General features: G+C 39.7%; 1 protein-coding gene and 1 pseudogene across 1 annotated transcript; both read left to right on the forward strand.

Annotated features, from left to right (window-relative positions):
- The first annotated feature begins 32,580 nt into the window (after nucleotides 1-32,580).
- LOC116410463 (P2X purinoceptor 7-like) lies at nucleotides 32,581-33,671 on the forward strand. Its single transcript, XM_031901144.1, has 2 exons — nucleotides 32,581-33,089; nucleotides 33,444-33,671. The coding sequence occupies exons 1-2, from the start codon at nucleotides 32,899-32,901 to the stop codon at nucleotides 33,634-33,636; spliced, it is 384 nt and encodes a 127-aa protein (XP_031757004.1). The 5' UTR covers nucleotides 32,581-32,898; the 3' UTR covers nucleotides 33,637-33,671.
- A 6,856-nt stretch (nucleotides 33,672-40,527) lies between these two features.
- On the forward strand, nucleotides 40,528-107,358 carry LOC116410513 (annotated as a pseudogene).
- Nucleotides 107,359-144,179: the final 36,821 nt, after the last annotated feature.

Genomic DNA, 144,179 nt, shown 5'->3' on the forward strand with positions numbered 1-144,179 from the left:
TGCAACTTGGTGCTAGAACCTAGTATGGCCACTCCTCGGTACATACAAAAGAAAAAGAACTGAGCATATAAAATCTCAAAGGCAAAAGGTATAACCTATGAGCTTCCAAGCACTTCTTCTTTATGTGGTGAGAATGCAGGGAAGAACAATGCTTCAGGCTTAGCAGCCATCCTTTACATAACCTGACCACAGAATAAAGAAGAGGCACTTGGAAGCCAATGAGTACACTCGGAAAAATCACTTAAGACCCACCTTTTCTTTAAGGACTATAACCTAAACCCTCAGCACCTTGACCAACCACCTAACCCCCCTTACTGTTTGCTCACACCCACACTAACTACTGGTACTCAACTTTCCACTATACACTTACCATTGCTATCTTAACTAAATGGCCCACTATAACCATACTGTTCACTCTCATCTTATGTCTTGCTTCCTCTTAGATTGTAAGCTCTCATTTATAGGGCCCCCCTTATTGTCTCCTAACAATGTGTAACTGTTCATCTATTGCCTTTATGTGTAAACTGTTATGTCTTGTACATGTATCCCTTATCCGACTGCAGGAGGTGATGGTTCTTTAGATAAGGAATAATAATATACATTTTAGCTTTGAGATTTTATGTGCTTGTTTTTTCCCACTATACACATTTATTTGTGTTGTTCTAAGGGCTCTGGTACACGGGGAGATTAGTCGCCCGCGGCAAAACTCCCTGCTCGCGGGCGACTAATCTCCCCGTGTACCAGAGCCCTAAGACCTTTTCTTTCTCTTCTTTCTCATGTGAAATTACAGGGCTCCCATGTACAGAAAAAAAGGACAAGGAGGAAGCAAACAGCAATTCTAGAAAGAGACAAGAAGACTGGTTCAGACTTGATTAAAGGTGTAAACAGTCAAAGCTGCTTTATAGACCAGGCCTGTGAACCAGAATATCAAGGCAAAATATCAAGCACACCTAGAAATAAATGCTGCATGAGACCTATACAAGCCAAAAGAGAATTGGCCTTTTAATTAAACAAAATGGCCTGTTGACATCATCACATGTTGCCGTGGTGTAATGACATCATGATATGCCACTGCTTAGTATTTAAGAATTTTCAAAATGCAGAAAGATTGATACACAGATTATGCACTGATAGGATTAATGTAGAATATGTGCATTTTTTGTATAAGTCTACAATACCACTTTAGAGGCACAGGAACCATTGCCTCAAAGTAGAGACCTGAAGCAGATTGGTGTTGTGATCGTGTAGATATAGTATATTATTACAAATATCCTGGAGATTCCAATATTTACCACAACCAGGTCAAAGGAAGCAACCACGGTTCTTTTCCAGAGATGAAGCAAATTTATTTTGATTATCCAGCCCAGAGACAAAGCCCTTCTCCCTAACCTAACTCTAATCTTTGTGTGTGTGTCTATGTGTCTAGCAATCTATGTGTCTATGAATCTATCAAACTATCTGAGTATAAGAGCCTCACAAGTTTTACTCTTAGAACCTCACTGACCAAAGTAGGGATGTGTTCTGATTGGCTGACAAGATAATCAGGTATCATAATGTTATTGTGTTAGTCAGTCAGGTAGTTCCCATAAGGGCTCTGGCACACAGGGAGATTAGTCGCCCGTGACAAAACTCCCTGTTCGCGGGCGACTAATCTCCCCGAGTTGCCTTCCCCTGCCATCCCACCGGCGAAAATGTAAGTCGCCGGTGGGATGGCACACACGGCGACGCAATTTCGTGCAAATCGCCGAAGTTGCCTCGCGAGGCTTTTCACCGGTGGGATGGCAGGGGAAGGCAACTCGGGGAGATTAGTCGCCCGCGAACAGGGAGTTTTGTCGCGGGCGACTAATCTCCCCGTGTGCCAGAGCCCTTAATAAATCCCATGGTAACCACCACAAAGGCACTTCAAAGCATTCCCAACTTAAGCAACTTAATTAACATCTGACTGCCTCACTGTTTAAATCTATACAGATATCTTGTGCACTATGTACATTTATACAATTAAATGATATCACTATCATACACTTGCAGGTATGTATGCATAGTCCCCAAACATATTACTACAATTGGGTACCTTGGCAGTACCTACAGTACAGTCAGTCGTGTAGAAGGTTCACAATTCACCAACTGGGTAGGCGAGGTGGTCCATGGGTACTTTGCCTCGTTATCTGGTTCAGCTGTGGGTCTTCACCTTCCCACCCAACCCTGACGATTAAGGGATTTTTACCTTTATCTGGTTGATCTGCCTCTGGAGTGGTGCCACTTCATGGGTCTAGTTGTAAGTAAACCCATTGCAGGCATGGGTCGGGTAGTGGATTTGGGTGGAGGCCATAGCTGGGTGAAGGATGCAGGTCAGGTGCCCAACCAGACCTGTGCAGGGTCCACAATGCTCCATATGTTGAGAGTCTTTAAAAGGCCCTTTGCCTTTAAAAGAAAATGATGTAAGGTAAGTTGATTAATAGCGATGAGCACATTTTTTTGCCAGGTATGGATTTGCAGCGAAATTCCACATTTCACCATCTGCAAATTTTCACGAAACGCCCGTAAAATTTTGCCTCCAAAAATTCACAGTTGCATTCAAAAAAGTTGTGGTAGCAAATTTTTCTGAAGTTTCGCAAACGGGACAGATTCTCTCATCACTATTTATAAGTCTTGTTCTGGAAAGTGTACAGCAGTGATCCCCAACCAGTGGCTCGTGAGCAACATGTTGCTCCCCAACCCCTTGGATGTTGCTCTCAGTGGCCTCAAAGCAGGGGCTTATTTTTGAATTCTTGGCTTGGGGGCAAGTTTTGGTTGCTTAAAAACCAGGTGTACTGCCAAACAGAGTCTCCTATAGGCTGGCAGTCCACATAGGGGCTGCCAAATAGCCAATCACAGCCCTTATTTGGCACCGCCAGGTACATGTTTCATGCTTGTGTTGCTCCCCAACTCTTTTTACACTTAAATGTGGCTCATGGGTAAAAAAGGTTGGGGATCCCTGGTGTACAGCAATGCTATATAATGGTTACAGCACTGCTGCCTGGGCTCTCCTGGAAGGTATATGCAAAACAGTCACAGTCAAATTCACTTTTTTTTTTTTTTTTTAATCGTGTTGTTTTATCGTTCATTTAAAAATAAATATATTTTGTTTGTGCAAGAGAATTTTTTTTGTCATTGTGGGAATTTACATAACATGCTAATGCTGATTTGCATTGGGACATCTGGATGGCATTTGAATCTCATTTTCATTCACACAAGTTGAATTTACACAGATGGTAGGGAACAATTTAAGGGTATTTCTGTTAGTAGAGAAAACATCCAACAAATTAGCTATATTGTGAGCAGGCATCGGCAGAGTGCCACGGAGTTAAGAGACGGGAGATCGCTGAGAGAGAAATAAATCAGGGGAAAGAAGGGAGGTGATTAACGCGGGATGGCGAGGGGGAAGAAATGATAATCTGACAAGAGAGAAGAGTGTTGTTAAAAAAAAAAAAGAAACAGAAATTTCTTCTCTTTCAACAGGTTCCAGAACTTCTCTATCACGGATAAAAATACAGATTTCTCTTTTTCTGCTCCCCGCTGACACTTCCTGTCACGGCGCACATGGGAAAAAATACGATTGCAATTGATTTGCAGGCAACAGGAATAGAATGGCAAATTAACCACCAGAATAGGAGTAGAAATAGATGACTCCATTTGTTATAATCAGGTTTAAAGCAAAGCCATTTAATATATTCTCGTCCACTACCCCTCTGCCAAAAGAATACAGATTATTGAGTATATTTATTAATACAGGTATCGGACCCCTTATCCGGAAACCCGTTATCCAGAAAGCTCTGAATTACGGAAAGCCCGTCTCCCATAGACTCCATTATAATCAAATAATCTATGTAGAAATAAAACGGTACCTTGGAATTGATCCCAACTAAGATATAATTACCCCTTATTGGGGGCAGAACAGCCCTATTGGGTTTATTTAATGGTTAAATGATTCCCTTTCCTCTGTAATAATAACACAGTACCTGTACTTGATCCCAACTAAGATATAATTACCCCTTATTGGGGGCAGAACAGCCCTATTGGGTTTATTTAATGGTTAAATGATTCCCTTTCCTCTGTAATAATAAAACAGTACCTGTACTTGATCCCAACTAAGATATCATTACCCCTTATTGTGGGCAGAACAGCCCTATTGGGTTTATTTAATGGTTAAATGATTCCCTTTCCTCTGTAATAATAAAACAGTACCTGTACTTGATCCCAACTAAGATATAATTACCCCTTATTGGGGGCAGAACAGCCCTATTGGGTTTATTTAATGGTTAAATGATTCCCTTTTCTCTGTAATAATAAAACAGTACCTGTACTTGATCCCAACTAAGATATAATTACCCCTTATTGGGGGCAGAACAGCCCTATTGGGTTTATTTAATGGTTAAATGATTCCCTTTTCTCTGTAATAATAAAACAGTACCTGTACTTGATCCCAACTAAGATATAATTACCCCTTATTGGGGGCAGAACAGCCCTATTGGGTTTATTTAATGGTTAAATGATTCCCTTTTCTCTGTAATAATAAAACAGTACCTGTACTTGATCCCAACTAAGATATAATTACCCCTTATTGGGGGCAGAACAGCCCTATTGGGTTTATTTAATGGTTAAATGATTTCCCTTTTCTCTGTAATAATAAAACAGTACCTGTACTTGATCCCAACTAAGATATAATTACCCCTTATTGGGGGCAGAACAGCCCTATTGGGTTTATTTAATGGTTAAATGATTTCCCTTTTCTCTGTAATAATAAAACAGTACCTGTACTTGATCCCAACTAAGATATAATTACCCCTTATTGGGGGCAGAACAGCCCTATTGGGTTTATTTAATGGTTAAATGATTCCCTTTTCTCTGTAATAATAAAACAGTACCTGTACTTGATCCCAACTAAGATATAAATAATCCTTATTGGATGCAAAACAATCCTATTGGGTTTAATTAATGTTTTATTGATTTTTTAGTAGACTTAAGGTGTTGAGATCCAAATTACGGAAAGACCCCTTATCCGGAATACCCTTGGTCCCGAGCATTCTGGATAATGGGTCCTATACCTGTATTTTGAAAACGCTAGAAGTCCATGCAATTCACCTTGTCCGAAACATCTAGGAACCCCGTTTATAATGCAGAGAAGTAGGAGAATCGGTGTTTGTACATTTCCACTATTCTTTCCCACGTCATCTATTTATAAAAGTTCTGTTTAGACAGGGAGATTTCATTTCTGACATATTTCTGCTTTGACTCTTTTCCCCTCATTAACCTCTATTTATAGAGTTTTCACATCTCTCTTTATAAAAAAAGATGTAGAAGAAATTCATTGGACCTGGAGAAATGACATTCAGTTCTATGGAAGGATAAAGAACTTCTTTTTGGGAGGATGTATAAGTGCATTTTTTTCCCGTGACATAATTTAGTCATGAAAACGCTATTAAAATGTAGAATTTGAATCGTTCCGTGAAATTTCATCAAGAACTATTTCACATTCTCTCCAACTCTAATAGAAACTTTTTGAAGCTTTACAGAAAATGTCAGGAGAACGAAATGTTCCTACTTAAACAGCTCGGAATGTTCAGAGAATACATTTGTATTCATTTAAATCATTGCACCCCTACTGAATCATTAAAAATGTTAAACATTAATAATTTAGTGGTAAACTTAAACTTTCCCATTGCTGTTTCAAGGGGGTGCCCCATTTAATACTGGGCAGCTTTGAAATTGCCACACATTACATGGCTCATTAAAGGAGATGGGGGTCACTGGGGGGGTGCCAAGTTGTTAGTCACCCCTTGTGATTCTAGTTGCTTACCTCCTAGCCCTACATGGCCGGTAAGTAAGCAGCATGGCTATGTATTGATTAATGCACTTTCCTCTGAGATGCCATGCACCATGAACCTCACTGATGATAAGGGAAGGTGAAATTGCTGGGGGTTTGCAAGTTGTTAGGCATCCCCCAGTTACTCTACTGGCTTACATCTGACCCTTGACAGGTGCTCCTCTTCTAAAATAAATGTAGTGGATAATTTAGTGGTGAGTGCTATGGTTCCATTTTCTTCCATGTGCAAGGCATCCCCTCTATTGCCCTGTGGGAGAACACAAGCCGTACTGAACGTTTGTGCAAATTTGTGCCCTTCATATACACCCAGCAGGGAACAGCATTGGCCAAGGGTTATTTTGTTCTGTTTTCTAGGCATCCCCTGCACCTATTGAAGCATAGCACATACAAAGTGCTATGCTTCAACAAACTGGCAACCCTCAGTAAATCTATCTTTCTTCATCAATCAGAGTGCCAAAATGCTGTTTCGGCAACCCTCCCTGGAAGGTTTAATAACACCTCAAAGCTCCAATAATGCTAATTCAATCACCTTCATGAGATCCCTGACCCCATGCTGGTTATGATGACAGATTATGCTGATTGGAGCAACATTTCAGGGTATTTATTCCAGGAAGATCTTTGTACAAGTCATTCTGAATTGAGAAAGCCAGTTGGATGAATGGCGAAACGTCTTTAAGAAAAAAAAAAACACAGCAATTGTCCAGTTGATTTGACTTATTAATACAGATATACCATGACCTGGATGAATGAGAATCTTCATAAACATATTCTTCATCATCAGTTCTGGTTTATGGCAGCTTGGACAAAAGCGCATTCTGCAATGTGAACCTGTGCTGTTTACTCATTAATACAATAAGGATACAGCCAAAGCTGTCTCTTCCCCTTTCATTTGTTATGACAAAAATCTTGACATAAGGAAATACATGCATTTATGTATGTAATACAAGAAATTTAAAGTCAGTAATGACTAGAGAAAAGCCAAGTGATGGCATTCAATAAATATCTGTGGTTTGTCCCAACAGCAACAAATTTTCACAGATTCACAAATTTATTTCACAGAAACAAATTGACAATTAACTTTGATAAGCCTCATTTTCTGAAGAAAATATAGGAGATTTCTGATTGGTTGCTACTGGTTTCTAAATTGGTGTAAAACTAGTGTATATTAGTAACTGTATGTGTGTAACTGGAATGAAGGAACATTTTTTGCTGTGTATATTGAGAAAACATTCTAATGGCTTCATGAAAACTGGAGAAAATATACGAAGTAAACCAGAACAATTTAATAATGAAACTGAATGAAGCACACAGCAAATATGATATAAAGGTTCAAACAGATAGACAAAGGTCAAAACTGGTAGATTAAATTATGAAAGATGAGGGTAAGCCAAAACAGACTTGGAACTCAGGATACAGAGACTAAACCATGAGAGAACTCACTGATTCGACACTTGTGAAGAAGTAGTGGGCTTAAACAGCCTCTTAAAATGGGGGCTGAATCCAAACGGTAGGTGTCAGCAACAGAAAGTCTGTGAGAAAAGTATATATCAGCTGTAAAGTTGCCTTGTGAAAAGGGTTATGTGTGTTTTATTTAGTTAAAAACAAGAACATTTATTATGTTAAACAAGGGGAAACTCTAAGGAGTAGAATAGATTACGTTATGCAATTACAGCTCTTCTAGTTCTATCACTAGGTGGCACTGTTAAGCAGGAAAAGTCCCCACAAGAAGGTATATAAAGGCAAGAGAGGGTACTGTTTCCTCTTTGGCTGATAAGAAGAACAAGTAAATGATGTCAGAGAGCCTAAGGCCTACCACCTTGGCTACCAAGGAGAACATTTAGGTTAGGTCTGTGGGGTTTAAAGCAGGCAGTGAGAGTTAGTGAGCGTTTAGTAAGTTAAGCAGCTAAGGCTTCAACGAGGAGTGAGGAAGGGACCATTGTCCCAGTGGCACCTTGCCCAGATAGGAAACTAGTGGAAGATTGACTAGGTTAAATAGGGCCAGGTGTTTCTAAGGCAAAGCTGACTCCTGTGATGAAAGTCTGTACAGCTTTTCTGACAGGAAGGAAGTAGCAGGGAAGGTACAGTAGGCAGCAACTGGGGCCCAGTGGCCTGCCATACCTTATTTTGGTTATATTGTTCATTGGGGAAAATGCGTGATAACTTTAAGCTGTATTGGTGACTTTAAATAACAGGTTCCAGAGTTCATCTGCAACATGGTGTGAACCTCCAGTTTATTTGCTTCTACCAGCTCCCCCTGTGTGTGATGGTGGTGCAGACACTATTCCAGGAGATTTCAGTGCATCACATTACTGGTGGCTTAACCAGGAGGGGCAGTAACCAGCACCTACAAGGTCCCAGAAGAACATAGGTTGTTTTATTTCCTCTTAGGATATTGACTGTGGAAGTGAAGGGAAACAACCCATCCACCCATATACCACCCTGTACTCATGGGCGTCCACAGAAGGGGGCAAGAGGGGGCACTTGCCCCCCCCTGGAAAAGTAGCAAAAAAAACAAAACAAAAAAAAAAACCTTACTCCGTTTCTGCACTGTCCCCTCAAGCCCGTTTTGCTGTGCTCCGATTGGATCTTTCTTCTTGTGGATTCTCCAATCAGAGCACAGCTTCCTTGACAGACAGTAAAATTGACCAATCAGAGCACAGATGCACACAGGGATCGGGAGATTTTGCAAACTGGAAACAGAGATGAAGACTGAAAAGAAGAATCTGCAGCTGTAACTTTACCTAAGAACCAACTCTCAACTTTTGCTGCAGTTTTCATCCCACAGGTACTATACACAGGCACTATACCCAGGCACTATACCCAGGCACTATACACAGGTACTATACCCAGGCACTATACCCAGGCACTATACACAGGCACTATACCCAGGCACTATACCCAGGCACTGTACCCAGGCACTATACACAGGCACTATACACAGGCACTATACCCAGGAACTATACCCAGGCACTATACACAGGCACTATACCCAGGCACTATACCCAGGCACTATACCCAGGCACTATACCCAGGCACTATACCCAGGCACTATACCCAGGTACTATACACAGGCACTATACACAGGTACTATACACAGGTACTATACACAGGCACTATACACAGGTACTATACACAGGCACTATACAGTTCTAAAGAATCACTAGCTGACATTATCACTAGCTTCCAGTGTTATAGTGCCAGGGCCGGAATATCTGCCATCCGTACCCACTGTGTTTCACTGTATATAATGTGCTGGTTTTGTAAATACGGACTGCGTCTCACTGTATATAATGGGGAGTCAGTATCCACTGCCTTTCTTGCTATAAAACTCACATAAACACATCTAAAGGGGTGGTTCACTTTTAAGTTAGCCTTTAGTATGTTATAAAATGGCCTATTCCTAGCAACTTTGCAATTGGTCTTCCTAATTAATTTTTTTGAATAATTTGCCTTTCTCTTCTGCCTCTATACAGATTTCAAATGGGGGCCAAAAAATATTGCTCTGTGAGGCTACAATTTTATTATTATTATAATTTTGTATTACTTATTATTCCAAGTATTTCCACTACCTGGTTGCTAGGGTAAATAAGACCCTACCAACCAGATAGCTGCTCAAATACCAAATGGAGAGCTGCTGAACAAAAAGCTAAATAACTGAAAAACCATTAAAAATAAAAGTGAATTCGAATGCGAACTACCCCTTTAAGCTAACTGATCACAAACACAAATGTTTGCAGATCCCCTAACAGAAGTGTGCGTATGAATACTTTTACATACTAAACATTTTAGGATAAAAAAAAAAAGTACCCCCACTCGCACTTTTGTACAGTATCCCTGGGAGTCAGTGGGAACGGCAAGAGGTAGTTGGGAGGTTAACTTTTTACGCCAGCAGCGAATCCACTAAGTGTCACATTAGCTGTAGGTCAGTCTGTGTATGGGCCATCTTTAGCCTCCCCTAGTATCATCCTGCAAAAAAAAAAAAATATATATTTATATATATATATATATATATATATATATTTGTCTGTTGCAGGATGATGCTAGCTTACTTGCCCCCCCTTGGAAAATTTTCTGCGGACGCCCATGCCTGTACTAGTAGCAGATTTCTAGCACTGTGTCCTGTATTGCACAATCTTGTAGATCTTCTCCCCAAGAAGATGAAGAAACTCTAGTATTAAAGGGCTAGGGAATGAGGAAAATGTATATGGATATCTATATGGATAGTAACCGAGGACATCATTGAGAACACATTGAAACTGAGAACTTTGCTAAAAGGCAAAATGCTCCCAAGTCTAGTTTTTAACATTCGTGTATATAAACAAACATGAATATTTTCCTTCATCTTTAGAGAATGTATTGTTTATAAGTAAGTTTATTTTCTTTTTACTGTTATGTTTCTCTTTGGAATAACAGATAGCTGTCCCAATCTTTCTGCTAGCAGGTGTTTGTAACACAGCAAGATACGACTACCCACTTGCTGATAAAAATAACTCATGGATCTGTAACCTATACATTGCTACAAAGGAAATAAACATTAATCAAATGCTTCTATTTCATAATTATCTTCCACTTAAATGAAATAGTTACAGCTCTTGTTGAAAGAACAAGTACATCCTCCATTTTAACATTTATATCTACTTGTGTCTTTGGGTTGCTGAAGATGAGAAGATGCAGTTCTATACCGGGGACACAGTTATACATATGTATAAAGCAATTATATATTTTAAGAGCAAATGTGAAAGACTCAATGAAACATCTGTCAAAATAAAGTACAAGTAAGAAAGTCTTTGGAGTCTTGTTCACCTGTCTGGTTTTAGAGTTAAAGCTACCTGATACAGGTGGCTGTGACAATGAGATCTCATTCAGCTTCTTGTTGAGCTCTCTGGTTGTTTCTTTCACATACTGTAACCAGTTGGCTGTCATCAAAATTCCAGAGCACTGTTAGCATGGTGAGGGGAGCATCATAATTAGCTTTATAAGGGAAGCATGGTCATGGTTTTTTATTATTTTTAAACTTGAAGGGATATTGCGCATCTCATCATGTGTGACTGTCTATAACTATAGATAATTAGACATATAGGAAGAGGCAAAAACCACGGCTGGAAGATGAATTAGACGTAGCATTGACATGCCATGTTTATAGGGCAATTGTAGAATTGTGGCCATCTCTGCATACAGTGCTGGCAGTGCCTGCCATTCAAGTGCCTGCATACAAGAGGGGTGACAAATGGTTGGGATGTGCCTATATTATTCATGACAAGCAATTGAGGAGTCCCAGGGGATACAAGACTATCTACCCTGCTTAGAACATGCATAAAGTACAGGGCACCCTTGCAGTGTCATACCAGGAAAGCTCCAGGTGGGCCCAGGTGTCAGTGGAGCCTCTTGCTTCTAACTATTTGCGGGAGTTGGACTGGTCCTTCGGGATACCAGGAAAACTCCCGGTGGCCTACTCATGGTCATTCCCTATTCCTGTATGAGAACAAAGAGGAACAGAGGAGGAAGAGACTAGGATAATAAAGAATTTAAACTAGCAAAGGAGGAATAATAGTTTAGAGAGTGGGCCCATGGTCCAAGGTTTTCTGTTGGGCCCCGGGCATCTCAGTCCAACACTGCTTCCTTGTGCTGCATTCGGATGTGTATTTTAAGAAAAAAAGCTCAGAGGGAAGCTGTTCTAGACCACAGCTATGTACCTGCAATGTGCTTGGGCCTGATATTAGTTAATGATTATATAGCAAAGAGACCAATTTGTGGTAATGCTGAAAGGCAGTTCCATAGCTGAAACTTTCAGAACAAACAACTCGAAATGAGACTGTGTTGGCACATTCACATAGGATCAACTTCAGCACAATTATAGAAACGCTAATATTATGCTGCCAATGGCATCATTACAGCACATTCAATTGGATGAATTCTTCAGATAAAATAAAATGAGTCCTGTAGAAATGCAGTTGGATAAATATATACAATACGCACTTAAGAGGGCACAAATGCGAGAGAAACGGAAAATTATTCAGCTTCAGCAAATCGTTTAAAAATAAGTAAAGTTAACAAAGTGTATTTATATATGTATTTTATTTGTAGGATTCATTTTTTTATGGAGTTGTTCAGTTATTAGATTTACCACATTTATGGTCTTTAAAGTCCATACCTTGCTTGGGTTACATAATAATGTTATACATTAAACATGAATTTTACAAAATAATCTTCCTCTTGAGAAAATATGCACTTTGACTATACACTTCCCTGGTAAGGCCTCACCGTGAGTATGGGGGGCAGTTTTGGGCTTCAGTCCTTAAGAAGGATATTAATGAGCTGGAGAGAGTGCAGAGACTGCAACTAAACTGGTAAAGGGGATGGAAGGGTTAAACTATGAGGTTAGACTGTCAGGGTTGGGGTTGTTTTCTCTGGAAAAGAGGCGCTTGCGAGGGGACATGATTACTCTGTACAAGTACATTAGAAGCTATTATAGGCAGATAGTGTGGGATTTTATTTCCCATAGATGATATTAAAGAACCTTAGGCCCCCCCTTTTAGACCAGGGGAACAGAATTTTTATCATGTAGATGGGAGTTGTCCTAGGCAAAGTCAAGCTATATATTCAATTCAAAATTTTCGATTTTTTTGTTAACTTGCAAATTCAAGGTTTTAAAGTTTTTTTATTGGAACATGTTTTGCATATTAATACATAAGCAAAAGGTTGAGTTTTATTTTTAAATATTAAATTAAAAAAACTCCAAAATTGATTAATAAGCCCATTAGTTTTAGTGTTTGCAGGCTGAAATATATTTGAATGATAATGTGATATAAAGCTCTTGGGCATATTTTTAGATATTAAAATCCAAGAAGGGCTGCATCCAACAACTTGGTAACTAGTTTAGAGTTTAGAGCTTTTTGACAGTTATATATTTCAACCACTGCAGTTCCAGGGCATGTGAAAAACATGGCTTCCTTATACATACATCTTATGTGAAATATTAAAACCAAAAATACTTTAGAATTTAGTTCTTTGTTCAACTGTCTATATAGAAAAAGGGAATCAATAACATTTTCTCCGGGTTACTTTTTGGCTGTAAAACAGGAGAAAAGAACATATTTAGGTAAATGCGTCCCTAACTACTCAAGATACATTATCTGCGGAGATTCACACAGGGAACTAAAAGATTATACTGTAAATGACATGCAACTATGAGGGAAACCTTAGTTTAGCTGTAATTCTAGATTGTTACAAGAAAAGCAGTATTTGTGTAACATACTAGGAACACAACAAATTGCTTTCTGTGCTTGAGGGTCAATTTTCCAAAAAACATGGGAGTTATTTATAGAAATAAGTATATTATGATCTGTTATATTACTGTGCCTTAAACATGATGCCTATGGTTGGAGCAGGGCTTTGCTATGTCATTTGGAAACAACGAAACTCCATTTGAAAGACAAGCATTATACTAAAATGTGTGTTTATTATCTACTGTGTAGTGCACCCTGGGAACCACAATTCCATATATCTAACAACATTATTCACCAATTAAAGGGGACTGGCAAAGGCTATCCACCCCTTGCCTTCCATATCAACCAATGGGATCAGGGCTTGCCCCAGCCCTCCCCCTCTATAACTAAGGAGCTGACTGGGTTCCGTGTTAGGAAGTAATTGGCAACAAGGGAGCCTTATTTTTGTCTATAAAAAAGAGTTGTAGAATAGTGGAGAGGAACATGTGTAATAAGGTAGGGCAATGTTTATGCTCTTACCGCAAAGTAATTTTCCCTTCCAACCTTAAAACTTATCAGGCACTTGGAAAAAGCAGTTCTCATAATTAAAAAAATAGGGCAAAGTTTATTAACATTTACTAACTGAGATTTTCTTCCCCCTGGAAAGACTTCCTTTTCATTAGCTACAATTAGGCTGACCAATCAGCATTTAATATACTGATTTCTAGCAGGGCAACTTTAATGCAAGAGCAAAAAAGGGGCATTTCCCAGGACCCTCAAAGGAAGGGGATTCAGGAACTTCCCGACAAGGTCAGACTGGGCCAGTGGGGCACCGGGGAAAAAACCTTGTGAGCCCCAGCCCTCAAGGGCCTCGCAGACCCTGCTGACCCATGCCCACTCCCTCCACCAACTGTACATGCATCTTCCCCCCATTACGGCCACCAGGAGTAAGTGGGGTATGCAGTGGGGTGGGGGAGGTCAGGTGGCAGTCCTAGTGAGCCCTGTACACCCCAGTCCGACTCTGCTCCCTGGTCTAAATCTAGGGGACTGATATGTACTGGCTCCTCTGCTCCTCTAAGTTGAGCTACAAGAGGCAGCATGATTTGGGCCTTGTGGATAAGATCAATGACTTTATCCCCTCTGTGTTCCCTGATAACCTGTTATGATTCAGCCCTATTAAGGGACTATTAATAATACCCTGAGCTGGATTATTTTGAAATACCCATTGAATTACTAGGGAGGAGCCAATGTGCTGAGTAAAACATACTCCTTTAAAACTGGTTTATAATAAAAGATTTAAAAATGAAAACAACAAGGACCCAGCAATACTGAGTATTAGGATCCAGCAGGAGGGTATGGGAGAGGTGGGCTTAAATAGCCCCCTAATTAGCAGGCAACACACATGAGGAAAAAGTCATTAAGATAAAATAGCAAGCTAAAAGCACACTGCCTCCTGTGGCTCAGGGTCCAATAACAGAATCTGTCCTTGACCCCCCAGTATCTAAAATTATCCATTAAATTTAAGTAACTTCTCAGTGAAAGTGATTTCAAACCAAAATGAAAGAATAAGCAACATATTGAAGTGAAGGCCCCATGACCTTACCAGTGCATCTCACCCGGATATACTCTTGAATTTGTTTAGATAAGTGAGCAGAAATAGAGCAGAAACCTTTGTACTGTGAGTTGGTTGGAATTCACTTCATTTCATGAAAATAAAAGCTTATTTACCTGGCCAAGCTGGTAAGCCACCAGATAGGGCTGTCACTAGTACAGGTATGGGATCCCTTATCTGGAAACTGTTATCCAGAAAGCTCCAAATTACGTCCCCCATAGCCTCCATTTTAATCAAATAATTCAGAATTTTTCAGAAATTGATCCTAACTAAGATATAATTAATCCTTATTGGAAGCAAAACAATCTATTGTGTTTAATTAATGCTTTATAGATTTTTTAGTAGACTTATGGTATGGAGATCCAAATTACGGAAAGACCCCTTATCTGGAATACCATTGGTCCTGAGCATTTTTGGATAATGGGTCCTATACCTACACACATATTACATATTTACCAGCAATGTAAATTTGTAATGCCCTATAAATCCCTCCCCCCTCCCTACTCTTGATCACCTGTTAAAACCATGGGCCTACCTTTCCTATGCCTATAACTCCGCCCATTTCCTGCTCCCATCCACATTTCTTCACAAGCCTGCCCATTTCCCCAAACATCCCGCATATATTTTCCCTCTCCAGAATGACATGACAACCCCCCCCAAACCAAAGGTCGGTATTATTGACAGAAATAGGTGGCAACCCTGATCATTTTAGGGTTTGTAGATTGCTGGTAAAATCAATTCCATGATAAGGAAATGAGGTGTAGCCTGAGGAATTTCATCATGCCAACTCTATATGATGCAACACTCCCATGTCTATAAAAGAGCTATATAAGGAAATTGCCATTACAGGTTTGGGACCTATTATCCAGAATGCTCGGGACCTGGAGTTTCACGGAATTTGGATCTCCATACCTTACGTCTACTAAAAAACAATTTAAACATTGAATAAACCCAATAGGACATTTTGGCTCCAATAAGGATTAATTATATCTTAGTTGGGATCAAGTACAAGGTACAGGTATGGGACCTTTTATCCAGAATGCTCGTGGGGTTTTCCAGAAAAGGGATCTTTCCGTAATTTGGATCTCCATAACTTAAGTCTGCTAAAAATAATTGAAATATTGAATAAACTCAATAGTTTTGTTTTGCCCCCAATAAGGATTAATTATATCTTAGTTGGGATCAAGTACAGGTACTGTTTTATTATTACAGAGAAAAGGGAATCATTTAACCATTAAATAAACCCAATAGGGCTGTTCTGCCCCCAATAAGGGGTAATTATATCTTAGTTGGGATCAAGTACAGGTACTGTTTTATTATTACAGAGAAAAGGGAATCATTTAACCATTAAATAAACCCAATAGGGCTGTTCTGCCCCCAATAAGGGGTAATTATATCTTAGTTGGGATCAAGTACAGGTACTGTTTTATTATTACAGAGAAAAGGGAATCATTTAACCATTAAATAAACCCAATAGGGCTGTTCTGCCCCCAATAAGGGGTAATTATATCTTAGTTGGGATCAAGTACAGTTACTGTTTTATTATTACAGAGAAAAAGGAAATCATTTTTAAAAATTAGAATTATTTGCTTATAATGGAGTCTATGGGAGATGGCTTTTCCCTAATTCGGAACTTTCTGGATAATGGGTTTCTGGATAATGGATCCCATACCTGTATTACCATCAGTATATAATAAACAAACACACCATTTATTAAGCTAACACAAGAGAAAATGCGACTTATTCTTCTGGCTTTAAAAATATCGAAATGTGACTTCCCAGCTGTCAGTGAATAAAAGACTGATTGCAGGACACGCTGACCAACATTTACATACGTTTCTTTATGCTTTTCTGATTTTAATGAGAAAAATACAACATGCATAATCTATCAAGTGGAGAGAAAATGCCACACTTGAAAAACAATTCCCTATTTAGATCTACTTGTGCTTGACAAGAGCATGGCAGCCAGCCTACTTTTCATTAAGTGAATGAACATCACATGAAAAAAGGCCAGGGAAATGCTACCGAACTGCGACGGCCTATTTACCTTCCTCTGCAGATGGATCTGCACTCTTTTAAATTATGGTTTTTTGTTTTTTTTTCAAGAAAACCTCAACATAAACTGAACAGGGGGTGCTATTTAAATGAAAATATGATATTATTAAAAAGAATATTATACTGTTGAAACATGCAAGGGATAAAGGAAAAAAATGAAAAGTCCCAATTTCACGAGCTTACTGTCTGGAAGAAGTGATATTCCTGCTCATAATACAAAACTTGCACAATGAATAATTCATTAGGATTCAAAGAGAAAGTAATTGCAAACAGATACATAAAGGCTCATTTATTAAGGGAATGCATTTGCTACCTCTTCATTAATGATTCCTGTGTATGAGCTGTGAAATGTAGAGCTCGGAAAATATATGGTCAGATTCATTTGTTGAACCAATGCTTGGGTTGGAAAAAATGGAGGCATGCTATGTGTGCCAAAAATAAACCCCTACGCACAATGATAAGCCCCACCCACTTTTATAATAAGCCTCTCCCACCAGTACTTTATGGTTTTGTCCACTTTAAAGCAATGTTATTTTGCTATTTCCATTTCCTGAACAGTGTAATGACTAATATGCATAGATTTACTATGTATGTAACCCGTAGGGATCCTAACATAAAAATTGTGCATATGAATTGTCTCTGCTGGCAATTTAGCTTCTGCAAACAAACTGGCGTATTCTATATTACCCCGATTATTTAATATATATCATCCTTTCCTACCAATGTTCCCTCTAATTCCTTCTCGGCTATGTGCTCCAAAAAAACTATTTTGGGTGCACATCTTAAATATGTGCGTGCATTTTTTAAAACTGTGTGCTCAGATCAAAACAAATACAAAATTTGGTGTTTATACACAAAATTCTTTGTTTGCGTTCACATGCGTATACAGCTTAGCGGAAACATTGTTTTCTACCATTCCTCAGTCTGCTCCCCAATCCAACTTTCTCTTGTGTTCTCTACATTTATTTTCTTCTGCTCTCCTGTTCTATAAAACCCTCTCTTATGCCTCCACCTTCCTCATCTGTATAACACTTTTCCATCTCACCCCTGCAAAACAAAGTAAAAGTCAACAAAACGATTTTAGGCCCCTCCTACACTTTAGGAATACACTTTTGCATGGTCTATGTCTTCCATATTTATATCCCCTAGTCTATAGTTTTGACCCTGAATACATCCCACTTTGTTAATACAAACTAACGTCCTCATTAGAGCCTCAGCTGTCCGTCTCTCTAACCTGCTACTCTCTAACCTGCTACTAGCACTCCCCTCCTCCAGTAAGCTCCAACTAATCTTTCCTACCAGTGTCACAGCACAGCGCAGTGACTCAGTTAACAATTATGTCCATATTATATAATTTATACCACTCCTTATGGGTCACAGCAGGTGTTGGGAAAAATTTCATTGGTGGGTCCCTACTGCCCCAATAAATTTGTGAGAGTATAACCCTCAAGCAGGTGAAGTTCAATAAAGTAAGCAAGGCAGTGAAGAAATGAAGTAGACATGGTCCCCAGTTGTGCCACAATGGACCAAAGGTCCTGGGAGCAGAATAATAACAAAAGGGCAATGCCACAAGAAAAAAGAGAAATAAACTAAAATAAACACAATGTAGAGCTCTTCCAGTTGATTAAAATAAGGATCCTCTGCAGGATACTTCCGCCAAAAGTTACTCCAGATAAAAGGTTATTTATTTAAACGGCCCTGTCTCCTTACATGCTTATACCCCAACTAATTGCAAGGACATTAGCAGATAAGATATTGCAGGATGACCAAAACCCTACACATGGCCAGATGGTTGGGCAGCAAGGTGAAAATCAGCCAAACTGCACATCCAGGCATGTTTGGGCAACTGCAAACATCAACAGATACTGTATTCTTCCAATAAAAAAGTCTTCTGGCTCAACAATACCTGTATTGAATAAAAATATATTTTATTTTTGATGTCAGATGTCATGAATATTCCTTTTTAAATTCCTGCCTGCCTTTGTGAGTTTTGCCTTTCAGTATTAAACACTTCTCTAACCTTTATTTAACTGGCCCAGCTAATAAAGAACATTGATTTATAGAGAAGGCCCAAAGAGAATCAGCTCACTGGGCACGAATACTCAGGCTCTGAACAGATACGTGCAGCTTGTCCAGCCCTTTACCGTACAAGGTGATTTCCAACTAAAGCAAATGAAGCAATGAGAAAATAATTTCAGGGAACAGCAGTTCTCTTTGTCTAATTCACTGATACCTTGTAAATTCATTATTGCTGGGTAAGATAGTGTTCATTCTAATAAGGACTGGATTGGCAATTGTAAACGTTTCTCGCAAGCTCAGAAATCCCATGTAGATGCCATTACACCTTCTCTGTGACTGGGAAATCTGGAAGCCATCGCACAGCCATAAATTCATTTTCTGATGGATCCGTTTCTATTACCGAATGTGTGTTCTGCAGATCAAAGGGATGTCTGCATTCCATTAACCGTGCAATTTATGTTGATGAAAATTTAAACAGCGTCCTATAAAAGGCAAAAGCAATATTGTTTTTAGTTTTGATGCACAATTGGCTTCTGTGTTTTTTATCATCTGGAAAGAGGGTTTCCTAATTCAAAGAGCCAGAGCGGCTTCAATTTGCTGGTATTAATATTTCAGCAGATTTACTGAACATGAAAACGGCAATATCTCTAATGAAGTAATGAGAGGGGGACGCCATTTGTCTTACTAAGTGAGGTGTCAGCTAGGCCACGCTTTGGTTCCCTGGGCTGAAGGGGTCTGTGTATCTTTAAGAGCAGAAGATTCTGGGAAAAGGTTATACTGCTATTGAAAATGAAATAAGGAAAGATTAAAGCATAAATCTTCTCGAGCTGTTGCCTATGCACTTAAGGCAATGTGAAATGCATAGTATGGCCCATTTATTTATTCATAATGCAGTGGCCTTTCTTTAACGTGTCATCCAACACATTGCATGGCTACAGCTCATTCAGTGATCACACGAGTCAGCCCGCACATCTGCAACAACAGTGACAGGATTCATTTAGTTGCAAATAATGGAGGAGGGTGCAAATAGGAAGAAAGACTGTCAGTTACTGTGAGCCTTAGGAGGCCATTGTCTACATCAGTGATCCCCAACCTGGGGCTCTTAAGCAACATGTTGCTCACCACCCCCTTTGATGTTTCTCCCAGTGGCCTCTAAGTAGGTGCCCATTTTTAAATTTCTGGCTTGGAGACAAGTTTTGAAAGCACAGAGACAGTTTTACTCAAAGCAAAGCCTCCTGCAGGCCAGCAGCCCACATGGGGCTACCAAATAGCCAATCACAGCCCTTATTTGGCATCCCCAAAGAACTTTTTTCATGCTTGTGTGTCTCACCAACACTTTTTACATCTAAGTGTGGCTCACAAGTGAAAAAGGTTGGGGATCCCTGGTATACATCATACTTTAGCTTATTTTCAGATAATCTTCCATTTTAAAGGGGTAGTTCACCTTTTAACTTTTGGTATTATGAGACAATTTCCAATTGGTCTGGTTGCTAGGGTCTTATTTAACTTAGAAACCAGGCAGTTGTTTAAATGAACAGTATGTAAAGCAATAAAAAGTAACTTGAAGGATATTGGGCACATCTCCCCCATCCAAACAGCATCATTTGTATTGCATATTACTTACTTAGTGTAAAGTTCATGCAGTCAAAAATGCAGACTTACACAGGAAGAACTTTGGTCCTGTTTGGACTGTGTACTATAATGGTTAAGGCAGGCTTACACAGGAAGAACTTACTTTGGTCCTGCTTGGACTGAGCACTGTAATAGTTAAGGTGAGCTCAGTTAGGAGAAAATATAATAGCAGACAGCTACAGAAGAGTTTCTATGGGAACCATCAATGCTATCTTCTTCATGGCTCTAGACTGGAGGGGGCATGTTTAGTAATCTGAGCTGAGAAGATTCACTGCCTTAGCTTGGAAGTGAGCATGCCCAGTAGCCAAAAGCCAAAGTAAATCCCCAAGGGAGGGGGGCGAGTGGGTTAGAGAAGGAGAAAAAATCCTAAGTGATTAAGGGGATGCCACAGCCTTGGTATTAACCTTTGAATGTCTGGAGTGGCAGGTGTCAAAACATTTGAAAGAGGCTGTTCACAGATTTCACATTTTTGTGGGGGTTTACATGTCCTTTAACAATTAAAATATAGCCTCTGAGAGCAATAGTTTTTTGCTGCCTGGGTCAGTGACCCCATTTGAAAAATAAAAAGAGGCAGAAAAGGAAGGCGTATAATTAATAAACTATTAAAAAATGAAGACCAGTCGCAAAGGGCACTCTGTAAATAACTTAAAGGTGAATTACGTCATTAACAACGTATTTTTTACAACATACCCATTAAAGCAATGAGTATTGAGTACAGTAGAAAAGATTTTTCACTATCTAGTCTAACAATCAAATTCCAAACAATAGTTTTACACAGCTAATAGTAAAATCATCAGAAACTTTGCAATGTCTTGTTGGTCTGCATGACTATAATCACTTAGTACTGGCATTATTTAGGTGGGCTGTCACCCAGTTTAGTTGCACCCCTTCCTTTAGCGGCATATACTATGCAGATACATTGACCCTGATCCCAATATCCAAAAATTAGCTTTAAAGGTGAGTCGAATAAGGAGGAGGGGCCAAATGAACCCAGTGCACAGCAATGGGTAGTGTATTCCCATCCAGTTCATTAGTATTAATTTCTTTTACGAAGTACAGGAGAACCTGTGCTTGAGACCTGATTTTATTCAATGGAAACAAGTCTTCCACTAAGCCCAGAAGGCATATTTTGGAGGTGTTTAAGTTAGGGAAGGTTATCTGTCATGTATTGAACTGCATCCCTCCAGTAAGTTTTTATAGGTGGATATTCACATGCCAAGTGGGGGAAGGACACATTTGAGCTTTGAGATCTGGGGCTTTTGAACCCTGGTCGGCCTCCCATCCTTTGTAATTTTACTGGGGTAGCATAGATTTGATGGAGGAACTTGAACTGAATCAACCTATACCTAATAGATAACGGGTCCCTCTATTGAGTGTCAGTTACCTCCTCCTATTTCTGAGGGATGAAAGTGATTGCAGCCACTTAGTATTAGCCCATGTTTTACACATTTTTCAGTTACAAAATATCATACTCCAATATTTCAAATACATGTGATGAATACAGAGAACTGCAACACAATTAAGTGCTCCATAAATGTCTAGGCAACCTTTAGGCCACCTCAGATATTTCCGTGTTATGTGCCAGAACATCAGTTTCCTCAGTGCTTCTTTTTCTATGTTTTTATGACCAGACATTTACTGTGGCAAAAAAATGCAGTTTTGTTTCATGTTCTGGCAGGTGCCTTTATTACTTTTATCTCCATTATGCAGGCGGCTGGCTCTTCCAACCCTGTGTGATGTGGGAGGTTCAGACAGTGGGCCGCTTTGATTGTGAGGAGGAAGGTTACAGCTGATGTAAATGACTGGGCCACTTGCCCATGGTCTACATAGGGCTGGATTGTGTAGGAAGCAGCAGGAAGATGCTGATTATGCACTGCAGCTGGGCTTATTTCACAAACATTAGCATACAGACAAGTATTTCTTTTCTGCCTTTATTGTCCACTTTTGGATCCCTAGTACAAATAACTTAAAGCTGAAGATATTATACATCTCTCTCTACCTGAAGGAGTTAATGTTATCATGGGAGGCAAGGTGGGCCACCAAAAGTCTCTTAAGTCATGTATATAGGCTAAAGGAGACAAAAGAGTGCTTATTATTATTTTTCTAAGAAAATACTGGTATGGCAATGGGTCACCATATCTCCATCCCCATTAGGGTACCAATCAATCAATCAATTATTTATACAAGAAAAGTTACTATTTTATCTCTAATGGAGATGCCCTAGGATCAGAAGTGGCTGATGCCAGACTAGGAACTATGGCGGCATGTAAATCTTATAATAAGCACCAGAGGCTGTCAGAATCAGTAGACTAATTGGGAGGGGCAATCTTAGTATTATGATGTTTAGATACATTATTCTATTTACATACATTGTACAGCCACCCAAATGTCACCCCTACCATCCCATGAGTGGTCAGTGCAATTGGTTACTAAAAGAAGAACCCTAAAAATGAATACTGGAATCTGTTAGAAGTGTCAGTGACACTCACGTGCTCAGTGGGCTCTGGGCAGCTGTTAATAAGATAAGCTTAGGGGCTGTAGCAAATTATCAAGCAGAAAATGAGATTTGTCTGTTATGGAAGCTAGTGCTACAGGGCTAATTATTACATTTTGATGCAAACTGTAATGGTTTCAAAGCTGTTTACTAGTAATCTGTATTATTTACTAATCAGTCTTTTATTGTGGCATTTATATTCTATATATACAGTATATTGTGAGTGGGTCCCTAAGCTCAGGTAAGTGCCAGCAGCACAGAGCATGGGCAGGGAATCAGAAGAAAAGAAGATTGGGAGCTACTGGGGCATCTTTGAGGGCACAGATCTTCCCTACTAAAGGGCTGTGGGTGCCTTGGGCACATACAGAAGCACAAAACATAATTTACAACATTTCCACCCTAGTTATTTAATTAAGTGTTAGTTCTCCTTTAAAGGAGAACTATACCCCCAAACAATGTAGGTCTCTGCATAACAGATTTCCTGGTAATGGATCTGGACCATATATATATATATATATATATGAACATGTTTAATCCAATACAGGTACTGTGGATCAAACTTAGCAAAACCAATACATTCACAGCTAGGTTGTCTGTTTAAACCCCAAACAAACTAACCTTATCACCTGTGATTACAATGCTGATTACAATGCCGTGAGTCTGTAGCTTCTCCAATATTTTCCTGTAGTTTATGGATAAAAGGTGCATTTTGCTATATATTTCTAATACATTTTTTCTTCCTAATTCAGGAATCGAAAACAGAAGTTGCAGAAGTAATTACTGAGGTAATCAAGACAGTAATGGGTAGCATAGGGCAGAAATTACTTTTTATTTTTCAATATTACATTACTTTGCTTGTAAATAACAGGAAATAATACATACAATTAATTGTCCTCGTTTATTTTAGATACAAATTAGGAGATAATCGTAACTATTAGTTACACCATACTGACATCATTTTTCTTTTTTAGCTGAATTCTTTAAAAGAACCCATTGATGAAATCTGCCAGGTAAGCAGAAGTGGGAGTAGAAATAATGAAAAAAAAACAATCTTCTACAATATTCAAATTAGCCCTCCAGAGCCAAACTGAATTAAAAACACTGTTTTTCTTTCTAAAATAGGAGCAACCAAAAACAAGCTTGAAAGAAGAAAGCTTGGAAGAAATTGTCGAGGTAAGCAAAAGATAAATCCAACTCCAAAACCTTCTTACATAGCAGGGCCTTTGTCATTGCCCCTGCCGCTTGTGATTACGCGGTGGGGGCAATGAATTATCGCGTTGCACCCCCCCCGCCCATGAGCATGCGCGCCAAAACGCAAGGGGCAGGGGGAAGGTGCAGGGGCGAGGTGGACGACCAGGTTGCCTAGGGCGCCCGGTCAGCTTGGCCTGTTATGTGGCGCCCTATCTGTTATGTGGCTCCCTTTCCTATTTTATTATGCAATATAAATCTAACTGAATTCTTAAAGTCAATAGACTTTTTATAATAAATAAATAAATATACAGGTATGGGTTCTCTTATTAGTAAAGCCTGTATTCAGAAAGCTCTGAATTGTGGAAAGGCCATCTCCCACACAGTCCATTTTAATTTTTATTTAACAATTTCTCTTTTCTTTCCAAAAAATATAACAGTAGCTGAATAAAACTATCATTAATCCAAATTCTTTGCAGAACTATCCTATTGGTTTTATTTCATGTTTCATTTTTTAGGTAGACTTAAGATATGGAGATCCAAAATATGGAAAGAAAACACTTAGCCGGAAAACTTTAGGTCCCAAACATTGTGGATAATAGATCCCATGCCTGTATATATAGCAGTTTAAATGCTTTGCAGTAGCATATTGACCTTGTAAAATATTTATAAAAATATAACATAATGTTTATAAAAAGATAGCAGTGAGTAGCAAAAATCTCGTTATATTGTGATGTCAGACTTATGGCGCCTTCTGCCTAAACTACAACTCCCTCCCTGCAGCTATAGCTATTGGCTACCCTGATCAGGAAGAATTGATAGTAATGTTTTTCTAGTCGAGTGATTGGCCTCTATTCTACTATTTCACCTGCAGTCAGACAAGTGCTCGCCACAATCTGTTGAACCAGGGTCAGAGTGGGCTGGTGGGACACTGGGAAAAAACTTGGTGGGCCCTGGCTCTCATGGCCCCGGCTGACCCAGACCCAATCCCACTTGCCCTCCCCATTGCCCTTCACTGCCCTTTCTCGCTGACCTCCTCCCCCAATTGTGGCAACATTAAATATATGGTGCTACAGGGGAAGGGGCTGGCAGTGGGTGAGTGGGAGGGCAGTGGGCAGTTATAGTTGAACTGAAAACAATACTGTAATTAATTCATATTAGAATTCACATTAGAATGATTAACTTACAGCAAAAGACTGAACCAGGAACCAGGAACCAAGAATCTATAGATAGTGATGATTGAATCTGTCACATTTCGCTTTGCCGAAAAATTCGCAAATCTTTCAAAATTCGTCAAACGCCGAAAATGTTGCGTGTCAAAAAAGAATTGTCGCCCGTGACAATTTTTGGGCTTGAATTTTTGCATTTTCTCATCCGTTTCGCGAAACAATTCACCAATGGTGAAACTCGGAAATTCGCTGCGAATCCATGCCTGGCCAAACATGTCGCCCATCACTATCTATAGATAAAGAAACTATAGATAAAGAATCTAGAAATGGAGAGACTATAGATGTAGAAGCTATAGATGAAGGGAGTATAGATGAAGAATCTATAGATGAAGAGAAAACTACTGAAATAAACCAATTTGATGGTAGGAGGACATTTATTATTGTTAGTATCCATGACTTCCATGAAGTCCCAAATATTTTATTGTGTGAAGTGTGATTACTTTTGTGATTGTAATAAGTCCTTATCTGCAGCTAAGCCGCAAGTGCTAATTGGAGCAAGAATTTTGTGTCCTCATATATTTCCCCTTTCTATATATTTTCCCAAGAATGTAAACCAATCCACACCCCAGAGCCTGTTCAGTGTTTTCACCACCAATTTTGCCAGCTATGTATTTATTTATTTATTTTCTTTCATACTAAGTTTTGTTTAGGTTATTATTAGAATTATTATTATGTGGAACAAACAGGGGAATCTTGCAATGATCAGAGTGCAATCTGCTTTGTACATTCACCAGTTAGTGCAATCTGCTTTGTACATTGGACTGCATTCAACTCCATTGGAAGATGAGATGGAGTCAAGGCACCTTGCTCTCGCATTAACTGTGACAAAAGCAATTGCAGTTAGTAAAGTATCTACTCCAGCAATTATTACGTAAGGGATATTCTACCTTCTGATGTGAAATAAATGTAGATTACATTGCTAAAAACACAAAGCCACTGGCTGAGTTGTACAAGCAAAAAAATCTGCAGTGACCCTAATATCCTTCTATTTTAAATTAGGGGTGTCATTTCTTTGATATTCTTTTTTTGGCGCTTCTCTGCTCGACACAAAATAGTTTAGGCATAGAAAATCCCTGCCCCACAGAGATTACTAACTAAGTTTTAGTAATTACTAAGTTTGACCCAGCAAGATTGAATGAGTTCCATTAGGTTAGAAGGGGCTAATACAACAGCTCAATCCATGTCTTCCCAGGGCCCCTTTTCAACAAACCAAGTCCCTATGCAATGCCTTTTATACCATTTTTTCTATAAAAACTGTACCTTTCTAGAACACCTTACTCAAGAGAAAAACCGTCCCTATTCATACTGTCATTTTTTGAGAGGAAGTGGCAATAATAATTGAAAAATCTAACACCTTTGCATCTCTTCTTTAAAACTTCCAAGGAAAAGAAGATTTTTGTAGTTCAAGGTCCCTATTATTACATCTCTGCTGGTCTCATGAAAAGAGGATGGGTTGAGAAATACCCGTACAGCTTAGGTAAGGCACCAAGGATATACAAAAGCTTCAACTCTAATAGTGATGGACTTGTTTATGATTATAGAGATTCATCTGGTATCATTTTTTCATTATTCAATATACTGATTTTTTATTGAAATAGCGAAGTGGTATTTTTTTTGTTTTAGTACTTTTTTTGTTTGTTTGCCGAATGGGAAGGTGCCAAGAGCCATAAAAAAGTGTCAATGGTTATCTTACCTTCATGGGTATCTATGTCCTTCTCTTAGGCTATCAGTCTTTGTCTGAAGCTGTAGATTAGTTGGATCTCAGTAGAATCATAGCTTTTCTCAATTACAATATTTAATTTCATTAGAACACGCTAAAGGACCCTAAATAACTTGATTAGGTTCAACATAATGTCAAGAGCAGCTGTTTCATAGCTGTGATATAATCTCTGTTTAGTTTGAAGTACATCGGAAAACAACCTGTTTAATAAGATTGCTGATATCTAAAATAAACATCTCTAATAACCCTAACACAAATCTTTTTGCTGATCTTTTGCAGAAGAAGCTCATACAGATGGTCCCTATGGGATCCATGAACTGAAGGTAAGTCCAAACTTCTGAGGAGATTTACAAATGCATGGAATGGTGGGGATCTATACAGTGATGATATGAATTAATGCTAGCTCCTTCTGATCTGACATTATTGGAGAAGAAGCAGTAGCTTGAATGCTGGTGTCCCCATCTGCAGGGGATGAGGCCAGAGAAGAACATATTTACATTGCCAGATTATCTCCTTTCATTGTGATGTTTCTTTTTTCTAGTGGTGGCTTCTAGAAGATGAGTTACCCAATTTTGTTTGGAGTTTGGATTATATAGATTCTCAGCACTTTTCAGATGATCAAATATACAACAATTATGATGATGATAACTGCTTCACAACCAAGGTAAATTACTCTCTGTATTTACTTCATTTGAACTTTCATTTCATGATTAGTTGTTCATTGTAGCACTTTCCTTCCAGTTTGCACTTGTGATACCGTGACTGGCTGTTATCAAGTCAATTATGACTTGATAACTTAATTATGAAAAATGTTCCTTACCACACTCACAAATTAAAGTTGACCTGATATCATTTAGTGCACATTTTTTAATTATGGTGATGTTATAAATGGTGGATCACTGTATCAGGGGTTTGCCTAAGTGGAAGTTTGAAGAATATAATAATGTGGTTGAATGGTTATCCAGCCATGTAACTCCCACATGAATGTTCTCAGACTACTTTTGATGCACAAAGAAAGTGTCAATAAACTTGTTTTCTGTTTGATAGGTTGGTCTGTGCATCTATTTAAAGAAGCTTAATCAGTTTACTGATGTGGATCCAGATTCATTTTTCCCACGCTGCTATCTATCGGTGTTAGAAGAATGCGTTTATTGGTAAGAGTTGTAGGGCAATATGTACCTGTATTTGAAAATGCAAGAAACCATGCTCCCACAATGATACAAAGGCACTTTATAGAAAAGCAGCAGCACACACATCACTCAATAAGCATATCATAGGATTATGGCCTAAAACATGTTGCTCTAATATATATATATATATATATAATTTGCAGTTTAATTCTGCACCACTTATGTGCCTTGAGACTAATAGCACCCCAGTCACTGTGTGACCAAAGTACGTCTAATAAGGACTGATTAATACAGAGTATCCTTGGTCAAAAACTTTTCTATTGGTGTCTCTTGAAAAATCCTGAGATGGGAAAAGCAACAGGGTACCTTGCCACCCATTAGTATAGGCAAATATGGAGGGGGAGAATGGAAAGTAGAGCTTTTTCTACAATAAGCTATGCCAACATTCTCTATCCTATTTAGAAAATTAAATGCAAGATAAATAATAAAGTATTTGATAACTGTCATTAGTGAAAGAGGGAGACCTCCCTGTACAGTAGAATTTTCTAACTAATGCCTTGCCTTTATTTAGAGGACTTCTTGATGACAGCCGCCCGTGGTATATTGAAATGCGATGTGAAGGACTCTAGAATTTCCAACCTATTCACTTGAATCCAGTAAGCCCTGCTTCTTTCGTGGTCCATGATTCTGGACTACCCCTGGAAAATAGGGACTATTGGGATGTATAGGAAAGAAGTGTTTATTTCCAATGGAAAGTTATGATTAAATTATTGTTAGCAATTCCCCCACTCAATGCAGGTACTACAATAACACAGCAACTCAGGTACCTCTTGCACAGTATCTATAGGTGGTCTAGGGTACAAAAAAAAAGATCTCCAAACATCTGTTTCTTGATTGCTCTAATTATCACTCATTTTTTAACATGGCTTTCTGTAGACGTTGAAGGGACCAGACACTTAACTGTTGAAGCTGATGTTATTGTATCAGCCGTTCGAGCCTGCGAGATACACTTGGCGAATAAACAAACAAATATGCAATTACAGTTGTCTCGTTCCAAGATGAATGTTAATTGGACAGAAGTTCTTGAAAGCTACTATCAAATCATACAGTAAGTTGTACCAGATGGAACCATTACATAGCAATATGGATGTAATAATGAATGATTCTTGTAGGATATTAGTTAAAGCAATATAAGTGCAAACATCTTTCTGAATAAATATTTTCTATTTGTTAAACCTCCTATTGGCCATAAAGATACTGTCGCTGTTTTTAGTATGTTTATAGAATTTTCAAACTTTACGCTGCTGAGGCAAGTGATATAGGGCTGCCCTGTCTATTGATTTAGCTAATAGGTTATCATGTATATTGTCCTGCTGTCACTCAACAATGTCCTTTAATAGATGATTGCCGCCATGGCGCTTACATAGAAAATGCAGAGTTGTATGCTGAACGATGCCACCATTTATTGCAAAGGCTGGAGGCATTTATCCCACAGTTAGAGATTGAAGGAGAAAGAAATGTATGGATAATAAAACCAGGATCTAATGCCAGAGGAACAGGTAAGAAAAGATGCACATTGGCTGATCTAATATGGTTTAATACTCAAGAGCTGCTTGGTAGCTATAGCTAGTACAGGTATGGGGCCTGTTATCCAGAATGCTCAGGACCTGGGGTTTTCTGGATAAGGAATCTTTCCATAATTTGGATCTTCAAGTCTGCTAAAAAACATTCAAATATTGAATAAACCCAATAGGGTTGTTTTGCATCCAATAAGGACTAGTTATATCTTAGTTAGGATCAATTACAAGGTACTGTTTTATTATTACAGAGAAAAGGGAATCATTTAACCATGAAATAAACCCAATAGGGCTGTTCTGCCCCCAATAAGGGGTAATTATATCTTAGTTGGGATCAAGTACAGGTACTGTTTTATTATTACAGAGAAAAGGGAATCATTTAACCATTAAATAAACCCAATAGGGCTGTTCTGCCCCCAATAAGGGGTAATTATATCTTAGTTGGGATCAAGTACAGGTACTGTTTTATTATTACAGAGAAAAGGGAATCATTTAACCATTAAATAAACCCAATAGGGCTGTTCTGCCTCCAATAAGGGGTAATTATATCTTAGTTGGGATCAAGTACAGGTACTGTTTTATTATTACAGAGAAAAAGGAAATCAATTTTAAAAATTAGAATTATTTTCTTATAATGGAGTCTATGGGAGTTGGCCTTTCCTTAATTTGGAATTTTCTAGATAATGGGTTTCCAGATAAGGGATCCCATACCTGTAATAGTTGTGTCATTTAGTAAATTCTTAAAGCGGACCTGTCACCTCCCTCGATTATTGTAAACAAGCATATCACTGCAATCTGCATCCTTCATTGACCCCTAATCCCCCTACGATACCTCTCTCACATGAGCCGTTACGCCGTGAATCCCCTTTCCATTTGCGGTACGGAGGACGAAGGCGCCATTTGTAGCCGCCATCTTCTGCCTTCTTAATCTCGCGCATGCGCAGTAGGTGAAATCGCGCGCATAGTATGTTGCTAGGCAATGTTACTGCGGTCACGCGATCTGCTAATAGTGTGCGCGCTCGTGAACAAGCGCATCCATCAGGAAACCCATAATCTTGTAAATTCATTTATTTTATTAAAACATTTCTTTATAAAATCTATCCCTTTCTCTCTGTTATATTAAAATAATTTTTCAATACCTAATTAAAGATATATTTGCTAAGAAGTTATACTATAATAACTTTATTCATAAAAAAATGTCTTTCCTGAAAGTTCAATTTTAAAATTCATACTACTTATAGGTCTTATTAAATTCATTATTGCAATGGATGAACCAATTCAGTCATCCTCTTGTGTTATTCATAATGAGGATTATTACATAAGGGTAAGTCAACGAATTTGTTTTATAATTAATTTTTATTTTTGTCTTGTTATATGTGAGCTTAGCAATATTAATGAAAAAAACGAAATGAACATATAGCTATACATGTATTTCTTATATAAAAGGTCAATTTTAGGAATCCAATTTTTGTTCAAAAAATGAAACAAGTTAAACACAGGTCAGGGTCTTATCTCAGATACAATGCTCCTGTGATCACTAATAAATTGATTAACTTGTTTTCCAGTTATCTACATACCATCTCCCCTTCATCAATACTTGATAAAATCGCTATATAACTGTTACATGCAATACTTTTTTATCTATTTTTTTCTATCATGCAATCAATATGCTATCAAATAATCAGTTTCACCAGCTTTATGGCTGAACTAATCCCCTCATTGTTTTCTATTTTACAAGTTGTAAAATTTAACCCATCATCTTTTTAATTTTCAACCTGCTTCACGGCCAAACCACCTAATTATTTTATATTTAACATACTTTAAAGGGAAAGTTAATACATCATTTCTTTCATTTTAAAACAGTATCAAGTGAAACTTAAACACAAAATTTTGGGACAATGCTCCGAAAATGTCTGCATAAGCTATTTATGCTTTTGAAGATGCAGGCATACCTTCAGTTTTCTAAATAGTGCCCTTAATTCCCCATATTTTCCCATACCATTCTACCATATTATCATAAGCAAAACAGGAAGAAAAAATGCTGAGCTGTGATAAGAAATTTCCCATAATGCCTCGCTCCTGCACCGACACCCAGACCAGTGTACATGATCAATTAGTTAGACCAGTGCTGTCCAACTTCTGCGGTGCCGAGGGCCATAATTTCTCTAGCATACATGGTGGAGGGCCGCTAATGGAAGCCAGTTTTGTCCACTACCCTTTTTTGAACCACACCCACTTCAAACCACACCCATTTCATTAAAATGGTGGTAGTACCCTCCCTGCCCTATACTGCCTATGTGCCATACTTTGCCTACCCTATGCTGTCTGAGTGTACCATATACACAGGCAGCATAGCCCATGCACTACATACAATGTCTGAGGTGTGAACTGAACAATGTAGATGATTACAGCATAAAACTGAAGTGTGAACACTGCAGGGGGTGAACAATGCAGGTATGAAAAGGTGTGAAAAACACAGGGGATTACATGTTTAAACAATACAGAGGGATTACAGCCTGAATCTGAGGTGATAACAATGCAGGGGGCCAGTTAATGACAGTACTGATACCATTTAAAGGTTAGACAAATGTAAGCCATCAAAGCAGCCAGACAGGTGGGGGGCCACACAGAGGGGGGTCGCGGGCCACATGCGGGCCGTGGGCTGCCAGTTGGACAGCACTGAGTTAGACTATGAGTCAGCTTCCTGCTGATTGGCTCAGATCACACATTCCAAAAGGGGGGAATGAGTTTTTAGCATTCTTGATGGAGAGGGGAGCAGGAGAGAGAGTTTCTCAGCACAGGAAATAAAATAGGCTCTTTTGACAGAGAAGTCAAAAGCGTTTCTGTTTCTGTATTTACATAGAACTTTTTGATAAAGCTCACTTATTTTTTACCTTTCTGTCCCTTTTAAATGGTTAACTAGTTTGTACAACTGCACAACTGCATTACCTATAATACCAGTATTCTGTGATTTATCAATAATTATATAATATTTTTTAACAGAGACAGAGTCTAATAGAACAACTTCAGTCTAACTATCCTGACTCAGATGAGGATACTTGTTTTCCAGACAACCCACAAAGGAATATTTCTGTGGAGAACAATACCGAAGAAATTGTTATTGATCCACGTCTGGGGAATAATAGATGGTGCACATGTGGAAAATGTATTGTTATGCCTACAAGTGAAGAGTCTGTTTGTTGTCAGGAGATAGAAAAAGTGGCTTCTGAAATTCCCGAAAACTTTACTTGTATTACTTCAAACCAGTTGTTTCACATAATGTGTTTAGACCAAAGAATAGCCAATATACATTATGTTATGATTACCAACCAACCAATTCAAGAGGATCTAAGTTTGCACCATAGGTAAATATTTTCTTTTTAATTTTTTCTAAATGTATTTTGTTAATAATTAAGACTGATGCCACATGTGGCGTAGGGCGGATTTTTTCTGCCTGAATGAATGTAATACACTCGGGTGCAGGCACATGTAGCCGATATACACATGAAAACGCCAGACTTTGCATTCTCTCGTGTTTTCATGTGTATATCGGCTACATGTGCCTGCAACTGAGCGTATTCCATTAATTTGGCTGCAGGCACAAGTAGCAGGCGTAGGGCTGAATTTTCGGCAAGCGTTTTTCGGCAAAACGCTTGCCGGAAAAATCAGCCCTACGCCACGTGTGGCATCAGCCTCATAGTGTCTTTTTTGATTTTCAGAAATCTGCGGAGAACAGCATATCGAAGCTTTACTTCATGGATACATGGATTTCTTGGAAAAGGAGTACGCATTGCCATACCATCATGTGCTGTTGCTGCTGTTCGTGAAGCCTACCCTGATCCTAAGGGGAATTATGTTGGTTTTGTAAAAATGAGGGATTATTGTGCAATGGATATGGCTTTTGATTTTTAAAAAAGAAGCACATTTTTTCATTAATACTGTACATATACTATGGTTTTCTCTCAGTTTTACTCTCAGCAATAAAACATTTTTCCATTAGACTTTGTGTTTGTTTGTTTTTTTGTAATCTGTGATCACTAACATGATATACAGTATAGAATGTTATATAATAATATATACTCATTGTACACTTCCTAATATGCATTAAAAGTTGGTAGCTAAATATAATGCATGTAATCAGAGCTTTACTAAAAGAACATTGATTAATTTTGTAATCGTAATTATAAATATGGAGTATAATATTATTCACTTGTAAGCATCTAATGCAGATATTACAAATTATCCATAGTGTCTTTTCCAAAAAAGCACTTTTTAATTTCATAAAACACTCTCTATATATGTGTCCAAATACAAATATGGAAAGTGTTTGTTTTTGGGTAATGATTACTTGTGTTTATATTTATAAATGTACTACATAAACTGTCAAATAAATACAAAAATGTATAGCATTTTATAGATAACTTTAATAAATAACAAATCTTTTTTTTTTTTTTTAAGAATTATTACATTTACAAACAATCAACTGTAAATAATCTCAAGCTGCAGGCATACCTTCAGTTGTCTCAGTAGTGCCCTAAAGTCTCCCCATATTTCTCCTGTTCAGATAATCTGAAGCCTCATAGGAAAAATCTATTTCACATAATGCTTTGCTCCAGCACCAAGACTAAGTACATTGTACATGGTCAATTTGAAAGACTATGGGGCTGATTTACTTACCCACGAACGGGTCGAATGGAGTCCGATTGCGTTTTTTTCGTAATGATCGGTATTTTGCGATTTTTTCGTATGTTTTGCGATTTTTTCGTATGTTTTGCGATTTTTTCGGATTCTGTACGAATTTTTCGTTACCAATACGATTTTTGCGTAAAAACGCGAGTTTTCCTATCCATTACGAAAGTTGCGTAAAAAGTTGCGCATTTTTCGTAGCGTTAAAACTTACGCGAAAAGTTGCGCATTTTTCGTAGCGTTAAGTTTTAACGCTACGAAAAATGCGCAACTTTTCGCGTAAAATCGCAAAACATACGAAAAAGTCGCAAAATGTTCGTTTTCAAGTCGGAACTTTTCCAATTCGGGTCGGATTCGTGGGTTAGTAAATCAGCCCCTATGAGTAAGCTTTCTGCTGATTGGCTCAGATCACAAATTAAAAAAAGAGGTGGAGTGAGTGTTTAACATTCTTTAGGGAGGGTGGAGCAGGAGAGACGAGACAGCAGAGAGCTATGTGTCTCAGCACAGGAAATAAAAGAGGTGCTTTTTACAGAGAAGTCAGTGCAGCGTTTCTCAGACTGCTTATTGCTATAATTACATAGAACTTTTTGATAAAGCTTACTTAATTTTTAGCTTTCTGACACCATCCCCAGTGCAATAGCGATGATCCAAAACGTTTTTTAAAAAAAGCAAAAATGTATTATTAAAACAAGTATTAAAACAATACTGTAGTAACAAAACGAGAGTAGGAAATTGAAATATTTATATGTTATCATAACATGAATTCCTCCAATCCAAGTCTTTATAGTCATACAACAAATAAGCTTTGACTTGTTTTTCATATCTTTATTGGATATCTGTAAAACAAAACAAGAGAAATCATCAAAATCGTGAAGCATGTGTACTACCTGAAAATTTATTTGTTTTATAGACTTACCTGATTCATGCATTAGGCATTTCGATTATATTTAGTGAAACGAGAGAAATGTTCACGAACTGCCTCCTCTTTTTCTGGTCTAGGAACAGATGCTATGTTAGCCGGTACAGTTGGAGCTCTAGGTATCCATGAGGTAGACAGAGTACCCTTAGCCTTTCGAATAATGTCAGCAGAAATCACTGAAAAATGTTCAATGGACATTGTTTCGTAAACATTGCGAACAGTCCATCGTTTACTGCTTTTCCTGAACTCCATTTTGGTTCTGATGTTTCCAACTGCTTCTCCTGTGTGTTTTTGAACTTTGACAACAGCCTGTTGTCTTCCAACATTAAAATTGTGGGTGAGTGCAGCGAGTTTGCTTCTTGCCTCCATGGAATCAATTCCGTAGTGAATTCTTTTCAATCGGAATTTAAGAGATAGACTGTTGTATGTTTCAATGATGCCAGTGTGACAAAAATAAGTGAGATGTGGAAGATCTTTCTCAATCTGATCATTTTTTACAATCTCCTGCAAATTTGCAAAAGCTGGAGAATACTTGTCAAGCCACTGAGTTGTTTGGATCTCATCATTTGACAGAGGTAAATGGGCACATTTTTGATATTTTTTACCCTTTTTCCACTTATGTTTGTTTTGAACGTGATATAGCAGGGATTGCCATTTTTCTCTCAGCTCTTGTTCATTTCCTTTGCATCGTCTACAACACCACCAGAAGTGGTTAATTATGGGGTTATGCCACAACTTCAAATCCGCACAGGCCCTCTTCTTACTAGCGGCTGCTATTTTCTTCCGTAAGGATTTAGCATAGTGCCAAACATCATACTGATGATTTATCGTCTTGAATTTATCTTCCATCAATTTGCGTATGCTTGGATGACGATCTGTGGCAATGATATGCACCTCCAGGTTTTCACTGAGAATTCTGTTAAGGCACAGCTCAAATGCTAATTTTTCCATAGCAACAGATGATGAGGACTGGGTAACCTGGACTACCTCAAAATCTACCACTTTCTTTGAAGTCAGGTCAATCATAGTATAGATGCAGTACTTGGCACTATGCCCTGGACTATCACATTGTCCATCTCCTCCCACACATAGTGCCTGTCCCGTTAAATCATGTTTGACCTTGCTTCTTTCAGTAATCCAATGCAAGTCAATAACAGGGAAAATAAATCTTTTCTGATAACGATAAAATGTGCTCTCAGAAAAATGTTTTAATCCAAAAATATTGCACAAATCATGCACTTTTTGGTAACTGGATCCACTAAGAATGATGGATGATGCTAACAAAAGATTTCCAGCTGCAAAATTATTTATCATAGGCTGGCTTTCCCAGAGAGGGAAGTTGTGTCCTTCAAAACAAACACCTCGAATTTTTACAAGCGAACCTTTAAACCTTTTAATTATGTGTTCTATTTTAGCCATACAACCCAGCGAAGACTGACAAGTTATCATATAAATAAGTTTGTCCAGGCAACTTTCAAATACAATAAATTTCTGCTCTTCTACCATCTGTTCTTCGGTAGACATAGATTTGTTTATGTTTGTCTCCTCACCTTGTATAAAAAATGAGGCATTTGATGGGGAAGTGTCAGGATAATATGTTTCATCCTTTTGATCTTTTGCAGGAGTTTGTATAGTGGATCCTTCAAAAGTAGTCTGTAGGTCTTCACTCACGGGTTGATGACTATCTGAACCTAAAGGAACTATACCATGAGAACTGTCATTTCTTTCATCATCAGATGTATCCATTGGAATGAGTTCTTCCTCACTTTCCTCAAGTATTGGTGGATTTATTCCAGGACTAATTGGTGTTATTTCCAACTGCAAAGTTTTTCTTGATTTCCTTTTATGTGGAGTTGACTGAGCATATTCACGTACTGGAAGATGACGAGCATACGAATGATCCAGATTCACTACTATTTCCTGAGCCAAACTTGATCTTTGAAAGGCTGGAATCTGTGTTTCTGGGATGTTAACGAACATAGTTGGATCAGTTTGAGTTTCTTGCGTAGCTGTTGATATATCACTCCGGTGACATGAACAATTGCATGGTTCTTGTAATGAAGTTGAGGTCGAAGGCAGAACTTCCGTTGAAAAACTTTGTAGTGGGCGTTTAGTCATCCACGATTCTGAAAATGAAGTATTGTCAAATTGGAGAGTTGGCATTGCATCCTGTCGAAGTAATCTTCTGGTTCCTTTCAAGATATATGACGTTTCAGGGAAATGTACGGAACATATTCTGTAATTATCTATTTTCTTTGAACTGAAAATTTGTTGAACAAATCCGTCGAAATCGGGAAAATCCTGACCCGTGAAATTTAGCCATATTTTTATTCTGTCCAAGTTTCTAGGAAAAACGTGTAATACCACTTCTGGGTATAATGCTTTATTTCCTGTCTTGTGTGGACAATTTTTGACCAAACACTTTGGCATTCTAGAAAATAACCAAATTAAAAATAAGCACAATTAGTATTAATTATGTAATATTATGAAACTTTATGGTTACAATTCTTGTAATTGTTACTAGAAATATTAAAGGTGATCTGTCACTCAGACATAAAAAGTTGAACAACCCAAGTCCTTTTTTTATTAAACATAAAATTCAAGGTCCTTGGTACCCATTATAAAGACATGCAAAAAAAAAACAGCTGTTTTGAGGCAGGACAGACAATAAATTTAACTGTCCATTCAGTACTTTCTAAAAGTCACTGCAATTCTAAATTTTCAACTCCCTCCTCCCTAATTGTCAAATCAGTGCATGGCTATGGGCATCTGGTCCTCTGTTAAAAGACATAAACATGATTTTGGTATGATGCAAAGCTTGACTCAAAGTGGACCCGTCACCCAGGCATAAAAAGCTGTATAATAAAAGGCACTTTCAAATTAAACATGAAACCAAAACTCATTTTTTTTATTAAACATCCAACCCCATTATAAAAGCATTTAAAATTCACAGCTGTCAATCATATATTGTCTGCCCCACCTCTATGGGCAGACAGTTACTTTCACTTTGAATTCCTAACTTCTTAGATGTTGCTGCACTCCTCACATTCCCCCTCCCTCCTCACCATGTAATTTTGTAACCAGTGCATGGACATGGGTTATCAGGCCCCCCCTATACTGGCACAGAAACAAGATTTTGGTAAGATACAAAGCTTGCCTTAATAACAGTGTCCACAAAATGGCGACTCTCTTCTTGCTGCAATTGTGAATTCCAAGGCTAAAGAAAATAAGATTAAAATAATTTATATAGTGTAAGTGAAGTTTCTTTTACTTGACAAACACAATAGAAAACAATTAGGAAATATTTCTTAAGGTGACAGGTCCCCTTTAAAGAACATGTAAACCCCACACAAAAAACAACATCATTGGACAGCTTATTTGCAATCTTTCAAAACCTGCCAGACTGGTTGCCCAGAGGTTAATAGTATGGCAGCAGCATCACCTTAATCACTTAGATTTCCTTCTCCTCCTGTAACCCACTCGGCACCCTCCCTCAGGAATTTGTTTTGGCTGTGGGCTTTTGGGCATGCTCAGTTGTTCTAAGCTCAGATTTTTGAACACGCCCCCTAGTCTAGCAGCCAGTAAAGAGATGGCATTGCTGGTTCCCATAAAAACTCAGCTGTAGGTGTCTGCTTCAAATTTTTTTCTCTACTGATCTCAGCTCAAACAAAGCAGAATTTTGATCAAAGACAGTAGTGCCTGTGTGAGTCTGTATTCTTCATGAAATGTATGCTGAATAAGGGGTGTGTGTATGCAGAATTAAATGTAGCTGATTATGTATCAGAGGAAAATTTGTCTCCAGATGAAAGCTGCATTTGCTGTATGAAAATGAGATGGTGGTGGAAAGTGGAGGGGATATATGCATTAAAAATGCCATTTGGGTGGGGGAGATGTGCACAACTGATACTCATTGTAGGCTTTACATTTACATTTACAATGCACAAAAAATTTTGCTTGCCTGCTAGTTAATGTGTAAGTCCAAGACTGTAGGAAACTATATTTACATTACTTATATAGAGTATTACATCTGGATTTATTTATTAGGTTGACTGTTCCCCTTTAATACATTAAAAGTCACCCATGTTCTATATATTACCATAGTGTGATTAAATTCCACTTGAATTTTCTGATATATATATTTATATATAAGATCGGTGCTACCTAAGTTATTCTACCATACACACAATGTCAAAGGTTTATTACATGATTTCGCTCTCGCTCTCTTTCTATATAAATATAAATGATGTGATTGATTAACTTCCCTTTTACATTTCATGATATATATAACAATAAAATGTCTATATAAATTCACTATGGTCATCAAATCACAGTACGGATTATTTTTTGGTTTAAAAGAGGTGACATTTCCCCTTTATAAACCAAAAGCATTATTTTGTTGATTAACTGTAGCATAGAAGTAACTAATAATTAAAATAAAGGTAAGACATGCACAAGTTGTTTGGATCACTTTATTATCATGACAAATTTAAATGAGAAAAAATCGCTTCTAAAATTTTATTTTATTAGGAAAAAATATGATAGCTTCAGTAGATGGACTTTGTAAGCTCAACGAAATCATTTTTACCTTGGCGATATTTATATTTAAAAGCAGGCTGCTTCTATTTTATTGTAAGCCAGTCTTCAGTTTCAGGCCGCGTAGCGCGTTCCTATCAGAGGTGCCCGATACAGCGTGCGCGTGCACTACAGACAGGCGCGTGTACTGCAGTCACATGTGCGCGTTCTACAGAAAACAACGCGATATTACCCAGCGATGTGGGTGAAAGGAGCAGTGACGCTTAGCATTAGGAGACGCCTCTATGCCTTAGGCATAGAGGCGGGGCGTATTGTATATGATTGACAGCGCTCAAAAACGAGCAGCTGTATCTTAGAAAATAATCATCCAAAAAAAAAAAAAAAAAAACCAGGGTTTACTGGAACGTCGATTGTAGCAGCAGGAGATTTTTCAGGTAAGGGTGACAGGTCCGCTTTAAATCCCCCCTTCCTATTAATATGCATGCTGTAGGCTGCTTTTCTTTCTATGCAGAACATCTATTAACTAATTCTTAGTTAGCCAGAAACGGGATGGGTTGGACCATTATTTCTAATGCAAGCTATTACTGTATTTGTTACTGTTATTTTATACCTTTCTGAGTTGTCTACAAGAATCTTTAGCTGACTCTGCCAAACTCGCACAGAGAATGATTCTGCATTATACATATTTTGCTGATATTGATCAGAGCCAATACTGGGTTATACAGAAGTACATTGAGAGGCCACTTCATATATTGGGCACAATGTTTGATTTGCGCCAATGATTCCTGATAACAAATTAGGAGCCCATAACTATCTGGTTTTATAATTAGAGTTACATCTGATTTTCATCGCAACCCTATACACTGGTGAATCAAGACATGTAAGTAGAGAGTGCGGGGTCATTTTCACAGACTCAATAACTTGTAGCTTTGCAAGCCCTGCCTCCTCCTCTATAGGGAGGGACTGGAAATATAAATTCAACTTGCTGACTCACCATATGTCATTGTGCTCAGTATAGTAATTATTATGCTGTTGGTTCATGTTTGGAGTTGTAGCTCAATAACTGTTTAGTAGTCCCTGATCCATACAGAAGTGATATTATTGGTACTGAAAACATACAGTATGATGGTAGACCTGGGCAAATAGGCCCAGGTTCAAATTCCACGCATGGCACATAGTACTCAACAAAAGAAAATACAGAAGTCCCACCATTATTAATACAGTATTGAATATTCCAGGGCACTCATGATTTGAATTCTTTATTAAAACGATTTTTTAAATATTTTGTCAGATAGCACTTCTTTCTAAAAGCCCTGAGAAAGGAGAACCATGTGACTTGTAAAATGTTAGCATTGTAAACCCAGAGAGCCCTGAAAATGCTGATATTGTTTCAAATAGACTTAGTACAGGTTTATGTTTTTAGTTCAATAAAAAAAAAAAATAATATAGTGATGTGTTGTGTTCCGGAACAGGAGGTTTCGGTAGTAGCCTGCAGGCCCATTGTTCATTGAGGATGCAGGAGGGCTGCAGGTTGGGCATCCTCAATGTACATGCTAAAAGTATTCACAAACATATGTACTTTGGGTTTTATCACTATATCATTTGTAATTTTTTATCTTTATTCATAATCAAAAACTGTCCTTTTGGATCAACAGTGTCCTCTGTGTGTTAATAGCAGTAACTTTGTGATTACTTTTGTAGGGACCCATAGGGTTAAATGGTCCCTATGGCTTTAAATCCCTACAGGTTCAGTTCCCTTAGTTGCTGGGCAGAAGGGAATGTATCTAAGTGAGTTCATTAACATGTGTGCTATTGGTTAGAAGGTATGGTGACCACATCCTGCCTGACTTTGGTATAGTGTTGGGAGAGGAGTGGCACCTTCCTGTTGTTTGCTGCCACCTTAGGGACAAGGTGGATGTGTGCTGAGAGCCCAGGGCATGGGCCCAGGCCCAGTGAAGTCGGGGAACAGGGCCCCGTGAATGAGGCATTAGATAGTGGCAGGTGTAGCTCCCTTTATAGTACACTCTAGGAGTGTAAGGCAGTTAGGGTTGAGATAGAATGAGCAGCATGAGCTCCTGCATAGGATTTGCAGTTTTTCTGGAGATAGTTCTCCCAGGCCACATTGCCTGTAGTGTAGGGATCCAAGTGAATAGGGAATCAGGATAGAGAATTCCCTGAGGGATCCACTACAGGGTGTGTCGCAGAGGTGAAGGGAGATTCCTGCCAGTCTGCCCGCAGGAGAGTGTGAGTCTGAATATACACTCGGTATGTGTTGCATGTACGAATGGCCTCTGAAGCTGTATTGTAAGTAAACCCTGTGGATGTTCAATAAACACTTATCATTTTGTTATTTGCAAGAACCTCTGGCGCCCTCTGGTTTCATTTTTCTGCATAGCAGCAAGAGAGGTGTAGTTGCACAACACCCTCACCTTCCTCTTCCACTTAGCGAAGGCCCATTCTGGGTAAGAGAGTACAGTGTAACCCATGTTCTACTGGTACTAGTCCGGGAAAGCAGCTATTGAGCTGAAATAGGTGTTACATTTGGCGCCCAAAAGGCGTGGGGCTCGAAGGTTAAGCTGCTAGTGCATGTTTCTTTAATTTTTTTGTGACAAGCGCAGGCACTGCTGGATGCAGGAGAGAAAGCTGCTTGGTCACTTCGTGAAAGGCGCAAAGTAATTGGCCGTGGGTTCGGGGTTCTGAGGTTCTTGCCCGTTACTCCCATTGGCTGCAATTACTGCCTGTCATTTAAGTCTCGCGTGCATATGTTTTGGCGCGAGTGAATAGTTTTGGCGCGAGTTGACCAGGGAGGATCCCTGATGTGAGGTCATCACCGCCATTTTTAGGGAAGCAATCGAGGAAGACGGATGTCTGGTATTGCTCTGTACCTGGGTGTGCGCATTATCTCTAATCCATGCTGAGGGGAGACTGCTGCATTCTGTTTCTGTACCCACATAAGCTGTGGGACTATGAGAGTATCTTTCCAGTGACTCTGTGTGCATCGGAAGGCCGTAAGCCCATACCCACGCAGAATGGCGGATGCCCGCTGGGATGGCTGGGAGGAAAAGTACACTCCGGCTGGAGTTTCTGGTGGTGCCACAGGGGAAGTGCCAGTGACTGAAATGGGCCAGAGATACATCTGGCGTGGCACGTTTGGAACAAAGCCTGATAGTGGCAAGCGGTATGTCTGGCGAGGTACATTTATACAGAAGTCTGACAGTGAAGGCAGGAGGGTCATGGTTCCTTGCTGTGGGAAGTGCAATGCGGAGGTCACCAGGGAGCTGCGTGATTTTGCTGCTAAATGCCCTAAATGCCAAATGCCCTGCTGGGTGGGACCCTTCCAAGCCATTGGGAAAAGCAAAGACTCTGAACTGAGGTCTGCCCTGATTTCTGCTCTGGAAGGACTGTCAGTGGTGATAAAGGAACTGGAATAGGGGGGAGGCCTGGTACCCCATTCTGCTCCAATGTTATTGATTGCACTGTTGATATGTTGCAATGTTTGAAATGCTTTGCTTGTTTTTCAGTGACCATTGTTACCCGGTAGTGCTCTGGAGAGACTACCAGAAGAGGATGTCATATGGTGCTATGGTATTCTGTGGGTAATGTGATGTGTTTGATATTGTACCCCATTGTCGGGACGAAATGGGTTTTTCCCAGGGGTGAATGTAGGGACCCATAGGGTTAAATGGTCCCTATGGCTTTAAATCCCTACAGGTTCAGTTCCCTTAGTTGCTGGGCAGAAGGGAATGTATCTAAGTGAGTTCATTAACATGTGTGCTATTGGTTAGAAGGTATAGTGACCACATCCTGCCTGACTTTGGTATAGTGTTGGGAGAGGAGTGGCACCTTCCTGTTGTTTGCTTCCACCTTAGGGACAAGGTGGATGTGTGCTGAGAGCCCAGGGCATGGGCCCAGGCCCAGTGAAGTCGGGGAACAGGGCCCCGTGAATGAGGCATTAGATAGTGGCAGGTGTAGCTCCCTTTATAGTACACTCTAGGAGTGTAAGGCAGTTAGGGTTGAGATAGAATGAGCAGCATGAGCTCCTGCATAGGATTTGCAGTTTTTCTGGAGATAGTTCTCCCAGGCCACATTGCCTGTAGTGTAGGGATCCAAGTGAATAGGGAATCAGGATAGAGAATTCCCTGAGGGATCCACTACAGGGTGTGTTGCAGAGGTGAAGGGAGATTCCTGCCAGTCTGCCCGCAGGAGAGTGTGAGTCTGAATATACACTCGGTATGTGTTGCATGTACGAATGGCCTCTGAAGCTGTATTGTAAGTAAACCCTGTGGATGTTCAATAAACACTTATCATTTTGTTATTTGCAAGAACCTCTGGCGCCCTCTGGTTTCATTTTTCTGCATAGCAGCAAGAGAGGTGTAGTTGCACAACACCCTCGCCTTCCTCTTCCACTTAGCGAAGGCCCATTCTGGGTAAGAGAGTACAGTGTAACCCATGTTCTACTGGTACTAGTCCGGGAAAGCAGCTATTGAGCTGAAATAGAGGTTACACTTTCTTGCTACAAAGCCATCAAGTTCTGAATTCTAAACACATGAACAGAAATATTTATAAAAACTATTGTTGCACAAAGTGAGTTCAAAAGAATGTAAACGTGTATAGTTGCTGTTATTTTGTTGCCTTTTCAGCTCCATACATCTATGTAATAATTACATACAGAGACATTACGAGATCCCCCCGAACCGACACCCTGATTTGCCTATAGAGAATCAGTGGACTAGTAGGCAGCTTCAAGCTCATCTTGAGAGGATTGGAGCAAGTCATGCCTGGAAAGAAGTAATGGTACTAGGGATGAAGGCAGCCATCATTTATACAATGATACTTTGTCAAGAAGCAGTGCAGAATAGGAACAGCTTCTATTTCTATGGAGCAGATTTTATGTTTGATGAAAAATTCCAGTCCTGGTTAATCGAGAATAATTGCAAGCCTGATTTAAATCCACCACCATCGGTTGCCACTCAACTATGCAACCAAGTGCAAGCCGACACGTGTTGTCCTCGACCGGAGAGATGACCAAGACTGTGACACTGGAGCATTTGAGCTCATATATGAACAGGTGAGTAGGATATGGTAGTTGTCGGTGCTTAATTCCCTTCCCTAGCAGTGTTGCACTAATGACCCACAGGCTACCTTATGCAATCACAATTATTCTAAAAAGTGCAGAAAATATTCTTTCCCATTACCTTCAGCACAAAATATAGAAAAATAATGAACTTACCAATAAGCATGAATTAAAAATGTTCCATGATTTGTTTTTTTTATTTATCTGGCTCTGTTTATCCGAATTCAACTGTTCTGTTAGGCTTTGTACCTTGGAACATGTTGTCATTTTAAATGCTCTTATGAAATGCATATAGATGTGCATATAAATGCTATATGTGTTCTATACCCGTTACAATGTACTTCCTCTGCTCTACAATGTACTCTGCTTTGCTGCTCTACAACTTTGTGTAAATTCATCTTTAGCAAGTGTCACAATCGCCTGTAATGCACAACGTAACGTTAAAATGTGCCCCTCCACACCCCAATATTAATTTGACATGTGTCAGATGCTAGAATGTTGTACATTGTGTTTTAGGGTAATGGTACATGGGTAGATTTGTGCCTGCGGTTAAATCTTGGCTACTGTGGGCAACAAATCTCCCCCAGATGCTTTCCCGCCTGCATTAAAGTGAATTGCTGGTGGGATAGTGTAATTGGCACTTTTTTTCTGAAGTTTCCTCTCGTGGCAACTTCGGGGGGTGAAGCGATGCGTATGTTGTCCTGTCAGCAATTTACATTATCATTTTTGACAGGTGATTAATCTCCTCATCTGTCGTTTCACTAAGGTGCATTATAAATGCATTCAGAACTCATGAAATCTGTATGTACTGTATATGAGCCCTAAAGCTGCATCACTATATGTGAATCCGAATGAATAATCAGACTTATATTGTGACATTTATATTCTATATATACAGTATACAGTGAGTGGGCGCCTAAGCTCAGGTAAGTGACAGCACCACAGAGTATGGGCAGGGAATCAGCAGAAAAGAAGATGGGGGGCTACTGGGGCATCTTTGGGCCCTGCTAAAGGGCTGTGGTTGCCTTGGGCTGGTACAGAATCCCACAGCATAATGTGCAACATTTCTAGCCTATGGGGCACATTTACTAATACACGAATCCGAATCACGAATGGGAAAAAATCGTATTGGAAACGAAAATTTCGGAAGATCTCAAATATCACGAAAATGCTTACGAAAAAATCGTATTAGTCACGATAATATCGCATTGGCGATCCGAAAGTCACGAAATTTTCGTACCGAACAATTGTAAACAACGGTAAAACCTTTGCGATTTTTTCGTGCAAACGTCCGAAAAAGTCGTGCGCCGTACGAAAAAGTCGTGCGCCGTACGAAAAAGTCGTGCGCCATACGAAAAAGTCGTGCAGACGCCCGAAAAAATCGGCGAAAACACGCTCGGATCGTTCGCATGAACGCTCGAGCGTTCGTGCTTTTGTAAATGTGCCCCTATGTCTTTAAAAGTCAACATTTCCATTGTGTTGCTGTATTTTAGGTTAAACACAAAACAAACTGCTTTCTCCTTAACCCTTTAAGTGCCAAGGGACGTAGATTCTACGTCCCAGGTACCAAGGGACCAAAGTGCCATGGGACGTAGAATCTACGTCCAATGGCACTGTCGGGTTTACAAGCGCTGCGCTCGCTTTTAAAGCAGCGCAGCGCTTGTAAACCCCTCAGATCCCCCTAGGCAACGAGCAGAGTAAGACATACTCACCGATCCGGGTCCCCGAGCCGCACCGATCGCGTCGCCAGCCAATGACAGCAGTGGACACGCGTTGATGACGTGTCCACTGCTGTCCCTTTAAATAGCGCCGCCTACTGTCGGCTCCCTCACTCCTGCTGCGCACTTCGGACGAGATGGAGCTCCCCTGCTGCCTTCCTGCTGGATTGATCGCCCCTGATCGCCCCTGATCGTCTGCCTGCCTTGGGTAAGCTGAACTACAACTCTCTACCACTGTTTATTTTGCTTATTTCTATCTCAACTGTCTAAAAAATTTTTTTTTTTTTTTTTTTGCATTTTTTCTTCTATCTTTGTCATTATTACACTTTTGTACACATACACACTGATTTACAACTTTCCCAAGCACACACAGACACTTACACACACACTTACACTTACACTTTTTTTTTTTTTTTTTTTTTCTTTCTTTCTTTTCTTTTCTTTCTGTCTTTGCTTTCTTTGGCAGTCTTTTTTTTTACTAAAACTTTATTTCTGATCTTGCTCTATAATTATCTGATTTATTTGGTTGCATTTTAGTGTTTTTTTGGCATTTTCATAATTGATTTCTGTTTTTGAATTATTCTATTGCACTGTAACTTTTTGTATTGCTATTGGGTGCTGAATTTGCAGTGACGTTGGTGGATCCAGGGCTCTGACCACCGATTTCATTGCAATTATTGTTCTTCTGTTGGTTTAGGTGGTTTTATTGGATTTTACGGTGTTTTATCTTTGCATTGTTCTTTATTGTGTGTTTAGTGCCCCCAAAAAGGTTGCTTTTGCAGTGACATTGGTGGATCCAGGGCTCTTACCGATTTCATTGCAACTATTGTTCTTTGATTGCTTTTAGTGGTTTTATTCCATTTGATTTCAGTTGTTCTAGAAAGGTCCAGAGGTGCTAAGATTGTTCTGGTAGTTTCTATTGCCAAGGGTTAGGCTGATGCCACACGAGGCGTAGGGCTGATTTTTTCAGCAAGTGGAAAAACGCTTGCCGAAAATTCAGCCCTACGCCTGCTACTTGTTCCTGCACCCGAATGAATGGGATACGCTCGGGTGCAGGCACGTGTAGCCGATATACGCATGAAAACGCGAGACTTTGCATTCTCACGCGTTTTCATGCGTATATCGGCTACATGTGCCTGCACCCGAGCGTATCCCATTCATTCGGGTGCAGGCAAAAAAAAAGGGGTGCATAGAGTGCAGCCCCAATATTATGCATTTTCAGGTTTGGCGGCCTATGTGCAACCAGACATAGGTATCGTTTTATTCAGGGGAACTTGCAGATTGATGGTTAGTAAGTTTTTGGTAGTTGCCATGGAGATTTTGGGGAGAAATCTAGGTTTTTTATCTGGTTTTTCCTTGATTTCTGACCAAAATCTAGGTTTGTATCTGGTTTTTCCTTGATTTCTGACCAAAGCGCTGACTTCTGCAAGGGACTGCGGCCACAATTTTCCATGTAGAAAGAGAAGAGTGGCGTCTCTGAATAGCTGAAGGTGTGCACTTTTCGTAAATATATAGATTGTGGGGGTTATCTCACAGGTAGGGGGGGTTAACAGTGAAAAACTGCAGGTAGTGCACATAGAGCGCAGCCCCCAAAATTTCAACTGAAATTGCCCTTATGCATTGCCCCTGTTTTGGAGCATTTGGTGGCCACGTCTTTATGTGCACCCATACATATGGGGTATCGTTTTATTCAGGGGAACTTGCAGATTGATGGTTAGTAAGTTTTTGGTAGTTGCCATGGAGATTTTGGGGAGAAATCTAGGTTTGTATCTGGTTTTTCCTTGATTTCTGACCAAAGCGCTAACTTCTGCAAGGGACTGCGGCCACAATTTTCCATGTAGAAAGAGGAGAGTGGCGTCTCTGAATAGCTGAAGGTGTGCACTTTTCAGAAATATATAGTTTGCGGGGGTTATTTCACAGGTATGGGGGTGTTTAGACTAAATAACTGCAGATAGAGCACAGCCCCCCCTTATGCATTGCCCCTGTTTGGGGGCATTTGGTGGCCACGTCTTTATGTGCACCCATACATATGGGGTATCGTTTTATTCAGGGGAACTTGCAAATTGAGGTTTAGTAAGTTTTTGGTAGTTGCCATGGAGATTTTGGGGAGAAATCTAGGTTTTTATCTGGTTTTTCCTTGATTTCTGACCAAAATCTAGGGTTGTATCTGGTTTTTCCTTGATTTCTGACCAAAGCGCTGACTTCTGCAAGGGACTGCGGCCACAATTTTCCATGTAGAAAGAGAAGAGTGGTGTCTCTGAATAGCTGAAGGTGTGCACTTTTCGTAAATATATAGATTGTGGGGGTATCTCACAGGTAGGGGGGGTTATCACTGAAAAACTGCAGGTAGTGCACATAGAGCGCAGCCCCCAAAATTTCAACTGAAATTGCCCTTATGCATTGCCCCTGTTTTGGGGCATTTGGTGGCCACGTCTTTATGTGCACCCATACATATGGGGTATCGTTTTATTCAGGGGAACTTGCAGATTGATGGTTAGTAAGTTTTTGGTAGTTGCCATGGAGATTTTGGGGAGAAATCTAGGTTTGTATCTGGTTTTTCCTTGATTTCTGACCAAAGCGCTAACTTCTGCAAGGGACTGCGGCCACAATTTTCCATGTAGAAAGAGGAGAGTGGCGTCTCTGAATAGCTGAAGGTGTGCAATTTTCAGAAATATATAGTTTGCGGGGGTTATTTCACAGGTATGGGGGTGTTTAGACTAAATAACTGCAGATAGAGCACAGCCCCCCCTTATGCATTGCCCCTGTTTGGGGGCATTTGGTGGCCACGTCTTTATGTGCACCCATACATATGGGGTATCGTTTTATTCAGGGGAACTTGCAAATTGAGGTTTAGTAAGTTTTTGGTAGTTGCCATGGAGATTTTGGGGAGAAATCTAGGTTTTTATCTGGTTTTTCCTTGATTTCTGACCAAAATCTAGGGTTGTATCTGGTTTTTCCTTGATTTCTGACCAAAGCGCTGACTTCTGCAAGGGACTGCGGCCACAATTTTCCATGTAGAAAGAGAAGAGTGGTGTCTCTGAATAGCTGAAGGTGTGCACTTTTCGTAAATATATAGATTGTGGGGGTATCTCACAGGTAGGGGGGGTTATCACTGAAAAACTGCAGGTAGTGCACATAGAGCACAGCCCCCAAAATTTCAACTGAAATTGCCCTTATGCATTGCCCCTGTTTTGGGGCATTTGGTGGCCACGTCTTTATGTGCACCCATACATATGGGGTATCGTTTTATTCAGGGGAACTTGCAGATTGATGGTTAGTAAGTTTTTGGTAGTTGCCATGGAGATTTTGGGGAGAAATCTAGGTTTGTATCTAGTTTTTCCTTGATTTCTGACCAAAGCGCTGACTTCTGCAAGGGACTGCGGCCACAATTTTCCATGTAGAAAGAGAAGAGTGGTGTCTCTGAATAGCTGAAGGTTTGCACTTTTCGTAAATATATAGATTGTGGGGGTTATCTCACAGGTAGGGGGGGTTAACACTGAAAAACTGCAGGTAGTGCACATAGAGCGCAGCCCCCAAAATTTCAACTGAAATTGCCCTTATGCATTGCCCCTGTTTTGGGGCATTTGGTGGCCACGTCTTTATGTGCACCCATACATATGGGGTATCGTTTTATTCAGGGGAACTTGCAGATTGATGGTTAGTAAGTTTTTGGTAGTTGCCATGGAGATTTTGGGGAGAAATCTAGGTTTTTTATCTGGTTTTTCCTTGATTTCTGACCAAAATCTAGTGTTGTATCTGGTTTTTCCTTGATTTCTGACCAAAGCGCTGACTTCTGCAAGGGACTGCGGCCACAATTTTCCATGTAGAAAGAGAAGAGTGGTGTCTCTGAATAGCTGAAGGTGTGCACTTTTCGTAAATATATAGATTGTGGGGGTATCTCACAGGTAGGGGGGGTTATCACTGAAAAACTGCAGGTAGTGCACATAGAGCACAGCCCCCAAAATTTCAACTGAAATTGCCCTTATGCATTGCCCCTGTTTTGGGGCATTTGGTGGCCACGTCTTTATGTGCACCCATACATATGGGGTATCGTTTTATTCAGGGGAACTTGCAGATTGATGGTTAGTAAGTTTTTGGTAGTTGCCATGGAGATTTTGGGGAGAAATCTAGGTTTGTATCTAGTTTTTCCTTGATTTCTGACCAAAGCGCTGACTTCTGCAAGGGACTGCGGCCACAATTTTCCATGTAGAAAGAGAAGAGTGGTGTCTCTGAATAGCTGAAGGTTTGCACTTTTCGTAAATATATAGATTGTGGGGGTTATCTCACAGGTAGGGGGGGTTAACACTGAAAAACTGCAGGTAGTGCACATAGAGCGCAGCCCCCAAAATTTCAACTGAAATTGCCCTTATGCATTGCCCCTGTTTTGGGGCATTTGGTGGCCACGTCTTTATGTGCACCCATACATATGGGGTATCGTTTTATTCAGGGGAACTTGCAGATTGATGGTTAGTAAGTTTTTGGTAGTTGCCATGGAGATTTTGGGGAGAAATCTAGGTTTTTTTATCTGGTTTTTCCTTGATTTCTGACCAAAATCTAGTGTTGTATCTGGTTTTTCCTTGATTTCTGACCAAAGCGCTGACTTCTGCAAGGGACTGCGGCCACAATCTTCCATGTAGAAAGAGAAGAGTGGTGTCTCTGAATAGCTGAAGGTGTGCACTTTTCGTAAATATATAGATTGTGGGGGTATCTCACAGGTAGGGGGGGTTATCACTGAAAAACTGCAGGTAGTGCACATAGAGCGCAGCCCCCAAAATTTCAACTGAAATTGCCCTTATGCATTGCCCCTGTTTTGGGGCATTTGGTGGCCACGTCTTTATGTGCACCCATACATATGGGGTATCGTTTTATTCAGGGGAACTTGCAGATTGATGGTTAGTAAGTTTTTGGTAGTTGCCATGGAGATTTTGGGGAGAAATCTAGGTTTGTATCTGGTTTTTTCTTGATTTCTGACCAAAGCGCTAACTTCTGCAAGGGACTGCGGCCACAATTTTCCATGTAGAAAGAGGAGAGTGGCGTCTCTGAATAGCTGAAGGTGTGCACTTTTCAGAAATATATAGTTTGCGGGGGTTATTTCACAGGTAGGGGGGGTTAACACTGAAAAACTGCAGGTAGTGCACATAGAGCGCAGCCCCCAAAATTTCAACTGAAATTGCCCTTATGCATTGCCCCTGTTTTGGGGCATTTGGTGGCCACGTCTTTATGTGCACCCATACATATGGGGTATCGTTTTATTCAGGGGAACTTGCAGATTGATGGTTAGTAAGTTTTTGGTAGTTGCCATGGAGATTTTGGGGAGAAATCTAGGTTTTTTATCTGGTTTTTCCTTGATTTCTGACCAAAGCGCTGACTTCTGCAAGGGACTGCGGCCACAATTTTCCATGTAGAAAGAAAAGAGTGGTGTCTCTGAATAGCTGAAGGTGTGCACTTTTCAGAAATATATAGTTTGCGGGGGTTATTTCACAGGTAGGGGGGGTTAACACTGAAAAACTGCAGGAAGTGCACATAGAGCGCAGCCCCCACATTTTTAGCTGTAATTGCCCTTGTGCATTGCCCCTGCTTTGGAGTGTTTGGTGCCCATGTCTTTATGTGCACCCATACATATGGGGCATCATTTTATTCAGGAGAAGTTTGTCTTTCAAATATGCCTTTGTTAGAAAATTTTTATGATATTTTTTTTTGTCAAATCCACATTTGATCATGCGTCCAAGTTTACGTTTTAGAAAAAAAAAAAAAATGTCATAAAAAGTTCCAAATTTCACAATGCACTGACAAAAGGTATTTGGCTTTTGAGTGAAAACTACATTGCACCTAGAAACCTGAAGGTCTGTAGTTTCTAAAGATACCAAACATGAGGGGATATTTTAGATTTACATATAAGTTATGCTGCATTAACTGTTACAAGCGCTTTTCTGCTTTGTTCTGGTGTGATATTGTACTAAGTATTGCCTTAGTTTGGGGGTTACTTCTGGACAGGAACTGTGGGGTACCACCACATATTTGGTATCGTTGGACTTGGGAGTATCAGGGCTTTTACAAACAATAAAAAAAAGTGAGTAAAATTAACTTTTCTATGGAAAAAAACCTCAAAATATACAGAAATTTTTCATAATTTTATTTTTTTTTTACATATTTCACCCAAAATACACATCATATCTCCAGAAAAGTTATAAAATTTGGTATGTATGTCGAAGCCCAATTAGTGACGAAAAAAACGATATATAATTTCCCTAGTTTCGTGGAGGTTTTCCTACCAAAAAACATTGTTAAAGTGAATGAGTACAAAATGCTTAAAAAACGTCTGGCACTGGGGGGAACCGAAATGACGAATTCGGCTGGCACTTAAAGGGTTAAGTAAATACAGTGGTGGCAACCTTTGTTTTCCAATGCTGTTACTTGAAAAAGATGTTACTATTACTTATGTTACTATTACCTATTACTTTGGCTAACGGTGGGGATGCAAGCTTGGAGGAGCTGCTCATGCCTTATGGTTACACTTGGTTAATCCTTGGATTCATGTACTATCCATTATTGAGTGTATGAATTTTTATTTTTCTTACTCATAATTGGACAGGCATATATCATTCAGTAAATATGTTGCTATGTAACAAACAATTACAATATAATGTACAATTTAATTCTACAAAAAAGTGTTATCCCCTAACATTAAGTGAGTGATTTATTAATGTTCAAATTAAAAATGTTTTCCACAATTAAAATTTTTTTGCGCTAAAACTCCCAAAATTCAAATTATGATTCAAAAACTTGAGTATTCAATATTTATTAGGTGCAAACAATCTGAAAACTCGAATGTAAAACTTCGGCATCTAAAAACTTGCGAGTTTATATAGAAGTCTATGGCAGTTGTCCTGGGCAAAAATTAAGCCATATATTCAATTTGAGATTTTCACGGTTTTTTTCAAGTATGTAAACGCACAAATTTAAGATATTCAAGTTTTTTTTTATTCAATCTAGTTTTTCATATTTGGATTTTTTAATAAATATGCAAACATTCAAGTTTTTTTGAAATGCAAGTTTATCTCAGCAAATTTTCCATTTACACAAAGCGTAAATAAAATGTATTTGAATTTGAAATTGCAGAAGAATCTGCAAATTTTTTAAAAAAAGATTTACATTGAGAGGCAATAATTATTAGGTTTTATTTAAATATTCTTTGCGTATCACTGACTCCATTGACTCATTTTGCCCAAGAAAAACACCTATTTAAAATTCAATTCGCCCAAAAAAAGGCTGTGGTGAAAAACTGTCCATTAACTCAAAAGCTATTGGAGAAGTTTTGCCAAAATATTGCCATTTCATGAATTTTTTCACGGTTTTGTGAAATTTTGGAGAAAGCAAAATGAGACAGTTTTGCTCATCTCTAGTCCTGACTGTTTCTAGCCACACCTTCAATCTAACTCAGCCCCAGCTATAACCTACTTGCCCATTTTCTTTTCCCCGTGCAATTCAACCTTGACCTACAACCATAGTAATTGCCACATACAAGATGTAGCCAACTGGCACTCATTCTAATAAGCAGGTATTTAATATTTCTGCATGTATTTTGGCCAAAGATACACTGGATATTTTTCAGTTTGCCAGGTTGTTTGCTCACCCTATTTTGGGCCCTAATTTGTACCTATATCACACTCTGTATAGGACACCATAACCACAGTTGTCCCATGCGTTATGAAGTTTCAAAACCATCTTTCAGTCCATTGGCTTCAAATAAACTGTTGCTGCTTCCAGGTTATTGTGTTCCACATCTCCTTGCTTAGAGCAGACATACCCTCATTGTTTTACTGCTTCACATACTCCTGAGAGAGGACAATTATGTCTTGTTCTCAACATTGTTATGCATTCTAGTGCAAGATGGGAATTGCCAAGCGTGCTTGCTGCCTGTTAAATTACTGCCAAGTGGATAACTTCCCAAAATTGCCAATCATTCTGCAAATTGCATTGTGATAGTGAAAATATCCTTGAGTGATTATTATGTAGAAAGCACTGTATTAGCTCTTCTACGGCAGGTTCATGATTTCTCTGCCTGTGATCATCATCTGGGCTTCTTTAACCAATATATTCTTGGCAGTGTAAGCGAATTAGGAATGTGTTTTGCTCCATTCTCTCCATCCTCTCTGTAAGAGAAGTCTCAGAAGGCCCATTGCAGTGTTTCTAAACCTTCTCCCAAGGTTTTTTTTCCTGTAGATACTCTTGTTTCAAGTAATCTTTACAAAGGAAAGAAAAAAATAACTGAGTAGCCCTTTTCTGCCATTGACAGGAAACCTTGCACTGATTTCCTTCTTTTTGGCGCTAAAGGAGTCCTGTGCTTCCGCTATATGGGAGAGCAGGTTCAATTTAAAATGCCAGGGCTGCCTCTACCCAGGGTCAGGACAGACTGGGCTGTAATACCCTTCCCTGGGAACTTCTTCAATCAACAGTTACACACAGAGATACAGATGATAGGTTTATTTGCAGGACACTGTACCTTTCAATAACCATGGTACATACAGTCCGTCAGCCAGTTGCTTCATGTAATACTTTAGACTGTTTGATCTCTATTTTGCTGGGGGAGGTGGAATCTCCACTTATGTGGCAGCTTCTTCAGAGTCCTGAAACGACTCCCTTTGGCTTTCCATACCCTGAAATAGAATGCTTTGTTCTTCAGTGCCTTGACAAGGACTCCCTTTCCTTCTGCACCCTACATGGAAGTGGCTTTTCTGCCAATGGGGTTCCCTTTGACTTTTCACACGCACAGTAATATCTGGGATCTCACAGCACCTTCTCACCCTCTGCTGCTTCTCCCCAGCACTTCCTGTGCAGGCCTTCCTTTCTGTCAACTTTTCTACCAGCACTTCCTGTGCAGGCCTTCCTTTCTGTCAACTTTTCTCCCAGCACTTCCTGTGCAGGCCTTCCTTTCTGTCAACTTTTCACCCAGCACTTCCTGTGCAGGCCTTCCTTTTTTGTCAGCTCATAGGGATGTGGACTCCTCCCCCTTCTACACAGAATCAACACACATGGCTGTCAAAACCCTACATTTGTAAAATGCAGTTCCTTATATAGAGCTTTTTCCCAATGATATTCAATTTTTTTTACAAAAATATTCTGAAAGCAAGGCAGCCGCCAAATTAAATTATATTGTTTACATAGCAAATAATTCACTCTACCATTTCAAAATTTATTCTTGAACCAACTAATGTATTTTTTTTTAGTTGTAATATTGGTGAGTAGGCGCCATCTCAGTGCATTGTGCCTGAGTCTGAGCTTTCAGAAGGAGCCAGCGCTACATATTAGAACTGCTTTCAGCTAACCTATTGTTTCTCCTACTCCCATGTAACTGGAGGAGTCCCTAGCTGGACAATCTGATATCTACTGGGAGCTGCCATCTTGCTCCCTTCCCATTGTTCTGCTGATTGGCTGCTTAGAGGAGGGTGATAGCACTACAACTTGCAGCTCAGCAGTAAAGTGTGACTGAAGTTTATCAGTACACAGCTCACATGGCTGTGGCACCCTGGGAAATAAAGAATACAACTAGATGTGAAATTTCAAAATTAAACTGTTTGCGTTTTTGAAAAACAGATTACAATGCAGGATGCTGCTGGAGAAGCTCTATTAACTGATGCGTTTAGAAAAAAACATGTTTTCCCATGACAGTATCCAATTAAAAGAGATAAGTCCTTAGCACTATTTAAATTCTTCTGTAGAGATTGTTTCTTGCATGAATATTTATGGTACTGGCAAACAAACTATGTGATATACAGTGGGTTGCAAAAGTATTGGGCCCCCTTGAACTTTTCCACATTTTGTCACATTACAGCCACAAACATGAATCAATTTTATTGGAATTCCACGTGAAAGACCAATACAAAGTGGTGTACACGTGAGAAGTGGAAGGAAAATCGTACATGATTCCAAACATTTTTTACAAATAAATAACTGCAAAGTGGGGTGTCAATACTCACCCCCAGAGCATGATGCTGCCACCACCATATGTGACAGTGGGGATGGTGTGTTCAGAGTGATGTGCAGTGTTAGTTTTCCCCCACACATAGCGTTTTGCATTTTGGCCAAAAAGTTCCATTTTGGTCTCATCTGACCAGAGCACCTTCTTCCACATGTTTGCTGTGTCCCCCACATGGCTTGTGGCAAACTGCAAACGGGACTTCTTTTTTTTTTTCCAAATCTTTCTTTATTGTTTTTACATTTCAAAAGGAGGGGGGGGGGGGTACAGAAAGGAAGAGGGAGGGGAGGGAGGGGTTCAACATTTTGTTACATAGTTCTTTATCCTTCATTTCTTAACCAGGTTAACAGCGAGTTTTGTTATACAGAGGTATCAAAATTACATCCTAAGTCACTGCGGCCTATACCAATGACCAGTTTTTAAGTCCTTTTCCTATCTAAGTGTCAAAGTACCAGGGCAGTTTCTCCTTTAGACTTTTACCCAATTTAACCAAGGGTTCCATATACTGAGGTATTGATGGATCTTATTATGTATCAAAGCTGTAATTTCTTCTAATTTCCTAGTTTCTTCTACTAGGTTGACCCATTCACTAACCGTGGGGGAGTTTGTTGATTTCCACCTTTTGGGGATGAGTGCTTTTGCTGCATTTAGTAAATGGAGTACCAATTTGTCCTTTACCATTGCATTGTTGTTGCTGTCATAGTGAAAGAGAAGCAGAGGAAGGTTTAAAGGGTGTATAATGGTGTTGGTAATTCTACTGGAGATTTCACACACTTTATTCCAATATTGTGACATAGCTGGGCAGGAGAACCATATGTGTTTAAAAGACCCTATTTCAGAACCACATCTCCAGCAAAGGTTACTAGCGTTTGGGAAGAGCTTATTTAGTTTCTCGGGCACATAGTACCATCTAGTAATTACTTTATAAAGCATTTCCCGTATTCTTGAGGCTCTAGAGGCCTTGTGGATATTTGTTAGAATTTTTTCTCTATAAGTAGGGGGGATGTTTATAGATATCTCTTTTTCCCATGCTGCTAAATATCCCAGTATAGGAGGATCTTGATTTAACAGCATAAGTTTGTATGTGAAAGAAAGTGGTCTTTTGGGAAGTTTCCGATCCTCTAGTGTTTTTTCCCATATGGTTGTTTGGTTTCTTGATAGTGTATTCTTAAATTTATTTAGGTAATGGTGTAGCTGGTTATAGCACCAGGTATCTCTGGGGTGGGTTCCCCAGATTCTTTGGATATCTGCTAAGGTTATGATTTTACCTTTTTTGTAAAAGTCGTTTATTCTAGTTTCTCTGTCGTCGTATTTCCCCCATCTTGCGAAAACTTTGTTATCTAAACTAGGAGGGAAGTCTGGGTTTGCAGCAAACGGGACTTCTTATGGTTTTCTGTTAACTGGCTTTCTTCTTGCCACTCTTCCATAAAGGCCAACATTGTGCAGTGCACGACTAATAGTTGCCTATGGACAGATTCCCCCACCTGAGCTGTAGATCTCTGCAGCTCCCCCAGAGTCACCATGGGCCTCTTGGCTGCATTTCTGATTAGCGCTCTCCTTGTTCGGCCTGTGAATATAGGGGGGCGGCCTTGTCTTGGTAGGTTTACAGTTGTGCCATACTCCTTCCATTTCTGAATGATCGCTTGAACAGTGCTCCGTGGGATGTTCGAGGCTTTGGAAATCTTTTTGTAGCCTAAGCCTGCTTTAAATTTCTCAATAACTTTATCCCTGACCTGGCTGGTGTGTTTTTTGGACTTCATGGTGTTGTTGCTCCCAATATTCTCTTAGACAACCTCTGAGGCCGTCACAGAGCAGCTGTATTTGTACTGACATTAGATTACACACAGGTGCACTCTATTTAGTCATTAGCACTCATCAGGCAATGTCTATGGGCAACTGACTGCACTCAGACCAAAGGGGGCTGAATAATTACGCACACCCCACTTTGCAGTTATTTATTTGTAAAAAATGTTTGGAATCTTGTATGATTTTCGTTCCACTTCTCGCGTGTACACCACTTTGTATTGGTCTTTCACGTGGAATTCCAATAAAATTGATTCATGTTTGTGGCTGTAATGTGACAAAATGTGGAAAAGTTCAAGGGGGCCAAATACTTTTGCAAGCCACTGTAATATACAGGTAAGCATACAATTAATACAAGAGATACCAATCTCTTTGAAACAACCCTGTCTTATTATACCTTTGCCCTTAGCCCATGCTGTGGTATCAATTCATGGATGAATCATGGGTGGATATATGCAACGTGGGCCTATATGCCTCTCTTAGCAACCATGCATGCAGAAGCACTAGTTTAATTGTATAGATACATCTATATGGCTCTTAGAATAGGGAACTTGGGAACTTAGAATAGCCAAACTCCCCTCCCCCAAAAAAGCAGAAAGTTTAGGGTGAGGTGGGGTAACAAGATACAATGTACCATAAATATAGTAAAGGTACTCACACACCTTATGCTACACACAACACGTTAGCTTTTTTTAACAACAGTTATCAGCCCCTACATCCCTCATTGAAGGGTCTTTCTCTATTACCCGTAGGAGACATGGCTGAGGGGTCCAGCTCTGTTGTTTTGCCTGTGTGGAACAATTGCCAAAACTAACCTGATAAGCAAGTGTGAATATGACTGGAAGATGGAAGGAATCCTGCTTTTCTATATAAAATGATTCTCAATGTTTCTTCTCTGTTTGACTTTGGCTCATTCTCTGCTTTCACTAAATCCCTGCCTGTCCCGTGTTTTATGATTTTTGCTCCCTTTGTCACAAGCCTTATTAAATTCCCCCTGAATTCCTGTCGCTGGTTAAGGAGATAGCTCCTGTGCCCATACAGAGCTGCAGTCTGGAGCTGAGTAGATTATCTCTATTGTTTTTGCACATAAGAAAGTGGAATATTGCAAACAATGCAGTATTTATTTTACAGTTTACCATCTACTGTTTGGTAAACAAATCTTAGTTACTCGTACTTGCTCGGCTGCCTCTGTTTCTATGCCACCTACACACACAGACTCATGCGAGGCACAGGAACCGCACATATTAATGGAGACAAGAAATGACATACCTCAATCTGACAAGCACATATGCTATTATGCTTACTATATTATAGCAGATACAGCGGAGCAACAGGAATCTGGCTTTGATGGTAATTTTCTATTCTATCAGCAGTAGAACTGGCTTATGATTAAATAAACAGAGTGCCATGTTGTATAAATCAGCATTAACTCTTTTACTGCCAAGCACGTATGGCATATGTGCTGGCAGTAAAAGGGCTTAAACGCCAACGACGTGTCTCATACGTCGTTGGCGTTTAAGCGCTGCTCTCTGCAGCGGCGGCATGTGCCGCCGCTGCAGAGAGCTTCTAACAATGACAGCCCCCCTGGGCAATGTGCCAGGGGGGCTGTCATCAGGGTCCTGCGAGCCGATCGCTCGCAGGACCCTCCAGGAAGCAGCAGACGCGATCGCATCGCGTCTGCTGCTTCCTGCTTCCTCCCTCTCCCCCAGCGCCGGCCCAACTGAGGAAGGAGGCGATCGGTCTTCAGGAACAGGTAAGGAGTTTTTTTTTTCTTGCATTTACACACTTTTACACACTTATACACACATTTACATACATTTATACACACTTACATACATTTACACACACTTACAGCACACATTTTAGCATTTTTTTTATTTTTTTTTTTATTTTTTCATTTTTCACACTTTTATACACTTATTTACACTCATATACACACTTACACACTATCACACAACTTTTACACATGTACACACATGTATACACAAACACTTTGGTTTTTTTTTGTTTTGCTTTTTTTTTTTTTTCATTTTACCACTTTGTTTTTATTTTCTTTTACCTAAAAACTCTGGCCACTAATTACACTGTCATGTAACTTATTTTGTTGTTTCACTGATTTGCACAATTTTTGTGGTTTTATCACATTTTATCCCTATATAAGTGTTCCTGATCTGTTTTTAGCGTAGCTTTGCCAGGTGTAACTTTGGTGTACAAAAATAACTTTACCTATTTTGAATTCATCAGAATGTGTACTTTCCAAAAATATATGGTTTTCTGGGGGTCACTGTATAGTTAGGGGGGGTTACTGCACATAATACACTGACAGGGGGCTCTGTATGCAAAAGCTGAGCTGGCAGGCGAGAAATCCTTATGCGCTATTTTCATTTAGGGTTCAGTACATACTGCAGACTTTGGTATATCTATGCATATTGGGCATCAAACTGTTCAGTAGGCCTCTGGTGTTCCTATTTGGGGTGACTTGCCTTTGTACGCAAGAAATTGTGTGAGATAAATGCGGCAAATTGCAACATTTTTAGGCGATTTTCTGAAATGTCATAAAAACCGATAACTTTAGGAAAGCTTTGCAGCTTGGTACTTTGGTGTAGAAAGGACTCTTTACCCTTGTTGGATTTGTCAGAATGTGTACTTTCCAAAAATATATGGTTTTGTGGGGGTCTCTGTATAGTTAGGGGAAGTTTTGGCACATAATACACTGACAGGGGGCTCTGTGTGCAAAAGCTGAGCTGGCAGGCGAGAAATCCTTATGCGCTATTTTCATTTAGGGTTCAGTACATACTGCAGACTTTGGTATATCTATGCATATTGGGCATCAAACTGTTCAGTAGGCCTCTGGTGTTCCTTTTTGGGGTGATTTGTCTTTATCTGATCTTTATCAAGAAATTGTGAGAGATAAATGCGGCAAATTGCAACATTTTTTATGCGATTTTCGAAATGTCATATAAATCTGCAAACTTAGGAAAGCTTTACAGCTTGGTACTTTGTAGCAATAAGAAATATTTACCCATTATAGATTCGGGGGGATGTGTATTTTCCAAAAATATATGGCTTTCTGGGGTGAATGTACTTTTTTTGTAGCATTATCCCACATAAAGGATGTAAATGTGTTGATTTAGCAGGAGCTGAAATGATAGATCATATGGGGGTATGTTCCCATTGGGGCCCCTACATGCCACATACTTAGGTAAACCTATACATATTGGGCATCAAACTGTTCAGTGGACCCCTGGCGTTCAAATTTAGGGTGTTTTATCTTGGTACCTAACACTATGTGGGAGATAAGATGCTGCAAAGTGGAAGCTTTGAGGGGATTTTTGGAAATGTCATCAAAATTGCTAACTTTAGAAAAGCTGTGCGGCTTGGTACTTTGGAGTAGAAAGACATGGGTACCCATTTTAGATTCGGGGGAATGTGTACTTTCCAAAAATATATGACTTTCTGGGGTGAGCGTACTTTTTTGTAGCTTTATCCCACATATAATGATGTAAATGTGTTGATTTTGCAGGAGCTGAAATGACAGAAATGACAGTTCAAATGGGGGTATGTTCACATTGGGGCCCCTACATGCCACATACTTAGGTAAACCTATACATATTGGGCATCAAACTGTTCAGTGGACCCCTGGCGTTCAAATTCAGGGTGTTTTATCTTGGTACCTAATGCTATGTGGGAGATAAGATGCTTCAAAGTGGAAGCTTTGAGGGGATTTTTGGAAATGTCATCAAAATTGCTAACTTTAGAAAAGCTGTGCGGCTTGGTACTTTGGAGTAGAAAGACATGGGTACCCATTTTAGATTCGGGGGAATGTGTACTTTCCAAAAATATATGACTTTCTGGGGTGAGCATACTTTTTACTAGCTTTATCCCACATATAATGATGTAAATGTGTTGATTTTGCAGAAGCTGAAATGACAGAAATGACAGTTCATATGGGGTATGTTCACATTGGGGCCCCTACATGCCACATACTTAGGTAAACCTATACATATTGGGCATCAAACTGTTCAGTGGACCCCAGGCATTCATATTTAGGGTGTTTTATTTGGTTACTTTATGACCTGTAGGAGATAAGATACTATAGACTGGAAGCTTTGAAGCGATTTTTAAAAAAAATCACAAATTTTGATAAAAACCAATAACTTTAGGAAAGCATTGCGACTTGATAGTTTGGAGTAGACAGACAGTTGTGCCTATTCTGTATTCCCCAGAATCTGTTCTTTCCAAAAATGTACAATTTTCTGGGATAAACCTTCTGTTAGTGGAATTTTGGCCTTGAAATCCAAAGTATGCTGTTTTTTTGGAGCAGTGCTTTGGGAATTTGGTAGTGTACTGCTGGGAGTTTTTGACCTATACAAGTGAGAAATCTCCATAAAACTATATATATTTGGTATTGGCACGTTCAGGAGACATGGGACTTTCCAAATCAGTTGTATATTCGTGCATAAAATAATTTTTGTTTCTAGTATGTGTGATTATATTATGGAAAATTTGATTTTTTTTGCATTTTTAGACATTTAGAAGCCTATATCTTGTTACAGAATTGGAATTACACAAAAATTCTACCATATTTTGAAAGCTTAGGTTGTTCTGAAAAAAACGATATATTGTTTTCCTTGGTAAACTAAAAGTCCCCCCGAGGAAAGGCCCCTAAAGTGAAACAGTGCAAAATGTTCAAAAACTGTCTGGCAATACAAGTTCCGCTTTGACCAAAATGGCTGGCAGTAAAAGGGTTAAATTAATATTTGCCTACAGTAGGATAGCAAGTTGTTTTTGTCTAATAAAGGCCAATGGAACCGCAGTAGCCAAGGGCTTCTCCTGGATAAAACAGAGATACAAATTACAGTGGGAATTGATTTTCCTCATAATCAGGTTTTTATAACAAGCTGCCAGAGATTCTTCTCAGACTGGTGTAGATTGCTGCAGCCTGAAACATAACAAAATTATATTTAGATTGACTTGCAGTAATTTGGTTGCTAAGGACTTCCGGAACCTGAATGGGACGCATGCTTATCGTGTTAATGGGGAAAATATAGCTAAAATGCTTGCTGTTCCTGTGTAAAGGGATATTTTGTGATATGTACACTATACATTTTTGTTCAAGAGAACCTATTACATTTTAACATTAGGTTTTATGAGTGCATCGGCACAGAATGCAATGTTTTCTTCCTACGTGTATAGGATCTATTTTCCAAAAAGCTTGGGACCTGGGCTTTTCTATATAAGGGATCACCTTACCTTAAGCCTGCTAAAAAAACATTAATCAATTGTTTTGCCACCAATATAGATTTATGCAGCTTAATTACTATCATGTACAAGGTACTGTTTTATAATTACAGAGAAAAAGAAAATCATTTTGAAAAGTAAGAATTATTTAAACTGGGTTCTATGGTATGGACTTCCTGTAATTTAAAGCTTTCTGGATAATGGGTTTGCTGATAAGGAATCCCATACCTGGGCTAACAATTCTAATTAGTGAGATACTCAATGAGCATTTTTATAGATAACAATTCCATTCCAGCAGAGCTTGGTGGAACCAAGTAATGGTGGAGTTACTGCATTGCATGATTTATGGATAGTGATGAGTGAATCTGTCCCGCTTCGCTTCGCCATGAAATTCGCAAAACAGCGAAAAATTTGTGAAACGCATTTGTTGCGTGATTTTTTTGTCGCCTGCGTCTTTTTTGCAATCCGTTTCTATTATTTTTTGACGCAGCCTCGGCCAATTTTGATGTGCCCGTACCTTTTTGTACGTGACCGTGCCCAATTTGACGCGCAAGAAAAAAAATTTCCGTGCGAATTTTCACGGCGAATTTTCACGGAAGTTTCGCAAAACAATTAGCCAATGGCGAAATGTGGAAATTCGCTGCGAATCCATGCCTGGCAAAAAAATTCTTTCATCACTATTTATAGATTTGGCTAAATACCAAAACCTGCCCAATGACTGATGGCTCCACGGGCGACTAATCTCCCTGAAATTCATTTCCACTGCAAAGTTTCCTGCAGATGTAAAGACATTTCAGGCCTGTGGGACATCAGCCTTAAAAGTGACCTGAATCTAAGCTTTAATGTGTATATTTAAATTTGAAAAAATCACAAAAACACTGAATCCCCACAATTTTTAAACAAAATCAATAAAAATCGCCAGAAATCTGCACCAGTATATGGAACCTGTGTATCTCCATAAGATTACAACTATGTTATCCAGTGTTGGACTGGCCTACCAGGATATCAGGAAAACTCCCGGTGGGCCCAGGGGTCAGTGGGCCCTCCTACTCCTGACCATTTGGCCTTTTTTGTGGTCATTCCCTATTTCTGAATGGGAAGAAAGAGGAGAAATAGATGGAGGAATAGATGTAGAAATCCAAAAATAGGAAAAAAGCTTCAGCAGGTTTACTGCAAAACATTTATTGTGGGTAGTGGTAACACAACATGTTTCAGGTCAATGTATGTATGTATGTATAACTTTATTTATAAAGCGCCCCAAGGGTACGCAGCGCTGTACAATCTTACAGAATACAAAATTACACACAGGGAGGATGAGTGATATAATAACTAAATACAATTAATACATATATGTATATATATAAGTGCCATGTGGTATGAGACAGTAGGAAGGAAGTCCCTGCCCCATAGAGCTTACAATCTAAGTCATTACCCTTTATCAAGTGTATGGAAGAATAGATGCTAGTATGTACATAAAAGAGACTTGGAGAATAAAGAGGTTGGATAAGGAAAGGAGGAAAAATAGTTTGGAAAGTGGGCCTAGGTGTAAGGTTTTCTGGTGGGCCCCTGGGGTCTCAGGCCGACACTGATGTTATCACACTTAAGATATGGCTGTCACAACTGAATTGCAGAACCCATGGGCAGGAGGGAAACCAGTCTCATTGCTGCACTACTTTCCAGCTGGACCGTTCTCCAGTTTTTATAGTTCTGCTGGAAATACATAAATGACAAATTCTGCGTGCAACAAATATATTGCTTATTCATAACAGTCCCTTTTCCAAAGTGCAATAAAAAAGTAACACTCATTTAAAGTTATTACGCAATATCGAAACCACTAAACTGTATTTAAGGACAAGAACACCAGTTCTTTAAATCTTACCCCGTAGTGCCCGTTAAAATTATTAAATCCATTTCCATTTCATACCCAATCAATTACATTAGCCTTTCTCCATTTTACTGTGTACATAAAATGCATATTCTCTTAATTAAAATAGTTTTAGGGTTCATTAATTTATATGATCACCTTATCTCGTTACGATTTCATTAGTAGATATTAGATGAGGATTCTCTCATTTAAATATTGAAATGAGAATAAAAAATAATATACAGAGGTGCCATATTTATCCATATATGCAAACAATGTGGCAGCCTGGTAAAATAATGATTACTTTTTTTTATCAACTAAAACACATAGATAATGATATATGTCTATGTATATAAAATATTGAAAAACAATGCCAATTTATTTGAACCGATCTCCATTAATTTACTAAAATAACTAAATATGCTTTTCTTAATAGAACTAATGGAATGAATGGAACTAAGATCATTCCACCCAGAATGGATGTAGAAAGTCCTTATATTATAAAGGACAGCCCAGGGTATTTCTTTAAAAGCTCATTTACTGTGATCTTTTTCCATATAAGTTCATCTACTGTATATCCACCTGTCTAGACTGGAATAAAGAGACAGAAGAAGAATAAAAGGTATATACTGTACATCCTAGAACATTTCTTTACTGTTTACCATTTCAAGTAACAAATGATGGGTGAGATGTAAGATGCCAATTTTGAAACTTGACCAATGAACAGTAATGGGCCTAACTGGTGAATGTATATATATATATATATATATATATATATATAGTATAAAAAAGACCAGCAACTCCGGGATTTCTTGTGAAAAATCAAAACATATATTCAAAGTAGCATAAACAGCCAACGTAACGTTTCGGTCCCCATCAGGACCTTTCTCAGGGCATCCATGCCTTGTAACACACATCTTTAAATCACCAAAAACCAGTAAATCAATAGGAAGTGACATCACAGTGTACTGCCATAAAGTGGCTGAAGCCATAAAGCAAGTCAAAGTGCTGAAAAGTGCTGTAAAGTGTTCAGTGCTAGGCAACATCAGCCTATTAAAGTGTTAAGCAGCATTAACATAATAAAGTGACTTAGTGAAGACTGTTAGTCCAAAAATTACAGGTATGCATAATATCATATCAAATATCAAATACAAATTTATATAAAAATTCATATAAAATTCCATACAGTAAACATTTACAGTGAGAGGTTAATGTGCAACATAAAGTACTTTTTCAACCATACATCGACATATATACAGAAAGTGCACATGCAAAACCTGTTGCTACATTAAAATCCAAAGTTAAATATATTCTTTATTACGCGTATGGATGCATGGATGCCCTGAGAAAGGTCCCGATGGGGACCGAAACGTTACGTCGGCTGTTTATGCTACTTTGAATACCGTATATACTCGAGTATAAGCCGAGTTTTTCAGCCCTAAAAATGTGCTTAAAAAGTCACCCTCGGCTTATACTCGGGTATATACGGCTGACACAGGTGACATTCGGCGCTCTCTGACACTACTGACATTGGCGCGCACCCCCCCCTGAATTGACCCGCCCCCCCACTGCTGCGTCCTTGTCACACCTGCCAGCTGAGAGAGAAGACGCAGCGGGTAGCGATTCTGGGAGCAGAAGGATTCAAGCCCTGACAGAAACTGCAAGGAGTTATTTGGTATGTTCTCTCCTGGGGGCTCCGATTTCTAAAGAATTACCGTCAGCTCAGTTGCCAGGTTACCAGACGCCTGCAAGTAAACGATCTACTTTCATGCGCTACTCTCTACCAAGCTTTGTTTCGGTTAACATTTTGAAAATAGCGAGTCTGTAATAAGTTTAGCGCTCAATGAATGGTGGATGTGATTGGCCACAGACTAGCTCTAGAATGTCTATGATTGGCTTAGGCGCGGGCTCTGGCATAGTACCGCCATATTGGCTCCTCCCGCTGTTGGTTGCTTGACATTTTGTGTACCGTGTCGCATAACTGTCATTGTGCTTACCGACGGTCCCTCCTTTGATTTATACCGCCAGTGCAGCCGCTCTTACCTGCTTCTGCGCAAACCAGTTAGTGAGGCTTTGTTTAAACCCGAGGTACTGAGCACACAAGTGGCAGGACCCATGCTGAAGTGCAGATAACAGGTATGTCGAGACACCAGCCGGCTTTTATATCCGTACATGCCAGTATTTCGCGTTATATATCTACAATGCATAATGCAAGGCTGTATACACCTCTTGATCAAGCATTTTAATCCGTTTCCTTGTTTAAGGGGAACTGTGACTTTTTTTGTCATCTCTTCCATTTAAAGGGCAAATATACCCTACAAAATGAGAATTGTACTGTATTTCAATACTGCCCCCCCGCAGCGGTACTGGGAGCGGTACTGGGAAATGACATAATGGAAAACTACATACCTTACCCTCGGCTTATACTCGAGTTAATAAGTTTTTCCAGTTTTCTTAGGTAAAATTAGGTACCTCGGCTTATATTCGGGTCGGCTTATACTCGAGTATATATGGTATATGTTTTGATTTTTCACAAGAAATCCCGGAGTTGCTGGTCTTTTTTATACTATTGGAACCCTTTACCGAGCACCCGAGGTATGTTATGTAGTGGTGTGCCATCCTTTGTGTATATATATATATATATATATATATATATATATATATAAAATTTTTTATATATAATTAATTAACTGATAACAAGCAATATACAATGAAGATATTAATAATTCATAATATTGATTATTGTTGTCTTTTGTGATGGCAGAAAAAAAAAAACCCTCCAAGGTTTATAGCAGAATATGGAGTTGACCTTAAATTGTACCAAGCTTGCAAGAAATAATGCTGAAATTAGTGTTATGTTTGTGAAATATCATCAGCAATGGCACTATAAATTTGGCACTTTAGTATACCTAGAGCTGTATTAATTTTGGCAAAAGAATTTGAAGTTTAACTGATGAGGTTTAGCCAATTTAATGAACTATACTTAAGGTACTACTAGGGTAATTAGGGGGGTAGGTTGATGGGTAACTTACAAAAAGACCACAGTAATCCTATAGGCTATAAGAAGCCCTATTGTTAATTGGAAGGGGCAGTATCAGTTACTTTCCAACTTACCAATAGTCCCTCTGGGTTACATGTTACAGAATGGAAGGTTTATTGGTCCTGCTGCTATAAGTAGCATCTAGAATTACAACCCGGATTCCAAAAAAGTTGGGACACTAAACAAATTGTGAATAAAAACTGAACGCAATGATGTGGAGGTGCCAACTTCTAATATTTTATTCAGAATAGAACATAAATCACGGAACAAAAGTTTAAACTAACAAAATGTACCATTTTAAGGGAAAAATATGTTGATTTAGAATTTCATGGTGTCAACAAATCCCAAAAAAGTTGGGACAAGGCCATTTTCACCACTGTGTGGCATCTCCCCTTCTTCTTACAACACTCAACAGACGTCTGGGGACTGAGGAGACCAGTTTCTCAAGTTTAGGAATAGGAATGCTCTCCCATTCTTGTCTAATACAGGCCTCTAACTGTTCAATCGTCTTGGGCCTTCTTTGTCGCACCTTCCTCTTTATGATGCGCCAAATGTTCTCTATAGGTGAAAGATCTGGACTGCAGACTGGCCATTTCAGTACCCGGATCCTTCTCCTATGCAGCCATGATGTTGTGATTGATGCAGAATGTGGTCTGGCATTATCTTGTTGAAAAATGCATATGTTGTTCTAGAACCTGAATATATTTTTCTGCATTGATGCTGCCTTTCCAGACATGCAAGCTGCCCATGCCACACGCACTCATGCAACCCCATACCATCAGAGATGCAGGCTTCTTGGGTTGTCCTTGTCCTCTTTGGTCCGGATGACATGGCATCCCAGATTTCCAAAAAGAACTTCGAATCGTGACTCGTCTGACCACAGAACAGTCTTCCATTTTGCCACACTCCATTTTAAATGATCCCTGGCCCAGTGAAAACGCCTGAGCTTGTGGATCTTGTTTAGAAATGGCTTCTTCTTTGCACACCATGAAATTCTGAATCAACATATTTTTCCCTTAAAATGGTGCATTTTCTCAGATTAAACTTTTGTTCCGTGATTTATGTTCTATTCTGAATAAAATATTAGAAGTTGGCACCTCCACATCATTGCGTTCAGTTTTTATTCACAATTTGTCCCAACTTTTTTGGAATCCGGTTTGTAGTATACACATTAAGTGGTTGCCCAAAGTAATGTTAAAAGAACAAAAAGCAGGTAAAGACTGTTGATGACTGAATAGATTGAGTTGAAGATTGCACTAAACAGAAGAATATTCAGGGAGGGATCAGCAGCCAGATATATGGAAACTCATGTCAGCATTGTGACTTCGTATTCAGTGGATTGCCATAGATATTCCAGGTATATTTGTATAACTAGTTTTCTTTCATTCCAGCCATTCAAACCTTAATTATAAGGTAGCTTTTATTATTATTATAGTGGAAAACAACAATGCACGGTGCCAGTTTGAGTTTTGCAATACTACAGGTAGATTCTATGTAAAATTCTATACGCTGTCATGGATCCCAGTTATTTGTACACCAAACCAAATCTCTCTTTCTATTCCCCCAATTACATTTTTCTATTACAACATAATTTTTGACACAGTTGATCTCTCCTGTATTTTTCTTGCTGTATTTTGCCCAACCAATTCAGTACTTATTACTTACTTGTTCTGGACCAAAACCTAAATGGGCATGAAGTTAGGAATCCTGTTGGGTCAAGCAGGTAGTTTTCCTAGCTTCAACTAGAAGATATTGCTTGAAATTGTCCTTTTCGTTGATGGATTTAGTTCAGGAAAATGTGTGTGGCCAGCTTTAGACTCCTTTGTCTTCCCTCATTTTCTAAACTCATTTTTATCTCGTTGCCATTGTAGATGCCAATCTAGAATACTACATCATTGCATTTTTTGTTCCTTATGTCTCCCTCTGCCAAATAAGTGCCTACCTTCACACTGACTATGCATTCTCCACTTGGTCACATTGTGTGCATTAGAGAGTAAAAGATGTCTGACTGTCTATATGCACATTACATGGAGTCCAAAGGCTTTATTTGTATTTTAAATACAATGTAGTATAATATATAGTATAATATAGTGAGCTCAATACATGCCTGGTATTGTGAGTATATAAATATGAATTATTTTCTAATCTACAAACTTAGTTTTGGGGACATGTAAATGCCACCTCTTTGAGACCCTGTTGGAGCTAGTAATTGCATTTGGAAATTATTCAGAAATCAACCACCCTTTTAGACTTTAATGGGCCATTTGGAAATGTATCAGTCTTTTGCAATAGGAGGCACATAATTGCAATGTGTTTGTGTTGTGCAAATAGAGCTGCTATTGATTACTTGGCACCTGATTTATACATCGCCTGTTTCACTGCCACATTAATCATGGTGTTGAATTGAATAGGAAAGTGGGAACTTTTAAAGTGTTAGAAGCAAGCCTGGCTGGATATTACCACTGCAATGTCAGTAGAACTGAGAGGTATTTGTGAGAAGTAACTATGCTGGATGTTTAACCTGTTTATTTGAAGTTATAATGAGTCAGGATTTGGCAACCTCTAATATTTGCCTATGAGAATTCATAATAAGGTGGATCAATACAAGGATCTTGATCTAAAATGATACAAAGTACAGTAAGCTACATGACAATATAGACAGGTGCATTGTAAATGATACTTCTGCCTCTTTAGTAACTGGATTAATCAAAAAGGAACAATTGCCTTGTGTGTTAAACCCCCTGTCCCTTTCATCAACTATTTATTTTTATCACATCTCATTCTTATCACATATTAACCCATCTGTAGTATACACAACCTATGTACTAACTAAAGGTGGGCATACATGGGCGGATTCTAGCTGCTAATATCGGTCCTTTAGACAGATTCAGCAGCTTATCGGCCTGTGTATGGGCAGTAACGGCAGGCCAAACAACAGAATTAGCCCATCTTATCATGTATGGCCACTTTAACTTGTGCAGACATAATACTGTTATAAAGGAAACTCCACTGGTTGACTACTTTGAGACTCAAAAAAAAAAGTAACAGTAGCCGACCTGCCTTTAGCCTGCATCCTCCCAATCCCACAATTCCCTGCACATGTGATGTCAATAAGGAAAGGAACTTCACAGTGCAATGCATTGTGGGTTATGTAGTTCCTGCATGCTGTCTGTAAGCTGTGGAGATGTTGTTTCAGTGTTTTAAATCAGTGTTTTAGCTCCTCCTCCCCTGCCAGGATTTTTAATGAGACAGAAAGAGAACTGCTTTGTGGCTGGATTTCATATAAAAATTGTATTTCTTTATACTTTTTGAAGGAATAGATTACAGTGATAAGTATATTAGGGGTTTCTGTGTTGTGGGGGCTCTTTAACAAGCTGGAGTTCCCTTTTAAAGGGGTTGTCCACCATTCAGTTAGCTTTTAGTATGATGTAGAGAGTAATATTCTGAGACAATTTGCAATTGGTCTTCATTTTTTTATAATTTGCAGTTTTTTAGTTATTTCACTTTTTGTTCAACATCTCTCCAGTTTGAAGTTTGAGCAGCTATCTGGTTGCTAGGAGCCAAAGGGGGTGGTTTGAACGAGAGACTGATATATGAGCAGGAAATTACCTAAGCTAAAAAATAAGGTATAAAAGTAACAATAAAATTGTAAATTCACAGAGCAATAGTTTTTGGCTGCCGGGGGCAGTGACCCCCATTTGAAAGTTAGAAAGAGTCAGAAGAAGGCAAATAATTAAAGAAAGCTCTAAATAATCAAAAATTGCTTAGAATTGGCCATTTAAAAGCAAACATCTTATTGGTTGCTATGGGTTATTCTGCCTGGACAGACCTAGGGACTTTCATTACATATGAGAATAACCCAAAGGTTTTTAAAGGACTTATTTCTGATTTGATTTCAGTCAGTTGGTTGAACCCTATAAGGTTATAATTCAACATATAATGACGACAAAATTCAACTTATGATTAAGCAAAAGGAGAGTAGTTTGAAGATGAGGACAAGGGTAATGGGAGCAGATACTGGAAAGGAAAGTTCATTTGGTTTTGAAAACACACATATGTGTAACTGATATATAATATATGTAATATTGTACCTTGTTTTGTTATTTGTGAGGATTTTCCAAGTGTGAATATATCCATAACCATATAAATGAAGCAGACAGAGGCTGGGAAGTTTTATACAGGTCACTGGAATTACAACAGGATGACTTTTTTATATCTTTAAAATATGGCTGCATTATTTTTTTTTCATAAACTCATTGCATTGAGTCATGTGACATTACTAAGCTCCTATAGGTTATTTGTAGGCAGTAGTGGCAGGCAAAGGTTTCTTGATCAGGGCAAAACTGGAGATCCTTCTAGAGCAGGGCTGTCCAACTGGAGGCCTGCAGGCCGAATGTGCCCAAGGATTTTGATTTTTATGACCTAGTCTGCCTAGAAGCACCATAGACTTAATTATTTGATGTCTTAATTAGTGATGGGCGAAATGTTTTGTCAGGCATGGATTTGCAGCGAATTTCCATGTTTCGCCATTGGTGAATTGTTTCGCAAAACGGATGAAGAAATTCGCCGCGCGTCCAAAAATTGTCACCACACGTCCAAAAATTGTTGCCGGGCAACAAAAGAATAGCCGCGCGACAAAAGAATAGCTAAGAGACAAAAGAATAGCCACGGGTGACAAAAGAATAGCCACGGGCGACAATTTTTTTTGAAGCACAACATTTTCGCCATTTCGCAAATTTTTGCCGTTTCGAGAGTCATAATTTTAATTTAGTCCGACCCTCGAACACGCTGTAGAACATATAATCGGCCCACTACATGTAATCAGTTGGACAGCACTGTTCTAGAGAATCCAGCTAGAAAGGCTTTAGATATTATTAATGCAATTTAATTGCAACTTATGCAGCCCAGCAATTTCTATTTATTAGACATGTCCCTGATTTTCCAAGCAATCTAGTAAAGTTTCATAGGACAGGGGTATATTATTTATCAGTCTTTATCCAGTTAAGAAATGTAAAAGCTAGAAATGTTTTAGCAGATTCTGTAGGTCGATGGAATTCACTGCAATAAAACATGATTTGCCTATGTATTAGTTTACAAATTGTATTTCTGGTTTGAATCATCTTGTTATTGTGGCTTGTGTGTCAGACAAGTAAATGCAAAGCCACAGTTACCCTTTCTTGTGATTTCCCTTGGTGTGACGGCAATAATCATTTCCCAGTGCTGATCTGTGGTTTTGTATAGATATATTTTGTCAGTATAAATACAGAATTGTCCCATTTACCTGTCATCAGTTGCATGTAACCTGAAATTCAGAATTATCCATGTCTTCTTCAAATAATATATCATTTTTGAAGCATTGCAGCTTTCATGCAGAATGAAGGCTATTTTCATCGTACAGACATCCACGAAATTCTCAATTCGTGAACCGTATTATATGACAGCTGTAGGTCTCGCTTGGTTTTTTATGACTGTAGTTACATCATATGCTGACTGCATGGATTTTGACTCATAGCAAGTTTCCTTATCTTACACTCCATGTAGAAAAACCCAGATAAATGAAACCAATAGTAAGCTTACCAGTATACACATTGGGTTTCGGTGCCAAAGCTCAAACTAAACTGTAGCAGGTCGGGTACCCGCGGATCTCCCACAAGAAAAGAGGGTACCCTGCTGGTTGCAGGTAGGGTTACCACATTTTCTGGAAAAAAATACCATGACAGGTGCAGCGTCAAGTCTGCAACCCTTTACCCTCCCCCCATCTTAACCCCCGCCCCCTAAGTTTTTCCCCAAACAACACACTCGGACACTGTAGCTGGGAAGAGAAGGCCGCAGTTATTTATTAACAATAACTTAACATCAGTTAACATTTGTAACATTATTAACTTGTACAAAACCGTTTGTATAACAAACATTTTAACCAACAATTTTCATTAACAACAATCCTTACTGGCCTCCATATAACGCCTGGTTCCTGCCTCCTTTTCGCCCGACCTAAACCGAGGCTAACTGCCGCTCAGGACCCCAGGCCAACCGGGCTACACTCTCCTTGCTTGACAAGTACCCCCCTTTAAACTTCCCCCTGGGGGCACAGAGTAAGGTACCCTCCGCTAACTGCGACGACAACAACCCCCCTATTATAGGGAGGGAGGGTGGGACGTTGCGAGCTGTTGATCCTCCTGCTGCCTGGAACCGAATGAAAAGGTAGGCTGTCTTGATCGCTCCTCCCCTTCCTAAGCCCAGGAAATATCCAGGGCTCTCACTGGCCAGATCAAACAAAACCAATAAAGAGGAGGGGGGAAGGGGGGACGGGCTGCCCTCCTAGCCCCGTCATGCCCTGCTTCCCTATACTGCGTTCCGGTTCATTGGGCCCCAGGCTTACTATCAAATACCATCCCTACCAATAACATTGGCATCAAGCATCATTTTTACCTGACAGGCTGGTGATATAAGGGAGAATTTGCCAACTGAGACGCAGTGAGCAAAGTGCAATTTCAAGCACAATCACCATGTTTTTTCTAGGGATGCACCGAACCCAGTTTTTCGGGTTTAGCCGAACCCCCAAATCCATGTTAAGGGATTCGGCTGAATACCAAACCAAATTAATTAGGATTCGGAAGGGTTAAATGACACTGTGCGCAAAAAATTGGACACTTCCGTGTTTATGCAGTGACATTAACCCTTCCAAATCCTAATTAGCAAATGCTAATTAGGATTCGGTTTGGCCAGGACTGTGTATTCGGGTGAATCCGAACCCTGCCGAAAAAGGCTGAATCCTGGCGGAATACCGAACCAAAATCTGGATTCGGTGCATCCCTAGTTTTTTTCCCACAATGCACTGTTTTTTCTGGGCATCATTGTGGATGCAAATAGATGCCAAATAGTATGTCTGGCATTATTTCTGGTATTTGGCCTGCGGGTGACATGTGCACCCTGTTCTGTTGGTGGAACTGTGCAACTTTGATTGACACAGGGTGCAAAGGGAACCCTGGAGCAGGAAGGTGGTGGTAGCTCCAGAGTTCTACTGCATCAATGGGTACAGCAGCCCCTGATTCAGAATGCAACCCTAGAAGCAATGAGTGGCACTTAGGGCACCTATACAGAAGCGAAAGGAGCACATTTTGTACCTTTAAACTCCCTTCAAGGAAAAGATGTCCACTTGTGAATGTAAATGAGCACTTTAGTGATCAATTAAACAAAGAATGAGAAAAAGATAATGATAATAAAATAACTGCAGTAGGGATAAGCTCTGTGAAAATAGGCCTCGGAGGGTGGGTATTGTTTGCAGTGATCCCAGGTAGTTTGTAGGGAGCAGGTTATGGACCGGGGCCCCATACTCTTTGCTTCCCATATTGCTAGGCCTCTATAGTTAAATGTGTATTCACTGCAACAAGTGCTCTTCCCAACCATCAGTTCAATACATTTGAATGTAGATACCTTATGTATATAAATCTTTATTTATATAGTGCTACTGTATATACAAAACTGTATTTATTACAAACAGGGAGGGCAAACATTGTCAAAGTGATCTTTTGCCTAATTAACTATTTATTTTCTGAATCCTTTGTTCCCAAATGCAATTTGTTTTGGATATTAAGGATTCAGATGGGTATTAGTACTCAGTGTTGCTGCTAATCTGTGCTAAGTACTGACACCCTTAGGAAATAAATGTGCTCAAAGCATTTAGGCACATTTTAATGAACTGACCCATCTATCAGCTTTGATAAATGTGCCAGTCCTCCAGTGTTCCATGTACTCAGAGATATAGGAGGTTCCTGCAGGCAGGGAATCTCTATCATTTTGGGTACACTGACACAATTATTCAGTTCCTTGACATACACATGAAATAGACAATTAAGGCATGAAATCTAAATTAGCTGGAAGGAGAACTATTACTGATATATATAGGGTATTGTAATAAAAGGCCGCCCAATGCCTAGTAACACATAGCAACCAATCAGCTGTTTGCATTAAAACATGTAACTAGTAAATGTTACTGTTATAGATTACAAGATTTGGTGTAAACTTTATAAATTGTATGACATTTTTTTCACAGACTGCTTAGCTGCCCAGACTGGCCTTTCATCCCAACCCGAGCGATCCCCGCCAGCAATGACTTATTAGAGCAGTGGCTTGCAACCTATTGATCGGGTCACAATGGTTGACATGCTCATTAGAGAAGGTCGTCATGATTAGATTTAGAGGACCAGTAAAATTAATTTATATTCTTCAAGACTTTATTTGGATGCTATCTGAAATAATGTTAAAGGGTAAGTGGCTTCCAAACCAAAATTTGTTAAAAAGCCCCACACAACCCTAATATACCTGTATTCCTGTAATCTGTTCTTTCAAAAAATATGAATTTATATGCTGAAATCCAGCTGCAAAACATTCCTTCTCTTTCTGCATCATTTGATATCCTGGCAGGGGAGGAGGGCCTAAAACATTGATGTTACAAATTGAAACAACTTCTCCACAGCTTACAGACAGCATGCAGGAACTACATAACCCACAATGCTTTGCACTGACTCATGTGTGCCGGAAAATTTGGGGATTTGGAGGATGCAGACTGCGATACAAGTGGGCCAGGCTTACGTAACTGTTCCAAACCATATTATTACATTAAAAATCATGAAAAGGCTGCATATGATTTTTACTGATGTATATGTATATGTGTATGAGTTGTGTTTGGGTAGAGTTTCCCTTTAAAAAGCCTGCATTAGGGTAAATAGGACAGTATACAAGGCCCCATCTAGAATATGCTGTTCAGTTTTGGTCTCCAGTGCTCAAACGGGACATTATTGAGTTAGAGAGGGTCCAGAGAAGGGCAACTAAGCTGGTAAAGGGTATGGAAAGTTTCAGTTATGAAGAAAGACTGGCCAAGTTGGGTCTGTTTACACTGGAGAAGAGGCGCTTAAGAGGTTCTGTTTAAATATTCGGAAAGGATTTTTTACTGTCAGAGCTGTGAAGTTGTGGAATTCCCTCCCTGAATCAGTCATACTGGCTGATACATTATATAGCTTTAAGAAGGGGCTGGATGGATTCTTAGCAAGTGAGGGAATAAAGGGGTATGGGAGATAGCTCTCAGTACAAGTGAGGGAATACAGGGGTAGGGGAGATAGCTCTCAGTACAAGTGAGGGAATACAGGGGTAGGGGGGATAGCTCTCAGTACAAGTGAGGGAATACAGGGGTAGGGGGGATAGCTCTCAGTACAAGTGAGGGAATACAGGGGTATGGGAGATAGCTCTCAGTACAAGTGAGGGAATACAGGGGTAGGGGAGATAGCTCTCAGTACAAGTGAGGGAATACAGGGGTATGGGAGATAGCTCTCAGTACAAGTGAGGGAATACAGGGTTATGGGAGATAGCTCTCAGTACAAGTGAGGGAATACAGGGTTATGGGAGATAGCTCTCAGTACAAGTGAGGGAATACAGGGGTAGGGGAGATAGCTCTCAGTACAAGTGAGGGAATACAGGGTTATGGGAGATAGCTCTCAGTACAAGTGAGGGAATACAGGGGTAGGGGAGATAGCTCTCAGTACAAGTGAGGGAATACAGGGGTAGGGGGGATAGCTCTCAGTACAAGTGAGGGAATACAGGGGTATGGGAGATAGCTCTCAGTACAAGTGAGGGAATACAGGGGTAGGGGAGATAGCTCTCGGTACAAGTGAGGGAATACAGGGGTAGGGGAGATAGCTCTCAGTACAAGTGAGGGAATACAGGGGTAGGGGAGATAGCTCTCAGTACAAGTGAGGGAATACAGGGTTATGGGAGATAGCTCTCAGTACAAGTGAGGGAATACAGGGGTAGGGGAGATAGCTCTCAGTACAAGTGAGGGAATACAGGGTTATGGGAGATAGCTCTCAGTACAAGTGAGGGAATACAGGGGTAGGGGAGATAGCTCTCAGTACAAGTGAGGGAATACAGGGGTATGGGAGATAGCTCTCAGTACAAGTGAGGGAATACAGGGGTAGGGGGGATAGCTCTCAGTACAAGTGAGGGAATACAGGGGTAGGGGGGATAGCTCTCAGTACAAGTGAGGGAATACAGGGGTAGGGGGGATAGCTCTCAGTACAAGTGAGGGAATACAGGGGTATGGGAGATAGCTCTCAGTACAAGTGAGGGAATACAGGGTTATGGGAGATAGCTCTCAGTACAAGTGAGGGAATACAGGGGTATTGGAGATAGCTCTCAGTACAAGTGAGGGAATACAGGGGTAGGGGAGATAGCTCTCAGTACAAGTGAGGGAATACAGGGGTAGGGGGGATAGCTCTCAGTACAAGTGAGGGAATACAGGGGTAGGGGGGATATCTCTCAGTACAAGTGAGGGAATACAGGGTTATGGGAGATAGCTCTCAGTACAAGTGAGGGAATACAGGGGTATTGGAGATAGCTCTCAGTACAAGTGAGGGAATACAGGGGTAGGGGAGATAGCTCTCAGTACAAGTGAGGGAATACAGGGGTAGGGGAGATAGCTCTCAGTACAAGTGAGGGAATACAGGGGTATTGGAGATAGCTCTCAGTACAAGTGAGGGAATACAGGGGTAGGGGAGATAGCTCTCAGTACAAGTGAGGGAATACAGGGTTATGGGAGATAGCTCTCAGTACAAGTGAGGGAATACAGGGGTAGGGGAGATAGCTCTCAGTACAAGTGAGGGAATACAGGGGTATGGGAGATAGCTCTCAGTACAAGTGAAGGAATACAGGGGTAGGGGGATAGCTCTCAGTACAAGTGAGGGAATACAGGGGTAGGGGGGATAGCTCTCAGTACAAGTGAGGGAATACAGGGTTATGGGAGATAGCTCTTAGTACAAGTGAGGGAATACAGGGTTATGGGAGATAGCTCTTAGTACTAGTTGATCCAGGGACTGGTCCGATTGCCATCTTGGAGTCAGGAAGGAATTTTTTCCCCTCTGTGGCAAATTAGAGAGGCTTCAGATGGGGTTTTTTGCCTTCCTCTGGATCAACTAGCAGTTAGGCAGGTTATATATAGGCATTATGGTTGAACGTTTTTCAACCTAACTTACTATGTTACTATTCTTTCTTTATAAACTGAAATTAAAGTTGAGCGAAAGGTGTCTGTGTCACTTTAAAGCTTCAGAGTAGCATGAAACCTCCAATAATTCTCTCATATAGTTCTGTGTACATTAGCCCTGCAACATTTAGTTCCCAATGTCCCCACCGCGCTGCAGCTCTGCAGGAGATATATTTGTGGTGGCATGGAACATTGCTCAATAATTTTGCAAAAATTTGCAGAAAAAGGTTCTCCAATCTTTATTTCCAGTTATGCGCTCAGTGTGACGCCTTCTAAACTTCACATAAAGCACTCGATATCTCTGTTTGCTGCTTAATAATACAGATGACATTAAAAATATATTTTTATATTCAGGCAAAAACAACTCAACATCAGGAGAGGGAGGAAAATGTGAATATCTGATATTAGTTCCCGTATGATGTGTGACAGTTGAAAGTAACTTTTTAATGATTCTGTACAGAACAGTGGGAATTCATGTGTACTGGGGCCCTACAAGGATGAACTAAGGCTACATTAGGAGTCTCTAGACTACCCAGATGCTTAGTACTGATTTATAAAACATGCAGTGTACGGTCCAACTAACACTAAAATCATGTAATGAATTGTGGTCACATTGCTGCCTCCAGGGTATGGAACCACGCCAGGTCATGTGATTATAATCCCTTGTCAGGAAGGGGGAGATCAAGATGCTAATCCATCCAAAATCCGATAGGTCGGGATAGGAAATCTACTATCTACTTAGAGATACAATCATATTTAAAAGAAGACTTGGTTTAGAGAACGACAACCCTCCTATAGTGGTCTCAGCTTGTTTCAGTCACTTTTAAAGGAAAAGAACAAGAAATGAAGGTGTTTTATATGCTTTTAAATATAATGTGCTGTTGCACTGATAAAATAAATGTGTTTGCTTAAGAAATGTAACACAAGAAAAAGGGAAAGTTGTGCTCAACCACTAAATTATAAATCATTAGGCGGGGGTGCAATGAGGCTGTGACCACAAAATACATATAAACAACCGTAAAAGATTCTCTGCACTCACCCATTATCAATATGTAGAAATAGGACATTAGGACATTCTGTGCATTCAGCTACTAAGAAATGCCCTCCCCCCCCAGACCCAAAAGAGGGATTGTTTGTCCATATATTGCAATATATTCAAGCTGGCCAACTACGTCAAAGTCATCCCTTCTGGCCAGTCCTACACTGACTGACTAATTAAAGATTAGTACTGAGCAAATGTCCTATCTCTACATATTGATAATGGGTGAGTGCAGAGGATCTTTTGCGGTTGCTTATATGTATTTTGTGGTCACAGCCTCATTGCACCCCCGCCTAATGATTTACAATTTAGTGGTTGAGCACAATTTTCCCTTTTTCTTGTGTTATTGTTTATACAGGAGCAGTGGCCAGCTCCATGTTGTAGCCCCCACTTCCCAGCTACAGTCAGGTGATCCCAATGGAGCCAATAAAAGGGCAACCAAATGGGAGTTTTAACCTTATAAGCAAGAATGTTGCAGGTAAAACTTAGTCCCTTTGCTCAGTACTAATCTTAAATTACTTATATAGGTCAGTGAAGGACTGGCCAGAAGGGATGACTTTGACGTAGTTGGCCAGCTTGAAGTATATTGCAATGTATGGACAAACAATCCCTGTTTTGGGTCTGGGGGGGAGGGCATTTCTTAGTAGCTGAATGCACAGAATGTCCTAATGTCCTATCTCTACATATTAATAATGGGTGAGTCCAGAGGATCTTTTGCGGTTGCTTAAGAAATGTGTTGTGCAGCCATGGGGGCAGCCATTCAAGCTGAATAGGACAACAAATAATAAGATAAGCTCTGTAGAATACAATTAATTTAGTTCTTACACTGGAAGATAAACAGAGGTCAAATGCCATTCAAGGCTCTGTATGTATGTATGTATGTATATCTTTATTTATAAAGTGCTACTTATGTACGCAGAGCTATACAGTAGAATACATTAATGCATTACAGGGGGTTATTAACATAATAGTAGATAAATACTAAGTATAACAATAAATACAAGGTACAGTTGCAATAAGTTAAGAGTCAAAGAGACAAGAGGATGGAGGTCCCTGCCCCGTAGAGCTCTGTACAGAACTAGATAATCAAAGTCTCTCTCATATAAAAAAAGGGAATTTATTGCCAAGAAATAGTTTATTAGTAGGTGCTGAATGAATACAAATATTTAAGTCGTGCCTTTTCTGTTCCGCCTGTGCCAGGCTTGCTACATAGGGCTACTTAACTTCAATGATACTTGCTTCTTAGATGTTGTGCAGCAACCAATATGGATTCAGTCTTGGCATTTAACTCAAGGACAACATTGCAGTATGCCATCTGCCATATTTATTGTAATGTTGTGGTTACACACTACATCCACTATTCACTATGCGCCTAAAGAAGAGCAGTATCCTGTGAAACTATTGAGTGCCAAATGAATGGCTTCTTTATATAAAGGGTAAGGTAGCATACCTTTTATCCTTTAGTTACATGCATGGCTTTGGTTCATTTTATTTAGTACACAAACTTTTGTATCCAACAAAACTGGCTGCTCCACAACATATTCCAAGACTGGATTATGTCTCCTTCCTTATAATTTCTTATACCAGAAAAGCTGATTCTGGTTTGCCTGAAGGGTCAAAAAATGCTGAATATGCAGAAGTTCTGAATATGCGATGGTTTTCAACACTACCTGTGACGCTCTATGATGCCCTGAAGCACTTTCTCCATATTCCATATGCTGATATCTTCTCACTAGTTAATTAACACTGAATAAATTACAAACAAACACACTTATAGCTGTATGTTGGAAGATGTTCATGGTTCCATGCAGATACACATTTATACAAGGTAATTAAACCCCTGTTGGTGTAATAAACATATTGCATCACATAATTAATCATAGAATTATCTTCTACTTCTTGGAGATCCACAAAACATTCCACATTTTCATTTAGAAAAGTATATCCCCCAACAATTCTTTGTTTAGTTTGTGTCAATAGTCGGAGACCAACTTTTTAAGTCTGTATAATTGGAGACATTCATTGATGGTTTCTTTTGGGCAGCACTTCTGCCTTCCAGGTCATCACCATCATCATTTATTTACTGGTTTATTCCAATCAGAGAACTAAAGAGCCTTGTGTATTGTCCTGATGTATGCATTGGTTTACTGTGGATCTGTCAATATCCACCCACATACAGGTAGATTACTTGGCTTGATTGATACTGTTTGTGTAGATAACAAAGATAACATATGCTCCCTAATGCCGAAGGCACTGGTAAAGGATGTGAATATTCAGCGCCTGTCTATTTCTGATTAACTTTCTGCCTGCTGCTTTTGCAATTCAATATACCAATACTCAACACGCAGGGTCAATATCTCTCTTTGTTTGGGGTTCGGAGACTGAAACTACTGCACCTGCTTAAGGGCGGAACTCCACGGGAGCTTTGATTGGTTGTTGTTGCTTTGAAAGATAGGATTTTACAAGTTGGATGTACGCACAACACATCTGTTGGGAGGGGAGGGACTTTGCCATGCTGCGTTTATATTCAAGTATAATAGACTTTGTTTCCCATTGAAATACATTGAACCCAAATTCAGAACCACGAACACAAAAAAAACACCTGAAATGATCTAGTGAAATTTTACACTGCTGCACAGAGGAACACATTTTGTAGCATTCCACTAAATCTCAGGCTGTAGAGCAGCATGGTGAGAGTCGGGACAGATAAGTCTATCCTATTGAACCTTAAAGGAGAAGGAATGTCATTTTGGCATTTTACTGCCAATAGATTCGCCACATTAGTGCCACCTAGAACATTATATTTATTCTCAGAAAGCTTTACCATACTTGATTAAAGAACCCTTTGTCTGTTTGTTTAAGATAGCAGCTGCCATTTTCTTTATAGCTTCCTGCTGTAGCTCTAGCACTTATAGCTCAGATCACACATTCCCAAGGGAGGGGGAGTGGGTCATATGAATTCTTATGGGAGGGGGGAGCAGGAGAGGGGAGAGAGGAGAGAACTGCACAGACTCTGACCCAAGGAATGAAGTATTTTTCTGAGAGAGGAAGTCAGATACCCTAAGAGCTTACAAAAAGGGAGACAAGAAATCATGTGTTTCTTTTGATGGAGGACTCAGTACAGCGTTTCTGTGAGTGCTGTATTTACATAGACCTTTCTGCAAAAGCTTACTTAGTTTTTACCTTTCCTTCTCCTATAAGATTTGAGGGCAAGTTTCTTTGTACTGGGCCCAGCACAATATAGTGTGGTCTTTTGTCCAAGTATAGTACAAGGTTCAAGGTTTAGAAGATACCGACTGTTTTATATAAAGTGACACATTTAAAGGGACATCATATATAAAAGTTCAACATTACCTAAATAAATATGCCCTGTATAAACCAAGATAAGTGGTTGTACTGCTGAATCATGCTCAAGTTGCATCTTATTCAGGGTAAGAACATTTCATTGTGAGAAAAAAAGAGATACTGTATTCTGCCCATATTTTGCACTGCGGCACCAGTTTAGTAAATGTAAGCATCTAATAGTGTGTACAATAACACTAGTGAGTAAACTGCATATTACATAGAGATGGCATATGAAATGTACATTAAATACAACCAATGGTGATTAACCTATGCTAAGGCCTGAGGTTGTCACTCGCCGATCCTTTCCAGCTCTGTTTTTGACCAGCCCAAGTCCCACTCTGCTCCAGCTCCACCTCCACCATTCCGCTAGCCCCTCTGAAAACTATGGGACCACCTATATTGCCTTTATAGTAATCCACCACTGCGCACAACCTTTATAAACTGTTTACTCTGCTTAAAAACATAGCTTGGGTGGCTTTATTTCTTTTTGAAACCTCAGAGCCAAGCATCAAAGCCCATGGTGCTAATGGGATAATGGGAATTTTCATTATAATTATCATCATTATCATGTATTTATATAAACATTTAGTTATAATAAACAGGAGTCTTATGATAACTTGACAAACAAGGGTTAGAAATTCCAGGTCCCAAGAGCTTACAATCTATAGGAGCCATGATATCACAGGAAGATTTTCATTGTGATTTGGAAACTGTTGGAAAACACCCAGGGCGACTGTGTATAGATTAACTTACTAGTAGAGTTATTGTTTCTGTTTTTGGCAATGTTGGAATAAACCAATAACTTACCATTTAACTTACTATATATTCTGTGTAAGGATACACATCAATAGACATCGGGGGGCAACAACTTATGACACCCTATTTAAATGTTTCCTGACTGTATAAGACCCTGATGCAATACCATATTGGTAGGTACAATGTGGGTGTAAGCTGGACAGAAAGGGCACAGATTCTTTGAGTAAAGGTCCCCATACACGGGCCGATTCTGGCTGCTGATATTGGTCCCTTAGTCCAATTCGGCAGCTAATTGGCCCGTGTATGGGCACTACCGTTGGGTCTGCCTGACCGATATCTGGCCTGAAATCGGGCAGATCTCAATCGGGTAGGTTAGAAAATCTAGTCGGATCGGGGACTGCATCAACAAGCCAATGCGGTCCCCGATCCGACTAGATTTTCTAACCTGCCCGATCGAGATGTGCCCGATTTCAGGCCAGATATCGGGCGGGCAGGCCCATCGGTAGTGCCCCTACACTTTGCCTATGCCCGTCGTTATACCCGACATGCGGGTTTATTCGATTTAGAAAAACAAACTCAAATTCACAAACCCTAAAAGTGATAAATAAGCCCATTGGTATAGAAATCTATGTCCTGAAAAGAAGCTCACCCTACAGTTATTTTGAAAACTCCTTTGTGGGGTGTGATCTTCACGTATCAGGGGGCCCAGACACCTTACTTGGCTAAAATCAACGAATCTCTATCTTATAATTGCATGAAATCTTCAGATGGCTCAGTTTAATTATTGATGTTTGGGTGCGTGGCTTCTGCAGTTTACTTTGCTTTACAGAAAATGATCTATTTTCCACACAAACACCGTGAATGTTTATTTGTAATAAATATATGTATGATTATTTGCATGTAATAAAGGTTTTCCCGTTTGTTTAAAATGTGTTAGTCCATTGTTCTTGATTTAAATGGGCATGAAATAGAAGAACGGAAAGTTATAAAATGTTTGGATAACTAAAGCCTTCTTTGGAACTCCTTGTGGTTGATGGTTTTTGATTGATCCATAATGATCATTATTAATTATTACTGCAGTGATCGACCCATAACAATTTGGATTGATCCGTCAAGAATTGACTGAATGTTATCAATATTCCTGGTAAGTGCATTTGAGCTTCCAGGAAAGTGGCTTCAATCAATATCCATATTGATCAACTTTTCTTGAAAAATATTCTTACCCAGCGCCTTCTATGGATTCAAAGTCCCAAACTAGTTGCTTTATTGGCTCAGTACTAATCGAGTAGATTGATAATTATCAGTCAGTTCATAAAAGTTTCTTCATTTTGAATAACTGGGAATTTCTGCAGAAAATCTGCATCATTCAGAATTTAGAGGCCAGTTTATGATTACCCTACCCTTCGGCTTGAGCAATCATAAAGGAATCCAAAAATCAAAATGCAAAAAAGAATCAAACAGCTCCAGGCAGCGTTTCAAAATTGCAGTGCAATTTTCATTAGCAGTGTCAGCACACTACATGTTTTGGGCAGAGCCCTTTCTCAAGTATACAAGTGCAAGGCATTGTGGGTTTAAATACCTTCATGCGGAACATAGACCTTCCCCCAACCCCACCTTCTTAAAGTGAAATTGTCACAATCAGTGTCGTTTTGTGAGTCCATTATAGTCCATTAGAGAGTCCATTGCAATTGTATTTATCAGTTCATAAAACCACAGAAGTATACCAGGGATACTGCATAAAACAAGCCTATCCTTGGATGTTGGTATTCCAAAAAAAATTCCAAAGAACATAGGTACAGCCAACATAAAACATGCAGGCTATGTTTCTGAATAGAAATTCTTGCCATGTACCATGTATAACAATATAATAGATTGCCAAGTATAAAGGAATCATAAACAAACCCACACAAGGGTTAAGGAACTCACGCAGGGTTTTGGGGGAAAAACCTTTTTAGTTTAATGCATTTTTTAAATACATTAAATAATGTAAATAAGGCTTTCTTGAATAAGAAAATGTTTGGCATGGCATAAATTCTTATTTAAAGGGGTTGTAATTAGTTATCTATAGAAGATGCTAAAAAATTTAATTATAGGTGGAATTCAAGAATTCTACCGACCAAAAACATCATTATAAATGCAAAATAATTCACCATTGAGAATGCTGATTCCCAGCACTATGTCAGCCATCTTGCTGTTATCAGTTTGAAGAGAAACGGCACGCACTCCTTGGTCCACTAAAACTTGTCTTTATTGTGCCTATGACTACGTACCTTTTGTATACGAAACGCGTCAGGACCTTTTTGTTTTAAGATCTCTACAATAAAGACAAGTTTTAGTGGACCAAGGAGTGCGTGCCATTTCTCTTCAAACTGATATTCGCTTAATACCTCAAGCTACGGGTTCAGGGCGCTGCACCTGGACCACCACTTTACTTTGGTGAGTGCATTTCCCAATAACTTTGCCAGGACTGTTTTAAAGTCGTGTGTTGGAGGTGGAGGGTCCGGGGTTTATACACCCGGACCACATCATTTACGGGGTGAGCTTGTTATCACTTCATTTGCATTTAGCTTTGAAAGATAGCCTGGGGATTATATACACTGAGGCTTGTATATACACATTCCCCCTCCTGTTACTGTAAAAACTGAGCCACTTAGTATTATTTTTAGGAGTCATCTTGCTGTTATCTTACATATAGAGATAATGTCATTTTACATATATATGCCACTCACCTACGTGCACCCAATTAGTTTTGATTGATTCATGGGATAGAGCTGTATTTTTTGGATATATTTGTATGGTAAGGGAAAGTGGCTATTCCCTAATTGAATACTTGCTCTCCCAACCCCACCCCTTTAAGGATAGCCTTACAGCTAAAAAGGTATTTATTCATTTAATGCCTGAATGGTTTCTTTGGAATAGGTCATGCCATATAAAGAGAAAAGCAGGTATGGTCTTTCTCCCCCCAAAGAAAATATATTCTCTTTTTTCGCTAGGTTAGGACTGACGCAAGGACACTGCCTTGACGGGGAGCATCAGCTTATGCATACTTTCTACAAACCGTGTAACTAAACGTGTCTCTTTTCACTAAAATGCAGACATTTTTCCTTCAGTGTGTGCAAAATTGGTTTTTAACTTTCTCTTGAAGCTTTATAATGGAGTGCTGGGGTAATGTGTATAGTATATAATACAAGCCACTCACCTACGTGCACCCAATTTGTTTTGATTGATTCATGGGATGTGCTGTATTTTTTGTATATATGTATATATATATATATATATATATATATATATATATTGCACTGTAATCAAACATGGGAATAAAGGACAGTCTTATTTAGTGCTGGGAAATTGAGCTTATTGCTTTCAACTTCTTTGTTGTAGGAACAAAGAACATGCAGCCAGATATACTGTATACAGGTCAGCTGGGATTCTCATTGGATTCTCATTTTACAGCAGGTGGCTGGGGAGATTTGGGGAAAAGTTTTTGAAAAGTTTGATTACTATACCACCAGAGAACAACATTTTGTAAAAACACATTCTTTTTAAGTAATAATAAAGGTTAGTGTTCCATAGTCTTGCCCTTTGATTTATGCTATGATGTTGCATACAGAGCTGCCTAGGTCCTCTCATCCCTAAAGCTAGCCATACATAGACTGACATTAGCCACAGTTCAGCCTTCCCAGTGGCCTGCCAATTGATATTTGACCATGAATTGGCTAAATATCTCCTGGGTAGGTTTGAAAATTCCATTGGATGAGAACCACAATGGGTCATTAACCGCCAAGCACCGGGGTGGCCAATATGTTATTTCATTTATTAAGAGCTTAATTCTGACTCTGGTTATATAGACAACTGCTGTGTAATGTGAGATGCAAGTATAATGGGTAGGGGGAGATAACTGATCCTTATGCTACTTAAAGTTTCTTCCTTGCTTACATTAACACTGGTTCATAATTATCACATTTACTTTACGTCCAGAGCTATAATTAGTACAGCATAGAAAAGACTAAAAGGTTTTTTTATATATATATTATCAAGGCATCAGTTTCAAATACTTAAGTGTTACTCTGTGTTCCATTAGTAATGTAATCTATGTTAATTGCTCTGTACAAGCATGGATTTTGTTTTAACAATTAAGACAATTAAAAGGGGTGTATTAGCACATAGTTTATTTATGTATTTTCTCGTTTTTGATCCACTGCTTATCTCATGGCTCACGTGAAGCTTACCCTGCTAAACCCAGCTGTGCTATGTGCCATTGCCTAGAATGCCAATCCACTTGACACTGTGGTTATAGTAGAATTTCAGCTCGCCTCAATACTCCCACATTTTTGCATTTAGGTGCATATCTACCTGTACAAGACATGCCCCATGGCTTTCCGTTACAATCAATGAAAGATGGTATCTATACTTTTCTTTGGTGTACCTTGAGCCTTAAACTAGAGCCCCTGTATGACAACACTTTACTAGTGATTGGTGAAATAAATAAATAAATGAAGACATACATACATACCTTCTTGACGTATTTAAATGCCATAATGTGTTGTTCCCCTTTGTGCATCACTACAAGACGAAATGTCAGCAGTGTTTGGCCAAGTTCTAGGGGTTCCCAAGGCCTGACACACAGCCAACCACACCCTACCCAGGCCGCCAGTCACTAGCAAGCCCTTCGCACCACCACAACCATTAATTTCTCACAGCACACCCACCCTAACTGTTCCGCCACTGGTCACCCTCCTGCAGCGGTGATGAACATACTGACCTTCTTCATGTTGCACCCCCTATGCCATTGCACCCAAGGCAGCTACTTATTTTGCCTTCCCCTAGTTCCAGCCCTAAATGTCAGTGTTCCTCTGTGTGGGGAATGCTGATGTGCTATCCAAAGGACAATAACTTGTTACCGAGGAAACTCTATGGTGCTGATGTACAGGAAATTGCTGACTTGGAAGTGGTGCTAAATAACCAGATGAAGACAGATATGACTAAGATATTAACCCTTGCATGACGACACTTTACTAGTGATGGGTGAAATCATTCGCCAGGCATGGATTCGTGACAGAAAATTATTGCCTGCATCAAAAAAAATTGTTGCGCATGCTTTTTTCACACGGGAGTCTAAAAAATGTCATGCGCAATGATTATTTTGGGAGTTTTTTTTTTTGCCGTTTCTTTGAAAAGATTGACTTTTTTAAGGCAAAGCGAAACGGGACAGATTAACGCATCGCTAGTGATGAGCAAATTTTTTCACCAGGTGTGGATTTGGAGCAAATTTCCGCATTTCGGCATTGGCGAATTGTATTGTGAAACTTCCGTGAAAATTCGCAAAGTGGGAAAATTTGTAGCGCAGAATTTTTTGTTGCTGCGCGTCAGATTGGGCGCGATCTCGTAAAAAAAAGGCGTGGTCACGTCAAAATTGGGCACAGGTGAGAAAAAAATAGACGTGGGCGACAAAAAATAGACGCGGGTGACAAAAAAGATGTGGGGGACAAAAAAATGTGCGACAAATGCGATTAGCGAATTTTTCACCGCTTCGAGAATTTTCTGCCGTTTTTCATGAATTTTATGGCGAAGCAAAATGGCACAGATTCGCTCATCACTACACTTTACCTTCAAGCCCCCGACTCTGCATTACATCGCGGAGCTCTAGGAATTTGCCACATTTGAAAACCCATGATATTCAATGTATGTATAAATGTATTTTCCCTACCTAAATGTTTCCTGTCTCATAGTTTCTGAAGGGCTGCAATGAAAGGTCAGCGGTGATATGGAAGCTGTCTATTGATTTTTTTGTTGCCCTTGCAAAAGTGGTTATTTATAAATTTGCAGCGTATCACAGTTTTTGTCATTTGTCATATTTTAGGTTACATTTTCTGAACGTATCTGTAGAGCACAAGTAAAAATACAGGTATCGGGCCCCTTATCCAGAAACCCATTATCCAGAAAGTTACAAATTACGGAAAGGCCATCTCCCACAGACTCCATTTTAATTAAATAATTCACATATTTTAAAATGATTCCCTTTTTCTCTGTAATAATAAAACAGTACCTGTACTTGATCCCAGCTAAGATATAATTAATCCTTATTGGAGGCAAAACAATCCTATTTGGTTTATTTAATGGTTAAATGATTCCCTTTTCTCTGTAATAATAAAACAGTACCTGTACTTGATCCCAACTAAGATATAATTACCCCTTATTGGGGGCAGAACTGCCCTATTGGGTTTATTTAATGGTTAAATGATTCCCTTTTCTCTGTAATAATAAAACAGTACCTGTACTTGATCCCAACTAACATATAATTATCCCTTATTGGGGGCAGAACAATCCTATTGGGTTTATTTAATGGTTAAATGATTCCCTTTTCTCTGTAATAATAAAACAGTACCTGTACTTGATCCCAACTAAGATATAATTACCCCTTATTGGGGGCAGAACAGCCCTATTGGGTTTATTTAATGGTTAAATGATTCCCTTTTCTCTGTAATAATAAAACAGTACCTGTACTTGATCCCAACTAAGATATAATTACCCCTTATTGGGGGCAGAACAGCCCTATTGGGTTTATTTCATGGTTAAATGATTCCCTTTTCTCTGTAATAATAAAACAGTACCTGTACTTGATCCCAACTAAGATATAATTAATCCTTATTGGGGCCAAAACAATCCAAATGGGTTAATTACTATTTAAATAATTTTATTAGCAGGTAGGAGATCCAAATTACGGCAAGACCCTTTATCCGGAACACCCCAGGTCCCGAGCATTCTGGATAATGGGTCCCGTACCTGTATTAGTCACTAAAACAGCAAATAATCATTTCCTAAACATGAGTATAAATAATATTTATTAAGGGGCTGATTTGAGAAAAAAACCCCAAAAGCAACTTGTTTGAACGTTGAAGATACACTCCCCATTGACGTATGTGTTAGGTGGCAAAGTTTTCCAGTTAAATTTCAAGTCTTTATAATTTGATCAATTTCAAATGTTCATGTTTTAAAAACTGCATTTTTTTCCCAGAAATTTTCTTGAATTATTTCAAATACATTTAAATTATTCCATGTAATAATTTAAACATGATGAACTTTTTTATTTTTATTTCAAAACCTTATAGTTTTTATGGATTTGGGGGGGGTGCCACAGATATATATGATCTAAAGTTCAATTTTATTCAATTTAATGGGTGGGGCTTTGGTTTTGTATGGTTTTTAATAAGTCATAGTAAACTAAATCCATTTGTGATTGGGTGAAAGGTTAAACACTCTCATATTAAGAACTTTTTATTACACTTGTAAACCCCCCAAAATGGCGCTAATGTTTTATTACTGAAACCGATGCTGTCTCCTTTCTCTCTGCGGCAATGTTATAAGCGCTCAAGAAAACCAATGGAATCGAAGTGATTTTGTGTAAATCCAAGGATTCTTCTGCAATTTCTGTAGCTATTTCCCCCCGAGGTGTTTGGCTGTAGCTCTAAGGTAAGTGACAGGTTTCATGCAGGAAAATGATAGTTTCAGCTTTTTCTGACTCTTCTTTCGTAGTTGAAATCCGCTGTTAAACATCTGTGATGCGCCAAGCGTGCGCGTTCCTATTTGTGTCTGTCAGTTCTTTTTTCTGTTTGATATGAACTAGTTTTTCACTCATTATTGCCAATGCCATTATGAAAATATTATGTTTTCTCCTCAGCTATGCATGATTATTTCAGTTTCTGGGCAGTATATATAGTTCTTAAGAACAACTCCCCCCCCCAAAAAAATTGATTAAGAAATAATAATGAATCTTCTTTTTTTAATTGTTCTAGGAAGAAATTTCACTGTACAGGTACGGGATCCCTTATGCGGAAACCCGTTATCCAGAAATTTCCGAATTACGGAAAGGCCATCGCCCATAGACTCCATTATAAGCAAATAATTCTAATTTTTAAAAATGATTTCATTATCTCTGTAGTAATAAAACAGTACCTTGTACTTGATATAATTAGTCCTTATTGGAGGCAAAACAAGCCTATTGGGTTTATTCAATATTGAAATAATTTTTAGCAGACTTAAGTTATGGAGATTAGTGATGAGCGAATCTGTCCCGTTTCGCTTCACCATAAAATTTGCGAAACAGCAAGAAAATTCATGAAATACGCATTTGTCGCATTATTTTTTTTTGTCGTTCGCGTCTTTTTTTTTTGTCGCCCGCCCTTTCTTGACGCAACCGCACCCCTTTTTCATGTGACCGCGCCCAAATATTGACACGACCGCGCCCAATTTGACGTACAATAAAAAAAAATTCCGTGTGCCAAGTTCCGCAAAACAATTCGTCAATGGTGGAATGCGGAAATTTGCTGCAAATTCATGCCTGGTGAAAAAATTCGCTCATCACTAATGGAGATCCAAATTACGGAAAGATTCCTTATCCGGAAAACCCCAGGTCCCGAGCATTCTGGATAACAGGTCCCATACCTGTATTAATTAGTGATTGACTGTTTTAAATCCATGCCCCAGCTTTTAGTTTATAAAAGGACAGTCACTCTTCTATAGATCAAATTATATATAAAATAGTAGTATTTTTCCTTAGATTTCATCCTAACTGCTTTCATTTCTTCTACTGGATTGTGCCCCGCCCCCAAAGCTGGAGAACCAGAATTCTATTTTGTGTGGTTATACAAAATATATAAAATTAGTGGCACCAGTGAACACCAAGCAATAGAAGATGTATGCACACATGTCAGAATATTACATTGCAAGCTCTTTTGGGCAGGGCCCTCTTCACCTCCTGTATCGGTTATTGGTTGCTTTATATGTTACTCTGTATGTCCAATGTATGTAACCCACTTATTGTACAGCGCTGCGGAATATGTTGGCGTTTATAAATAAATGTTAATAGTAATAATAATAATGTGTGCAAAAAACAAGACCAACCCTTTGTAAACAACATGGTGAAATATTTTGGGGCCTTTACCGTACATTGGCTCTTATCTAATGGCACGGGACAAACCTGAATCAATCCGCAATGGCACAGGGAGAGACTGGGTACCTGGTACTTATTAGCGCAGTGCCTCCACCTAGTGGGATCCGGGAGTGCACCTACGGGTGGCTCCACTAGGATCAATAATAATGCACTTGATAAACTAAATAACTTTATATATCAAATAAAAGGAAAAACTAATATATATAACACTCATATCCAAGTGAAAATTAGGGTCAGGTTTATGTCTTTATAAACTGTTGATGGTAGGACACCATTGTGTGTGCCTTGTCCTGATCCAGACACCAGTGAGGCCAAGAAGACTTTAAAAAAAGAAGGATCTCAGGAGAGGTGAGCTGAAGGAACATATTATGCCCTGTGAACTTTTTTTAATCATAATACTGAGGCCTTGTGAATAACAGGGGCAGAGACTATAACATGTAGTTAAAAGGAGGTAGAATAAAATACAGTATATTGCCTAATGAAAGTGCTGAAGCATGTAAGTATAAATATAATTTTTTTCTTGTTGGATCATAGTGTCCCTATAAATGTGGCACAAAATAAATGGTGCACAGCTTTTTATACATAGCTACTTTTTATTTATGGATGACATTGGGAACACCTGCTCAAAATAATCTGAATTCCTTTTAGGATAATAGAGATTGCATTTATATAAGATACTAGTAGATGTCAGTGAATGTGAAAGGATAATGCAACCCCAACCTTGGTATAACAGTATGGGAATTTGCTATGGGCCTCTTGTGCCTTAGTGTGGATTAACATACAAAGTCATTTGCTGAACAGACTGCTGACTGCGTTGTTGGTGATTCTGTAACCTCTCTTTATTCGGAGGCACATCTCTGTGCAAGTTTGATTGACGGTTACCGTGACATCAGTCAAGTGCACTGCCTATTCCCCTTCACCCATCCCCTATTCATCTAAATAAACCATTTTCATAAAGAGATATATTTTTAGTAGTATGTGCCATTGGGTAATTCTAAATTGTCATTTAAAGTACTAAGGGCCACCCCTGGGGTTCATGCAATTTATGGTGCACACAAACAAACCAAGGGCACACATACATGTTAGGGTCTTTCATAGATCACTTGATATGATATAAACTATCTATTGGTTAAGTATTCATTCTGGGGGTATAGTTTTTTAAGCACCACATTTTTCTGTAGGCCATAAAAGTAACACCAAAGCTCCAAAAACTGCACCTTGAATGTAAATTGCCGGACAAATAAACATTCAGGGACCTACAGTATTCAGTAATATGCAATTTGGTATTAGCAAAAAACTCACCTCCATTCTATCAATTCCTATGGGATTTTTAAAAGTGTATTTATCAATAAGTGAAAGTTAGAACTCACCATTTGATAAATACACATATATAGGAATGAATAGAACATGGGTGAGTTTTTATGTATTAAGCTCTAAACTCCCATTTTGTTAAATCTGCCCCTATTGGAAGACTATTCTACCTACTGTACATGCACTTGCTGAGACTGCGTGACGCACAACTTGATATTATCTTCTAACAGTAAAGTGCAGAAATATCATTACTGACATTGACAATTTTCAGTATCCAGAATATTCAAGTTCAATGTAAACGGGCCAATGTCAGGTGAACAGTCTGTCAAAGGTTTCCAGGATCAGTCGCTGAGGATTCATCATCTCTCCAGAAAGGAAGCTCGCTATTGATTCCCTGCCTGACGGATGAGCCGCTCATCTCACTTCTCTTTGTTTTTTGGTTATTGATTTGTTTTCCTTCTGCTTCCCTGTAGACTACAAAGTCACATTCCCATCATGGATTTTAACCCTGTAGCTAATGACAAGCACCACATAATGCTCAATGATTGTTATTAGCACCTTCGTGCTGCCATCATCCCATCTCAGGAATTTGTTTTTGTCCGGGTTTTATTCTCTGTATTTTTCTCCAATAGTAAAAATGCTGTTTGTTTGATCACAAACCTTTATAATTTCGAGATTTATGAATGGGTTTTCGCCAGAACTCGATTTTTTCGTTATTGTTATATGTTGCAAATACACATCCCATTGATTTCTATAGAAGCTTGCCTGGCTGGGGAGGCGTTTTTTTAATCAAATTTTAAAGAGTTTTTTCAGTTCCAATAAAATCAAAGTTTTACTAAACTCAAATGTCGCTTATTTATTACAAAATTTGAATATCATATACTTGATCAAATTTTACCATGAAAAAAACTCAAATGCATTGAATTCATATTTTTCTTGAAATTTTCAATTGGGCAACAAACACAAAAAAATTAAAAAATTTGAAAAACTGTAAAACTTTTCAATGAAAAAAAACATACATTTTTCTAGGGCAGCATTAACTTCTACATGAACTCACAAGCTTTTAGATGCCAAAGTTTATATTTGAGTTTTTTTAATTCTTTGGGCTTAAAGCAAAACTATACCCCCTAGAACAAATACCAACAGATAGTTTATATTATTTTAAGTGACCTATTATAGAATCTTACCAAACTGGAATATATATATAAGTAAATATTGTCCTTTTACATCCTTTCCCTTGAGCCGCCATTTAGTGATGGGTTGTGTGCTCCATCCCTTACGTTTCTAATAATTGTTGGATACAGATTTTTAGCTTTTTTGATGCATAGTAAATCCCAGAAAAGACAACTTTTTTTTTTAGGCAACTCTGCAACCTTTAGCGCTAAAAATCTGAATCGGGAAAAAAAACTGACAGTTAGGGCTGTGGCAGATGGAGAGAATAGTCGCCTGCGACAAATCTCCCTTGTCGCAGGCGACTAATCTCCCCAAAATACCATCCCACTGGCGAGTATGTAAATAGCCAATGGGATGGCATATGTGGCGCCGCAATTTCCCCCGAGAGTTTCCTCTCAAGGCAACTTCCGCGATTTCAGGGAAATTGCGGTGCCGTGTATGCCATCCCACCGGCGATTTACATACTCACCGGTGGGATGGTATTTTGGGGAGATTAGTCGCCTGCAACAAGGGAGATTTGTCGCGGGCGACTAGTCTCCCCGTGTGCCACAGCCCTTAGTAAAGGGCCCCCTTAGTGTGAAGAACTGGACTAGTCAGCCTCACAGTAATGGAGATAAACAGTTCATAATTAATTGTGTGATGAATGGTCCCTGGGGATATTGGACTTAGTGCTAGCCCTGGTATGGTTAGTGCACTCTATTTCATCATGGAGATAATTATCCTGTTCCACCTAGTGATGAGCAAATTTCTTAGCCAGGCATGGTTTTGCAGTGAATTTGTTTTACAAAACTTCAGTGAAAATTTGCCGAAAAAAAATTCGTCAAACGGCAAAAAAAATCGCGGGCATGTCAAAATAGGCGCAGTCACTTGATTTTTTTGCCATTTCGCAATTTTTCCTGTTGTTTCACAAATTTTTTGCGAGAGCAAAATGGGACAGATTTGTCATCACTGGTCCCAGCTGTTTTTTAGACATTGTACTTTACATGAACATGGAGCATGTAGTAGCATGGAATAATGACTTCAGAAAACCAAGGCTTGACCATTATCTCCCTAAAGCCTGATTGATGTCTCTGCTAGTGGTGAGCGAATTTTTTCGCCAGGCTTTCCGCATTTTGCCACTGGCAATTGTTTCGAGAAACTTCCACAAAAATTCACAAAATTCGTTGTGTGTCTAAAATAGTCACAGTAAGGTCAAATTGGGCGCGGTTGTGGCAAAAAGGGCGTAGTCGCATAAAAATGAGTGCGGGGTTAAAAAAAAAAAATATCCGGGTGAGAAAAAAAGACGCGGGTGACAAAAAAGTTGCGTGGCAAACACATTTTGCAGATTTTTTGCTGTTTCGTGATTTTTTTTGTCGTTTTGAAATTTATGGCGAAATGGGACAGATTCGCTCATCACTAGTCTCTGCTATTGAAGTACCCTTGTATCATTTTTTTTCTGTAATATCTGCTTGTCTGTAGCCTCACCTTATCCTAGTATCAGTTCCATACGTCAGTCTCATAGAAAGCTGGTAAGGTTTCAGTAAAAGTTGTTGAACGTGAAGGGACCCAAGCGTGCAGCTTTGATATCGAAAATTCCTGCTCCTTGAATGTTGACTGCTGGTTTGCTGGGACTTTCAACTCAGCCGGCGCCACATAGACATTTCCAGGATCCCGGTATAATTCTTGGTTTATTTCCGAAGCTTGACTCCTGTTACATTTATATTCCTTTATTCCCAAAGCTTTCAGTCTCCTTTATATTGACTCATCATTGACTCATCATGAAATGTTTTATTCAGCTTTTTATACTTAGAAAAGTCATTCACTCTGTCTTTTCAGATGCGGGATTTATTCTAAGCTGAGGGATCAATTCATGTTTAACAACTGGAATGATATCTTTCTCTAGCACTGGCAGAAGAGTGAGCCTCCCATTATTAAGCTCTTTCATTTCATTGGCTGCTTCCCTGTGAGTGGTGCGGAACTGGCTTTTACACTAATCTCTTATGTCGAATTTCATTATTCTCACTTTTGCATTTATCCCACAGAACAGCGAACGTGATTCCAACTTCTGGCAAAATTCTTAGTAATTTAAATTTTTATAAGAGATTTAGATTGCGGAGGCCCCAGATTAGTCTTTATAATAACACAGAAACCTTCTTAAAGACTATTATGTACATTTTCTAACATTTTTGCCATAACCTGTTGCGAACATTGAGGGGAAGTTTTACTAAAACTCTAACATTTACCATATTTTTATTTTTGAAAATTCAACTAAACTCCTTTCCCCCAATGTCCACATTTACTAAAAAATCTGAACTGAAAAAGTCAGTGTCGCCCCAAAAACTTAATTTTTTAAAACCAGCATCAGAAATCTGAAACTTCTAGAGGCAAAAGAAAGATCTTTCGGAAAAGGGAAGGGACATCTGCCATTGACTTGTACATGATCTTGCCAAGTTTTAGCTGGCAATTGTCGGATTCAGACTTTTAGCCATTTGGACTAGTGATAAGCGAAACTGTCCCGTTTCGCGTCGCCATAAACAGAGAAAAATTCACGAAACACATTTGTTGCACAATTTTTGTTGTCGTCCGCATCTATTTTTTAGTCACCCGCACTTTTGTTATGCAACTGCGCCCAAATTTGACGTTATCTCGCCTTTTTTAGGTGACCGCAGCCTTTCCTGGACTCCTTGAAACAGCATATACCATAGGTTATCCCCGTCCCTCCTGTTGATAGGACAGGCCCCACCACCTCCACCTTCCCAATTAAAAATGCATATAAGCTCTCCCTCCACCCCCGCTTGCTACCTTTTTTCCTGTCCTGGTTGGTAGTGCAGGTGTTTTTATGGCACTTTCTTTTTGACTCACCTGGGTGTCAGTCCATACACCCTTCCGGAGCCAGTTCTCTCTCTCTGCTCCGAAGTCCCTTCTTAACCCTGCCTGTAGGCTGTGGACAGTTGGGAGACCTGTTAGGTGGCCAGGGCTGGTGATGTTTTTAAAACAAATACCTTGGGGATGTGGCAGTATTAGTTTTCGCGCGAGTCGCGCATCTTCGCGCGCTTCTTCGTGCAGACGTGCGCCTGCATGTGACGTCATTATGCAAGTCTATTTCTTCCGCGTTTACACGCTGGTTTGGCGTCCTGCTGGCTCCTGCCTTGCTGCTGACTGCTTGTGATTCACTTCCCTGCCTGTAAGTGTTCATTTTTTCTTACTTCGCTACCTTTGGGGTGAAAAGTATTTTTTCTACTCCTCTCTTATTTTCTGTTTCTTTTAGGCTATCATGTCTGCCAATTCCCCCAGTGGTCCACCAATTAGAGGTAGTAGGTGAGTCAGGTGTGGTAAGTGTGGTGGTAAAAGAGAGAACTTGTACCAATTTGCCACTATTTTTGTGCGCCAAATTTTTGTGGAAGTTTTGCAAAACAATTCGCCAATGGTGAAATGTGGAAATTCACTGTGAATCCATGCCGGGCGAAAAAATTTGCTCATCACTATTTATGAGTTCGCTAAAAATTGATGGGCCTGTACCTTTTCTTTCTAATCTCATCTATGATGAATAGTGATGGGCGAAATAATTCGGCAGGCATGGATTCGCAGTGAATTTCTGCGTCTCCCCATTGGTGGGTTGTTTTTTGAAATGGGTGACAAAATTTGCAGCGGAAAAATTTGGCGCAGGTCAAAAAATGGCACCTGCATCAAAAAGTGTCGCCTCCATATAAAAAATTTGTCGCCTACAAAAAAAATGATGCGTAAAAAAAGTCACGTGTGTGATTTTTTTTTTTTACATGCAACATTTTCATTGTTTTTGTGAATTTTTCACCAAAGCGAAACTGGACAGATTCGCTCATCACTAATGATGAACTCTAATTGTGTAGGTGAAACAGAGCAGGCAGAGCTTCTCTAACATTTTCTTTGGGTTCCTGTCCCATGTTTATCATGTTTCACCCCATTTCTATAAATGAGTGTTTATGATATAGTGGTCGGGCTGGGTGCATATTACAGCCACAAGCAAAAGTTGATTTCTTTAGACAAACCCATAAAATATTATGTTGCACAGAGCCAAGAAATCCTATGATGTAATGATCTATATTCAACTATAATTTGTATTTACCTCGTGTCGTTCCTCTGAGGTCAGATGTGGAATTGTTATATAGTGAACAGCAAAATTACAGTGACTTTCATTATAGGAATTGTGTTATAGGAATTATATCCTTTCAGTGTTCTCTGCGATTCATAGAGCTCATTACCATTCCTCATCTGGGTCATTAGCCATAATTAGCTAAATTTGTGCATAGAAACAATTGTTTATTTTTTTTTTTCCCTTTCATTTGCGTATGTGAAATTTTGATCTTTTTAATCATCTCATCTGCTCAGATAAATGAGATCTTATTGTCCAAAATAATTTGTCAGTAACCCTTAATTACATTAAACAAGCTTGTAGCTATTGTTGGATTCTGTTCGGCAACTGTGCTGTCACTATTGTCATTTTATTAAGCTTCATTTTAATAAGTTTAATGCTTTTTACAAATTATTATTTCACAGCTAACGTATAAAAACTATACATAGTGAATAATGTACTGAAGAGTTTCATGGCCATATATATATATATATATATACAGTATATATATATATATATATATATATATATATATATATATATATCCATTTTTCTTTGTAATAATAAAACAGTACCTTCTCTTAATCCCAACTAAGATATAGTTAATCCTTATTGGAGGTAAAACAATCCTATTTGGTTTAATTACTGTTTAAAAAATGTTTTTAGCAGACTTTAGGTAGGAGATCCGGAAAACCCCAGGTTCTGAGCATTCTGGATAACGGGTCCCATACCTGTACATATAGTCACAAATTGTGAAAAGACAAAAGAAAGAGAACATCAAAGTATACATGCTGACCCATAGGGCAATGGTTCCTAAACTGTGAACTGTGGGTCTGGCCCCTCTGGGGGTGCTTGGAACAGTGACAATGGGGCTCAGTCCAAAGGCCAGCTAGGGAAAGAAATAAGGAGACTGGTTATTTGCTCTCCTGGAAGCACAGCTTGAAAGTATGTTAGGTAGTGATGTTTCGCATGTATGGATTTGGAGTGAAATTTTGCAATCAGAGGACATATATTGACAAAACCACAGCAAAAAGTTGCCAGAAATAATGTAGCCATAAAAAAGAGTAGTTGTGGAAAAAATGCAGATTGACTTTAATGTGTTTTGTAAAGTTTAAAGGAACAGTAACACCAAAAAATGAAAGTGTATAAAAACTAAAATATAATGTGCTGCAGCCCTGCACTGGTAAAAGTTGTGTGTTTACTTCAGAAAGTCTACTATAATTTATATAAATAAGCTGCTATGTAGCCATGGAGGCAGCCATTCAAAGGAGAAAAGGCACAGGCACATAGCAGATAACAGATAAAACACTATTGTATTCCACAGAGCTTATCTGTTATCTGCTATGTAACCTGTGCCTTTTCTCCTTTTTTCCAGCTTGAATGGCTGCCCCCGCGGCTACACAGCAGCTTATTATATAAATTATAGTAGTGTTACTGTAGCAAAACACACCAGTTTTACCAGTGCAGGGCAACAGTGCATTATATTTTTATTACTTGAAAGCTTTCATTTTTTGGTGTTACTGTTCCTTTAACAACAAATTAGCTCATCACTAGGGTGACATTTGGGGCAAATATATATTTTCTGTACTAACTATTCTTGGAACTATGGCTATGGCCAGGGGCCCAGAAACACCCCTGCCAAAAGCCTACAAAGAAGTGCATGCCTGAGCTTACCCTGACAGTTCCCAGTTATGGGGTACCTGGGGGAATGTATATTGTTGCATTGGATATTCCCAGTCCTATGAGTTACAAATCACTGTCACAACAATGTTTTCTTATATCTTTTTCCCCTGTTATGAATCAATAAAGGCAATATACTGGGTCAGCAAGTCTCAAAAATAGTGATGAGCGAATCTGTCCCTTTTAGCTTCGCCATAAAATTCACCAAATGGCAAGAAAATTCGCAAACGTCGAAAAATTTGAGAAACGCATTTGCCACGGGATCTTTTTTCGCCCGCGGCTTTTTTGTCGCGACCGCGCCCAATTTTGAAACAACCATGCCGGATGTGACGTGACCATGCACAATTTTGACGTGCCTGCGTACAATTTGATGCGTGACAATTTCTTTTTTAAAGCGTGACAAATTTTTCCAGCTCTGAATTTTAACGGAAGTTTCGCAAAACAATTCGACAATGGCAAAATGCGAAAATTCACTGCAAATCCATGCCTGGCGAAAAAATTCGCTCATCACTCCCCAAAAAGTCTTCAAACCAATGTTATAAACTGTAAACTCTGCCAGGCAAGGAATGACTAAACCTCTATGTGCAGCTGAATGTAACGTTTGTAGTAATATAGAAGTTCCTCCCTATTTCTCTGATTATTTCAGAACATAATCTAAATGACATTGATTTGCCGTAATTATCTGTTGTGAGATTTATTTTTCTATTGTTTTGAATAAGTGGAGTTTTCAGACAAGTTTCCCTTGGAACACACAGACACCCAGAAAAGACTTGTAATCAGCGGCTCTTGTTTCTCATGAATATTCTCAAATGGAAAAGGATTGGATGAGTTGCATGTTATTCACCTTTCCACAAAAAGTTCCCCAAATTACATTGCCGATCCATGTGATACGCTTAATCAGTCGGCGCAACTGCAGAGTCTTCATCATTTATATGACTAATATTACTATTATTGATGTGTTTATAAATAACTAGTCATGAGTGAATTTTTTTCGCCAGGCATAGATCCACATTGAAATCCTGCATTTTGACATTGGTGAATTGTTTTGCAAAAGTTTCGCAAATTTTTCCCCGTCAAAAAAGGCGTGGTCACTACAAAATAAGACGTGACCACTCCAAAAGAGAGTAGGGTCATGCAAAAAAGGGCACGGTCACATTAAAAAAGGGCGTGGTCACATTAAAAAAGGCACAGTCGCATCAACAAAATAGTCGCACACGACAAAAAAGTTGCACGGTACCGGCATTTTGGGAATTTTCCACTGCTTCGCAATTTTTTTTTTTTTCAGTTTTGCGATTAGTGATGAGGGAATCTGTCCCATTATGCTTTGGAAATTGTAAAAAAATTGCGAAATGTGGCCCCCACACAACTTTTTGGATGCATGTGGTTTTTTTTAAGCAACTGCAACTTATATTGACTAGAAAAATTTTTGTTGAGGCAAATTTTTTGGGCAGTTTCACACAAAAGGTTTGTCAATGCTGAATCGCACAACTTCACAGCAAATCCACGCCTGTCAAAAAAATGTGCTCATTACTAATAATGATGGTAACACTGTGGCGATTTGAGAGGTGGGACTGAACGCAGCTAAAGTGCATAGGAATTGGCGCTTGCTTGAAAGTGCGAGAGGTTGACCGGCATTCTAAGTTTACGGTAATTGTGGCATTTTGTGAAACTACTGAATATTGTCGGTAAAAGTGCTGGATATCCTCATGGGCTGGCTGTGATCAGTGGCAATGAAAGGCAAAGCAAACCGCACGCAACAGTAGTGATGAGTGAATTTTTGTCGCCAGGTATGGATCTTCAGAGAAATTCCACATGTTGCCACCTATGAACATTTTTAAAAAATAGTCGCAAAATTCCCCCATAGACTCCAATGTATGCGGCATGGAAAAAAAATGTCACTGCGAAAAAACACTCATTGACTTAATGGATTTTTCACTATTTTGCTACAGATTCGCTCTTTATTATGCAGCAGGTAATTACCATTTCCATGGGAAATGGTAATTATTCTAAGGGTAATTATTCCAATGGGTATAACCCATTTTACATTTATAACCATTAGCTTACAGCAGTGATCCCCAACCAGCGGCTCGTGAGCAACATGTCGATGGATTTTTTCTGCTAAGTGCAAATTCCCATCATTTTTTTTCTTCTTGCATAATGAAAGTAAATATCATTCAAGCAGCATTCCAGTATTTATTACACCTTTTCAATGGTTTTAGAGTGTATAAGTGTTAAATGCAGCATTTTGGCCTTTTTATTCCCTGCACTGCTGCTTCTGACTAACACTATAAAACAGCATCTCTCTGTTGACTAAGATACCAGACTAATATTTTATTGGAGTTTTATTTGAGTTTGAAAGCATATGCATGTATGTTTATATGGATATTACTAGTGATGGGCGAAATGTTTCGCCAGGCATGGATTTGCGGCGAATTTCCGTGTTTCGCCATTGGCGGATTGTTTCGCGAAACGGATGAAAAAATTTGGCGTGGAAAAATTCGGCGTGCGTCCAAAAATTGTCGCAGGCGACGAAATAATAGCCGTGCGACGAAACAATAGCCGCGGGCGACGAAATAATAGCCGTGGGCGAGGAAATAATAGCCGTGTGACGAAATAATAGCTGCGGGCGACGAAATAATAGCCGTGCAACGAAACAATAGCCGTGGGCGGCGAAATAATAGCCGTGCCACAAAATAATAGAAGCGGGCGACGAAATAATAGCTGTGCGACGAAATAATAGCCGCGAGCGACGAAATAATAACCGTGCGACGAAACAATAGCCACGGGCGACGAAATAACAGCCGCGCGACGAAATAATAGCCGCGGGCGACGAAATAATAACCGTGCGACGAAACAATAGCCACGGGCGACGAAATAACAGCCGCGTGACGAAATAATAGCCGCGAGCGACAATTTTTTTTATGTGCAACATTTTCGGCGTTTCGCGAATTTTGAAAGGTTCGCGAATATTTCGGTGAAGCGAAACGGGACAGATTCGCTCATCACTATATATTACAGGTTTGGGACCTGTTATCCAGAATGCTTGGGACCTGGAGGTTTCTGGATAAGGGGTCTTTTCGTAGTATGGATCTCCACATCCTAAGTTTACTAGAAAATTATTTAACCGTGAAATTAACTCAATAGGATCGTTTTGCCTCCAATAAGGATTAATTATATCTTATTATATTTATTTATATATCTTATTATTATTTATTATATCTTTTATATCTTAGTTGGGATCAAATACAAGGTACTGTTTTAAGAATGTAAAATGGGTCAACACAAAAATACCATTTAAAATAATTACAGAATATAGGTACATCTAAGTTGAGGTCCTAAGACTTAAAGAGACAATGTATATATTGTATATCTTTATTTATAAAGTGCTACTTATGTACGCAGCGCTGTACAGTAGAATATATTAATACAAACAGGGGGTTAAAGATAAGGGATAAATACAAAGTACAACAATAAATACAAATAAATACAAGGTGCAGTTGCAATAAGAGTTAGAAAAACAAGATGAAGGAGGTCCCTGCCCCGTAGAGCTTACAATCTATATGGGAGGGGTAACTAACAGACACAAATGGGCAAATGTAAGTGCTGTAGGTCACAGTGGGTGACATTACAGTATAAGTGCCAGTTTCCAGATCAGGTGCTGGGTGAGTGCTCCAAGAGGAAGGAGGTCCCTGTCCCATAGAGATTACAGTGTAAGCATATAAGGAAATTATCACACAGCAGAGCAGTTAATTTAAGGGACAAACAGAGTGTGGATTGTAGGGCGTGGAATTCAACCTTTTGTCCAATAGAAACCTGCCAAACTTTTAGTTATCCTGAGGAAGGTAAAACAAATCCCATCTGAAACCTCTCTAACGTTCCTTAAAAGTGGAAAAATTCCTCCCTGTCTGACTCCAATATGGAGATCAGTCCCTGAATCAACTTCGTACCTAAGGTTCATTTTGGTAATTTTGCACTTACTAACTTGCTAAAAAAGGCATCGGACCTCTTCTTAAAAGAAAACTTTACCCCAAACAATGTAGGTCTCCATAAATATTTATCACATAAACAAGCTCATATGTAAAACCCTGCTTCATAAATAAATCATTTTAATATAAATATACTTTTATTACTAGTATGTGCTATTGGGTAATACTAAATAGAAAATTGCCATTTTAAGAATTAAAGGCCGCCCCCTGGGATCATAGGATTCACAGTGCACACAAACAAGCCAAGGCACACATACATGCTGGGCCCCATCAGCCAATTAATGGGCAGAGTTCTGCCTTTTGCTCCCACACTACTTCCTGTTACAGTCAGAGCTGCATTATTTCCTGTCAGGTGATCTCTGAGGGAGCACACAGCCCATCACTAAATGGCGGCTCAAGGGAAAGGAAGTAAAAGAGCAATATTTACTGATATATATATTCCAGTTTGGGGAGATTCTTTAATAGGTCACGTAACATAATATAAACTATCTGTTGGTTAAGTATTTATTCTGGGGGTATAGTTTTCCTTAAAACTAGTGCAGGAAGAAAATGAATTAAATGTGTATGTATCCTTTAATGTAACTTTCTAAAATCTCTTGGTAAATACAGAATGAATATTTCAGGTTGATCCGAGCTCTGCTGTACTGTAGCTGACACATATCAGGCACAAAGTCATTTGTATGAGAGTGACGTACCTGCCATTTCCATTCTGTACAGTACAAATATTTTCTTTGAAGTGGGATCCCTGGTTGCTATTGCCATGTGTTTGCTATCAACTCAAGTGTTTTCCCACATCTTTTATCTGTCGTCTAAACAAAGAGCTGCTAGTGGTTCTACTGTGCTCAGCGGAGCTTTGATGGCATTGGTTCTGCAAAACAAAAATAAGGGGGGGCCATACACAGATATGCTTACCTTGAGGCGGGCGATATTGAGTCACGTTGACGGGATACAAGTCGTTGGGACAAAGACAGCATCAATGCGCCTGATGGAATTTTTAAACCTGGTAAACGACTCCTTATGTGTAAACACTTATAGGGAATTTTCATGTTTTACTGACACTTTGTTGAAGCCAGGTGAGAACCTTGCTGTCAGGACCAAGGAGGAAGCTGAGTCCATAAAGTCCAATGAGCAGTATCCAAGGGGTTAAGAAAAGCTCAAAGTCGTATTCAGGCAAAAGGTCAAGGCAGGCATCAATCAACATAGTCAGGAACAAGGCAGGAAACTCAGAAAACCTGAAGATCCAAACAGCAATTCAGGCGCACCCAGGAACTTCAAAGATCTATATTTAGGCTTTGAACATAGGTTTTGGCATCTTTTTGTTGTAGATTTTCACGCTGAACTGGGACGATGTTACAAAATGCATCAACTGGACATGCAACCATGGGCACCACCATCTTGGATTCAAAGTGGAGTGCTCCTGACACTTGCAGAATGCTCCCCATAGGTATATTCAGGAGTCAACAGTACTGTTATTAACATCAACATCAACTTTTTTAGTGTCAGAAAGTGCAGCAAATGGGCAGTGCCCCCCCTAGATGGGTGATGGTGGTGCCCTGGAGGAGGTTATTTTATACCAAACCCTTTGGTGTTATGAAGCCAACAGGCTGAAAGCAGAGCATAGGAGCAAGCTAGTAATCACTATAGGCAAGTATTTCTACTTTACAAAGAAACTTTAATAGAATTCATGTTAAGAGGCTTCTGCGCAAGTCAAGGACTGTGGGGAGGTAGTCGCGTGTATAAGTGCCATAACCATCATAACAGACTAAATAGATTAAATAAAAACACATAGGGGCAGACACGAACGCTCGGAGCGTATTTTCGCTGAATTTTTCGTCTCTTGCGAATTTTCCCCGACGCCCGCGCAACATTTCGTACGCTTGCGCGAAAAAAATGGAAAGGTTTTCCCGCTGTTGTTTACAATTGTTCGGTACGAAAATTTCTTGACTTTCATATCGCCAAAACGATATTATCGCGACTAATACGATTTTTTCTGAAGCATTTTTGCGATATTTGCGATCTTCAGAAATTTTCGTATCCAATCCGAATTTATCCCATTCGTGGGTGGAGGTCGGCCACAGCTTTATTTATCAATTTACGCAGCGCTTCACAGAATAGAGGGGTACAAAAGACAGAACAGTTAACATGTACATATGAACAATTCACAAAAATGTTTTGCAGTTACATTGGATGAGGATCGGAGACACTAGGGGGAGGGCCCTGCTTGCAAAAGCTTACATTCTAAAAGGGCTGAGACATAAGGTCAGGGTAACTAGCATGGTGTTGGGTCATGTAGGTGTGTAAAGTGACAGTAAATGCGGAGTGAGAGGTGAAAACCAGTGGTTATTGAATGTTTGGGGGGTTTAGGTTATAGGCTTGAATGAAAAGGTGAGTTTTAAGAGACCGTTTAAAGGCTTGGAGAGTCTGGGAGTGCCTAATGGGATGGGGAAGGGCGTTCCAGAGGATGGGTGCAGCGCGTGAGAAGTCCTGGGTGCGAAAAGTGAGAAGACGTGATGAGTGAGGAGGAGAGAAGGAGGTTGTGTGGAGAGCATCAATAACAAAATAGTATAATAAACACAAGATTAATTTTACCATTGTGCATGAAACAATATACTGTACATTGTGCCATCCAACAAGAAACACAAAAAGAAAATGGGGTGGGTGGGATGATTGGTCACCAGTTGGGGTGCCAGACACGGTGCCAGGTGCCCACACAGCGCTCCCAGTGCCTGTGATGGTGAAAGAAAAGGAGGGTAAGGTGCTCCTCTTTATATACCATCCCTCCCATAGAATCTACAACCAATCCAGTACCCCCACGTAGCAGCTCCCAGGGTTCTCTCAGCTCTCAGCACCTCCCCACCATCCAAGGTACCCTTAGTTAACCACTTTGGTGCCCGAAAAGTATTGGAGCTTCACAAATCATCTAGAAATATCCAGAACTTTGTTAAAAACAGAAACTGCTCCAGTATCTAAACCAATTACACTTAAAAACGGTGTAAGATTTCCAACAGAAGCTTCATTGAAGCCTGTTACTTCCACTCATGCAGCCCAGAATAGATGCAATGTATTTCTGCTTAACACAAGGTTATCATCCCTTCCAGGCTGGAAATCTTGTGAAAAATTACGTAAATATTATCAGGTTTGTTGATCCACAAAGTATATGATTAGACAGCCTTAAATAACAAGCTGATGTTATCTGCTCTGAGGAAAGCAAATAATGCCTTATTTGAAGTATTGGGTCTACAAAAGTGCTAAAGTGTTTCATTGTGGGTAATGCAGGGTTTTTTTTCTGTTGTGTTCTCTTCTGACTCTATAAATACACAGATATAAAACATGCCATGTAACATTCTCTTTGTGATGTTGTGAGGTTTCAGCCAACACTGGGCTCCTCTCCAAAGCCATTAAATTACTCTCTCTCATTCAGTCCCACATTACAAGATCCCCATGGAACATATAAATCAGGAACTAAAGCTTAAAGAAGTCGGGTAAAATGCTCTACATTATGTTTTGTGCTTCTGTACCAGCCCAAGGCACCCACAGCCCTTTAGCAGGGAAGATCTGTGCCCCCAAAGATGCCCCAGTAGCCCCTCATCTTCTTTTCTGCTGATTCCCTGCACATACTCTTTGCTGCTGTCACTTACCTGAGGGGGCAATATACGTTATATGTACCCAAAAGAACTTAGGTTCAAGTTTTGTGATAAAGGTGGGTAGCATAATATCAAGAAAGTTATCCAGAAAGTTCCAAATTACTGAAAGGCCCTCTCCCATAGACTCCATTATAAGCAAATAATTCTAATTTTTAAAAATGATTTCCTTTTTCTCTGTAATAATAAAACAGTACCTGTACTTGATCCCAACTAAGATATAATTACCCCTTATTGGGGGCAGAACAGCCCTATTGGGTTTATTTAATGGTTAAATGATTCCCTTTTCTCTGTAATAATAAAACAGTACCTTGTACTTGATCCCAACTAAGATATAATTACCCCTTATTGGGGCAGAACAGCCCTATTGGGTTTATTTAATGGTTAAATGATTCCCTTTTCTCTGTAATAATAAAACAGTACCTTGTACTTGATCCCAACTAAGATATAATTACCCCTTATTGGGGCAGAACAGCCCTATTGGGTTTATTTAATGGTTAAATGATTCCCTTTTCTCTGTAATAATAAAACAGTACCTTGTACTTGATCCCAACTAAGATATAATTACCCCTTATTGGGGGCAGAACAGCCCTATTGGTTTTATTTAATGGTTAAATGATTCCCTTTTCTCTGTAATAATAAAACAGTACCTGTACTTGATCCCAACTAAGATATAATTACCCCTTATTGGGGGCAGAACAGCCCTATTGGGTTTATTTAATGGTTAAATGATTCCCTTTTTTCTGTAATAATAAAACAGTACCTGTACTTGATCCCAACTAAGATATAATTACCCCTTATTGGGGGCAGAACAGCCCTATTGGGTTTATTCAATATTTACATGATTTTTAGTAGACTTATGTTATGGAGATCCAAATTACGGAAAGACCCCTTATCCAGAAAACCCTAGGTCCCGAGCATTCTGGATAACAGGTCCCATACCTGTACCTCGTTATTTAACTAAACAGTAAGTGCTTCCCTTAATGTATTCCACTGTATATGTACTGGGTCATTATGTACATAGTCCCAATATGAAATACTGCGAAAGCGTTGCATCTTGTGCCGCTCAATTCCAGGTTCAAGTCCAAGCCCTGGATACATGTTAAGATCACAGTTACATTAAGTAGTGGTTCACCTTCAGGCTAACTTTTAGCATGTTATAGAATGGCCTATTCTCAGCAAACTTTCATTTGTTCTTCATTTTTTATTTTTTGAATTATTTGTCTTCCTTTTCTGACTTTTTCCAGTTTCCACTGACCCCAGCAGCCAAAAAACTATTGCTCCGTGGGGCTGCAGTTGTATTGTTATTGTTAATGTTTATTGCATATATCTCTATTTAGGGGCTCCTCTATTGTACTCCTTTCTCCCTTTCAAACCACTGCCTAGTTTGCTAGGTAACATTGGTCCCTAACTGGAGATGTGCTAAACAAAAAGCTAAATAATGTTAAAAATACAAATAATAAAAAATAAAGACCAATTGCAAACTGTCTCAGAATAGCATTTTTTACATCAAACTAAAAGTTATTTTAAAGGTGAACAACCCCTTTAAAGACATTATTACAATTAGTTAATAGCTCTCCTCAAGCAGAATCCTGCATTGAAATCCATTGTTCAAAAGAGCAAATAGATTTTTTTTTATATTTAATTTTGAAATGTGACATGGCCATATTTTTAGTTTCCCAGATGGTCTCAGTCATGTGACTTGCACTGCAGCAGCCAATCAGCAGGATAATGGGAAAGAAGCAAAATAGCAGACATTTAGCCAATGGACCGGGGGGGGGGGTTGATTTTGGTTGTATAAGGTTGGAATTAGTGGCTGGCATGTCAGTCTGAGTTATGTTAATCTTTTCTTGTGAAGTTTTCAACAAAAAAACATAAAAACCCTGATACCGTTTTCGCTAGAAATGCTCCCATAACCCACCTAGTGATAGATGTGATAACAGCACTCAACAGCAGAAATCCAAGTCCGGCTTGGGACTCCTCCAGTTACATGGGAGTAGGAGAAACAATAGGTTACCTGAAAGCAGTTCTAATGTGTAGCGCTGGCTCCTTCTGAAAGCTCAGACTCAGGCACAATGCACTGAGATGGCGCCTACACACCAATATTACTACTAAAAAATACATTTGTTGGTTCAATAATACTATTATTATTATTATTATTATTATGAATAAAGTCTGAATCCAAGTGTATATTTGACTTTTATCAGCCCTAACTGTCTTACTCATACTGTACCAAAGAACCACTAAAATATGAGAATAAATTGCCTAGATGAAGGAAATAAAATAAGAAAAGATACAGAAAGAATAAAAGATGAAGTAAGATGACAAAGCAGAGAAAATACACATAGAAATGATAAAGCCAGAAAGACAAAGGGGAAAAAGAATCAAAAGTAAAATAATATCCATGAACGACAAAATTAGTAGAGTGGAAAATGATTTGAAGAGCCCAGATCTGGATCACAACACTTGAATTAAATGTCTCATTGTTGATAGAAATCTTTTTTTTTTTTAGTCCAACCATGCATGAGAACACTTCTATTAAATGAGTTTGGTCATTACCATGCATTTATCTATTACTGTAAAAAGAAGAATTCACTAAGGCTGGATTCCTGGGTTAGAAAAGCCGTATGTTGTGGCTCCAAAATACAGAAAGCAACACCCTCTTATCCAGAAAATAAAATAAGGATCAGTGCATGAAGTTGTGCAACAGGTAAATGTACTGTATATACTGCTTATAATATATACTGCCTATAATATAAACTGCCTATAATATATACTGCCTATAATATATACTGCCTATAATATAAACTGCCTATAATATATACTGCCTATAATATAAACTGCCTATAATATATACTGCCTATAATATATACTGCCTATAATATAAACTGCCTATAATATAAACTGCCTATAATATATACTGCCTATAATATAAACTGCCTATAATATAAACTGCCTATAATATATACTACCTATAATATAAACTGCCTATAATATAAACTGCCTATAATATATACTGCCTATAATATAATCTGCCTATAATTGCATAGCTGTCTTCTCCCATATTCTTGCTATTGTTTCCTTTCTCTATTTTTGGGCTGTTTGAGGCATAGCTAGCGACCTGTCAGGAAAGGAACTGACTTTTGAGTTCTGCCGTCACCGTAAAACTGCAGAATGTTCCGGGGAAAAGTTCTACAGAACTAACTCACTGCACTGCTGGAATGTAGGTCAGAAGCACAAACACTTTTTCTATTCATTATTTTGTATATATATATTCTTTATTTTCATGTACTGTACGTAAAAAGAAGGAAGGGACACAGAAGGCAAGAAGGGGGGTTATTAGTAGTAATCATGTTGAGCTTAACATAAAAAAATAACAAGTTGGATCTATTACATACTGGCAGGTATTTCAAGAACATAATACAGTTATGGGACCTATTATCCAGAATGCTCGGGACCTGGGGTTTTCCAGATAAGGGATCTTTCCGTAATGTGGATCTCCATACCTTAAGTCTGCTAAAATCATTTAAATATTGAATAAACCCAATAGGATTGTTTTCAATAATGAATAATTATATCTTAGTTGGGATCAAGTACAGGTACTGTTTTATTATTACAGAGAAAAGGAAATAATTTAACCATTAAATAAACCCAATAGGGCTGTTCTGCCCCAATAAGGGGTAATTATATCTTAGTTGGGATCAAGTACAGGTACTGTTTTATTATTACAGAGAAAAGGGAATCATTTAACCATTAAATAAACCCAATAGGGCTGTTCTGCCCCCAATAAGGGGTAATTATATCTTAGTTGGGATCAAGTACAGGTACTGTTTTATTATTACAGAGAAAAGGGAATCATTTAACCATTAAATAAACCCAATAGGGCTGTTCTGCCCCCAATAAGGGGTAATTATATCTTAGTTGGGATCAAGTACAGGTACTGTTTTATTATTACAGAGAAAAGGGAATCATTTAACTATTAAATAAACCCAATAAGGCTGTTCTGCCCCAATAAGGGGTAATTATATCTTAGTTGGGATCAAGTACAGGTACTGTTTTATTATTACAGAGAAAAGGGAATCATTTAACCATTAAATAAACCCAATAGGGCTGTTCTGCCCCCAATAAGGGGTAATTATATCTTAGTTGGGATCAAGTACAGGTACTGTTTTATTATTACAGAGAAAAGGGAATCATTTAACTATTAAATAAACCCAATAAGGCTGTTCTGCCCCCAATAAGGGGTAATTATATCTTAGTTGGGATCAAGTACAGGTACTGTTTTATTATTACAGAGAAAAGGGAATCATTTAACCATTAAATAAACCCAATAGGGCTGTTCTGCCCCCAATAAGGGGTAATTATATCTTAGTTGGGATCAAGTACAGGTACTGTTTTATTATTACAGAGAAAAGGGAAATCATTTTCAAAAAATTAAATTACTTGCTTATAATGGAGTCTATGAGAGACGGCCTTTCCGTAATTTGGAACTTTCTGGATAACGGGTTTCCGGATAACAGATCCCATACCCGTACCGTATTCCACCCTGGGATAATATTCAATAGAATGAGTGTCTTTAATTGCAAATTTTGTGATTATAGAAATATCTTGTATGAACTGAGACCGATATAGTTTGAGGTGAGGCAGAAGAACCAATTAAGTGTATGTGTGCCTTTTACTTTTTTATTTCATTTATAGTGATGAGCCAGGCAGGGACTTGCAGCAATTCTGCATTTTGCTATTGACGTTTTTTTTTTTCGAAATGGGCATAAAAATTCTCAGTGAGAAAAAAGTGCTGAAAACGTCAAAAAACACTTGTGGTCGCATCCAAGAAGTCGTTGGTGCATCAAAAAAAGTCGAGCTTATCAAAAAGGTTGCATCATCGCCACGTTTTGTGAATTTTTCGCTATTTTGTAAATTTTGTTCACAGTTAAAGGGACAGATTCGATCATCACTATTCATTTATTTTAATTCTCCCAAACTGTACAGTATTGAATGCTGAGAAAAGGTTTCATTTTTTACATTCCTTTGCTGCTTGTTCATTGTAGGATTTGGCTGAGATTTCCCTGACTGATTATCTCCCTTGTAATAAAAGGTAATGTTGCCCCATATTTCTTGCTGTGTTTCAGGGCCAGTTCCTTATGTGCATTCATTTGTCTTTATAATCATCTGAAACCAAACGCATGGGTGCCGTCACTGAGCAGTAGCCATTGGGATTTATGTTTGAGCCCATGCTACATAATAAATAATTCTAATCTTCCAAAAGAGCTTTCACTTCAAGTTAAATCAGTGCCTAAACAAAAGAGATTTTTATAGGGCCAAACCTTTATTTATTTACCTTTTAATTCACCATTAGGCATTTCTGTGTGCCTCGTCCTACCTAAAAATAAAATATTTACTGCAAATTCCTCCCAAAGTAATTGTTAGTGCATGGAAATGCGCAGAAATGCTTGTTCCTTTGGGCCTGGGCCAATAGCGCATTAAAACAAATCAAAAACAGACACAGTTTCCTCTGAATTTACTTAAATAATATTGAACCTCACTCCATTTTGCCTTTAGAATCTCCCACCCATAGCCAGAGGGTTGTTTTTTGTGTGTTGGGTAGGCTTATTGAAGACATTTTGTACACACATTGCTTTAAAGGATAAATAAACCTTTAAAACAATGAAATTGCTATTTGTAGCACTTTTGCAATTTACATCTATTATTTTATTTTTATTAAGGGGAATATGTAATGTTAATATGAATGAATTTTGTTTCAACAGCGCCACTTGCTGGCCAGTTTCCAACCATGATCCAGTCGAGGAACTTAAAGAAAGCGGGCTGGTCTGATGTTCCTCTGTTTAGGAGGAAAGATGTTAGAAAAGTTATCTGACATTTTTCCAAACCAGAAGAACTTCAGACCAGCCCTCTGTCTTTTTTCTGACAAGTTCCTTGACTGGATCACAGCTAGAAACTGACCAGCAGGTGGTGCTTTAGCAACAAAATTTATTTATATTAACAGTACATATTCACCTAAATATGTTAGAAAATTAAAGATAATAATGAATGTAAATTGCAAAAGTGCTCAGAACAGCACTGTCATCCATTTTACATTCACTTATTTTAAAGGTTTACTTTTGTCTATTATTTTGTCACCCGCGTCTATTTTTTGTCACCCACGTTTTTTTTTTACGCGACCACGCCCAATTTTGATGCGACTGCGCCTTTTTTACTCACTCACACCCAATTTGACGTAGCCAAGCCCTTTTTATGCGACCACACCCAATTTGCCGCACAACATAAAAAAATTCTGCATGATGACTTTTTCCGCGTGAATTTTCACGGAAGTTTGGTGAAAAAAATGTGGACATTCGCTGCAGATCCATGCCTGGCGAAAAAATTCGCTCATCACTCATGGCAGGTTTTATTCATCTTAAAACAGATAGCACTACTGATACAATGCCAGTGCCATTTATTACTCCCCTGGAACACATGGTAGCATAAGTACAATATCAATTTCATGTAAGATAACTCCAAAGTTCACATGGGCAAAATGCTGCGCCATTTCTGTGCATTGTCAACCTCAAGTATAATAACTCCAGAAGACACGGCAGGATAATAACGCTAAGCCTACCCAAGCCTTTACTAAAATCCGCCCATGGAATATCCCCACCCTGTGTTGTAAGCCCACAAAGCTTTATATACATACAATATACAGTATATCTATATTTAATTCTGTGGATACATTTGCATTATTTAGTATACATGTGTATTAAAATAATATTTTCTCTAATTGCAGCCTTGGCCATTAATACATCCCAAAACGCTGATGTGAGTTAACTGCCGTGCTGTTAATGTTTAAGGCATCTGCCACTTTAATATAAGTATATATCTGTCTTAACATGGCATCTATATTCAAGGCCACCCAGTAATTTAGTGCTGGAGAAAGGAAAGATGTATCATCAGTCTGAAACCGAAAGCTGTACTTAAGAGTTTTCATTGTCAGTGCAATCATGCCAGGTCTGCTATCCATCCGCGTGGTCAACACTCTGTCATACAAGCCATCGGTGCTCGACAATTTGATTTCAAATGCCAAAGAAAATATTGAAAGTTAACCCTTTTTTTTTTAACTGTGGGAATTTATAAAATAACATTAAATGTGCTGACACCTTGGGCACATTTGCTAAAGATAGGCAAATTGTATCATGTTTTGGCAGGTGTCAGTACAAAAAGGTGAATGCAGAATAATTTCTCTCTTCAAACAAACACACTCTTTTCTATGAAATTGGTACTGGGCTCAGCTTTAGTATCAGCCTTTTTGCAAACAAATGGAATTGGCACTGCACATGGAGCTTGCTCAGTTGCACAAAGAGCCATGCCGAATAAATATTGGGCTCGTATTCCAGCTTGCATTCTACCCTCTTTGTCAATGGACAAGCCCAACAAATAAAAGAAATCAAGGCTATATAAACCCCAAAGCACCAGCAAGTGTGCCTGGCAACATGAGACTGTGACCAAAACATCATCCAGGTTCAGATCCAGATTTGTTCCCACTGCCACCTTAAGGTGGCCATTCACACTATGATCCGCTTGCTTGGCGAGGTCGCCAAGCGAGCAGATCTTCTCCCGATATCTCCAACTGCGGGTGACCGATATCGGGCTAATTCGAACGACGGGTATAGCAAGCCGATGTTGTCCCCAATCCGACTGAATTTCAAATCTGCCCAATCAAGGTCTGGCCGATTTCAGACCAGATGTCTGTTGGGCAGGACCGTCGTTAGTGCCCAAACACGGGCCGATAAGCTGCTAAATTGGTACCAACAGGGGCCAATATCGGCAGCTAGAATTGGCCTGTGTATGGCCACCTTTACAAACATATGCAAAGCATATACACTGTACAAATTCATTACAGTGTGTGCAAATGTCATATGGACCTTTAATTGTAAGTTCCATTTGGGGCAGGAACTGATGTAAATGATATGTAATCTTTGCCGCGGAATATGTTGTTGTTATAGTAATAAAGAATAAAAATAACAATAAAAATCTGGTTACATATAGTTTGCTCAAAAGGGTCGTTCACCTTTAGATTAACTTTTATTATGACATAGACATTGATATTCAAAAACAATTTGCATTATCTGGTTGCTAGGTTCTTGGTTACCCTTTAAACCAAGCAGCGAATTGGAGAGGAAATGAATGTAAAGATAAAGAACACAAAGTAACTGTAACAATAAAATTGTAAGCTCCATTGTTTATCTATAAATCCTGGCACACAATCAGTAGCAGAAACGCAGACTTTTCTTTAATAGATTAATCACTTATTTTTTATTTGTGGTTCATATTACTCACATCACATACTGTATGTACTCCCACGCAGAGATCAACACAGTGACACATGCATTTACTCACAGCCCAGACATGATAAACAGCTAAGTGCCATCCTCGTCAGTTGTTAAAATGTCTTTATGTCCACATAATTGCTTTATTATAAACATCGCTGGATTTATAGTTACCTATAATCTATATGTGGGTTAACTAGGCTGGTATAGGGTGAAATCTTATTCCGTACTAAAGAGAAACTTCCTGGCAGGTAAAACTATCCATTGTGCAGCCAATGCAGTTAAATGGTGACCAAGACGCTAGTTTTGGTTGAATAGAAACAAGATTTACTACCAAATAAAGCCCCTGTAAGCTGATAGTGTGCATAAAGGCTGCCTAATAGCCAATCTTAGCCCTTATTTGGCACCTCCAGGTTGTGGACCCCTGTCCTAGATAGTCTTGAAAGTCCAACCTACAGCACTATTGGTGCTGGATTTGGGGTGAAAACTTATTTTCAGTGTAATACTGTAATGATACATATCTAAAACCAGAATCATTGCTAAGCAACTAATTCAACAATCTTCTCCTATATCAGTAACCTTGTGAGCTAATGGGTCCATGACCAGGTGGTTGACCTCGAAAAGGTGGACTGAACTGAGAAAGTCCAAAAACAGCTGACCTGCTATTTCCTTGCTCCTGTTATAGATGTTCTAAAACAATATTTAAGAAGTTTTTTATGTGAATTTGTCAATATTATTGTAACAAGTTCCCCTGGTTGTTTGCTATAAGCCCCTTTTAAGGAATCATTAATAGTAAATGTATGTCAAGCACTGAAATACATCCACAAAGTCATGGTCCAGTCATAGACACTGAGCCAAAGGAACACAAATCTGTAACAGTACAAATAGGCGATGAGCACTCAAGATCCACACAGGCCACCAACTGGGTGAAGTTAAACCTCCTTGGAGGCTACAGAGATACCCAATGATTGAGTTGACTTTAACTAGTGATGAGTGAATTTTTTCGTCAGGCATGGATTCCCTGCAAAATTCCGCATTGGCCATTCTTCAACATACTAAAAGTTAACTTAAAGGTAAACCACCCTTGTAACATAACTCTATTACAGAGGAGAGGATCCTTATTACAGAACCTTCCATCTCTGTACATAGCATTTTGTGGCGTCATATAGGCAGTGGCACTTTTGGTGGTTCCTTGGGACAAAGAGAACAGAGTTTATTTTTATTAAGTATCTCTAGTACCATCATCTTTAATCTTCTGAATGCTTCCAAGAGAAAAGCCTAATGCTGTGTCCCTCAATTGTAGAATAATACAGCCTTGGTTAGTTGGCCATACCCCAATGATGATCAACCTTGTCCACGGACTTCTAAACCAATCTCTCTCTTCTAACCTTCTTGTAAGAAGATGTTTACACATAGGAGGACTATGGGAGGTAATAAGAAAGTTGTTAGCTAGCCTAGAGAGAAATAGAGAAATACAACAGGAGAATAAGAAACTGTTAAGAGTAACCTAGGGCCAATGATCCCCAACCAGTGGTTTCTGAGAATTATGTTGCCCACCAACCCTTTGTTTGGTGCTGCCAGTGGCCTTAAATGAGGTCCTTCTTTTTTAATCCTGGCGTAGAAGCAAGTTTTGTTTGTATAAAAACCAGGTGTACTGCCAAACAGAGCCTCAATTAGGCTGCCAGTCCACATAGGGACTACCAAATAGCCAATCATAGCCCCCAGAACAATTTTCATGCTTGTGTTGTTCCCCAACTCTTTTTACATTTTTATCATAGATGGGGATCCCTGCCTTAGGCATTCAATATACAAAGGAGTTATGATATAGATTCTCAGGGTCATACTGGGCTGGCGGAACACTGGGAAAAAACCTGGTGGAGCCGGCCCCCCATGGACTCGCCGGCACAGACCCAATCATGTCTATTTATAGTACTATATCCAACTAAGAACTTAATTGATTCTCCTAGCTGGCGCAGTATAAGTTTTCTGTGTGGCATTTAGACTATTTTGCCCCGTAACAAACAATATTATGAATTTCTTTCTAGCTACAATAGCAGCCATTAATCTCTAAATCTGACATAGGCCATAAAGCCAGAAAGTTACTTTCTCTGGAAGAGTTTGCAGCAGAGTTTACATGGCTTTAAAGGAATATTTCAGCAAATTCAATGAACATAAAATGGTTGAACGCGAGTGAAGTTCAGCTCCAAAGTAAAAGTGGCAACATATCAAAGTAGCTCTGAGAATAAGTGACAAATTGTTCCTGAAATAATGTAATTGTGCTGATAGATAGCTCTCTCAGACTTTAACTCTTCCGCCTAACATTGTTTTCCTATGAATGCAGAACTTTTTCTCTTTATCTTTTATAGGCAATGACTTGCCGGCAGCAAGACTGGAATTAAAGTGACATTTGTCACTGGCTAATTGAAGAAATTTCATATTGGAACCTTTCATTACAGCATAGAGGGGCTAATTTGCCAGCAACGGGGCTAAATTAGACAAATGCAGTTAACGAGAACAACTCAAATTGGTTCAGATTAGTCACTTACAAGTAAGATAATGAATGCAAGTCACTTTGGGTAACTGCACTGATAAGGTTTAGTGACGCAATGTGTTGTGGGAAGCCTGGAATTACCGCAATGTTCAGGGTGGCAGTAGTTCCATGAGCCTTTGGGTTCACTTATCTACAATGGGCACATTTGCCCATGGGGAGTAACCCATAACAACCAATCAGTGATTGTTTTTTTTTCACCAAGCTGAAGGCAGAACAGTGAATACAACAATTTGACTGGTTGCCATGGGTTACTGCCCATGGGCAATTTTGCCTTTTGTTGATAAATGATCCACACATTTTAAATAAATGAGGGAACCAATGTTTTTTTTTAAACAACTAAACGATTATAATAGATAGCAGCAAATACTTTTCAATACCTTCAATTCCAGGTACAATAGCTCAACGCACACCTAAATCAGCCTTGGTTTTAATAGTTGACCTTGCACTTCATGCCTTTGATACAGAGCTGTGCGCAACTTGAGCAGCCTGTCTACTTATGTAATGAAATCTTGTCACGGGAAACCTTTTCTTTTTCTTTTTTCTTTTTTTTAACGCATCAGTTAATAACATTGATCCTGCAGAATTCTGCACTCAAATCTGTTTTTAAAAAGAGCAAACAGAATTTTTTATATTTGAGGTGCCAAGGTGCTATGTGACTTGTGCTCTGATAAGCTTCAGTCACTCTTTACTGCTGTGCTGCAATGGGAGTGATATCACCCCACTCCCAACAGTGGGAAGGTAGCAAGATAGGAGCTCCCTGACACCTGTATTGCTAAAAATGCTCCCATGTCCCACCTAGTGGTAGATATGAGAGTAGCACTCAATAGTAAAAATCCAAGTCCAGATCAGCCAAGTCATGACTCCTCCACTCAAACTGCATAGGAAAAAAATATTTATGTTGGATAAGCACATGGTACAGGCCATCACAGCATCACAGACATGCATGACTGACCATGCCATGGTGATTAAACTGACTGGGTAGGGTAGGCATATACAGTGGGTAAATTATAGAATAGCTAAACATTGTACCAGGTTGAAAGCAGACACATTTCATGCCTCTGGATCTGCTAATTCTCTGTTTATACCTGTGATGCATGAATAGCGCAAGAAAGGGGCAGGAACGAAACAGATGCCGCCCAAATAGTCTGTGCACATGTTTTTATGTTTAGCAGAGTGTGATCTGGGAGTCTGCAGCTCCCCGGTCACACAGCTCTGCTAAGTATTTCTCTCAAACCTATGCACAGAGCCAGCCTGCAGCCTAGCAATTAACTGAGCTAAGGATATGGCTCTCACAGGGTCGTCGGCCTGCCGGCCACGTCCCCTAACCCCCCCGCAGGGGCCCCCAGCCGACGCCCCCCCCCCGAGGGCGTAAATTTAATGTGTCAGGGGAGGAGCGGTCAGGCAGGGGGAGCGCCGGCAAGGTTTGGGTCTGGTCCGCCGGGGCCCACCGGGATTTTTCCTGGTGTCCTGGTGGCCCAGTCCGACCCTGGGCTCTCATCACGTTGCATTTTTTAGAAGCCTCCATAGAGGTGTTCTGTGCATGTGTGCAAACCCATTTTTAAATATATGTAAATAATAGTAATCCTTTATGTCCCCTAAAGAACATACCCTCTAAAGGTTCCTTGTTACATAATCCCATTAAAAGTTATTGTTTGTTGTTAAACGTTCTATAGTCCTTTACAGGTTTTACCAAGAGTTGACACCATTGATTGCCATCTTGGAATCAGGAAGGAATTTTTTCCCCTCTGCAGCAAATTAGAGAGGCTTCAGATGGGGTTTTTGCCTTCCTCTGGATCAACTTGTAGTTAGGCAGGTTATATATAGGTGTTGTGGTTGAACCTGATGGACGTACGACTTTTTTCAACCCAACTTACTATGTTACTATGTTACTATGTTACTATGGTATGACACAAGCCCTTCTTTGGCCCTTATGTATATGAATGGAAATGTGCTTCTGCCCTAGCTTCTTCCTTTCTCTAATACTGAGCTTTCACACTTTTGCATTCCGTGACCTATCTTTTTCAAATAAGGATTAAATATTTACCTACTACATATGGCATCAAGTTTAACCTTTTGAGATTAAAGTTTTGATATCTGATACTGACATGGACCTCTTAAGCCCCAGCCTGCCTGGTTGTAATATGAGGTCCTTCTGATCTACTGGCATCAAAGAGAGAATACGAGGAACTGTACCTCATATGCACAATGGCTATATTAGATCTCTTAGTACCCCAGCACCAAAGCCTGAAGGGCTCTACAAAGGCCAAGTCTGACGTTTCATATGGAAACCCACAAACTTTTTTAGACGTAAATATATCTCTAGGCCATTGGCCTATAATCCACTAAGCAACACAACATATTAGACTTTTAGTTTTATACTTGTTCTCCTTATAGCATGACCTCAGTATGATACCAGGTAGAGCAATGGGAAAACTCCAGTCTATAAATCATTGAGTGAAACATAACAAATCAGAAAGGGTAAAGGAAAGATAATAGATAGTGATGCATTATGCATTTACATGAGGGAGACGGTGCAGCAGATGAACCTCATGTATCAGTCTATTTGAGATTTATTGAGTAGCAAGTTTAATTTATTATCTCATGTACTAAAACTTGATGTTCCTTTATATTCGCTGCAATGTTCTAGGACTTTCTGGAGCTCCCTTTTCTGCAAATTCATTTTGCTGTATAATAATCTGTAACCAATTGCATTAACCTTTGAGAACAAGCACTTAATGTTTTCCCATCTATCTCAGAAATATTCTGATTAACAGTAAATGAGGAGAAAGCACACTTTTTTTTAAGCCTTCCCAATATAATATTATGGAGTGGAAATACTTCAGTGTAATATGTAACGCTTTATATGCCGGCATCTTTTGTGCATTGCTGCTCAGAAGAAAAGTTGTTAACCCTTTACTGTCTCTCTTCCCTGTAATTAGTATGCTGGAACATACCACATACACAATATGTTTCTACAGTCATCGCTTATGCTAAAAGCATTATATTAATAAAAGCAATATATTTACCTTGAGCAGTTCATAGTATAACGTTTATTCTAGACCAGGGATCCCCAATCTTTTACACCCCTGAGCCACATTCAAATGGAAAAAGTGTTGGGGAGCAACACAAGCATGGAAAAAGTTCCTGGGGGTGCAAATAAGAGCTATAATTTGGTTGCCCCTGTGTGGACTGGCAGCCAATAGAAGGCTCTGTTTGGCATTATGCCAGGTTTTTATGCAACTTAAACTTGCCTCCAAGCCAGGAATTCAAAAATAAGCAGCTGCTTTGAGGCCACTGGGAGCAACATCCAAGGGGTTGGGGAGCAACATGTTACTCACAAACCACTGGCTGGGGATTACTGCTCTAGAGTATCAACCCACTGCAGCCAATCAGACACCAGAAAAAAAACTTGGTGGGCCCCACCGGCCCAGACCCAATGCCTGCCTGCCCTCCAGGCAGGGCACAAGATGGCGAGGGGCAGTGAGCAAGTGATGCGCAAGTTAGGGGGCAGGTAGGGCCTGGTGGCAACTATCATCCTTTCCCTTCCCACCCCTTCATGAATACCACAATGTGGAATGTGGGCAATGCTGTATTCATGGGGGGGGCAAACACAGGTGTTGTGAAACAGAGAGCAGAGACCTGCAGCAATTCAAAGAGGGTCAAAGGAAGGGTGCAAAGTAAAAAAAAAATGATTATGCCGGTTTTTGCACTTTGTAAAATTCCTTCCACTTGGTAAATAAGCCCCTGTATCTGCTTGCTTATTATTAGTAACAATTTAGTGCATTAAATAATTTAGTGCATTAATGGAATTTGTAACTAGTTGTCCTTTGAATTCACAATGTCTTTTTTCCTGGTGTATCTATTGGGAGAATACATAAGAATGACATAAATCCAGTTGTTGTACCAACAATAGGGCCACACAGTGGTGATGGAATTGGTCTTGTTAGAGGGAAATAGCATACTAATACTTAACTGGGGCAGTAAATGTAAGAGCATTATATTATATAGTGAAAAGGTTCTTAATCCACTTGGGAGGGCCTCATACTGAAACTGATGAATCTCTTACAGAAGGGCTGTACAACTGGTTGCCCTGCAGGCCCTCCAAAGTTTTTTGTATGGGGAATAATCAGCCCATTATATGTAATAATTTGGACAACAGTCCAACAGTCCAAGAGTCATTATCTACGAAGTCAGATTTCTTCAAATGAGTTGCATCACATATCCCTAGAGTACATTCTTATTAATTTTTTGGTCCCATTGGTATAAAGCAACATACCTTTATTTGATTATTGCTTTGCACCCACCCTCATTAGTTGCCTCATAACCTTTCCCTCCCTTTGGGGACCCATCTAAAGATCATCCTTAGATAAGCTGGGAGCATTCACGCATGGGATGTTGACCCGGTTCAGCACTTTCGCTGCTGATTTGCTTTGCTGAAGCACATTCTTGAACTCTTTTGTATAGTAAATTATCCTTGCAGATCCTGGTCAGTCTCTGGGGGAAGCCATAAAGCAAGTGCATGCCTAGTTTGTTGCATTTGTTGACCAAAAAACATAGAAGTTTGGTCTATTGTTTCATTGTTAGTGTATCCCCGGCCCTATGATAACTTATAAACGCATCCTATTACCCAACAATGGCAATAGAGGCTGAATAGATGCTGGATTTAAAGCCATACTAAAAATAAGCTCTTCGCTTATTTGCAAAGACAAACAAAATTGGTTGACCATGTAAAAGCATTGCGAAAGCAGAATGCATGCCAAGACTGCTAAAAGCTGTTTTTAATTAGCAACCCACAGAACACAGTAAATGCAGAGACTTAGCTTAATGCCCAGTTGTTTGGGAATTAGTAATTGATGCTCTCTGGAAGCTGCCTCCATAAATGCATCTTAATCAAATCTTTAAGGGGATAACGCCAGCTTAAATGTGCCTGAAAATAGCAGCAAATTTTAGTACAACTCTACTGTCTTATGTGGTATCAACTGGATTTCAAATGAGAAATCTGTGAATATTTGGCTGAGGAGCCTATGTGCACTTAGTGTCGTGACCCCTATTAATGAGTATTTCAGATTGCTATAATTATATGGAGTTTGATAGCAACTGTCTATCCAGGCACTTCTACAATATACCTTGCCTTGGAGCAGGACAAGCACTGGGCACCCATAATAAACCAGCATAGTATTCCAACAGGAACGAACAAGTGTGTGTGAGTGGATAAGAGGTGGGATTACCCTGTTTATCAAAGCGATATTGCAATATATATACTATATATATATATACAGATAGCCAGTAAGCAGCACACCATCAGCATAGGATGATACCTGGGTGCCAGTGCAAAATTGAGTGACGGCACACACAGGAGTTTTCACATAAGGTCTGTAACCCTATTCTGGCTAATAATTGCCAGTACCGGCTAGTAGGTATGAGCACGGGCACATGTGACTCCAACACACAGGCTGGGCCTTCGCAAAACGGAAGAATTACACTTGAGAGGTGTTGCAGAACTACAACTCTCTACTGCCGCAACGTGTATATAAGTAATTATGGACGCCAGAGGTTCTTTTGCATTGAACTAGAACTTGGTTTATTGATGGTACACAGCATATGCAGGGTTAATACTCACAGCTTTGAGGTAGAATAGCACATAAATGTCAAATGCAGTTGCAGATAGCAGAAATAGTATGGCACCACTATGGAGATAGGTATAGGGGATAGCCAGGAGTCCCAAAGGTAGTGTCTGCTTTATCTGGACCGGATCCCTACAGCGACGGTGGTTCAGGGGTTAATAACAGCCTAAATCCTATGTCTGACACTGCGGTCCCTACAGTAAGGCAGCAGAGCCTTGGGTGTACTAAACCCTCTATAGTCTCCTATGTGGGAGCGTATAGCTGCTCATACTAAATAGCCCTGAACTAAGTCACACTCCTAAAGCGTGCTATAACAGAGTCTAACCTGCAAATGACTACACCTCATTCACGGGGTCCCTGATCCCCGAGAATCACTAGATGGATTGGCTTCCTCTAGGGCACAGACTTCTGGGCCAAGTTGAGAACCCAGGCTCGATGTGCAACCTGTTCTGAAGGATAGGAATGCCAAAGAGGAAGTGCCCACACCCTGCAAATCACTATATTACAGTGTGCAGGAAGTGGTCATCCTAACTAAGGGCCAATAATTGCATAGTGACACATAACTAAAGTGGCAACATTACAATCTGCTCAGTAACAGCAGATAGCACAGTGTAGGGCTAAAGCCATAGGAAGCTTAGTTCCTATGGGTCCCTACATTCTCCCCCGGGAAAACCCATTCCGACCCGGCAATGGAGAGAGAATGCAAAAACATATATCAAAACATTAGTTTGAAAATATTGCAAAATAAACAGTTCCATACAACCGCTTCAGATAGTCTCTCCTGAGATCTATCACGACATAATGGATACTGCAAGAAAAGGCATAGTTAAGGCACAATAGTGAACTGTTACTGTTACGTTACTGGAACATATATACAACCCACATGAGTGTCTACCAGAGAACACTCAGGCCTATACTTAGAGAACCATGGGATAACTCCTGTCCCTGCTCAGGGTTTCCCAGGCACACACTTACAACTTGGGAGAGTCCTGCTGCCATCAGGCCCACCCAGGCACTTGCTTAGATTGTGGTGAGGTTTTACATAGTTCGTTACACAACCCCGGTTGGGTTTTTCTGAAAAGGAAAAATCATATAAAGCACATCTTAGCAGTGCAAACATGTAAGTGCAAACTTTAATCAACTGGCCCCACCAAAAACCATTCTTCAGTCAGTGCATCTCATCCCACCCTAGCCCAGTGTTCATAGAGTGCCAATTCTATGCACTTTGTAGGATATGAGAAGAGGTAGTAAGTCCCACCTTAATAGGCAAGTCAAAATAGAAATTATGTTGTGGTGGGGGCTCAGCAGTCTTTTTTAGAGCCAACTATTTACAAAGCTCAAATTAGTCTCTTAGGAGGGAAAAATGAAAATTATACAGCCCAACAACTTTGGGGCAACAAAGGAGATATGGTGCAAGTCTCTAACTCATGTGAGTGAGTCCAAGCAACTTTAAGGGAATAGGTTCCCAATACTGCAAAATTTATTCAGGCATCCTAGAGCCACTGTGGGTATTCAGACTAGGGTCCCAAACCTCTCAACAGTGTCCTCGTAGGAGATATAGTACCTTGGATGTGGTTTGTCTATGCGAGCACCGCTGGGGAGCAACGCATTGATGCAGAAGTGCTTCTCCTCACTGTATTTACCACAGCTTTTAACAAAATGCTTCATGATGGTACGGCCGTACCACCACTCATTTACCGTGTCGCATAGGTAAGTGAGGTCTTTCTCTCTTTTCTTTGGATTTGCGTGGAACAAGCCAGCCGGCCCGATATCCTCGCGGCGACATAACTCCCCATACAACCACTCCTCCAGGTGTCGATCCACTTTATCAAACACCCACTCAGGTGCATACGGCATGAAGTATCCGTACAGGTCTCGAACCCGGAAATTTATTATCCGTTGCACCCGGGAGACTGTGCGGAAGACTTCTGGATTTGCTCTACCGGGGAGGACCCAAAAAGTACTCTCATCCACGTCTGGAAACCGTTGGATGGCAAGGTGCCTCTCACTTGAAGGGCCTACCTTGGTGCTGGTTGTAGCGGTAGTGTCGGTTTGTTGAGTCTCTGGGAGGTCATCCGGATCTCCCCATCCTGGAACTGACTCTGGGGCAGATTGTTCTGCAGGAGTATCAAGTACACTTCCTGAAGGTGATACCCCCAGAGTAGGTGATGGTCTGGAGGAGCCACGGCCGCGACCCCTCCCCCTGGCGGGTGGCTTGTTTTCAGCCACATCGGAGTCGGAGGACCCCATGATGAATGGGCCTTCCCCTGGCTGGCTCCCATAAACCTCGGACACTGACATGGGAAATGTGCCCTTTTTCCTCGCAATAGTATAGGAAGGTTTGCGTAGGTGGCTTGGAGACAGTCCAGTAATAGGCGCACATTCAGGCGCTATAGCAGACTCTTTGTTAGGCTCTGTGGGTGGCTCTATAGGTGGCTCAGTAGTATCCACTGGAGGGGTAGCTTCCCCTTTAATCTCTGTGTCTGTGGCGGCGATGGCCTTGGGAGACACACTGTCCAGGGCTGAGACCACTGAGGAGGCTGGTTCACTGTCCTCTGGCTCCACAACAACATTGAAGGGGCCATTCCAGCACTCCTTTGAGCAATGGGGGCAGATGGAGCTAAACTTGTCAAACTCCTTTATGAGCGCTTGCCCGCACTTCCCACAGTAAGGGGTCACTAGGTGGATGTTGTCCCGTATCACCCTTATGCCAAAGTTCCCTGCCCATGTGTATCTGGGCTCAAGCTTTACTTTGTCGGGCTCCCGGAATGAAAAGGGATACTTTACCCGGGGCATATCCAACTCCTCCCATCCGTCCCAGCCGGCGTCCGCCATTTTGTTATCTGGGTACAGATGCTGTGGGGTCCTGGAGGTAGTATCCGCCACAGTGAAATGTCCACAACAGCAGCCGCTGTGTTTGGTAGGTGTGGACTGAGCGCTGTAAAAGCTTGGGAAGCTGTTAAAGGCTTTCTTAGCTAAGTCAGGTAGCGATGCTGCAAGAGCTATCTGAGATGCGTCCGCACTCTCAGCAAGTCTGGCACAAAATGGCGCTCGTGACATCATGTCCGGGCACCTCCCTACAGAACCGCACTTGATTGGCGGCCTTCCCCCACGTGACTGGGGTGATGGGCGGCGGTTTCTGCAGCGCGCGTCTCCTATACCAAGATGGCGGCGGTTTACTTCGCGCCAAATATGGCGGCGCCCACAGCTTGCAGCGTGGAGCAGGAGATGGGCGCGAAAGTCACAAAATACAATTTTAGTAGTCTAGGCACATGGGACATTCGGGAAGAACCTCAAACCGAACCCACGGCCTTTTATACAGGTATTATTTCAAAGATCAGGCGCTTTGCTTTAGTGAGTCCGTAGCTGCAAAAGCGCTTGTCAGTCACTTTAATAAAGATAATACACGGCAGTGTGCAATAAGGGCCCCACGTTGGGCGCCATAAATGTAACCCTATTCTGGCTAATAATTGCCAGTACCGGCTAGTAGGTATGAGCACGGGCACATGTGACTCCAACACACAGGCTGGGCCTTCGCAAAACGGAAGAATTACACTTGAGAGGTGTTGCAGAACTACAACTCTCTACTGCCGCAACGTGTATATAAGTAATTATGGACGCCAGAGGTTCTTTTGCATTGAACTAGAACTTGGTTTATTGATGGTACACAGCATATGCAGGGTTAATACTCACAGCTTTGAGGTAGAATAGCACATAAATGTCAAATGCAGTTGCAGATAGCAGAAATAGTATGGCACCACTATGGAGATAGGTATAGGGGATAGCCAGGAGTCCCAAAGGTAGTGTCTGCTTTATCTGGACCGGATCCCTACAGCGACGGTGGTTCAGGGGTTAATAACAGCCTAAATCCTATGTCTGACACTGCGGTCCCTACAGTAAGGCAGCAGAGCCTTGGGTGTACTAAACCCTCTATAGTCTCCTATGTGGGAGCGTATAGCTGCTCATACTAAATAGCCCTGAACTAAGTCACACTCCTAAAGCGTGCTATAACAGAGTCTAACCTGCAAATGACTACACCTCATTCACGGGGTCCCTGATCCCTGACTTAGAATCACTAGATGGATTGGCTTCCTCTAGGGCACAGACTTCTGGGCCAAGTTGAGAACCCAGGCTCGATGTGCAACCTGTTCTGAAGGATAGGAATGCCAAAGAGGAAGTGCCCACACCCTGCAAATCACTATATTACAGTGTGCAGGAAGTGGTCATCCTAACTAAGGGCCAATAAGTGCATAGTGACACATAACTAAAGTGGCAACATTACAATCTGCTCAGTAACAGCAGATAGCACAGTGTAGGGCTAAAGCCATAGGAAGCTTAGTTCCTATGGGTCCCTACAGGTCATTAAGTGAAAATAAATAGAAGTTTATCCAATGTTTCATTTCCTAATTGGAACTTTCGTAAGTGGCATGGTTGCTTAGGGATGTCAAAGCATTCATTTCAAAGCATTTGGATTAAGAGAAAATGTTCATTGACTTTAATGCATTTGGTGTGTATAAAAGAAAGTTGTGCAGTAGCTGCAAAAAAGGCCTATTGATTTGAATGCATTTAGCACATTTTTTGCTGTTTTACAAATTTTTGTTGTTTCCCAAAATTTCTGAGGAGCAAAATGGGACACTCCTCACTAGAAACACCTGGGAGTTCCAAGACCTGTATAAAAGCGTCCTTTGGCCCCGTGCCTTTATACAGGTCATGGAACTCCTTGGTGACTTATGTTCATTATTTATAACAGGGGGAACATTATTCACTATATATAGGACAGGTGTCTAAACTCTCTTCAAAAGACATCTGAATAAAGGGATGTTTAATACCATCCCGAGTACTGTACTATCCAGTGTTGCTTTGATAAAACACCACTACCCTCCCTACGAACACACTTCTTTTGAACTGAATCAGTTGACTTCCTTTCTGTCTAGGGTCTGGTCTTCAATCGAGAATGATAGAAGCTTTCATTTATTTTACATGGGCAGAGAGAGGGGAGATTTCTGTGCACAAACAAAGTAAATGGAAGATAATAGTGCAAGAGCTCTAAGGGGCACAAAAATGCATTGGAATGATGTGATCCCAAGGGGATGCCCACGTGCCACCTCCACACTGCCCATCATAACTACAATGTTGCTGAACCCAGGCAGTGATGCATTTAGGATTTTTTGCATTATTGATAACTTTGTTTTTCTTCAATTTGATATAATGTAATAAAACTAAAAGTAAACACAGAAGGGCTAATTTATACCCACTAGCAGAGTAGCAGCCCTATAAATTTTCCCACAGTCAGTCACCCCAAAGATCCATTCAATGAAGGTCCTTTGTCAAACGGCGCCTTTTGTTTTGCCATATATTTGCATTTGGCACCACTTAGTTCTTCCTGCCTCTTGTACCAAATAAAGCGCAGTTGCGCCTATTAATGCGGGTGAACCCTGGAGATACCACCTGGGCCATAAGTATCACACAACATCCTTATCAATCACTGCAGCGTGAAAGAATAGGTTGCATATGTCATACACTCACTTCAAAACCTTTATTCCATTTAGAACATTAAAAGACCGCCTGATGTATTTTGTCCACAATGGACTTAATCATAGGCTCTATGAGGGCCACTGATTGCTGATTGCTGATTGGGCACTACTGTACTACTCCTCTTCTCTGAAAGATGGTGACTAGATGAGAAACCTCCCAACAGAGCAATATCACTGCTATATCAACATTTTAGCAGCCCCTTACCTGCCACCAACTCATCCTAAGCCTGGGAACAAGAGTTGGGGCATAGTATTGAGAAGAAAAAAATGGTTTACACTAGGGGCAAACCTGAAACATTGCTCCATCAATACAATATTACTGGAAGCAGGCTATTAAGTTCTTTTCAGATGGTACCTGACCCCAGCCACAATAGGATAATTAGTCACAACAGCTAATAGCAATTGCTTTCCGTGTTGCCACAATCCAGGAACCACGGGACATATTTGGTGGGCCTGTCCCCAAGCTATACTCTTCTGGTCCACAGTTTATGATATGATTTATTCTGTACTAGAAGAAGTTTATTACTAAGGCTCAAATGCGATTAAAAAACTTTATATTGTTGGCAGCCCATCAGACTCTGGCAAAAGCTTGGAAACAAAGATCTATTAACTTCTCGAATCTCAAAACAAAACTAGATTGGATATTTGTAAATGAAAAATGAACTAGCATTACCCTGGACAAATATGATCAATTTGAAAAAACTTGCCAACCTTGCATAGCATATAGATTTGGGGGCACATTCCCCCCTAAATAAATTTCATTGAAGAATTCTTGAAACTAAATGGACCATCCCATTTCATTGTTTTCAACTTTCTATACTCTTTCTTTCTTTTTGTTTTTACATTTACTGTTTTATTACATATTGTCTGGTTTTATATGTCTTATAAACATTGGACTTGAAACTATATAACTGCTATTGTATTTCTATCCCTTAGCCAACGGCGCTGGAGTCTATCTTGTTTGCTTTGAACTGAAAGGATTTGTGGGAAGTCCATCAACTTCGGGAAGGGATCGGCTTTGAACTTTTCACACAGACTTATTTAACCCTTTAAGTGCCAGCCGAATTCGTCATTTCGGTTCCCCCCAGTGCCAGACGTTTTTTAAGCATTTTGTACTCATTCACTTTAACAATGTTTTTTGGTAGGAAAACCTCCACGAAACTAGGGAAATTATATATCGTTTTTTTCGTCACTAATTGGGCTTCGACATACATACCAAATTTTATAACTTTTCTGGAGATATGATGTGTATTTTGGGTGAAATATGTAAAAAAAAAATAAAATTATGAAAAATTTCTGTATATTTGAGGTTTTTTTCCATAGAAAAGTTAATTTTACTCACTTTTTTTTATTGTTTGTAAAAGCCCTGATACTCCCAATTCCAACGATACCAAATATGTGGTGGTACCCCACAGTTCCTGTCCAGAAGTAACCCCCAAACTAAGGCAATACTTAGTACAATATCACACCAGAACAAAGCAGAAAAGCGCTTGTAACAGTTAATGCAGCATAACTTATATGTAAATCTAAAATATCCCCTCATGTTTGGTATCTTTAGAAACTACAGACCTTCAGGTTTCTAGGTGCAATGTAGTTTTCACTCAAAAGCCAAATACCTTTTGTCAGTGCATTGTGAAATTTGGAACTTTTTATGACATTTTTTTTTTTTTTCTAAAACGTAAACTTGGACGCATGATCAAATGTGGATTTGACAAAAAAAAATCTCATAAAAATTTTCTAACAAAGGCATATTTGAAAGACAAACTTCTCCTGAATAAAATGATGCCCCATATGTATGGGTGCACATAAAGACATGGGCACCAAACACTCCAAAGCAGGGGCAATGCACAAGGGCAATTACAGCTAAAAATGTGGGGGCTGCGCTCTATGTGCACTTCCTGCAGTTTTTCAGTGTTAACCCCCCCTACCTGTGAAATAACCCCCACAAACTATATATTTCTGAAAAGTGCACACCTTCAGCTATTCAGAGACACCACTCTTCTCTTTCTACATGGAAAATTGTGGCCGCAGTCCCTTGCAGAAGTCAGCGCTTTGGTCAGAAATCAAGGAAAAACTAGATACAAACCTAGATTTCTCCCCAAAATCTCCATGGCAACTACCAAAAACTTACTAACCATCAATCTGCAAGTTCCCCTGAATAAAACGATACCCCATATGTATGGGTGCACATAAAGACGTGGCCACCAAATGCCCCAAAACAGGGGCAATGCATAAGGGCAATTTCAGTTGAAATTTTGGGGGCTGCGCTCTATGTGCACTACCTGCAGTTTTTCAGTGTTAACCCCCCCTACCTGTGAAATAACCCCCGCAAACTATATATTTCTGAAAAGTGCACACCTTCAGCTATTCAGAGACGCCACTCTCCTCTTTCTACATGGAAAATTGTGGCCGCAGTCCCTTGCAGAAGTTAGCGCTTTGGTCAGAAATCAAGGAAAAACCAGATACAAACCTAGATTTCTCCCCAAAATCTCCATGGCAACTACCAAAAACTTACTAACCATCAATCTGCAAGTTCCCCTGATTAAAACGATACCCCATATGTATGGGTGCACATAAAGACGTGGCCACCAAATGCCCCAAAACAGGGGCAATGCATAAGGGGAATTTCAGTTGAAATTTTGGGGGCTGCGCTCTATGTGCACTACCTGCAGTTTTTCAGTGATAACCCCCCCTGCCTGTGAGATACCCCCACAATCTATATATTTACGAAAAGTGCACACCTTCAGCTATTCAGAGACACCACTCTTCTCTTTCTACATGGAAAATTGTGGCCGCAGTCCCTTGCAGAAGTCAGCGCTTTGGTCAGAAATCAAGGAAAAACCAGATACAACACTAGATTTTGGTCAGAAATCAAGGAAAAACCAGATAAAAACCTAGATTTCTCCCCAAAATCTCCATGGCAACTACCAAAAACTTACTAAACCTCAATTTGCAAGTTCCCCTGAATAAAACGATACCCCCATATGTATGGGTGCACATAAAGACGTGGCCACCAAATGCCCCCAAACAGGGGCAATGCATAAGGGGGGGCTGTGCTCTATCTGCAGTTATTTAGTCTAAACACCCCCATACCTGTGAAATAACTCCCGCAAACTATATATTTCTGAAAAGTGCACACCTTCAGCTATTCAGAGACGCCACTCTCCTCTTTCTACATGGAAAATTGTGGCCGCAGTCCCTTGCAGAAGTTAGCGCTTTGGTCAGAAATCAAGGAAAAACCAGATACAAACCTAGATTTCTCCCCAAAATCTCCATGGCAACTACCAAAAACTTACTAACCATCAATCTGCAAGTTCCCCTGAATAAAACGATACCCCATATGTATGGGTGCACATAAAGACGTGGCCACCAAATGCCCCAAAACAGGGGCAATGCATAAGGGGAATTTCAGTTGAAATTTTGGGGGCTGCGCTCTATGTGCACTACCTGCAGTTTTTCAGTGATAACCCCCCCTACCTGTGAGATACCCCCACAATCTATATATTTACGAAAAGTGCACACCTTCAGCTATTCAGAGACACCACTCTTCTCTTTCTACATGGAAAATTGTGGCCGCAGTCCCTTGCAGAAGTCAGCGCTTTGGTCAGAAATCAAGGAAAAACCAGATACAACACTAGATTTTGGTCAGAAATCAAGGAAAAACCAGATAAAAACCTAGATTTCTCCCCAAAATCTCCATGGCAACTACCAAAAACTTACTAAACCTCAATTTGCAAGTTCCCCTGAATAAAACGATACCCCATATGTATGGGTGCACATAAAGACGTGGCCACCAAATGCCCCCAAACAGGGGCAATGCATAAGGGGGGGCTGTGCTCTATCTGCAGTTATTTAGTCTAAACACCCCCATACCTGTGAAATAACCCCCGCAAACTATATATTTCTGAAAAGTGCACACCTTCAGCTATTCAGAGACGCCACTCTCCTCTTTCTACATGGAAAATTGTGGCCGCAGTCCCTTGCAGAAGTTAGCGCTTTGGTCAGAAATCAAGGAAAAACCAGATACAAACCTAGATTTCTCCCCAAAATCTCCATGGCAACTACCAAAAACTTACTAACCATCAATCTGCAAGTTCCCCTGAATAAAACGATACCCCATATGTATGGGTGCACATAAAGACGTGGCCACCAAATGCCCCAAAACAGGGGCAATGCATAAGGGGAATTTCAGTTGAAATTTTGGGGGCTGCGCTCTATGTGCACTACCTGCAGTTTTTCAGTGATAACCCCCCCTACCTGTGAGATACCCCCACAATCTATATATTTACGAAAAGTGCACACCTTCAGCTATTCAGAGACACCACTCTTCTCTTTCTACATGGAAAATTGTGGCCGCAGTCCCTTGCAGAAGTCAGCGCTTTGGTCAGAAATCAAGGAAAAACCAGATACAACCCTAGATTTTGGTCAGAAATCAAGGAAAAACCAGATAAAAACCTAGATTTCTCCCCAAAATCTCCATGGCAACTACCAAAAACTTACTAAACCTCAATTTGCAAGTTCCCCTGAATAAAACGATACCCCATATGTATGGGTGCACATAAAGACGTGGCCACCAAATGCCCCCAAACAGGGGCAATGCATAAGGGGGGGCTGTGCTCTATCTGCAGTTATTTAGTCTAAACACCCCCATACCTGTGAAATAACCCCCGCAAACTATATATTTCTGAAAAGTGCACACCTTCAGCTATTCAGAGACGCCACTCTCCTCTTTCTACATGGAAAATTGTGGCCGCAGTCCCTTGCAGAAGTTAGCGCTTTGGTCAGAAATCAAGGAAAAACCAGATACAAACCTAGATTTCTCCCCAAAATCTCCATGGCAACTACCAAAAACTTACTAAACCTCAATTTGCAAGTTCCCCTGAATAAAACGATACCCCATATGTATGGGTGCACATAAAGACGTGGCCACCAAATGCCCCCAAACAGGGGCAATGCATAAGGGGGGGCTGTGCTCTATCTGCAGTTATTTAGTCTAAACACCCCCATACCTGTGAAATAACCCCCGCAAACTATATATTTCTGAAAAGTGCACACCTTCAGCTATTCAGAGACGCCACTCTCCTCTTTCTACATGGAAAATTGTGGCCGCAGTCCCTTGCAGAAGTTAGCGCTTTGGTCAGAAATCAAGGAAAAACCAGATACAAACCTAGATTTCTCCCCAAAATCTCCATGGCAACTACCAAAAACTTACTAAACCTCAATTTGCAAGTTCCCCTGAATAAAACGATACCCCATATGTATGGGTGCACATAAAGACGTGGCCACCAAATGCCCCCAAACAGGGGCAATGCATAAGGGCAATTTCAGTTGAAATTTTGGGGGCTGCGCTCTATGTGCACTACCTGCAGTTTTTCACTGTTAACCCCCCCTACCTGTGAGATAACCCCCACAATCTATATATTTACGAAAAGTGCACACCTTCAGCTATTCAGAGACGCCACTCTTCTCTTTCTACATGGAAAATTGTGGCCGCAGTCCCTTGCAGAAGTCAGCGCTTTGGTCAGAAATCAAGGAAAAACCAGATACAAACCTAGATTTTGGTCAGAAATCAAGGAAAAACCAGATAAAAAACCTAGATTTCTCCCCAAAATCTCCATGGCAACTACCAAAAACTTACTAACCATCAATCTGCAAGTTCCCCTGAATAAAACGATACCTATGTCTGGTTGCACATAGGCCGCCAAACCTGAAAATGCATAATATTGGGGCTGCACTCTATGCACCCCTTTTTTTTTGCCTGCACCCGAATGAATGGGATACGCTCGGGTGCAGGCACATGTAGCCGATATACGCATGAAAACGCGTGAGAATGCAAAGTCTCGCGTTTTCATGCGTATATCGGCTACACGTGCCTGCACCCGAGCGTATCCCATTCATTCGGGTGCAGGAACAAGTAGCAGGCGTAGGGCTGAATTTTCGGCAAGCGTTTTTCCACTTGCTGAAAAAATCAGCCCTACGCCTCGTGTGGCATCAGCCTAACCCTTGGCAATAGAAACTACCAGAACAATCTTAGCACCTCTGGACCTTTCTAGAACAACTGAAATCAAATGGAATAAAACCACTAAAAGCAATCAAAGAACAATAGTTGCAATGAAATCGGTAAGAGCCCTGGATCCACCAATGTCACTGCAAAAGCAACCTTTTTGGGGGCACTAAACACACAATAAAGAACAATGCAAAGATAAAACACCGTAAAATCCAATAAAACCACCTAAACCAACAGAAGAACAATAATTGCAATGAAATCGGTGGTCAGAGCCCTGGATCCACCAACGTCACTGCAAATTCAGCACCCAATAGCAATACAAAAAGTTACAGTGCAATAGAATAATTCAAAAACAGAAATCAATTATGAAAATGCCAAAAAAACACTAAAATGCAACCAAATAAATCAGATAATTATAGAGCAAGATCAGAAATAAAGTTTTAGTAAAAAAAAAGACTGCCAAAGAAAGCAAAGACAGAAAGAAAAGAAAAGAAAGAAAGAAAAAAAAAAAAAAAAAAAAAAAAAAAGTGTAAGTGTAAGTGTGTGTGTAAGTGTCTGTGTGTGCTTGGGAAAGTTGTAAATCAGTGTGTATGTGTACAAAAGTGTAATAATGACAAAGATAGAAGAAAAAATGCAAAAAAAAAAAAAAAAAAATTTTTTAGACAGTTGAGATAGAAATAAGCAAAATAAACAGTGGTAGAGAGTTGTAGTTCAGCTTACCCAAGGCAGGCAGACGATCAGGGGCGATCAGGGGCGATCAATCCAGCAGGAAGGCAGCAGGGGAGCTCCATCTCGTCCGAAGTGCGCAGCAGGAGTGAGGAGCCGACAGTAGGCGGCGCTATTTAAAGGGACAGCAGTGGACACGTCATCAACGCGTGTCCACTGCTGTCATTGGCTGGCGACGCGATCGGTGCGGCTCGGGGACCCGGATCGGTGAGTATGTCTTACTCTGCTCGTTGCCTAGGGGGATCTGAGGGGTTTACAAGCGCTGCGCTGCTTTAAAAGCGAGCGCAGCGCTTGTAAACCCGACAGTGCCATTGGACGTAGATTCTACGTCCCATGGCACTTTGGTCCCTTGGTACCTGGGACGTAGAATCTACGTCCCTTGGCACTTAAAGGGTTAATTCTCTTATGTTATTGTATCGTGTCCACTTGATATAACCCCTATGACAATATGTTTCTGTTATTTGTTGTGAAAAAAAAACCCAATAAAAATGTATTGATTAAAAAAAGAAAAAAGTTGGTAGGTTTTATAACAAATAGTTTTCAGTAACTTTCCAACATGTGCCTATGGGAAAAATACTAGCCACATTGGTCAATCAATATCTCAATAGAATATTGGTATAATGGCAATTATAATACAGGTATAGGACCCATAATCCAGAATGCTCAGGACCAAGGGTATTCCGGATAAGGGGTCTTTCCATAATTTGGATCTCCATACCTTAAGGGGCACATTTACTAATCCTCGAATCCGAATCCCGAATGGGAAAAAAATCGGACTGTAACGAAAATTTTGCGATTTTTTTTTCGCCGATGTCGCGATTTTTTTGTATTTTGCGCGCCTTTTCCGTCGCCTTCACAATTTTATCGTATTTTGCACAATTTTTGTCATCGCCGTCGTGATTTTTTCGGATTGAACAATTGTAAACGGCAGAAAAACCAATCCGAATTTTTCACAACGGCAGCGAAAAAGTCGCTGAAAATATACGATAAAGTCGTAACGGTGACGAAAAAGTCGCACAAAATACGAAAAACTGGCTCCGGCAACTAAAAAAATCGCAAAAATACAGATCATTACGAAGAAAACGCATTCGCCCGCTTTTGGACGTTCATGGATTAATAAATGTGCCCCTACGTCTACTAAAAAATTAATAAAACATTCATTAAACCCAATAGGATTGTTTTGCATCTAATAAGGATTATTTATATCTTAGTTGGGATCAAGTACAGGTACTGTTTTATTATTACAGAGAAAAGGGAATCATTTAACCATTAAATAAACCCAATAGGGCTGTTCTGCCCCCAATAAGGGGTAATTATATCTTAGTTGGGATCAAGTACAAGGTACTGTTTTATTATTACAGAGAAAAGGGAATCATTTAACCATTAAATAAACCCAATAGGGCTGTTCTGCCCCCAATAAGGATTAATTATATCTTAGTTGGGATCAAGTACAGGTACTGTTTTATTATTACAGAGAAAAGGGAATCATTTAACCATTAAATAAACCCAATAGGATTGTTCTGCCCCAATAAGGGGTAATTATATCTTAGTTGGGATCAAGTACAGGTACTGTTTTATTATTACAGAGAAAAGGGAATCATTTAACCATTAAATAAACCCAATAGGGCTGTTCTGCCCCCAATAAGGGGTAATTATATCTTAGTTGGGATCAAGTAAAGGTACTGTTTTATTATTACAGAGAAAAGGGAATCATTTAACCATTAAATAAACCCAATAGGGCTGTTCTGCCCCCAATAAGGGGTAATTATATCTTAGTTGGGATCAATTACAAGGTACTGTTTTATTATTACAGACAAAAAGGAAATCAGTTTTAAAATGCTGAATTATTTGATTAAAATGGAGTCTATGGGAGAGAGGCTTTCCGTAATTCGGAGCTTTCTAGGGTTTCCGGATAAGAGATCCCATACCTGTATTACAATTTTAGGTGGAAATTATAAATATTAATTTTCAGTAAATAAAAGGAAAATGAGGAAACAATGGTGATACATAAGAGATTTTTTCTTGAATGCAAATAGTGGATAAATGCCTTATTCACAATGAGTCAATCTGAGCATTAGCAAAATGGCCCCGTAATATACACACCAGCAGCTTCTTGCTTCTCTGTAGCTTTGGTTGGACTATACATACCAGCATCTCCCTTACCCTGTCTAGACTGCCATTTCTCTAACTCAGGCCTTGCTGTAAAGCCTTGAATGAGACAAATCGTGCTTAGTGTATGAGCAAAAATACACTTTTTCACAAAGACCTGTGAAGGTGATTTCAAAAGTTTTGGCCAACTGGGGGGGAGGTACAGATTCTTTAAAATGTGACAAAAAAGGGAATTAATGTCCTGATGTTTTCCTCGATATCTGCGGTTTCTGCATGTTCCTGCTGTTCTTGTAACAAAGAGATTTGAGAAAGGGAATAATCCTCGGATTGAGGCGGTAGGTTTCCTCTCTCTGGGATCTAATTGCAGGCATTAGCTGCTGATGAGCCATTGAAGATAATACGGAGAGTCTGTCCTGCTGGAGGCTGGATTGTCTTTGCCAGATCGGCTTATTTTAATCCACACGTTTCCCACCGAAAAAGCTAATATGCAGAGATATAGCACTTTCTGTTCCACACTGTGCAATACAATGTCTGCTGCGTGCCCTGCCAAATGATGGGAGGGTTACATGCAACGTTAAAAGGAAGAATAAATATTTTCCATTCTTAGGCAGATCCAATGTTGTCTCTTTTTTTATAACCTCACAAATGCCGCCCTTGGGTGTTCTATATTTCATAAACTGGATCAGCAGCCTGCATTGTATTACTGCCCTACAACTCGTTGTTGTCACTTTGTTCTTAGTTAATTGCATTAAAACTGCCGGAGAAATAATGGGGCATTGCAATTTGCTGCTGAAGGTAATAGAGGGCGACTAGAGGATAAATAATTACCAAATTTGTGAGTGTCAGTTAGTCATAATAGGGATTTTAAAAAAGGTTATGAGTGAACACAGTTTATTTAAGGGCAAGTATACACCAAACCTAAGCTAATGGATTTTGGTACCACCCATTGCAATCTGGCAATGAAGAAGGTCCCCATCTGAGGCAGAGAGAATATTACATACAGCATGTGTAACCTAATGCTCTTGATGACAAACAACTCCTAGCTTATCCCTATCAGCTGGACAGCTAGATGGCTGTGTTTCTCTTAAGTCACATCACTCGCTCAGGGTGCTCAGGGCAAATAGACTTCCTTCCTTACCCCAAAATCAGCCATGGTCATTGAAATGTAACACATTACACTGGGCAGTTTAAAGTAATGGGCTCTACCAGCTTGGTCGATAGTGGGCAATACACACTTTTCTCTGCAGTCAAACTGCGCTCCTCACACCGCTCAGTCCTTTCTGCCTTCCGAACTAAGCGCTGCTGCGCCTATTAATGCATTGGAACCTTGAACTACTGCAACCTCCTGAACAGGCGGCAGCTCCACGATTCCTTCAGCCCCTGCATTAATCTCTGCAGTTCAGTTGTGCCAAAAGTATAGGGTGCACTTGTCACTAGGACAGAGAACAATGGAAATGATGCCTGGCAATGGCTTAACTGAGACCAATGTGTGAGAAAGTGCGGAGTTGCGTCCACTTTGCTGTGGGCATATAGCAATTACATCAAGAGAATTGGCCATTTGCATCAGCAATTTTGCCGGAGATGTGAAAAAAAACTGCACTGTGGTAAAAAAAAAAATGCCGATCGCACTTGAAATTGCACTTTGCTTACTGCACCTCGGAGAATGTGCCCTTTTGACTTACTATCTAGGTAGACCAATTGATGGAAACTTTTGATTGGCGCTATGGGTACACCTCTAATATGAGGGTAACTAAGCATTTTCTGTAGAAGGAATTTGATTGTTGATGACCCAAGATATTTTCTATTGTCAGTTTAGTTAACAAGGAGCACTGGGGAAGGGGTTATTATATCATATGATAAATGTATGCCTAAGGGCCATGGCAGACGGGGAGATTAGTCTCCCATGTCGCAGGCGAAATGTCATGAGAATACACGGCACCACGATTTCCCGAAATCGCGGAAGTCGCCTTGAGAGGAAACTTCTGCAATTTCGGCCTACGGCCCTAACAGGGTGGATATTTAACATATTAAGGCTAATAATGTCACAGAATACAGTGGACACTGATGCACAATATCCCTGTACATGACCCTTGCTTTGGTGCAGAGGGCAGAGATCCCTTGCAAGGAAACCCTTTACCTACGGCCTACCTTAAGCAGGAGGTAAGTACAAGACATGAAATGCAGCCTGAGTCCTACTCATGAATTATAAATGATGCACACATCTGTGTAGTGCAATTTGTTGGACTGCACTGATTGCAGGCTGATTGCATTTATATTAAGTGAGTACTTGGTAGAATCACCTTGAACTGCAAATACAACTGTCTTTTCTTCAGAGGTAAATCTCTTCCATCTTTGCACATTTAGATCCTGAAATGTTTCATTTCATTCTTCTCTGCCAAAATGATGGAATTCTGTCAGGTTGGATGGGGACAACTTTGTAAACATCACTTTTATTCTTGCTGCCTCATTGAGGTTTGGGATTTAATTTAGGCACTTACCCTCATATGTAGGGCAATACGTTTGCCCAGAAGCAGTAACCCATAGCAACAAGATGTTTGCTTTTAAACAAATGGTAGAATGGTAAAAATGGTAGAACGTCCCTTTATAGAAGGGATATGAAATATGCAGCCCTACAGATCTTATTGCAGAACCAGCATCTACTGACATGAATGCAGTCCCTCAAATGCTGTATAATGGTGCGGTTTGGGGACTGGATATCATAGACAGTCTTTGAATATCTTGGGCATGCTGGGGGACATAAACATCTCTCAGACAGCCATGTCTAGCCTGTTGGCCACCAGTTGTCATACTCTTGTGCCTTTAGAGGTTTTTTCTTGGGTCTAAGTAAAGTCTTCTGAATTGCGCCATTCCCAATATGTCAATGCTGATTTTGCTTTTGTTAAAGTGCAACTAGAGGCAATACCACTACAAGGCAAGTGTTAATTATAGAGTTCCCTCGCGGCAGTATATCATCAGGTGTCAGACTGGCAATCTGTGGATTCGGGCAAATGCCAGAGGGGCTTCTGTAAGATGCCATAGACACTCACTATTTATTGGGCTGGTGGGGGCTGTTTGGTCCTCTGTGTACTGGAAATACCAGAGCCTATTGTGACGCCCAGTCCAGACCTGAAATCTTAAGTACCTTTGTGGATGAGGTTTAAGCATGGGAAACATAGTTCACAATTTTGTAATTTGCTCTTCATGTTTAAGACTTGGGATCTCCTATTTAGTAACAGTCTGTAGACAATTTTCTTTTCTCTGTCCAGTCAATGCTTGGCGGGTGATTAAATTACCACTGGTGTGAGCTATTCAGGTCATCCATTAAATCCCTGCAAGAATTCCTACTGAGTGTTTCAGCCCTTGCCACCCAGCTGGACCATAAACTGTACAGCCTGTCTGATAAAGAGCCTGTTAAATGCAGTTAATTCTAGAGATCAATATTACATCTTACATTCCCGTGATGATTAATCAAGTGTCGCCAGAAAACAGCAGCTGAACAGATTGCTGATAAACAAATCACACAGCCAATTTCTCCTCTAGCATGAGGTTTGGGTTGGACAAAATTTCTGACAGGTCTTTAAATAAAATTGCCCTACTCCAGCAGCTAAATGCATTCCGAAGAATGGAATAGATTAGCTTTTCCAATGCAACAAGCCAAACAGGGACACTGTTCTATTAAATAATGCCAGCAGTCAAACAGAGCATGTTCTTAGCTCTGTGAAACCTTTT

This window comes from Xenopus tropicalis, chromosome 4 (genome assembly GCF_000004195.4).
Source record: "Xenopus tropicalis strain Nigerian chromosome 4, UCB_Xtro_10.0, whole genome shotgun sequence".
Taxonomy (NCBI): domain Eukaryota; kingdom Metazoa; phylum Chordata; class Amphibia; order Anura; family Pipidae; genus Xenopus; species Xenopus tropicalis.

Bases quoted from the DNA above. Each gene is read 5' to 3' on its own strand.
- LOC116410463 (XM_031901144.1), top strand. From the start codon at position 32,899: ATGCCTACAAGTGAAGAGTCTGTTTGTTGTCAGGAGATAGAAAAAGTG. The intron at 33,090-33,443 runs GTAAATATTTTC...TTTGATTTTCAG, and splicing joins GATCTAAGTTTGCACCATAG to AAATCTGCGGAGAACAGCAT.